The 144,179-nt window shown below is 42.8% G+C and overlaps 2 protein-coding genes across 5 annotated transcripts; one reads left to right on the top strand and one right to left on the bottom strand.

Moving 5' to 3' along the window:
* Positions 1 to 8,275: 8,275 nt before the first annotated feature.
* FAF2 (Fas associated factor family member 2) lies at positions 8,276 to 18,515 on the top strand. Its single transcript, XM_075856640.1, has 11 exons — positions 8,276 to 8,424; positions 12,227 to 12,295; positions 12,402 to 12,536; positions 12,624 to 12,700; positions 12,778 to 12,916; positions 14,423 to 14,508; positions 14,586 to 14,677; positions 14,866 to 15,043; positions 15,892 to 16,063; positions 16,460 to 16,603; positions 17,514 to 18,515. The coding sequence occupies exons 1-11, from the start codon at positions 8,362 to 8,364 to the stop codon at positions 17,694 to 17,696; spliced, it is 1,338 nt and encodes a 445-aa protein (XP_075712755.1). The 5' UTR covers positions 8,276 to 8,361; the 3' UTR covers positions 17,697 to 18,515.
* Positions 18,516 to 67,468: 48,953 nt separating this feature from the next.
* On the bottom strand, positions 67,469 to 113,824 carry RNF44 (ring finger protein 44). 4 transcript variants are annotated; one of them, XM_075856635.1, is made up of 11 exons: positions 113,498 to 113,824; positions 90,720 to 90,895; positions 82,122 to 82,323; positions 81,707 to 81,871; positions 80,781 to 80,948; positions 80,307 to 80,468; positions 78,841 to 78,956; positions 76,128 to 76,215; positions 75,914 to 76,035; positions 71,533 to 71,632; positions 67,469 to 70,991 (listed from the first exon to the last, which is right to left on the bottom strand). In XM_075856635.1, exons 2-11 carry the CDS (start codon positions 90,821 to 90,823, stop codon positions 70,929 to 70,931), a joined length of 1,290 nt encoding a protein of 429 aa, XP_075712750.1. In that variant the 5' UTR covers positions 90,824 to 90,895; positions 113,498 to 113,824; the 3' UTR covers positions 67,469 to 70,928. The 4 variants fall into 4 exon arrangements, with proteins under 4 accessions (XP_075712750.1, XP_075712752.1, XP_075712754.1 ...); XM_075856637.1 differs by lacking the exon at positions 113,498 to 113,824 and adding an exon at positions 102,255 to 102,499; XM_075856639.1 differs by lacking the exon at positions 113,498 to 113,824 and adding an exon at positions 102,028 to 102,050.
* Positions 113,825 to 144,179: the final 30,355 nt, after the last annotated feature.

Genomic DNA, 144,179 nt, shown 5'->3' with positions numbered 1-144,179 from the left:
GAAAAAGCAACCCAACATTTGAAAAGCAATTTCTCCTGATTACGGCAATACCCCATATGTGGTAATAAACTGCTGTTAGGACACAAGGCAGGGCTCAGAAAGGAAGGAAAACCATTTGGCTTTTGCAGCTCAAGTTTTGCTGGAATGGTTTTCGGGTGTCATGTCACATTTGCAAAGCCCCTGCGGGACCAAATCAGTGGAAACCACCACAGAGTGACCCTATTTGGGAAACTACACTCCTGAAGGAATTTATTGAGAAGTATAGTGAGCATTTTGACCCCACAGATTTTTTGGTGAATTTAGTGGAATAGACCGTAAAAATGAAAATCTAAGTTTTTTCTAATAAACTTTAGTTTTAGCTCAGATTTTTCCATTTCCCAATAGATAAAGGAGAAAAAAGCACCCCAAACATTTGTAACGTGAACTCTTCTGAGCACGGCAATACTCCATATGTGGTGATAAACTGCTGTTTGGACCCATGGCACGGCTTAGAAGGGAAGGAGCACCCTTGTGGAGTTCAACTTTTGCTGCAATGGTTTGCAAAGCCCCTGCAGGACCAAATCAGTAGAAACCACCCAAAAGTGACCCCATTTGGGAAAGTACACCCCTGAAGGAATTTATCGAGGGGTATGGTGAGAATTTTGATACCACAGTGTTTTTGCTGAATTTAGTGGAATTCTGCTGTGAAATTGAAAATAATTTTTTTTCTGATAAAACGTGGACATTTTCAATTTTTACAAGGAATAAAGGGAAAAAAGCACCCCAACATTTGAAAAGCAATTTTTCCCCAGTACGGTAATATCCCACATGTGGTCATAAACTGCTGTTTGGACACTCAGCAGGGCTCAGAAAGGAAGGAGCGCTATTTGGCATGCAGATTTTGCTGGATTGATATTTCAGCAATTGAGTTGTATATTCACTCTTTGATATTATTATGAATGCTGCACATGTTGGCTTCCAACAGCCCCTGGTTCTTCTGGCGCCAAATATGATAATGAATCGCTGGCTAGCCAAGGAGGCCGGTTTCGGCTGTATGTTACAGCCGACACTTCAGGGTAACTAGCGATCCCGCTAGTTTAACTCGTTAAATGCTGCGGTCAATACCGACCGTAGCATTTAAATAGTCAGGAGGGGGCGACCCACTCTAATAGCTCATCGCGCCCCCCGCAACGCAATCGCGGGGGGGCAATAGTTGCTATGGCTGCCTGGGGGCTTAATGAACGCCCCCAGGTCCGCCATCTTTGTACACCTATTAAGCCTTGCCTCCGGCAGGGTTTAATAGGTGCCTGTCAGAATCACGATATACTGCAATACATTAGTATTGCAGTATATCGTGCAAGCGATCTAACGATCGCTGGTTGAAGTCCCCTAGGGGGACTAATAAAAAAAAGTAAAAATTTGTTAAATAAAGTTTTTTTTGTGTAGAAATAAAAAAATTCAATGTTAAAAAAACCCCCATTTCCCATTTTCCCCCTAGAGCATAGTAAAAAAATAAATAAATAAACATAATTGGTATTGCCGTGTCCGTAAAAGTCTGAACCATTACAATATATCATTATTTAACCCACACGGTGAACAGCGTAAAAGAAAAAATTGTAAACCCCAAGAATGTCTATTTTTTGGTCACCTAATCTCCCGCAAAAAAATGAAATAAAAAGTGATCAAACCATCGCATGTACACCAAAATGGTATTATTAAAAACTACAGCTTATCCCGCAAAAAATAAGCCCTCATACCACTTAATCGATGGAAAAATAAAAAAACTTATGGCTCTCGGAATTTGGCGACGCTAAATAAATTTTCTTTTTTACACTTAGGTTTTTACATGTAAAAGTAGTAAAATATAGAAAAATATATTTGGTATCGCTGTAATCGTATTGACCCAGAGAATAAAGTTAACATGTTGTTTTAATTGCACAGTGAATTCCGTAAATTCCGGCACACAAAAAAACATGGAGGGAATCGTCTCCCTCCAGGCTGCTGCTGCTGCTACTACCGATCCGACGACTGGGACTTCTCATCGGCCTGGAGGGAGACGAAAGATGTTGTCTTCAAACGCAGGGATGAAGGACCTGTGGGCGGAAGTGACGTCACAGCGCGGTCTCGCGAGATCACGCTGCTCAGTGAATCTAGCTTGGGTGTAAGACAGAGAGGTGTATCATGCGGATTGGCCAGCGTCATACACCTCTTTGTCATACGCCCACTTGGTTGAAAATTAAAAAACGCCCAGTTTGGGCATTAAGGACCTCATTTGCATAAATGTTCTAAACGCCATAACTTTGTTAAAAAACATTGTTTTTAAAATAAAAACACATTGCTAGTAACTACATTCCAGCGCCAGAGATAGAGCCTTTTTATTCTGGTGACAGAGCCTCTTTAAGTTGTAAGGTGCAGGTAGACAGGTGACAAATGACTCGGCAGTTGTGATTAACTCTCTATTGAAGTGAATGTAGCAAACAATTAAAGGGGTTTTACAGCTTATGACAACTGATGACCTATCCACCGAATAGGTCATCAATACATGATCTGCGGGGTTCCGACACCCGGGCCCCGCACAGATCAGCTGGTCCGGTGACTCCGTGCACCGGACGTACAAGCCGGAAGTAGTTAGCTCTGGCCAAGGAATAGCGGCCGAGCTGCAGTACTGCAGCTCTGCTCCTATTCAAGTGAATAGGAGCAGACCTGCGGTTCTGCAGCATGGCCGCTATGCTATGTACGGAGAAAACTGCTTCCGGGCTCCATCCATAGCATTATGTGCCACAACATCCGGTGCCCGCAGGCCACCAGAGCGGCTTATCGGTGCGGGGTCCGGGTGTCAGACCTGCACCGATTACATACTGATGACCTATCCGGTGGATAGGTCATCAGTTGTCAGAAGTTGGACAACCCCCTTTAACAGAGAAGCAGCAACAGCTTGAATATACTGTATATCTAGTCAGTTCGTTACTCCTAGAAACATTGACAACCAGGATACTGCAATGCTTTGGGAACTTCCTCTCGTATCAGAACACTCACTCTCAATTAAACTAAAGATTACATCACAATAGTCCAACGGGACTACTCAGGCTTCACATTATAGTTTGCGAGGCTGCTCCCTTTACCTTCCTTTGTATTATGCTCTCCAGGCACTAGGTGCTCTTTATCCTTTGAATGGCCCTTCTTTGCTATAGACCAGGGGTCTCAAGCACGCGGCCCGCGGGCCGCATGCGGCCCCTGGGGCTGTCATCTGCGGCCCGCAGGACACAGAGCCGCTAGTATCGGCTCTGCTCCGAGACTCTGGAATTCCCTGACATCGCTGTCCACATATGAACAGCGATGTCTGGGGCTTCCCCAGAGCCGGAGTCCCGGGCAGAGCGCTGGTGTCGGCTCTGCTCCGGGACTCTGTGGAATTCCCTGACATTGCTGCCCATATATGGACAGTGTGTCAGGGTCTTGCCCAGAGTGGAGCAGAGCGCTGGTGTCTGCTCTGCTCCTGGACTCTGTGGAATTCCCTGACATCGCTGTCCACATATGAACAGCGATGTCTGGGGCATCCCCAAAGCCGGAGTCCCGAGCAGAGCGCTGGTGTCGTCTCTGCTCCGGGACTCTGTGGAATTCCCTGACATCGCTGCCCATATATGGACAGTGTGTCAGGGTCTTGCCCAGAGCGGAGCAGAGCGCTGGTGTCGGCTCTGCTCCTGGACTCTGTGGAATTCCCTGACATCGCTGTCCACATATGAACAGCGATGTCTGGGGCTTCCCCAGAGCCGGAGTCCCGAGCAGAGCGCTGGTGTCGGCTCTGCTCCGGGACTCTGTGGAATTCCCTGACATCGCTGCCCATATATGGACAGTGTGTCAGGGTCTTGCCCAGAGCGGAGCAGAGCGCTGGTGTCGGCTCTGCTCCTGGACTGTGGAATTCCCTGACCTCGTTGTCCACATATGAACAGCGATGTCTGGGGCTTCCCCAGAGCCGGAGTCCCGAGCAGAGCGTTGGTGTCGGCTCTGCTCCGGGACTCTGTGGAATTCCCTGACATCGCTGCCCACATATGAACAGCGATGTCTGGGGCTTCCCCAGAGCCGGAGTCCCGGGCAGAGCGCTAGTACAGGCTCTGCTCCGGGACTCTGTGGAATTCCCTGACATCGCTGCCCATATGTGGACAGTGTGTCAGGGTCTTCCCCATAGTGGAGTCCCGGGCAGAGCGCTATTATCTGCTCTGCTCCGGGACTATGGGGAAGACTCTGACATCGCTGTCCATACATCGACAATGATGTCAGGGGCTTCCCCAGAGCAGGAGTCCCAGTGATGTCAGGAGCACAGCTGGAGTCCCAGGAAGAGCCTACTAGCGCTCTGCCTGGGACTCCAGCTCTGGGAAAGCCCCTGACATCACTGGGGCAGCCTCTACAGAGGGCACTGGGGCAGCCTCTACAGAGGGCACTGGGGCAGCCTCTACAAAGGGCACTTTGGCAGCCTCTACAGAGGGCACTTTGGCAGCCTCTACAGAGGGCACTGTGGCAGCCTCTACAGAGGGCACTGTGGCAGCCTCTACAGAGGGCACTGTGGCAGCCTCTACAGAGGGCACTGTGGCAGCCTCTACAGAGGGCACTTTGGCAGCCTCTACAGAGGGCACTGTGGCAGCCTCTACAGAGGGCACTGTGGCAGCCTCTACAGAGGGCACTGTGGCAGCCTCTACAGAGGGCACTTTGGCAGCCTCTACAGAGGGCACTGTGGCAGCCTCTACAGAGGGCACTGTGGCAGCCTCTACAGAGGGCACTGTGGCAGCCTCTACAGAGGGCACTGTGGCGTTATCTACAAGTGGGTGTGTGACAGTATCTGAAGAGGACACTGGCATTATCTAGGGGTGTGTTGCATTATCTACAGAGGGCACAGTGGCCTTATCTACAGAGGGCACAGTGGCCTTATCTACAGAGGGCACAGTGGCCTTATCTACAGAGGGCACAGTGGCCTTATCTACAGAGGGCACTGTGGCCTTATCTACAGAGGGCACTGTGGCCTTATCTACAGAGGGCACTGTGGCCTTATCTACAGAGGGCACTGTGGCCTTATCTACAGAGGGCACTGTGGCCTTATCTACAGAGGGCACTGTGGCCTTATCTACAGAGGACACTGTGGCCTTATCTACAGAGGACACTGTGGCCTTATCTACAGAGGGCACTGTGGCCTTATCTACAGAGGGCACTGTGGCCTTATCTAGGGGTGTGTTGCATTATCCACAGAGGGCAATGCGGCAGCATCCACAGAGGGCACTGCGGCACTATCTAAAAAGGGGCTGCCCAATCTTGACATGTGTGCTGAGCCTCCGGACTGCATTTAGCGACACTTAAACTGGAAAGCTGGATTGTTGAAATAAGCACGTGGAGAAATATCTCAAATTTTAAACCTAGCGCTATTAGTATAGTAATGTAGTATTATTATTATTATAGTAATATAGTGTTATAGTGTTATAGTAGTTCAAATAACTAATTGATTAACAATAATTTTGTATTGTATCAAATTTGAAAGTAATGCGGCCCGTCAACTTCCCATTTTTTCTATATGCGGCCCACTTACCCGGCCGAGTTTGAGACCCCTGCTATAGACCTTACTCTGGCGCTAACCCCGCTAATATCCACAGTGTCTGGCTGCCTTGTCTCCTCAGCTCTAATTTCACTCAGGGTACTTACTGGCCTGCTCCTCTGCACACAGCTTCTCTGTAAGACAGCTAAAATAGGCCACATCTGGAACAGTTCTCCCCATACATGCACTAACACTTCACACACCCATTGCCTGTCCAGGCCAAATCTCCTTCCCCCGAGACAGTCTCTCTACAGCATGCAGTGTTATTCTTGCTGTCAAAATGGCAAAAACTATGACAGAACCCTGACGGACCACATTCTAAGTCAATGAGGTCCATCAGGCGCTGTTAGGATCTGTCAGATGATGGATCTCGCACAGTGTAGTATCTTCTAGTATGAATGGAAATCACAGCGCAGAAGTGAGCAGAGCCTAAGGCCTCATTCACACGACAGGGTCCGAGTTTCAGCCGGGAAAATTGGCCGTTTTTGGCCGATTTTCCCGGCTGGTTTGCATCCGTTCCGATTCCGTTCCGGGCCGTGTTGCCGTTTTTACCGGCCGATTTGGACCCGATTTGCATCATTTTTTTTCCCTGACCGTTTTTTAATTTCATTTGTCAATTGTTCTTTTGTTTGTGTTTATTTCCTCCTCACCTCCATCTGTTCATGCTATGTCTACCAAGCATAAAAAAAATCATTATGCCCTTTTTTATATTATCTTCACATTACTAATAATGTTCATTCTTTTACTTCATTAGTTTTCAACATTCTTTTGTATGTCCCCCTGGACAGAGCACTTGATGTCTCTGTCCATATCTGGATGGGGACATCAGGGGCAACTCCTGAAGTGGGATCTCCATGTGGCCGGTGATTCCACTTCAGGAGTTTCCCCTGATGTCACTGTCCATATATGGACAGAGACATCAAGCGCTCTGTCCAGGAGCAGAATCCCCGAACACGCGGGGATTCCGCTCCTTGAGGGAGCTAAAGTGGGGCTAGCACATAGAGCAGGGACGAAGCTACAGCAGTAGCAGCCGCAGCAGCTGCTAGCTGCGCCATCGGCCATGATAGGTTTCGCCGCTATGGCTGCTATAGCTGTAGCGACTCCTGAAGAAGCGCCAGGGCGGAAAGGAGGCTGATTCGCCGGGCCAGGGCGATTTGGGAAGGGAGCCATCACAGCGCCCCCTTCCACCTGCTGTACACCCCAGCCCTGCCACACAGTACCCCTGCACATAGCAGAGCAGGGAGCACTTCTTCTGAATGAGATACACTCCTCCTCCTCACATGCACTCTGCGCGAGCGACGGTAGACCCGGCCATCACTCGGGACACATTCCGGTGATGGCCGTGTATTACCCGGCCCCATAGACTTCTATGGGAGCCGGGCGGCCGGGTACCCGGACGAAAATAGGGCATGTCCCATTTTTTGACGGCCGGTTTTCACGACCCGTCAAAAAATCAGTCGTGTGAATAGCCCCATTAGGGGTCTATTGTTCCTAATGCAGCCAGGTGACGGCCGATTTATGAATGGCCGGCACCCGGCCGGGAAACCCTGTCGTGTGAATTCCGCCTAAGAGGGGGGCACAGTGTCTGACACTTTTAACCATTTCTCTGCCACAGATATGTCATACATCCTGGCGGGGAAGCTCATCTGTAGTCACTTAGGAGAGGGGCCCTGGCTACAAATGCTCCTAACATTACCAATTGTCAATGGTCTTGTTTTAAAGCCAAGATTCTGTCACTTCAGTTCTGGTGACGTTTTGTGCATGTGGACACAAGTGGCATGTATGAACTCTGCACATCCTGAACTTTTATTTTAAAGGTACTCTGTGGTTGGCACGTAGTTCATAGCAAATCGGCCGCAAAATCCAAATGTTTTCATTTGCTGCGGACAAATCCTTAACGTAAGATTATGTCACATAAGAATTGACGCTTAGGCCCCGTGCACACGACCGTAAAAACGTCCGTAATTGTGGGCCGCAATTACGGACCCCTTCGCTTCTATTGTGTTTGTTTACTGGGAAGGTGTCCGGGCTATAGGAATGTTCCGAAAATTATGGAACATGTCCGTTCTTTTGCATTTTACACCCCAGAAATTCGGTTAGCCATCAGCAGCTGGCCGTGACCGCAATCACAGGCCGTGATTACAGGCACGGCCTCATGCACATGGTCGTAATGTTGATTCGCAATTACATACCGTAATTGCAGATCAAAGAACGGATCCATTCATTTCTATTGCCCACGGACACCTTCCTGTATATTCACGGGAAAGTGTCCTGGCCATAGAAATGACCCGCAAAAAATAGGACATGTCCTATTTTTTTAATTTTTTGGACCGTGCTCCCATACTTCATAACGGGAGCACGGCCCGCAAATGTGGATGACTGTCCACGGCCGTCCGTAGCCGTAATCACGAATACAGACGTGTGCAGGGGGCCTAAAGGAGGCATCGTAGCTGGCACTTTTTAGAGGGCACTGCGTCAATTGGCAACTTATTCACCTATCGTCTGCAATAATTTTTGCCTCTGAAGCCCACTATCAGGAGACATGACATAAGACGACGGGACCGTCAGAAACTCCACTAAAGAACACAACATAAATGAAATGGGTGATGACAGTGAATAATCGAATATAACAAACTACACAGCTACAACTTGGACAACAAAACTAATTTGTGTGCAGTTTCTTTTAATTGCCAATAACTGGGAGCAAGATGGCCGCCGCACGGCGGAACTCCATCCCTGAGTGCCCACGAATTCCGTTCGTCACTTCCGGTGAATGGGAGTGACGGGTCAGAAGGCGGAGGGGGAAGATGGCGGCGCCGGAGGAGCGGGAGTTGAGCCAGGAGCAGACCGAAAAGCTGCTGCAGTTTCAGGTAGACGGGTGTAGGGGAGGTCGGGGAGAGGGTATATTCTGGAGCTGGCATGTGTCGCACGAGTGGCGTGAGTCCGAGGTGCGCGCAGCAGGCCCGGCCTGGTTTGTATGAAGTCGGGCATTGATGAGTTGTACAATGAGATCAGGAGATTGTGGACAAGGACAGGGCAGCGCTGCGGGGTGTCTCGGGGCACGGTGACCCGCCAGGCTCTGGAATATTACATGGAGATGTTGTGGTGACCATCAGTGTCATGTCGCAGACCGTTGGGACCCCAGACGGTGACCCCATCAGAGAGTCTGCTGTGTCCTCTCAGGTGATAAAGGCCTGCTGGACGCAGAATGTCACCCTAGGGTGACCTACTCCTGTTGGGCACATCATATGTTTACCACATCCAGGGACTACCTAAAATGACAAACCACAAGTACATACAGTCCTGAATTTCTCCTATGAAGTTAATTTCTCTTTAGCCCTAGGAAAGCTGGGTGACAACGAATATGACTGGCATTCAACTTTCCTAGACTCCTGAATGAAAAATGTGTCTAGTTATGGCAGTGATAATGGATATATTGCTGCCACTTGGGGGACTGGGAAACCTGGTTGACAACCCCAGTAGGATCTCTGTTGTTTGTCGCCCCACTTTCCAGAAAGATATATCTGAGAAGTTGCTAAATACGAAATTCAATAACTTGGAGAGGGACCTTTTATTTTCTGGGGATCTTGGGGGTAAATGAAGGTTGGATATGGAAGGAGTTGTACTGGAGTGCAGTAAGTAGCATGATCCTGGACATAACTGTCATTTGTGACGTGGTGATTATGGATTATACTTGGGGATAGTTGAGCCATATGTAACCCATCCAATGGGGTATTTGACCGGTATTCATCAAATTCTTACTATGTAATGGGGTGTACATGGGATCATTTGTAGTGCTGTGTTCACACTAGACCTGCTCCGTCATTGTGGATGGAAAACTAACGCTAGGTTCATACCAGCATGCGCCATTCCCTTGTTCTGCTCCATCAGAGAAGGGGAAAACCGGAAGCGCCGTTTCTGCTGCACCACAGACACCACCTGGGTTTTTGTTTTTTTCCGGAAACAATAGCGCAGATATCGTTTATGGTATTCTAGGCCGTATCTGTGACGGAGGGAAGCCTCCAACGTAGATGTAAACAAGGCCTAGATCAGTCTTCAGTTCTTCTAGTTCTGTGTAAAATCTGCAATGTCATCGGTTGTCACCCACTTTTCCATAACTTTAACCCCTTAATGACCAGCCTATTTTAGACGTTAATGACCAAGCCATTTTTTTATGTTTTTCCATCGTCTCATTCAAAGAGCTATACACTTTTTTTATTTTTGCGTCGACATAGCTGTGTAAGGTCTTGTTTTTTGCGGGACAAGTTGTAATTTTTAATAGCACCATTTTGGGGTACATATTATTTATTGATTAACTTTTATTAACTTTTTTTGGGGGGGGAATTGAAAAACACAGCAATTTTGCCACACTTTTTTGCGTCCTAAATCTACGCCGTTTACCGTGTGGTATAAATAACATAATGGCTTTATTCATCGGGTTGTTACGATTGCAACGATACCAAATTTATATAGATTTTGTATGTTTTACTACTTTTACACAGTAAAAACGCTTTTTTTTCAAAGTTATTTGTTTTTGTGTCTCCATATTTGAGGAGCCGTAACGTTTTTATTGTTCCGCCGATGCAGTTGTATGAGGGCTTTTTTTTTTGCAGGATGACGTGTAGTTTTTATCAGTACCATTTTGGAGTAGATGCGACTTTTTTATCACTTTTTTTTTTTTTTTTAGGACATTCACCGTGCGGGTTAAATTATGTAATAAGTTTATAGTCGGGGTCGTTACGGACGCGGCGATACCAAACATGTGTAACTTTTTAACTTTATTTTGTTTGTTAATAATAAAGCAGTTTGTAAGGGGGAAAAGTGGGGTTTTCATTTTTTTTTCCCACTTTTTTTTCTTTCACTTTTTATTAAACTTTTTTTTTTAATTAGTCCCACTAGGGGACTTCACTATGCGATCCTTCTGATCGCATTTATAATACACTGCAATACTCCTGTATTGCAGTGTATTACGCCTGTCCGTGTAAAACGGACAGGCATCTGCTAGGTCATGCCGCTTCGTTTTAGCGATTGGTGGGGGTCTCAGTGCTCGGACCCCCCACCAATCCAAACTTCTGACATGTCACTATGACATGTCAGAAGTTTGTCAAATGTTTAGTTACACTAAAATCTGCTACTGTAACTTTGTTTATTAAATAGAGCTATATATCCTTCCAGCCTCAGCTCTGTCTTCTGCTGTTTAGCCTTATGAAATTCAACATTACATTGGGATTCAGTTAGACACAAGTATTGGATTTTTAGTCTTTCTGGAATATTTGATTTCGGATTAAAGGAGTTTCACTGTACAATGAAGTCAGTGGATGGAAGGACCGATTCATTGCATCCATCTGTTGTCTCCATAAAAAATAATCGAAAAGCAGTCCTAGTGATGGCTGGCAAATGGTCACTTGTAACCAATAATTGTATCTAAATTCTGGGAAAGTAAGGGGTGCTCTGGTCCATGCTAAATACTAATCGTATTAGACAGCAGTCATGGTTAGCATTATTTGCCTTGCAGCGCTGGGGTCCTGGGTTCAAATCCAACCAAGGACAACATCTGCATGGAGTTTGTATGTTCTCCCCGTGTGTGCTTGTGCTTGAGTTTCCTCCGGGTACTGATAGGGAACTTAGATTGTGAGCCCCAATGAGGACAGTAAGTAAGGACCTCTGTACAGCACTGCGGAATATGTTGGTGCTATGTAAGTAACAGAAATAAATAAGGTAAAGGCTTGTGTTCCAGATCTCCACCTTGTCATGAGTTCTTGAGATGTAAACATTACATATACCATGACCTTACAGCAGAGCAGTCAGTCACTGCAGCCCTCCCTCTCCGCACTCGGCTTCTCACAGTACAAACAAAGTAGTAACCAGTATGGAGTGAGGATTTTATTACATAGGGCTTATTGCCAAGACCGTGTGCAATCCAGAACTGTACTGTACACCATATTATGGCAGTATTGTTTACCTTTTTTCTGATCACATTTCACCCCTAGAACCTTACAGGACTGCTATGGATCCTGGACATGCTTGTTTGCATAAGCCCAGGGTTATTCCCATAACACAAAGATAAGGCATATCGCTAAGATATGACATTACATTGCGATCAGTGGGGGTCCCACTGCCGAAATCCCCACCGATCACAAAGTAATGGCATATCCTAGCCAACTATCAAATAACTTTGTGTGATGGGAATAACCCTTTAAGATGCACTTATTCTTGCTTTACTCTAGTATACTCTAATACAGCAGTTTTCATACCGCATGACAGGTTTGTACGATGTCTCGACATATCGATACTATTTCGATGCTGTGCACCCACAAATGTTTAACGTATATTCATGTATTTTGATACTAAGCTGTGCGGCCGCACAGCTTAGTATTGTGTAATAGTTGAAATGAGTTGCTAGCATGATGTGATGCGGCACTATGAGCATCGGTACTTAGGACAGAGAACATTGCGTGCACACTGCACAGGGCCTGCCATCTTCTTTGTCTTCAGTGACGGCGCCACTGCTCATTAGTGCTGCGCTGGCTGCATCATATCACTCTGAAACAATGCCAAGTATTTCTGCTCTGTACAGTTTGACTGATACTATGGAGAATACATGTGATGTATTCCACTTAATTTTCAGCCAATATATATGAGTAAAGTTCTCCCATTTATCTTTTCGTGCAGGACTTAACAGGAATAGAGTCAATGGACCAATGTCGCCAAACCTTGCAACAGCACAACTGGAATATAGAGGTATGTATGAACCAACTGGTGTGGCAGCAGATTCTACGTCTGACGCCGCTTACTTTCCACGCTCCAGTTTTACCATTTACTACTGGGTTATTTTCTTCATATTTAGGCAGCTGTTCAGGATCGACTAAATGAGCAGGAAGGAGTCCCCAGTGTCTTTAACACCACACCGAGCCGGCCACTACAAGTGAATACTGCAGACCACAGAGTATATAGTTATGTGGTGTCCAGGCCACAACCAAGGGTGAGTTTAGAACCCCTCCTTACAACTGTTTAGAAAAATGGCGTCTCCTAATGTGCGGCCATGTAACGCAGTCATGTCTATTTTCAGGGGCTTCTAGGATGGGGATACTACCTGATAATGCTTCCATTCCGCATCACCTACTATACGCTCCTTGATATATTTAGGTAAGTGACTGATAGCATTCGCATGCTTATTCTTTTTGATTTAGGAACTTTTGTTCAACTCTTCATCTTGTTTTTAGGTTTGCTATCCGTTTTATTCGACCAGACCCACGCAGCCGAGTCACTGACCCAGTTGGCGACATAGTCTCCTTTATACAGATGTTTGAAGACAAGTATGGCAGAACACACCCTGTGTTTTACCAAGGGACCTATAGCCAGGTAACATACATAGATGCATTCTTTCATGCTTTGTCACCAAGGAGTAAAGTTTATTATAATGTACCTCTTTAATAGGATTATGTCTAAACTGTACCATCAGTTATAGAAAACCTCTGATATGCTGGGCACTCTGTAGAGCCCCCAAGCACCTTTTTTTCTAGCTATTGTTGGGGGGTCCATTAACTTGGACCTGCTTAAAGGGAATGTGTTGCTAGAATAATTTAATTTTTTTTCAGTTAAACAATTAGTGTTTGAGTGATTACTACTTTTTTTAATTTTTTCACAAGTCAGGAAATATTATAAATTAGATTTATACATTTCCATGTGCTGGCCACTAGAGGGAGCAGTTCCCAAAATTGCAGCATGGTCACTGTGGTAAAGTAACCTCATTGATTTATGCTGCAAATTTGGGGTAGGCACACTCTCTTTAGTGTCCTCACACAATCCCCCCTCCCTTATTCTGGCTAGTGCCAGGAGAAGGAGGGGTTTGAATCTTCAAACCTCCTACACTGTGTGCCACCATTTTCTGAGTGACTGCACAGTGTAGGAGGAATAGATACAGGGCTCAGCAGACAGTATCACATGAACATACACGAACATAATACACACATCACATACACGAACATAAATTACCTGCTCCTGCCACCTCCGCTGGTCTACACTCCTATTCCTTGAGCCTTCGCTTCCTTGAACATATGTCCGGAAGCCGAGGCCCGGAAGTCGTCATCTTACTGTCCGGCAGCGGCTTCCGGTCCACATGAAAATGGCGCCAGATTTCGCTCTACGAACGAGCTTCGTTTTGGTCTGTGTGGGAGCTCATGCGCCGTTCCCACACAGACGGCGTACGCATCTGAGAATGGAACAGCTCCCGTTCGCTTTCTCTATGGGGATGTATGTGCCGTATAGTGTCGTTAATCAACACATACAGAGATGGAAAAAAAAAATGGCAGCCCCCATAGAGAAGTAAAAGTATGAATACAGTAAAAAGTAGAAAGTCACAACACTAATAAATAAAATTTTTGTTTATATTTTAGTAAAAGCAATATAATTTAAAAAAATTATGACACCTTCCCTTTTAATTGAGGACTTTTCACATGTTTTCATATCAGATGTCTTCTATACTTGGAGGTACACGTTAACATAACATTATACCAACTATATAGGACTTTAGGCTTAACATGGCAGTGGTTTACTCTCTATTTGGTCACTGCTGTGACTTCGTGCAGTGGAAATACTGCATCATCCAGGTATTCCATGTAAGTGAATGGGATTGTTGAAAACCTTCTTCACATTTTGTGTATGAAAACGGCTGCAGTTGTGGCACGGTTTTCACTCTGCGATTGTGGTACGAGCTTTGAACAATGCATACTGAGGTAACGGGTAATGCAACTTCACTAGCTCAGTATGCATTGACCAAGGGGAAACTCCTGCTGTGGCCTGGAGAATGGATTGTAGTTTTCCATGTAATTGCAGCTTCATTGATTTCTTTTTTTTACTCTCTTGCAGGCACTTAATGATGCCAAACAGGAGCTGCGCTTCTTATTAGTATATCTGCATGGGGAGGATCATCAGGATTCTGATGAGTTTTGCAGGTGAGTACTACTCTCTGTTTCATATATTTGTTGTCACAGGAAATTTTGGTCTTCTAGTTGGTATTTGTTTTCTATAGGAACACACTCTGTACAACAGAAGTCACTCAGTTCGTCAATAGCAGAATGCTGTTTTGGGCCTGCTCGACCAACAAGCCGGAGGGGTTCAGAGGTGAGTTTCATACTTTGACTTCCTGTTGTGTGATTTATTATGTAAATCTGGATGTAACAGGGTTCCCTCCCTCCCCTCTGTATCTCACCCTTTACCCCTCTATATCTCACCAACCACCCAGACAGACGGAAAAAAACCCCAACATTTAATGTCCTAATAATAAGCATTTTCTTTTTCTGTTAACGCAGTTTCACAGGCACTACGTGAGAACACTTATCCATTTCTGGCCATGATAACGCTAAAGGACCGCAGGATGACTGTTGTTGGGAGGCTGGAGGGGTTAATTCAGCCACAGGATTTAATAAATCAACTGACATTTATAATCGAGGCCAACCAGACTTATTTGGTGTCTGAGAGACTCGAAAGGTGAGTTACAGAGCGGAACGGTTCCTTTGCTGATGTCAAAGATATAATAATAAATATTTTCTGCAATAGTTTTTTTTACTATATATATATATTGTATGTTATAATAAGGTTCCTATAATCCAACACTATTGATTCACAATGATTCAAGATTGAAAGATTTGGAGCAGTAGAATAAAACTTTACTTCTATATCCATACCCTAACTGCCTGATCTAGTGGCACTTTCCATGTGGACATTGATGTGAATGATGATTTGTCCATATGTCAACACCGATCAAAAGGTAAAAGCATTTTCATGAGCGAACTGCAAAGATGCGGCCAGTAACTTCAGTCTCTGATTAGATGCCACAGGAATTGTTCGCTAGGTCCCTTGATGCCATATGCTTATCTGATTTCAGTAGCGTTATCACATGGTTGTGTTAGCCACGCACAAATGAGCATGTATAGGGCATGCTGGGACTCGTAGTTCTGGAACAGTGGGGAGTTTGACACATTGTCCTGAGTATAACAGAATGTGACGCCAGCACATACCAGCATCAATGCACACGTAGTTATATCTCAAGTTCAATGCTACGGGATGTGCTCATAATGAGGAATATATCAGTCAATAAACCTTGTCTCATATACTGGGGCACAGTCTGGCTAATATAAAATTTAAAAAAATCCATATAAATAGTAGCGATTTCTTTAAAAGTCTAACAGTTGTACTGATGTTCTAGTTCTCTAGGATGAAGTGGCTGTGGTATGACAGAATGTGTCTTATTGTTAACCGGTTTGTCCGACTGTCGGGAGTCTTTAAATGGGTGAAGACATGGGCTTACATTAGGTTTGGACACTTGTCATTTTCAGGGAGGAGAGGAACCAGACACAGGTGCTGAGACAACAGCAGGATGAGGCATATCTAGCATCCCTGCAAGCCGACCAAGAGAAGGAACGTAAGAAAAGAGAAAAACAGGAGCAGAAGAGACGAGAGGAGGAGGAGGTACAACTACGACTGCAGGCAGAGGAGAGGAAGAAAAGAGTGAGTGTCAAAGAGTGACTTATTAACCTAATAATCCACCTGACCGTATGCAAAGCAGTACATTTCTACAAAATAATTGACAAAAACATTGAATTTGATGGTTTTGCCATTTTTTTCCCCAAAACGCTAAAAGAAAAAGCAAAGGAATATAATCTATGTATGTGTGATGGGTGATGCAATTCAAATCTTATTAAAGGACTGGAGAAGTTTAATGCGTCACAGTGACTTGAGTCCGTTCAATTGCCCGTATAAAGGCCAGCTTCAAGCTGGCACTTCCATTGTGACACCTGACATTAGAGAGAATAGGTTCTCATATATGGAGCACTGTATTAGGAGGAAAAGCCCAAAATTCCGCTTCAGCAGCGCGAATAACTCTAAATGTGCCCTCTTTAACAGAACCTGCAAGAAGAGAAGGAGCGCAGATCTGAATGTCTGCCTGCAGAGCCGGAGCCGGACCATCCTGACAGTCTGAAAATCGTTTTCAAGATGCCAAATGACACTAGAGTGGAGCGAAGGTTCCTCTTCACACAGTCCCTTTCAGTAAGTTTGCATGTCTAACAAACTCTTTGCAACTTTGGTAATTTGTTAAGACATGAATTTTTTGGGGGGGATTCCTTAAGGGAATTTTCCCTATTATTAACATTTATCACTTGTCCTCACTAATCGCTACAATATGGGACCTCTGTTCCCTGTTTTATGGGCGGCTGTGGAAGGGAGGAATTGTATGGAGCAGTGGGCACGCGGGCCACTACATCCAATCCTATAGGAGATCTTGAAACTGTCCTATGGATTGTCGCTAAATGTTAATAGTGGAAATCCCTTTTATGTCACTGCATTATGACCAACAACTCCAGGAGCATGTTCACACACTACCCCATGAGATGGGGGTTGGGTTTCTCGATTTCTGTATATGCTTCAATCTATACGATACTGATCCCATGTAAGGGTATGTTCACACGGCAGCCTCCGTTACGGCTGAAATTTCAGGAGAAAACAGCTCCTGAATTTCAGACGTAATGGCAAGTGCAGGCGCTTTTCGCTGCGTCCATTACGGACGTAATTGGAACTGTTTTAACATGGAGTCAATGGAAAACGGCTCCAATTACGTCTCAACAAGTGACAGGCACTTCTTTGACGCGGGCATCTTTTTTACGCGCCGTCTTTTGACAGCGACGCGTAAAAAAAATGACCGTCGGCACAGAACATCGTAAAGCCCATTCAAATGAATGGGCAGATGTTTGCCGACACTTTGGTGCCGTATTTTCGTACGTAATTCGAGGCTAAAACGCCCGAATTACATCCGTAAATAGGGTGTGTGAACCCAGCCTTACAAGGATTATTTAATACTGGTTACATGTGTTTTCCATTGGTGTAATAAGGTCTATTATTTGGAAGGACTCTTTACTTTCCGAGTGTTAACAGACCATATTTCATTTTCCTTTTGTTTCAGGTAATTCATGATTTTCTCTTCTCTTTGAAAGAGACTCCAGAACATTTCCAGATCGTGGCGAATTTTCCTCGGAGGGTGTTGCCGTGCCTTCCCACTGAGGAAGTCTCTGTGCCTCCCACCCTTCAAGAGGCTGGACTCAGTCGATCACAGCTTCTCTTTGTACAGGATCTCACGGACGAATGATAAATATCTATTTTTATCTCCCCCCAAGGATATTTGAGAAAAAAGAAGGAAAATGGGGGGAAAAAAAAAGTACATAAAATACATAAAGATACAGGTAGAGAGAAATGAGACACCAATTCTCATTACAAACATTTTCTTTTCTTCTTTTTTTTAATAACCGCTGCTACTGACTGTGGATCGTGGCATCTTTGCCCAGGTAAGGTTGGGAAGGCAGCATGTAGCAGTGCATTGTCTTTCCCCAATGGATGGGCACGAAGCCCAGATGGGAACCTAAGACCGCAGGGAGTTATTGCAGAGTTCCTTTTGGTGTTTTCCCAAGTGACAAATGTTTTCACTTGCAGGAGAGGTCTGCAGAGCATGGCCTTGCATTCTTCTCCACTTCGGCAAAGGAAGAACCATCTCTACAAAGTTGACACCCACACCAGTCCCTACGACGGGTTTCGTGGGGGTCACGTGTTATCATTTTGTTTGAGGAACAAGAGGAAAGCCCTTTCCTCACTGTGTATAAAGATTTGTTTTTGATTTACCCTTTCTTCCCTCATTGCTTTCTAAAAGACCAAAGGAGAGAGATCGGCAGCTGTCTCTGACACACAAGGATTTTCAATGGATCCAGTTTTGAATAGTATGTGTGAGGGATTTGGCTTTGTGCTTGAAGGGGTCATGGTAATTGCCAATCCCCTGTAGTGTAATAAAGGCAATATATCGCGACTGGTCTCCCTGCTTAGATGCCTTCTTGTCACTAGCATACTGTATGTTCCAACTGGTCTATATTCCAGATTATAATTTATTCCAGATATAAATTAAAAACGTTTTAGAGTTTCTCTGTGTGTTAACTGTTTATGTTGAATACCAGTGGGGACAGTGACAACCAGTTCATGTGATCGTCATAATCTCAGCATGTTTCAGCTCATTAAAGGGGATCTGTTGGTTTTTTTACATATTAGTTTTGTTTGTAATTTAATAGCTCATTTCAAGTACTTTTTATTATATTTGTTTTAAGTTTGCTATATGCAGAAGCACACCCTTCACATATAACCCTTCTAGAACGTACAGCTGGCTGAAAGTTTGGTGGCTGCCATGATATCTCTATGAACGTGCAGGGGGTGCGATTGCCTGCCAGACTCATCCAGTACTATTTTGAAAAAGAGGGTCATCTGAAAAGCTCCAACATATTTATATATATATATATATATCTATCTTTTCTCTTAAATCAATGTGTTTTGAGATTGTAAGCACTTTTTGAATTTACTTTTATTAAAAATATATTTTTACTTTTATACGATATGTCTTCTATGTATCCTGTATACATAGAAGCCGTATTGTTTTCTCTCAGCCAATCCGATCAATTCAGCTGAACTGACGGCACAGCGGTGAGCGGGTCTTGCGTGTTTCTGACACCCAGGATCCACCTAATATTGATGACATTTAAGTCGATGAATTTAGATGTGATCGATATGAGGTGGATCCTCTTTGACAGAGACACGCAGGACCAGCTTTCATCCAAACCATCAGTTCAACTGACGGAATCGACAGAGAGAAAAATACAGCTTCTATCTTTAAAAAGTAAAAAAAAAACACATTGTTAATAAGTCAATTAAAGAGCTTGAAAAAACAAAACACATTGATTTAAAAAAAAAAAAATGAAACATTAAAAAGTTTCCACAGCTTTTAAGCCCCATGATGGGCAGTTGTGGTTTATACTTCCCCCAAATACTGTATGTCTGCTGCAAACTAGACCAAAGACTGTTTTTGGTCAATTTAAATTCAAAAATTAAAATTCATCTTTGGATGAGTGTCATGGAGCGTTACTTCTTCCCAATGTTTTACATACCTGAATGTTGCTATTTCCGCTATTACCCACTGTCCTCTACTAGCAGCGACTGCTGTGGTTGGTTGTAGTATTCCCTATGTTGCCTGCCAAGGTGGTACATGTTCGTTTTTCATGGTGTCATTTCCAGCCCAGGCTTAAGCTCTACAACTGTTGTGGTACTTAGGTGTGAGGGCTAAAGCTGAATTTTCAGTTCTGAATACATCACTATTGTACAATATTACGCAGTATAAATCTACATAAAATGTTCAATATATTTCTGAATACAATGCTCTACTTATCTTATAATGCTTTATATGATTTATTCTCTATTCAGACCGAACACTAAATTCTTCTGGATTCCTCCTACCAGAAAGGGGAGTTCAGATGGGTTACACAAAAATACCACCGGTGGCCGACGGAACCCATTGACTTTACTGGGTTCCATTGGTGTCTCCGTGGCTTTACCGGAAACAATAGAGCAGCATGCTACGCTATTGTAATCTTTGCCAGGTCTACGACGGAGGCTCTTAACGGAGCCTCCAATGCAGATGCGAACAGTCCCTAAGCTGCGAATTACAAAGAGGAGATGGCAGAATTTTTATGTTAAATGTAATTGGCAAAGAAAACTATATATATCTCAAAAATGACTAAAATATAAGAATTTACTAACCTTTTTATGTAAACTGAAAAATACAATTATTTTAAAGAATTAAATGGCTTTTCTAATATACTTTCTGTATCAATTCTTCAAGATCTCTGCTTGCAGATATTCATTAGGAACCTTCATTGTTTACGTCCAGTGGATAACAATCTGTCCCAGTCATGTGATGGACACACAGGTGCACGGCTTGTTTCAGTTCTGACAACTGTCCAAAACCATGCCATTTTGCTGCGATTCTTGCAAAATCACAGCAACATAGAGCTTTTCTTCCCCGTGGTTCGCTTTAAAAAAACATGTGTGAATACCGCCTAACTAATAAACAGGACACCTTTGTAATCATCAATTGACCAGGAAAGATTTTGAAGTAAACAATGAAGATTCCTATTCAATTACAGAAAGCAGAGATCTTGAAAACTGAGGAATTGATGCAGAAAGTATATTGAAAAATGTTTCAACTTTTTATTAACCAGTTCCCGACTGCTGGCTGTATATAAACGTCCGGCGGTTGGGGTCCTTAAAACCTGCGCCAAAGAGTATTTACGCTGCCGGTTGTTGCTTGCTGCCCGAGCGATCGGGCTGCTGAATGTCGGGTCACTGGCAGTCAGTGATTGCCAGGGACCATGAGGAGAATATAGAAGCCGCCTTTGCGGCTTCTATCTTCTCTGATCACTTGTATACAGTGCTCAATATAAATAGAGGCAGCGCTGCTGCCTCTTTTGGTCCCGGCGATCATGTTATTGGTCACATGATCGCCGGGTGCCGTTACTGACAGACTGCTGCTGGGTCTAACTAGACCCAGCACAACCCTATTAGTGACAATAGTCACTATTAGGGTATGTTCACACGGCCTATTTACGGACGTAATTCGGGCGTTTTTGCCCCGAATTACGTCTGAAAATAGCGCCTCAATAGCGCTGACAAACATCTGCCCATTGAAAGCAATGGGCAGACGTTTGTCTGTTCACACGAGGCGTATATTTACGCGCCGCTGTCAAATGACGGCGCGTAAATAGACGCCTGCGTCAAAGAAGTGACCTGTCACTTCTTTGGCCGTAATTGGAGCCGTTATTCATTGACTCCAATGAATAGCAGCGCTAATTACGCCCGTAATTGACGTGGCGTTCAAGCGCCTGCACATGCCGTTACGGCTGAAATTACGGGGATGTTTTCAGGCTGAAACATCCCCGTAATTTCAGCCGTAACTGACGCCCTCGTGTGAACATACCCTAAGAGGGCTGATTACCCCTGTAACTGGGGCTCCTGTTCTGCCCCAGTTAGGGTATGTTCACACGGAGTGTTTTCAGGCATATTTTGGGGTGTTTACGCCTCGAAAAGCGCATGAAAAACGGAAGCAGAACGCCTACAAACATCTGCTCCGTATTTTCCAGAAGTTTTTTGTTTTGTGTGCACAAACCCTTACTAAAAAATGTCCGAAAATAAGTTTTTTAAGGAAACTTGCGTTTTTCGCTGCATTTTTTACAGCTAGTTTTTGAGCTGTTTTGCTATAGAGTCAATGAAAAACGTCTCAAGAAGTGACACGCCCTTCTTTTTCGCGATTTTTTTTACATGGTCGTTTTTCAAAATGGCTGCGTAAAAAACGCCCCATTGGAACAAAACACAGTTTTTCCCATTGAAATCAATGGGCAGATGTTTGGAGGCGTTCTGCTTCCAGTCTTTTGGATGTTTTTCGACCGTTTATGGTCTGAAAATAAGCCGTGTGAATATACCCCAAGGGTATATTCACACACAAAATCAAAAACGTCTGAATTAGGGATGCACAATGCATCGAAACTTTGATACTGTTTCAATACTCTGCATTCCCAAACGGTTTGATACCGTTATTTCATGTATTTCGATACTTAGCTGTACGGCCGCACAGCTCAGTATTGTAACACATGAATGTATGAGAGCGGGGCTGCGGCTGTGTAATACAGCCATTGCCGCGCTCCCGAGTCCTGACAACAAGTGCACGGGGTCCGGATTATGCGATGTGACCGGCACTGCACTAATGAGCGGCAGCACTGAAGACAGAACATGGTGGACGCACTGCAAAACACCCCCATGTTCTGTCTTCAGTGCCTGAACCGCCCCTCATTAGTGCAGCGCCGGCCGCATCACCTCATGCTGACCGCACACGCACTTCCTGTCAGGAGCGGGGCAATGGCTGTATTACACAGTCGCAGCCCTGCTCTATAACGGCGGAGATCAGAGAAACCTCTCATCTCCGCCGTTATTCCCGTGAATGCTTTGATCACAGCTGACCACCACCGCAGCATTCTGGGGAAAATGAGAAGGGGGGGATGCCCCTGGATCGCGTCACAGGGAATTCCTGTGACACGATTGAGGGACATACCGTATATAGGCAGACAGCCCAGGGTCCATTGAAGGACCCCAGGGCTGTCCTACCATATTTCCTGTTGTTAGGGCACACTTCGTACACAGGCAGTTGTTAGGACATACCTATCAGTACACAGGCTAATGTACTGTAATATCGATATATGCCAGTACATTAAAGTTTAAAAAATAAAGTAAAAACAAAGTAATGTTAAATAAAATAAAAAAATACACACACACCTTTTTACAATAAACATTAAAATAAGTCTCAATACATAAAATATACACATATTGGGTATTGGCGCGGCCGTAATAACCTGCACAACTATTTTTTTGCATCATTTATGATGTGTACGTTGTAAATAAATCAAATAAAAACTGCTTTCTATCACTTATTGTGAGGTACGAGGTATGATGAATTTAACCCCCATGTGCCTCACATTAATAGTAATAACCCGATCATGTACCTTACATATTAACCCATTATGACTGAGAAACATGATGGGGTTAATTACTATTAATGTGAGGCACGTGGAGGTTAAATTCATACTCACACCTCTCGCCTCACATCAGAAACTGGAAGAATTTTTTTTTTTTTTATTACTGTTGGCAAAGTATTGAATTGGTATCGAAATCGCAATACTAAACGAAGTATCGGTACCAAAGTCCAAATTTTTTTACTATTACTTTCAAACTTTAACCCTTCAAATTCCAAAATAGCAAAAAAAAGTGTATAAAAATGATTAAAAAAAAAAAAGAAACCTGCAGTGTGTACGAAAAAAACATCACAAAAATCACATCGCCATCCCAATAAATAAAAAAAGTTATAGCCGTTTAATTAACGCATGCTAAAAATGGCTAAACGGTGTCCGGTCCTGAACCGGTTAAGCGAAGAATAAACTTTAGGTCTACAGTGGTTATAGTGCGGCTGCAAAACCCAGACCATAGGGATCTACAATGATCTGACTTTGGTTCACTTCATTTTCAGGGGTCCGGGTCTCGCGGCGGCATTACCGCCATGTAAATGAGGCCTTATTTGAAGTTTTGTTTCTTAAGATATTGTAGTAGAGGTTGGAGTTCTGCAATGAGACTGGTTTTGCCCACAGCCATCACTCTTGAGGGAGCACACCGAAAATCGATTTATACTAAATCTACAGAACCCAATGGAATCTGGGAAAAAAAAAAAATTCAGCATGTTATATGTCGAATATGGGGAAAGTGGCGTCGTTTTCACCGTCTGGCAGCCCTTGTGGGCTTTTCTGTAACTATTCAGAGACTTCTTCAGTCAGTGAAAAGCTTGTCTTCAGTTTCACATTGGGGACGCAGCAGAGAGGAGTCATGTTAGGGTGATTTCACTCGCAGGACACTTGCAGAAATGTCTGCGACTCTCCCGTCATCTGAATGAGGTTTGCAGAACTCCAGAAACAGCCCCGTTCATCTGAATGAGGTTTGCAGAACTCCAGAAACAGCCCCATTCAGATACATTGAATGGATTTTCTGCGTGTGAAAATACCGTTGTAGTCTCTCTACTCTCTGGGTCTGTGAAAGCGCTGAGGCAGCTGATTGGTCAGAGCGCGCAGCTCTGTCCTCACACTAGGAAGAGCCCGCCTACCCAGCACAGTTATAGAGGGAAAAATACCCAAAAATCTGCAGGTTACCCAACATTTCTGGCTGCACTACATCTAATACACATCTACAGCTGAAGAGGAATTGTGAGGCTTTTTTAAATTATGCAATGACTGGTATACTCAGGTCTTAAATGGAATTCTGACAGCTAATTTAATATAAGAGCTTAAAAATATTCCTCACTTTAAAAGAATTATTAAACAAAATATATACATAATTGGTACTTTGCGTATTGTGTGCCGTAATTTTACCCACAGTTTATTTGTATGTGGGCATTACAGTCAGCTCTTTTAGTCTTAAGCCTTATTTACACGAATGTGTTAAACGTCCATGGGACGGCAGTTGAAACAGCGGTCGTCCCACGGACCTATGTAATTCAATGTGGCCGTTCACACAGCCGTTGTTTCAATGGACCGTGTGAAGGGTCCGTGGGAAAATAGGACATGTCTGTTCTTTTCGCGCATCACGCATCCCTACATAGACTCAACTATGGGGGATGCGAGACATCGCGTCCTGCAGCGCTGGGCACGGATGCACCTCAGACGTGAAAAACTGCAGATCACTTGATTGAGTACATAATGCACTGTACTACTTATGTAGTGCAATGTATATGCCTGTCAGTATAAGGGAACACACACACAGCGGATTTATTGTGGATTTTTCAGCAGTAAAATTTGCACGTGTTACGTGCCTTTTTTGCTGCAGATTTCGCCCCTTCTACATTGAAAAGGGTAAGCAACCGTAACAGAATTGTGCTAAAGATTTGAAATCCGCAGCGTATTCTGAAAATGTACCGAAGCATGTGGATTTATTCACGTCATCCATACGGCTGGTACTAAAATCTGCTGTGAATTTTCCGCTCTGAAAACACGTAGCATTTCCATTCCATGTGGTCAGGGCCTAACACTTGCTGGTAGTCTATTAGGCCAGTGGTCCCGACCCCAATCACCAGGCTGAGGACCAATACTGGGCCGCACAGAAAAAATAAGGCTGATACGGATACGCAATTTTTACACTGCAGAAAACGGCAGCATTTTAGTTCAATCCCAGGAGACCGGTCACATGGGATGAAGCATCATCCCAGGAGGCCGGCCCTCTGGCGTCATCCGGGCCGGCATTTTGGGGTGATTCCCATGTGACCGCTACTACAGCCTGTGATAGGCTGCAGCGGTCACATGGGATGAAACATCATTCCAGGAGGCTGGCTTGAAGCAAGAAACACTGATTTCTGGGTAAGTATAAGATTTTTTTTTCTGAGTTGTGTTTCTTGCGGTGGAATTGCTGCGATTCTGCCGCTATAAATGCAACAACTGCTATTTTTCCGGTTTTACCTCCCCATTGAATTCAATGGGGAAAACCCGCAACAAATAAGCAGCGCTTACACAAATACAATTGACATGCTGCGGAATAAAACTACACCGGACGTCAATTTCAGAGCGGTTTTTACCGCTCACTATATACGCGGCGTGTCGATGAGATTTATTCTATTTCATGCTACTGTATTATGCTGCGGATTTTTCACAACGTATTCCGTTGCGCAAAATACGTAGCATTTATGCAACATGTAAACTGATCCTTAAAACGTTTTCATGTAATTGCAGTCTGCAGGGTGTTTTGTAATGTGCGTGATACCATTGGTTCTGCCATTGGTTGACATTCAATCCACAATAAATGCTAATGGACAATTTAGAACAACCACAAGTTACCTTCAGTACCACATTCCAGAATGACAACATCAGTGTGCATAGGACCAAATCTCACAAGCACAATGGGACACGTAAATCAAGAGACTTCAAGTAAAACTCCGCACAGCTAACAACTCTATGAAATTGCAGGCAATGTAGGTACAGTAAGGGCCCACAGACTTATATGGGTGCAGTATTACAGTTCCTTGCTACCTGGAGCATGTAGGTGCCATAGTACAACTGTCTACGTGAGGCCCTTTACTTATGCCCACCCACCCTGTCTCAAATTGTCTTTTTTTATTTCTCCATTTCTCTGTATAACTTGGCAGTCTATTATATAAAATTAAATACATTAACAATAATAAGAATCATTTCAGAAGTTCTGTATCTCCCATGAATTTAGTGATGTGATACTCGGTATCCCTGTACATTGCGGCAGTCATATGCGCTCGAAACCACGTCCACATACGGTAGCAACTGGCAACCCGATTTTGCTAGAAATACCGCCGGTGGAATGTACCCTGAAATTATGTGGACACCCCTCCTAATTATTGAGTTCAGGTGTTTCAGCCCCATCCATTGCAAACTCCGTAGACAAACATTGCTTGTAGTATAGGTTGTACTGATGAGTTAAACTTGGCACTGTCATAGGATGTTACCTTTGCCACAAGTCAGTTTGTGAAGTTTTTGATATGTTAGATCTGCCCCGTTCACAGGTACATTCTATCAGGCTGCGGATTTTCTGTCCCAGCCATGTGGATGAGATTTGAACAAATGTCATACACACACTGCTTAAAGGAAAGGTGTCATGTTTTTTTAATTTTATTAATTTATGTGTTTTTATTTAATAAAATATTATATTTACTTTTTTTCTTTTTTGTCACAATTTTTTTTTTTTTATTTAGACTTTTTTACTTTACTGGGGGCTGCCATTTTTTATTTCATCTGTGTATGTGTCTCTTTTCGACACGTACACAGATGAAATATGGCAGCTACAGCTAGCTCTGTACTGCGCATGCTCTGTGGCATGCACAGCTCAGAGTGACCCAGCATAGAAGCTGGTTTGTAGGGGGAAAACCTGCGCCATTTTGGTGAAGACCGGCCGCACTGCAGGTAAGGTGTGCGTGCGGGTGTTTTGCATGTTTTGGGGGGGTTTGTGTGTGGGGGGATTGTGTGTGGCGCGGCTGCATGTTTGGGGGGGTTTGTGTGCGGGGCACGGGGTGCGTGTGGGGGGATTGTGTGTGGCGTGGCTGCATGTTTGGGAGGGTTTGTGTGTGTGGGGGAGGCTTGTGTGTGGGGGCAGGATTCGTGTGTGTGTGTGTGTGTGTTTTGTTTTTTTTCTAATTCAAAATTTTTATTGGTTTTAATACAAACAATTACAAAAACATTAAAGGAAAGGAAAGGAAAAGAAAACATGGCTACATAAGAATAAGAAAAAGCAGCTATGCACCTGATAAATACCTGGGTGGACCAAGCAAACACCTCTGCGCTTGCCTACAGTCCCCTCTCAGATGAAGTATCATGGGGGAGGATGGGTACTGGGCCTCAAGCCACTACAGTACAGGTAGGTGGGAGAAGAGAGAAACAGAAGCCATTGAGACCAAGTGTCCGTATATCGTGCAGAGGCAGCCGGGGATTGAGCCAGGAGGTGTTCCATACGCTGTATCAAGGCAACCTCCTGAAACCATTCATCCAACAGTGGAGGAACTTCCGTTTTCCACTTGCGGGGGATAACTGATTTGACAGCCTGAAAGAGGTGCCTAATTAGGGAGCGTTTGTAAATGGGTAGTGGCATAGGGAACATAAATAAAAGGGCCGCCTCGGGAGAACTAGGGACCGAGACCCCAGAGACTTCCAGTATTATTTTAAGAACCGCCTCCCAAAAACTCTGCAAGGAGGGGCAACTCCACCAAATATGAGACATGGATCTCCCCAACCCCCCACATCTCCAACATGTGTCAGGTACAGATGGGTACCATTTATATAGGGCAGAAGGGACCCGATACCACCTAGAGATAATTTTGTAGCTAGTTTCCTGGGTTCGTATGGCTATCGAGGCTTTCTGGGACAGGTAGAAAGATCACCTCCATTGTGCGTCAGCAAATGTCATGTTCAATTCAGTCTCCCAAGCCTTGCAGAAGGATGGGAGATGAGGGGATCACTGGGCTAGGAGTAATTTATAGAGTGTGGAGATGGCATGTGCAGGGGACTGGATAGAAACACATAAGCGTTCAAAGTCAGTAAGCGGTCGGTGAAGGCGAGCCCCCTCTCCCAGAGGAACGCAATGCCAGGAGGATATGGAAAACAACAAAGGAGTCTGTTTCCAGGTAGGGTCTATGGCAAAGTAGATAGGGTACGGGTACAGAGGTGTTGGGCTAACTGAACCCAGCGTTTAGAGTCATGATTATGAAAGAAGTCGAGGACATGAGCATGAGTCGACGCCATATAATAAAGACGACAATCCAACAGACCAACCTCACCTGCGTCCCTGGAGCGAGTAAGAATGGGTCCTACTAAGGTGGGGACAACCCGTTGGCCAGATGAAGGATCCAAAACACTGTTGGATATGTAGCCAATAAGAGGATGGGATGGAGATAGGGATCGTCTGAAGGAGGTAAAACAATCTGGGGAGGAGTGACAGGCGCACCCCTAAATAAGTTATACCCCTAGAAGACCAGGAAAAAGGGAAATTACTTTTGAGGAGTGATATTGTCGAGGGTGAGAGGGACACATTCAAAGCCTCAGACTTGGAGAAGTTGATTTTAAAGTTGGACAATGATCCAAAACGGGACAGCTCGGACATCAACGATGAAAGAGAGACATGCGGGTTCATAAGATAAACCAAAAGGTCATCAGCAAATGCAGAGCACTTATATTTCGTCCCACCTATGAGAATACCCTTAATATCCGAGCTGCTCCAGATGGAGGCCATGAGATGCTCCATGACAAGGATGTACAACAATGGGGAGAGAGTGCAACCCTGCCTGGTACCATTATAAATAGCAAACGGTGCAGAGAGGAAGCCGTTTATTTTAAATTGGGCAGATGGGGAATGATAGAGGGCCATAATTTTACTTATAAGGGAAGGTTCTAGGCCTATATGTTGTAGAGTCTAGTGAAGGGCGGCCCAGGATATCATATCGAATGCCTTTTCGACATCCAGATACAGGATCATGAGAAGGATGTGATGGGACTGGGCATGATGAACGATATCTAAGGTTTTAAGGGTATTATAGCGCGCCTCCCAGCCAGGCACAAAGCCCACCTGATCCGGATGAATTAAATGGGGAAAATGTTTATTTAATCTGTTAGCAAGCAATTTGGCATAGATTTTTAAGTCCACGTTGAGCAAGGAGATGGGGCGATAGCTGGAGCAGAGCTTTACCCGGTTTAGGAATGACCGTGACATGTGCCAAGGTGGAGCCCGTGGGAAACAAGACTGCAGGGGAAATAGAATTAAAGGCTTGGAGAAGAAGTGACGCCAAACAGTCTGTCAATGTTTTATAAAATTTGCCAGTATATCCATCCAGTCCGGGACTCTCCCCCCCGGAAGATCCTTAATAACTGCAAGGTATATCTCTGGCAAGGTAAAATCAGCATCCATCTCCTCAGCCATCATACTAGATAAAGGTGTTAAAGGAGAGGGGAGAGAGGCTCGATCCGGGAAGGAAAAGCCAGCGGAGGATCGAAGGTTATATAGATCAGAGTAAAAGGTGTGAAAGCAATCCACAATCTCGGGGGTCGTGTGGACTACATGACCAGAAGGGGATTTAATATTTGGTATATGGGATTGGGCCAACTGAGCCTTTAACGCCCTGGCTAACATGCGTCCGCTTTTGTTACCAAATTCATAAAACGTACTCCTACAAACTTGGAGGGCACGCTGTTGGGCCGAGTCTAACAGACGTCTGGCCTAGACGTGCTCCATGTTTTATGAGGACACAACAGAGAACACATTTGAGTGCCTCCCACTGCATCATAGGAGAAGTGGTATCACGGGCGTGATCGAACGTGAAGTGCTCAATCGTTTGAAACAGCTCAGCGCCACAGACCCCATCAAGGAGCAGGGACTCATTAAAGGCATGGTGTTGCCCTAAAAACATGTTTTTTTTAAAAAAATTAAACATTTAGTGTGTGGGTGATTAAACATTGTTCAAATTGTTTTTTGTTTTTTTTTTGGCACGAGCCATGTAATATTATAAATTATTTCTAATTTATAATACTACCCATTTTTGGCCACTAGATGGGGCTGTTCCCAAAATTGCAGCATTGCAACATTGGGTTAAAAGCCCTCGCTCTAGTGAGCTCTCAGCATCCCCCCCTCCTTTATCCTGGCTAGTGCCTGGATAAACGAGGGGTTTGAAAGATTTAACCTGCTACACTGCGTGTCGCCATTTTTTGAGGTAACCCACAGTGTAGTAGGTTTACATATAGTAGTAAACACACACAAACACTAACATACATTGAAATCTCTTACCTGCTCCTGCCGCCGCGGCTCCCTCTGGCCCGTCCGCTCCGTTTGCTGCCGCTGTTCCATGTGCACAAGTCCGGAAGCCGCGACCGGAAGTAGTAATATTACAGTCCGGCCGCGACTTCCGGTCCACAGGAAAATGGCGCCGGACGGCGCCAATTTCGAATAGGACTGTGTGGGAGCGGCGCATGCGCAGTTCCCACACAGACGCCGTACACGGACGTGAATGGGACGGGAGCCGTTCACAGTCCCTATGGGACTGTGGCTGCCGTACTCCATGTCTGTGTGTGTCGTTAATCGACACACACAGAAATGGAACAAAAAATGGCAGCCCCCATAGGGAAGAAAAAGTGTAAAAATAAGAAAAAGTAAAACACAAACACACAAATGAATAAAAACGTTTTTATTAAAGCACTAACATCTTTAACATAAAAAATAAATTATTTGCCATGACACTGTTCCTTTAAGTCTCCAGGACAAGGGACCTTTAGTGAGAAAAGGAAGGTGTAAGGTGCAAAACACTGGGGCATGATCCGACCATAATATATTGCCTATGGATGTGGAAACAGCCCAGGGGAGGACATAATGTTGGAGGAGGATGCAGTCTAAGCGACTGTAGGTGCCATGCGGATTAGAGTAAAAGCTATAGTCTTTATCAGAGGAATGTTGAAGGCGCCAAACATCACATAGTTGAGGCTGTGAAAGTGGCCGTCACACCCGGGCGACACTGGAGTGACCAGTAGAATTATCTAGAGTCGGGTCCAAGGTAAGATTAAAATCACCACATAACACCACAGTCCTCCGTACAATCGGGAGGGCAGTGTCTATGAGGTGAAGAAGGAAAGGGACCTGACCAGTATTAGGGGCGTAGGCATTGATCACAGTGAACTCACGCCCACCAATGTTTAGAACTAGGGTGATATATCTAGCTACAGTGTCGTTGACAATATTGACGACCTGGTGAGTGAGGGATTTATGAAGAGCTATGGCAACTCCACAGGATCTGGAATGTGAATTGTTACTAAAATGCCAGTGTGTGTAAAATTTGTGCCTAATAGCAGGGGAGTGACCCTCCTTAAAGAGGCTCTGTCACCAGATTTTGCAAACCCTATCTGCTATTTCAGCAGATCGGCGCTGCAATGTAGATTACATTAACGTTTTTATTTTTAAAAAACGAGCATTTTTGGCCAAGTTATGACCATTTTTGTATTTATGCAAATGAGGCTTGCTAAAGTCCAACTGGGCGTGTTTAAAGTAAAAGTCCAACTGGCCGTGTATTATGTGTGTTACATCTGGGCGTGTTTACTTCTTTTACTAGCTGGGCGTTCTGACGAGAAGTATCATCCACTTCTCTTCAGAACGCCCAGCTTCTGGCAGTGCAGACACACAGCGTGTTCTCGAGAGATCACGCTGTGTCGTCACTCACTTCCTGCCCCAGGTCCTGCATCGTGTCGAACGAGCGAGGACACATCGGCACCAGAGGCTACAGTTGATTCTGCAGCAGCATCGGCGTTTGCAGGTAAGTCGATGTAGCTACTTACCTGCAAACGCTGATGCTGCTGCAGAATCAACTGTAGCCTCTGGTGCTGATGTGGCCGACACTAGATGCAGGACCTGGGGCAGGAAGTGAGTGACGTCACAGCGTGATCTCTCGAGAACACGCTGTGTGTCTGCACTGCCAGAAGCTGGGTGTTAACGAACAGAAGTGGATGATGCTGATTCGTCAGCATCATACACTCCCATTCCTAACGCCCAGCTAGTAAAAGAAGTAAAAACGCCCCGATGTACACACATAATACACGCCCAGTTGTACTTTTACTGTAAACACGCCCAGTTGGACTTTTGCAAGCCTCATTTGCATAAATACAAAAATGGTCATAACTTGGCCAAAAATGCTCGTTTTTTAAAAATAAAAACGTTACTGTAATCTACATTGCAGCGCCTATCTGCTGCAATAGCAGATAGGGGTTGCAAAATCTGGTGACAGAGCCTCTTTAAAGTGTATTTCCTGGAAACATGCAATAAGTACCTTACGTATATGAAGGTGGTGCAGGATTTGCGCTCTCTTCTCAGCGTATTCAACCCCTTCACATTGAAGGAGGCTATAGTGAGGTCAGCCATGGACGTAGGCAGAACTGCATTCTGAAACGTTCCGGAAAGAACAGGAGACGTAGGAGTCCAGGATCACAACAAGTAAGAGGAAGAGAAGAGGGAGGAACGGTCTAGGGAAAGAAAACACAGCATGAAAGAAAAAAAAAAAAAGGCAGCAACACAGAAACTGCCGCAAAAGCTAAACACAAAAATGTGAAGGACGAAAAAGCGACAAATGCGCTCTGGATTGGTCCAATACCTACGGGGGGAAGGTGACAGCTACATATGAGAGCGACCCGCTCTCCCCAGCATATAATAACATAAATATAAACAGCTATTATTATAGATACATTGAAAATAGAGGGGAAGGCATAAAGTAGCAGTAGTGAATACAATTTCCAAGGCAGAAAACGAACTGGGCATCTCACAATAAGCAAGAACAAAAGAGGACTTCCAGAATCACGTAAGGCAAACTAAGTCCTGGAGTGGGCACACAGGGCTCCAAGCAGCACAAGTCCTCAAGCTGAACGGGCAGTCTCCTCACACTGTAAAGGGTCCCAGTCGCGTCCGCGACCGGACTGTCTTCTGGGACCCCTGACAGGGTCGACCCCCTATAGAATCCGGGCGTGAAGAAGGAGGGCGTCCTATTTGTGATCCTCTGCCAGCAGAAGACAACAACGAGGGCCACTCTTGGAGTGAGACGGAAGGAAGACCTAGATCCCTGAGGAAATCAGGCAAGTCATTGGGAATTCTCAGAGTATAGGTGTGACCATCGCATATGACCATTAAGGCAAAGGGGAAGCCCCATTTATAGACGATGCCTCGATTCCGAAGAACCTCCAAAACGGGCTTAAGAGCTGCTCTTTGTGCCAGGGTGTTCCTAGACAGATCCTATAGTATAGAAAACCAAAAAAGAAGGATTGACACTGGGAAACTAAAAAGTAGTAAAGGTACAAAAACGTTATTAACAATAATAGCACAATATAAAAAAAGAGAATCCAAAAAAACCACAGTAAAAACAGGGATCATTGGCTGGTGAATGGAGTCAGACCATGCAACTATGTGAGAGGCAGGTAAATAAATAAATAGAGAGCATGTACGTCCTTTAAATGATGTATGCCACTATCCAGTAAATGGTAGTCTGTACAGAAAATAGTTCAATAATATGCATCAATAGATATGAAGTGTTTCAGACTATATAACTGTATTGAGGTAGTATGGTTGTTCTAAGACAACAGATATAACGGCACAAATACCAATTGACATGATGACATATAAAGGATCGAAAGCATGCAAACCAAAATACATGAAGGTTTCACAAGAAATCAGTAAAGTCTCACATACCCATGGTGATTGAGCACAGTAAATGCAGCCAAAGTCCTACAGGGTATTATAACAACGATCCAACAATTGGATCTTCAAGTCCCTAGTGGGACTAAAAAAAAAAAAGTTACAAAAATATGTACAAAAGTGAAATGTCAAAATAATAAAATTTAAAAATCACCCTTTTCCCTTAGAAAGTCCTTTATTATTAGAAAAATATGAAAAAAATAAATAAACTATGCATAATTGATATCGCCGCGTCCGTAACAGCCTGAACTATAAAAATATAATGTCATTTATTCCGCACGGTGACCGCCATAAAAAAAATTAAAAAACGATACCGGATTCGCTATTTTTAGTCACTTCAGCTCCCAAAATAATTGCATAAATAGGGATCAAAAAGTCGCATGTACCCAAAAATTGTACCAATAAAAACTACAGTTTGAGAAAACAAGCCCTCACACAACTTTCCTGATATAAAAATAAAAAAGTTGTGCCTCTTAGAATATGGCGACACAAAAACAAAATAATTTTTTAAAAACCGTGATTTTATCGTGCAAACACCGTAAAACATAAAAAACCTATACACATATGTTAACGCCGTAATCACATCGACCCACAGAATAAACTAAATATGTCATTTATAGCGCACGGTGAACGCCGTAAAAAAAAAGAATAACAAACAATAGAAGTTTTGACGCCCTAATTACATAAAATTCAGCAAAGAACCTATGGGATCAAAATGCTCACTATACCCCTAGACAAATAATTTTTAGGGCTGTAGTTTCCCAAATGGGGTCACTTCTGGGGGTGTCCACTGTTTTGGTGCCTCAGGGGCTTTGCAAATGCGACATGACACCTGAAAACCAATTGCGTAAACTTGAGCTCCAAAAGCCAAATAGCCCTCCTTCGCTTCTGAGCCCTGCTGTGTGTCCAAACAGCCGTTTATTACCACATATGGGGTACTGCCGTAATCAGGAGAAATTGCTTTACAAATTTTGGGGCGCTTTTTCTTCTTTATTCCTTGTAAAAATTGATAATTTCTAAGTTTTATTGGAAAAAATTCGATTTTAATTTTTACGGACTAATTCCACTAAATTCAGCAAAAAAACCTGTGGGGTTAAAATGCTCACTATACCCCTTGATAAATTCCTTGAGGGGTGTAGTTTGCAAAATGGTGGCTTTTTGGGGGTGTTTCCACTGTTTTGGCACCACAAGACCTCTTCAAACCTGACATGGTGCCTAAAATATATTCTAATAAAAAGGAGGCCCCAAAATCCACTAGGTGCACCTTTGCTTCTGAGGTCTGTGCTTCAGTCCATTACCACACTAAGGCCACATGTGGGATATTTCTAAACTGCAGTATCTGGGCAATAAATATTGAGTTGCGTTTCTCTGGTAAAAATCTTCTGTGTTACAGAAAAAAATGGATTAAAATGGATTTTCCGACAAAAAATTGGTAAATTTCCCCTCTACTTTGCATTAATTCCTGTGAAACACCTAAAGGGTTAAGAAACTTTCTAAATGCTGTATTGAATACATTGAGGGGTGCAGTTTTTAAAATTGGGTGACTTATGGGGGTTTCTAATATATAAGGCCCTCAAAGCCACTTCAGAACTGAACTGGTCTATAAAAATAGGTTTTGGAAATTTTCTTGAAAATGTGAGAAATTGCTGCTAAAGTTCTAAGCCTTGTAACGTCCTAGAAAAAAAAAAGGATGTTCAAAAAACATGCAAACATAAAGTAGACATATGGGAAATGTTAACTAGTAACTATTTTGTGTGGTATTACTATCTGTTTTACAAGCAGATACATTTAAATTTAGAAAAATGCTAATTTTTGCACATTTTTCTCTAAAGTTTGGTGATTTTCACAAACAAATACTGCATTTATTCATCACATTTTTCCACTAACATAAAGCACAATATGTCACGAGAAAACAATCTTAGAATCGCTTGGATAGGTAAAAGCATTCCCAAGTTATTACCACATACTATGACATGTCAGATTAACTTTTCTTAACTTTTTTGGGGGGGTAATGGGACAAAAACATAAATTTCGCCACTCTTTTTTGCGTCCTAGATTTACACCATTTACCGTGTGGTATAAATAACATAATAACTTTAATCAGTGGGTCATTAGGATTGTGGAGATACCAAATTTATATAGATTTTGTATGTTTTACTATTTTTACACAGTAAAAACTCTTTTTTTTTCAAAATTATTTGTTTTTGTGTCGCCGTGTTTTGAGAGGGATAATTGTTTTATTTTTGATAATTGTTTTTTGCGGGGCAACTTCTAGTTTTTTTGGTACGATTTTGTAGTACATGCGACTTTTTGATAACTTTTAGTCAAATTTTTTTGAAGGCAGGATGAACTGAAAACAGCAATTCTAGCATTGTTTTTAACCGTATTTTTTACGGTGTTCACCGTGCGGGTTAAATAACATCATCGCTTTATAGGTGGGGTAGTTACGGACGCGCAGATACCAAATATGTGTAATGTTTTAGTGGGTTTTTATTTATTTTTATATGGGATTTTTATTTATTTATTATTAACTTTATTAAACTTTTTGCTAACTTTATTTTTAGTCCCACTAGGGGACTTTACTATGTGGTCTTCTGATCAATTTTATAATACACTGCAATACTTCTGTATTACAGTGTATTATTGCCTGTCAGTGAAAAACTGACAGGCACCTACTAGGTTATGCCTCAGGCATAAGTACAGCGACGCTCTGGCATAAGTACCCTTAATGGCGTTGTGAAAATGCACACTGGTGGTCGGTAAAGGCTTAAAAACCAGATTATAACTCCCTGTTCACACAGAAATTTTTGGCGTGGAAACCGCGCCAGAATCAGCGTCATAAAACACCTGAAATGGCCCCATATTGATTTCAATGTAATGCAGAGGCGTCTATTTCCCGGGCGGATTTGGCCGCTCGCAGGAAAAAAAGGGGTGTATCCTTTCTTGGAGCAGTCTCCACCTCTGACCTTCTATTGAAATTAATGGGAGGCAGAAAAATTCCATGGCGCTCGTTACCAAACGTTTTTCGTGGCGTTTTTTGACTGCTGTCCCTGCATTAGATTTAATGGCCATGGGCAAAAAACACACCAAAAGCCACAGACAAAAAACCGCAGGCAGTTCAAAATTTACCTCAAGATTTTTCTTTGCCTGCAAAAAACTGTGTGGAAAGGGCCTAAGAGTATATACACACAGTGCGGTTTTGCCGCGGTTTATACGCGTGGCCGAAAAGCAAATCGAAAAATGCATGCGCTTTTGCAACAATTTTTGTTGTGTGGCATAACCGCACTGTGTGAATAAACCCTTACAAAATAATTTTTTATTTAAATAAAAACTCCCCCCCACAACCCTTGGTAACCATTTTATTTAAAAAAAAAACAAACGTAGATGGTCCAGCGGAACCAGCAGAACGAAAAAATTAAGTTAGTAGTATGAAAAATAAAAAAACTTACCTACAGCAGTCTTCTGTCTTCCTTTTTAAAATACAGGCGTTTTTGTGTGCGCTTCTTGCACGTTTTTTGGCGCATAATCAGGACTCCCACTGACTATGGGAACATTTGGAGCATTTTACGCACCAAAGAATTGACCGAATGCCTATTTTTACGCAACACGCTTTTTAACAACGCTCACGTAAAAAAGCGTATTGTATGTATTTACATAGTTACATAGTTACATAGTTACATGGTACAGCTGAAAAAAGACACATGTCCATCATGTTCAACCAAGGGATGGGAAAAGGGAAGGGAAAAATTTCTACACATAGGAGCTAATATTTTTTTGTTCTAGTAAATTATCTAAGCCTTTTTTAAAGCCATCTCCTGTCCCTGCTGTGACCAGCTCCTGCGGTAGACTATTCCATAGATTCACAGTTCTCACAGTAAAGAAGGCTTGTCGCCTCCGCAGGTTGAACCTTTTTTTCTCCAGACGGAGGGAGTGCCTCCTTGTTTTTTGAGGGGGTTTTACATGGAACAGGATTTCACCATATTTTTTGTATGTGCCATTAATATATTTATATAAATTCATCATGTCCCCCCTTAGTCGTCTTTTTTCTAAGCTAAATAGGTTAAATTCTTTTAATCTTTCCTCATAACTTAGATTCTCCATGCCCCTTATTGGCTTCGTTGCTCTTCTTTGTATTTTTTCCAACTCCAGGGCATCCTTTCTATGAACTGTAGCCCAGAACTGAACTGCATATTCTAGATGAGGACTCACTAATGCTTTGTAAAGTGGTAATATTAATCCCTGTCCCACCAGTCCATGCCTCTTTTAATACACGACAATATCCTGCTGGCCTTTGAAGCAGCTGATTGACACTGCATGCTGTTATTTAGTTTATGATTTACAAGTACACCCAGATCCATCTCAACAAGTGAATCCGCCAGTGTAGCCCCTACTAAGACATATCATGCATGCAGGTTGTTGGTACCCAGATGCACAACTTTACATTTATCTACATTTAACTTAATTTGCCAACTGGATGCCCAAACACTTAGTTTGTTTAAATCATCTTGCAATTCACGAACATCTTCCATAGACTGAACTATATTACATAGCTTGGTGTCATCTGCAAAAATAGAAATAGTGCTATTAATCCCATCCTCTATATCATTAATAAATAAGTTGAATAATAGTGGTCCCAGCACTGAACCCTGGGGTACACCACTTATAACCGGGGACCATTCAGAGTAGGAATCATTGACCACAACTCTCTGGATACGGTCCTTGAGCCAATTCTAAATCCAATTACAAACTATATTTTCTAAACCTATAGTCCTTAATTTACCCATTAGACGTCTATGAGGGACAGTGTCAAATGCCTTTGCAAAGTCCAAAAACTCTAAATCCACAGCGGCCCCTCTGTCTACTAAGCTTCTGCTTACCTCTTCATAAAAACAGATCAGGTTAGTTTGACAGCTTCTGTCCTTAGTTAAAACCGTGCTGGCTGTCACTTATAATACTATTTTTTGTCACATAATCCTGTATATAGTCCCTCAATAGCCCCTCAAACATTTCCCCCACGATGGATGTTAAGCTAACTGGTCTATAATTACCCGGGGAAGACCTAGAGCCCTTTTTAAAAATAGGCACCACATTTGCCCTGCGCCATTCCCTTGGCACTATACCAGTCACTAGAAAATCTCTGAATATTATGAAAAGAGGGACAGAAATAACTGAACTAAGCTCTTTAAGAATTCTAGGGTGTAACCCATCTGGTCCCGGGGCCTTGTGCACATTTATTTTATTTAACTTAGCTTGGACCCTATCTACATTCATCCAATTCAGTATATCAACTGATATATTAACAGCACTGGCACCGGCTACATCAGCTGCTCTTTTTTCTGTTGTATATACAGAGCTAAAGAACCTATTTAGTAACTCTGCCTCCTCTTGATCCCCTGTGACCATCTCCCCATTACCAATATTTAGGGGTCCTACATGTTCAGAATTTTTGGGGATTTGTTTTACTATCCTTTGCCACCTACCTTTCATTTTGTATTTTTGCTAATTTTATTACATTTTTACAGATTTTATTATGCTCTTTATAATTTACAAAGCCTACAGCTGTACCCTCAGATTTGTATTTTTTAAATGCCCTTTTTTTGTAATGTATTGCCCTTTTTACAGAAGGTGTAAGCCATGTGGGGCTTAATTTTTGTCATTTATACTTGTTACCTATAGGTATAAATTTTGCACTATAATTACCCAAAGTAGATTTGAAAATCTCCCATTTATCATTTATCCCATTATTTAACCTTAGTTCTTCCCAGTCTATATTTTGAATTGCAGCCTTCAATACTGGGGAAATTGGCCTTCTTAAAATAAAGTGTTTTTGCCCTCCCAGCCTGTGTTTGTTTTTTACAGTATAGGTAAAATGTAACTATATTGTGATCACTGTTACCGAAGTTTTCACGAACATTGACATTCCCAACAAGCTCTGCATTATTAGAAATGACCAGATCCAACAGAGCTACACCTCTAGTCGGGTCTTCCACAAACTGGCCCATAAAATTTTCCTGCAACAGGTTGAGGAAATGTCTCCCCTTTGCAACTGAAGCCGAACCATGACACCAATTAATATCCCGGTAATTAAAATCTTCCTTATCACTACAGTACCCGCCTGTGCAGCCCGCTCCATCTGTTTATATAGCTGACCTTCCATCTCCTCAGTTTTATTGGGGTTCTATAGATTACACCAAAAGTAATTTTTTACCTCCCTTTGTAATTCCACCCACAAGGTTTCAATCTCCTCACAATCTTCACCCACTATTGTCTCATTCACTCTCGCCTTCATATCACGTCTCACATACAGACATACACAACCACTGTAAAAGATTTGCCAGACACAGCTTCTGTGTTGACGCCCGTGGGCAATCAGTCTGCACCTGCTCCTATGTCTCTGAGACTGACTCCATCTTCCACCACTCAGGATGGCAGGCTTAGGAGTGGGAGAGCCTATCACAGCCTGGCCAGACGGAGCTAGCTCCCGCCCACTGTCTATTTATACCTGCCTTTCCTGTTCCTCCTTTGCCTGTGATTCTTCTATGCTTGTTTCCTGGCTTGCTGCTGCTGCTTGTACTACTCATCATCTGCTTGTTATTGACCTTGGCTTTCAGACCACTCTCCTGCTCAGCGTTTTGTACCTCGTTCTCTCCTGGTTTGAATCGGCTCGTTCACTACTCTTGTTGCTCACGGTGTCTCCGTGGGCAGCTGCCCCGTTTCCCTAGCTTCTGTGTACCCTTGTCTGTTTGTCTGTCTTGCACTTACTGAGCGTAGGGACCGTCGCCCAGTTGTACCCCGTCGCTTAGGACGGGTCGTTGCAAGTAGGCAGGGACTGAGTGGCGGGTAGATTAGCGCTCACCTGTCTGTCTCCCTACCCTGTCATTACAACCACATTTCCTATTTGTCCTGTCTTTCCGGAAAAGTGTAAAACCCTGTAGATTTACAGCCCAGTCGTGCGAAGAGCCTAGCGCGTTTTACCATTGATGTAAATGGGAGCTTAATCAAGCATTTTTGGCGCCTAAAATGCGCTAAAAATGCGTAAAATACACGCAATGTTAACCCGTCAACTGAAAAGTCATTCACCACAGAGTCTCCCTCTTTACTTTCATCATTCTTAGACTTTTGGTGTATTCTACAGCTCTCCCAGCAGCCATTGCACAATACACTACTTACTTAAACTCCGCCAAGGAACTTCAACTGTGGGACAATATGTTACTCAGTTCCACACCCTGGCTATGGAGTTAAGGACCGAGCTTCGAGACATTGTTGATCGGCGCTCGCTTGCTACTGTCACATGGAGCTATTATGTATGGGGACGAGCGGTCGTTACTCCGATCGCTCGTCCCCATACATTATTATCATGTCGGCAGCGCGTCTCCCTATTTACACAGGGAGATGTGCTGCCGACAACGATAATATTTAACTTTTTTAAAACGACACGACCAGCAGATAATTAAGCGTTTGCTCGTTTATCTGCTGATTGTTGCTCTATTTACACAGAGCAGTTATCGGCAACGAGCGTTATATGAACGCTTGTCTGCCCGATAATCGTCCTGTGTAAAACCCCCTTTACAGTGGAATAATTAAGCTCTTATCACTTTTTGAAAGGGTCTGACAGGCCGCATCAGGGATGAACGTGCAGGTAGGGATTTGCCTGCCTCTATGGAGCTCAACATTCGGGTCTGTGAAAGACAATGTGAAACGGACCGTGTCTGTCACGTATCCCAGATGGCATCCTCTTTTTAGATACCTCTACTTTCCTGCGCTTCTGCTCGTTTTGACAAACATATGCAGGTATAAAGGTTAAAGCTCTCTTTAGAGTAATTCCAAAGAAGGCGCACCTATGACTTGACGGGGCAAGAGTAAATTTCTAAGTGATATTCCGGTGAGGATGGGAAGCTCCAATGCCAAGGGCAAGAAAGAGAGGCTACCCTAGGCAGAGAATCTACCTCTCAAAAATAATTCTGCCTGTTTACTTGTCCACGTTTCACTGTTCAATCATTTCTGAATTCTGGCTCCACAGAATAATAAAAGTAAAAAAAAACAACCTTTTCCCATTTTCACCCTAACGCATCTTAAAAAATAAATAAATAAACATAAATGGTATCGCTGCGTCTGTAAAAGTCCAAACTATTACAATTTAACTTTTAACCCGCACGGTGAACGCAGTTAAAAACGAAACACCAGAATTGCTTTTTTTTGGTCACCTCATCTTCTACAAAAAAAATCGAACAAAAAGTGATCCAAAACGCACAAGTGCTCTAAAATGGTACCAAACTACAGCTTGCCTCATGAAAAAATAAGCCCCCACAAGGCTCAATCGACGGAAAAATAAAAAAGTTATGGCTCTCAGAATATGGTGACACAAAACACAATTAGGGCCTCATTCACATCTGTGTTGGGGTCCCGTAGTTGACTATGCTATTTCTTCCGGCAAAACGACGGATCCGGTGCACAATAGAGACAAACGGAAACCATGGGCACTGGATCCGTAAGTTTGTGTCTGTTCAGAACGATACCCCGATGCAGATGTGAACGAGGCCTTATAACAATTAGTTTTTTCCCTGTAAAAGAAGTAAAACATAAAAAAAACTATATGGATTTGGTATCGCCGTAATTGTATTGAACCACAAAATAAAGTTAACACGTCGTTTTTATTGCACGGTGAAAATGAAATCCACAAAATATGGAGGTATCAGTGTTTTTCCACTCCAGATATGTTATTTCCCTAGTTACCTAGTACATTATCTGGTACAACTAATGGTGCCATAAAAAAACACAACTCGCCACAAAAAATCAAGCCCTCATACTGATTTATCGATGGAAAAATAAAAAAAAGTTATGGTTTTGGAAGGTGGGGAGCAAAAACCAAAAATGAAAATACAAAAAATGGCAGTGGCATAAAGCGGTTAAATAGTTTAGTCATATACGATACAATATATCTCCATATTTCTTTATCAACATGTATCAACATATATCAAAAAATGTTCTAACTTTTTACAACCAGCCATGGAATTCCACAGCAAACAAAAACAGAAAAGGAGGGAAGGGGGGGGAGAAAAAAAAAAAAAGGTGGGGAGGATTAAAGAGTTCAGAAAGAGACTTTTCTATGCTTAGAATTGTTGATAATTTTCTCCCTTTTGGTCCCACTAGAGGGGCATAATAGGTGTAGTAAGATGGCAGACTAGGGGCCATTGTTATGCCTCCTCCCTCTGTAAACCATGCTGAGGCCAGCATTGACTGTGGTATCTAAGGGGTTAAACGGCCTGCATCGGACATCTCGTATCCCGGCTGTTAGAGCGAGGTGTTAACTGTGTAATACAGCTGGCACTCACAAGTGATGGCGCGGTAAGAGCTCTTGTGCCCATGCCATCACTATGACATATATTTACATCATTTCGCTAGAACTGCACAGAAAGAATAACATGGGGGGAATGTTCGAGTGCTGTTGTGAAGACTTCCAGGAAACCAAATTACCAGTAAGTGTAATTACACTTTTTCCTCCAGTTGTCTCCACAACAGCACACCTGAGAACTAACAGAGATCCAGATTTATGGAGGGACCACAGCCTAAAGGACTTTACATCCAAATGCCATGTCTTGGGAAGTTGAAATATCAAGTCTGTAGTGTTTGGTAACCATGTGAAGTTTTTTCCAAGTTGCCAAGTTGCATATCTGTTCTACAGAAGCTGATGCCGATTCCGCCCACGAGACATTTATGGCTCTAGTACGATGTGCTTTTAGACCTTGTAGAATTTATTTCCCAAAGACTCTGTACGCTTCACAAATCAATTGTCTGATCTATCTTGAAATTTAACTTTTAGTTCCTTTTCTATCTTTTGTTAGGCCGCGCAAGCTGGATGAATAAATTCTTGTCAATTTTCTAAGAGCTTGTACCCAGAATGTACTGGAGTGCCATTTTTTGGACATCCAAGTGGTGGAATTCTCTCTCTTTGTCATTCCTTGGGTTTTTCAAAAGGATCTAATTATTATGCCCTAGGATCCCTCTTTCTTTAATCCAAGTAACTGATGTATTGAATGATGGTAATACGCATCTTTAAAGGGAATGTGTTGCCAGAAAAACATGGTTTTTTTAGTTAAACAATCAGTGTGTAGGTGATTAAACATTGTTCTATTTTTTTTTATTTTTTTCACGAGTCAGGAAATATTATAAATTGGATTCAATTTATAATATTTCCCAGCACTGGTCACTAGATGGTGCAATTCCCAAAATTGCAGCATTGCATGTGGTAAAGCAACCACATTGCTTTATGCTGCAAAATTGGGAAAAAATCCCTCGCTCTAGTGAGCTCTCAGAATCCCCCCCTCCTTTATCCTAGCTAGTGCCGGGAGAAACGAGGGGTTTGAACGGTCTAACCTCCTACACAGTGTGTCGCCATTTTTTGAGCTAACACACAGTGTAGAAGGTTAACATACACTAGTAAAACACACTGAAACAAGAACATACATAGAAATCACTTACCTGCTCCAGTCGCCGGTCCGTCCGCTCCGTCTGCTGCCGCTGCTCCATGTGCACAAGTCCGGAAGCCGCGACCGGAAGTAGTAATCTTACTGTCCGGCCGCGACTTCCGGTCCACAGGAAAATGGCACCGGACGGCGCGCATTTCAAATTGGACTGTGTGGGAGCGGCGCATGCGCCGTTCCCACACACACGGCGTACACCATAGTGGATGGAACGGGCCCCGTTCGCATTCCCTATGGGACTGGAGCTGCCGTATTCCATGTCTGTATGTGTCGTTAATCGACACATACAGAAATGGAAAAAAAAATGGCAGCCCCCATAGGGAAGAAAAAGTGTAAAAATAGAAAAAAGTAACACACAAACACACAAATAAATATAAACGTTTTTAATAAAACCCTAACATAAAACTGATATAAAAAAAAAAAATGTGGTGACACTGTTCCTTTAAGATCTAGGGTTATCATCCGAGCATTCTTTTCTATGAGCGGAATAACCAATGTCACGAAGGGTCTGCCTTGGCGGTAAGGCAGCTGGCCAACAGGGCGCAGGTGAATGTCTATAGTTCGTATAGGTACCTGTGGCAGCTCAGACAGCAGCACGGCAGGCTCGGCTAGGACTAGGCAGCAGGTAGACATCTTGCGAGGTGAAGCAGGTCAGACGTGGATACAGCACGACACGACTTTGGCACAGCACAGTGCTTAGCAGGGTGGTATGGAATGCTAGGGACAGGAACATGAACTGGAACAGGTACAAGTACAGGAACTGGAACAGGTACAGGAACAGGTAAAACACTAAGGTGCCATCACATAGACAAACTAGGGAACAACAACAACGCTCAGGCATTGAAGCAGGGGGCTGGACCCCTCTTATAGTCCAGGGTACTCACGGGTCAAAGTTCATCACAAGGTCCGGTGCGCGCTCGGCCCCTTTAAGAGCGGGCACGAGCGTGCGCGCGCGCACCCTACGGGATCCGGCTGAGGTGAGTGGATGCGAGCGCTGGCGCCTCCTGAGGAGGCTGGGGCCTGCGAATGCCGACTCGTGGCTGCGGCTGTCAGGAGGGGATCGGAGCTGACAGCCCGCAGCCACAGATATTACAACCAACTTCATAAAAAAATAATTATTTACTAGGTAGAGACTTGAATAATGAACTGCACCGCATTCTACTTTTGAAGCTTGCTGCATGGCTTGAAGGGATGAGAGATCTTTTGCACCTTGAGGGATAGACTTCTTCCGACTTCCCTGGCATCATTGTTTTGAATATGGTGGAGTTTGACTGGGATTAATGAGAAATTATTTTCCTTTGTCCCTTTCCAATAGCTTTAGCAACCTGTTTTACATTTATCCCTTTTATTTTCTTGGCTCTGCAATCTGAAACCTCTGTAGTTAAACTTTTCTTTCTGAGTATTTTTTTCAGGGAACCTTTCTTCTTGTCAGACACATTTTCCAGAATCTTATCCAGATCCTGTCCTGTCCGAAAACAAATTTGCCGTGAAAGGGGATAGAGCATAATTTATTTTTTTATGCCATATCTCCTGATCATGATAGAGTACTCTCCTGGTGGAATTAGACAATACTGCAGTTGTGGCTGCCATCTTTACTGACTGCAGAAGCATTGGCTAGAAATCCTGTTGCTATTTTTAGAAGGGGTAGTGATGCCAAGATCTGATCCCTGTATGATTTTCCAAATGGGACACAAGTTTCAGCAAAATAAACAGAGCTCTAGCTTCAAAAATACACTCCTCAACATTGCAATTCCAAGACCAAGAAAGACAAGCCGTAAGGTTATGCAAATCGAGAACGGACATGTCGGAGTGGCATAAAAGCCAGATTAAAGCAAAGTTTATTAGCCACATGAAACCTCAAAAATCGGATTGAGTGGTGTGGGATGATGTGCGATGCCTCCTGTTTGTCGACTTGCCAGTTATCGCCACTTGTTGCAAACTGAGGAGGGACAGAATCCATGAACTGAGAAACCTTGTTTTATCACTTCGGAAGATCGCTACGTGCCTAGGCTGAGAGGTCAGCACTGTCCAACGTTACGTATCCTGGAGGTTGGAAGAACATCAACAAATGGGAATGACAGCAAGCGGTGTGCAGAGACTGCACATACAGGTCATCTGATTGGAAGAATGGCGCGTAGTGATCCATTCTGTACTGCAAGTGAAATTGGACCTCGCATCCCAAGCCTGGGGCGGCAACCAATGTCGATACAAACCATCATAAGGCGTTTGCACGACATTGGGCTACGAGCCAGATGTCTAGCTATAGGTGTTCCATTGACCACACGCCACCACTCTCAAAGTATCTCATCGTGCACAGCTAGGCGGCAATGGAGGTCTATTATCTTCAGCGATGACTCCAGCTTTTGTCTTGGACGCAATGATAGCCGGAGATTGGTCTGAAGACCATGTGGGCAACACCATGAAGAGGCCTTCAGAAGAGAACATCACACTGGTCCTACTCCTGAGATTATGGTGTGGGGTGGCATAATGTATGGTAGCCGAACCCCTCTAGTCTTCATTTCAGGTACACTAACAGCTCGGCGTTACATTAATTTTGTCATGTAACCAGTGGTACTGTAAAGGATCTGCCAGACATAGCTTCTGTGTCGACGCCCGTGGTTAGTCAGTCTGCACCTGCTCCTAAGTCTGATAGAGTGACTCCTTCTTCTACCACTCAGGCTGGGAGGCTGAGGAGTGGGAGAGCCTATCACAGCCTGGCCAGACGGAGCTAGCTCCCGCCCTCTGTCTATTTATACCTTCATTTCCTGCTTCTCCTTTGCCTGTGATTCTGCTTGTTTCCTGGCTCTGCTGCTGCTGCTTGTACTATTTGTCCTCTGCTTCATATTGACCCTGGCTTTACTGACTACTCTCTTGCTCTGCGTTTGGTACCTCGTACACTCCTGGTTTGACTCGGCTCGTTCACTACTCTTATAGCTCACGGTGTTGCCGTGGGCATCTGCCCCTTTTCCCTTAGCTTCTTTGTACCCTTGTCTGTCTATCTGTCGTGCACATAGTGAGAGTAGGGACCGTCGCCCAGTTGTACGCCGTCGCCTAGGACGGGCCGTTGCAAGCAGGGACTAAGTGGAGGGTAGATTAGGGCTCACCTGTCGGTCTCCCTACCCCGTCATTACAGGTACAGCCATTTCTCCGAAGTGTCTCAAAAGCAGGACAATGCCAGGCCGCATGTTGCTCGTGCTACTGTGAGCAGCCTGCGTGGCCTAAATGCCACCATGGCCTGCAGCGTCTCCAGACTCGTCTCCCATCGAGCACATCTGGGACGTCATTGGTTGGCAATTGCAAAGAGAGCTGCCAGCAGCTAATATTGATGATTTGTGTGCCCAAGTGCATTCAGCATGGAATAACATTCCTCAAACAACCATTAATAACCTCATTGATAGCATGCCAAGGCGTGTAAGTGCGATTATTTCTGTGCGTGGCCCTCATACACAATACTGAAGAAATCAAAATGTTTGGAATATTTTGTTTCCATTTTTTTTATCATTTGCATATCATTACCATGTCTATCGATCCTGTCAATTCCACAATTCCAAAACTTTTCCTTCTTGGTGTTGCAATTTCAATGTTGAGGAGTTTCGATGAAATACTGGGTCTAATAGACCTCCTGCCTTGCGATTCATATGGTCTCTTATCTGCATAGCATCCAAAAAGCGTAGGGATGTCCACTGAGGCCTTATTTACATGAGCGTATTAAACGTCCGTGGGACGGCCGTTGAAACAGCGGCCGTCCCACGGACCTATGTAATTCAATGTGGCCGTTCACACAGTCGTTGTTTCAATGGACCGTGTGAAGGGTCTGTGGGAAAATTGGACATGTCCTATCTTTTCACGCATCACTCCATAGACTCATCTATGGGGGATGCGAGATATCGCGTCCCGCAGCGCCGAGTACAAATGCACCTTGGCCGTGTAAAACTGTCGTTTTTCACGTCCGAGGTGCGCGACACTCGTGTAAATAAGGCCTTTGTGATTTTTGCCACAAAAACAGCAATCTTTTGTAGAGTATCCCATTCAGCTGTTTCCTCTTCATCAAATAGATATCTTATTTTGAGACACCTAGGTAAATAGACCATTTTTTTCAGGATTGTTTGATTTGGCTTTAATCAACTTGTGTATATTGTTATGTGTTGGAAAATCACACCTCTTCTTGACTTTTAAGCCCCCTGAACATCTCATTTTGTATAGATCTTGTCCCTTTCATCTCTTCAATTTTCAATGTTATCCAAACAGCTTTTAATAATTCTTCAACATCATTGGATATTCTTCATCTTCTCCTTTCTCCTAAAATATTGGCAAATCAGATGATACCTCAGAATCTGAAGAAAGTTCATGTCTACTCTCTTTGTAGGAGCTGGTTTAGGACTAGGACCGGCAGTGGTAGAAAAAGTAGACATCGCTGAATGGACTTTAGGGTAGTATCCTTGTCTCCCTGTATCAAAAACATAGGGAGAGAAGGATCAGTACTGCCAGCGAGTACAATCCAAACACTAGCACAGCTTAAAGGGAATGTGTTGCCAGAAAAACATGTTTTTTTTTTAAAAATTAAACATTTAGTGTGTGGGTGATTAAACATTGTTCAAATTTTTTTTATTTTTTTGCACGAGTCCATGTAATATTATAAATTATTTCTAATTTATAATACTACCCATTTTTGGTCACTAGATGGAGCTGTTCCCAAAATTGCAGCATTGCAACATTGGGTTAAAAGCCCTCGCTCTAGTGAGCTCTCAGCATCCCCCCCTCCTTTATCCTGGCTAGTGCCGGGATAAACGAGGGGTTTGAAAGGTTTAACCTCCTACACTGTGTGTCGCCATTTTTTGAGGTAACCCACAGTGTAGTAGGTTTACATACAGTAGTAAACACACACAAACACTAACATACATTGAAATCTCTTACCTGCTCCTGCCGCCGCGGCTCCCTCCGGCCCGTCCGCTCCCTTTGCTGCCGCTGTTCCATGTGCACAAGTCCGGAAGCCGCGACCGGAAGTAGTAATATTACTGTCCGGCCGCGACTTCCGGTCCACAGGAAAATGGCGCCGGACGGCGCCAATTTCGAATAGGACTGTGTGGGAGCTGCGCATGCGCAGTTCCCACACAGACGCCGTACACGGCAGTCAATGGGACGGGAGCCGTTCGCAGTCCCTATGGGACTGTGGCTGCCGTGTTCCATGTCTGTGTGTGTCGTTAATCGACACACACAGAAATGGAACAAAAAATGGCAGCCCCCATAGGGAAGAAAAAGTGTAAAAATAAGAAACAGTAAAACACAAACACACAAATGAAAATAAACGTTTTTATTAAAGCACTAACATCTTTAACATATAAAAAAATTATTTGTGATGACACTGTTCCTTTAAAGGGGTTGTCCCACAAACAACAATTATCACCTATTCACAGTATATGTGATAAATGTCCGATCACTGGGACCCCAACTGATCGTAAGAATGGGGGTCCTGAACCCTTAGATCCTTCTTACCGCACACCCCCCACAGTGAGAAGCTTGAATGGAGCATGGAGCGAGTATGCGCTATACTCTGTTGGTTCCGTCACTCCCATAGACTTTGAATGGAGCAGCAGTGCACATGCTCGACCGCCACTGCATGGAATAATTTCCTCACTGCAGTCAGTGAGTAGAAAAGGGGGGATTTGAGACCCATGTTCTTCTTGAATTTATTGGCTGGAAGTGACGTCAGACGCTGTCCCCTCTGTGGTATCGCGAGATTATAGTGAAGGACGAATACTGTGGCTATACTTACTGTCGAGCACCAGATGGTGCTGGACCCACGTTAAACAGGTGATCCGGTAGCGTCCCAAACCTGCCCTGCATTAACTCCCCATGAAGAGCAAAGAAAGGCACTGCAGGTGTTCCAAACGTAGGAGGGAAGGGAGCACATGCTATTCATAAACCTTGCTGCAGGTGAACCAGAATAATCGTCTTCTGAGCTTCTAAGAAGCTCTCAACTGCTCTGCTTGTACTCTGCCCTGTCAGGGATAGGAAAAACACTGAAGGTGGATGATGGGGAGGTCATTTTTAAATTCTCTGAATGTTATTCCTATCCTTTACAGAGGCAGGGCAAGATTAGGTCTGCGGTTATGGAGATGACTTGGGAAAATACTCACTGAACCCCTAGATAAATACCGTAAGGGGTGCAGTTTTCAAAATGAGGTCATATGTTGTCACAGAAATGGAACATCTGAATTTTTTATTTTTTTATTTTGCACAACCTTCCGGGCATTTTATTTTTACTATTAAAGATGCCATAAGATATATTAAAAATTGCCTTGATATATTGCATTTGTGATAATTTAGTATTTTTTATCTTTTTTAAGTTATGACAACGTACTGTCATATAAAGATGTCATGTGCATCTATGTTACTGTTTGGTAATACAGGCATGATTATTTTATATGTTGGGTTTCTAATAAATGAGCTGTTCTTTATTAATACACTATGGCCTTTGTTATGGTTCTTCAGGTTTTTGGTTGAACTCTAACTCCCGACAAAATAGTTAAGTAAAGCTGAAATTATTTTGGGGACTAGTGGTCCCTTCGAACTTTCTGGACAGGGACCCATCATCGTGCGCCGCATCCAGGGCCGGCCTTTGGGGTGTGGGACCTGTGCCATCGCACAGGGTGTATCACTCCAGCAGGTGGAAGGGGGCGCTGCGCTGGCTCCCTTCCCCTGCTTGTGTTTCTGAAGTGCCCGGGCCCTACGACTCTACAGCTGCCTTATCGCCCGAGCCCTCCTTCTTGTCACATTGGGTACGTGGACCCACTGGGCCGTACCGCCTTGACGGTATTTAGGCTGGCCAACAGAACGCAGGTCACAGTTTATAGTTTGTATAGTGTACCTATGGCCGCTCGGACAGTAGCGAGGCAGGCTCGGCTGGGACTAGGCAGCAGGCAGACTTCAGGCGTGGTATATAGCACAGCACGACTTCAGCTCAGCTAGGCACTTAACCAGGATAGCACGGGATACATTACAGGAACGGGGAACACTGGGAAACACTAGGAGACCATTTGCTTAGACAAACTTTGGGTACGACAACAATGCTCAGGCATGGGAGGAAGGGGCCGAGCCCTTCTTATAGTCCAGGTTACTCATGGGCTAATTTTGACATTAACTTCAAGTGTGCGGGCTGGCCCTTTACGAGCGGGCATGAACGTGCGCGCGTACCCTACGGAACCCGACCGGGGTAAGCGGAAGTGAGCGCTGGTGTCTCCTGAGGAGACTGGGGCCAGCGCTCGCACACCCATGGCTCCGGCCATCAGGTGGTGAGTGAGCCTGACGGCCCACGGCCATGACAATTCTCTTCTCTCGGCGTAACTGCTGCTGTAGCCATAGCTGCTGCTGAATGACACTGTCAACAAGAAGGAGGTGGGGGGCTGCATGGCACTGTCTGCAAGGGGGAAGTGGGGGGCTGTATGGCACTATCAACCAGGGGAGGTGGGGAGCTGTATGGCACTGTCTACAAGGGGGAGGTGAGGGCACGGTCTACAAGGGAGAGGTAGGGGGCGGTATACTGTATGGGGCACTTAGGGGACATACGGTGGGGTGGTAGGGCATTATACTGTCTGGGGGCACTATAAAGGGCATCATACTGTGGGAGGCATTATACTTTTTATGGGGAATTTTTTTTATGATGGGCGTGGGCACCGAAAGAAAATTTTGCATGGGGCACCATCTATCTGAAAGCCGACCCTGGCCGCATCGCTTGGTACATTTGTCTCATATAAGAATAGATGGGGCTAAAGAGATGTTGTACAACCAATCACATTGAAATATAGACTCATTACTGCCCTACAGGTTTTCTTTCATTCTGAGAACTTGCCCGTTTTCCACATGCCTTTCCTGCAATGCAGTTATTTTTTTTGCTCTAATTTACTATATATCAGAGTGGGTTGCTGTTTATTATGGCAGCTTTCTTAGCAAGACAGTTGTAAGTACAGGTGCATGCCTCGCTTATGAATACACATCGTGTCACCTCTAGGGTCAATGCACACAACGCGTATTACATGCGGTTTTTCCGCGTGTATTTACGTGCGTCAAAACCGCAGCGTGATACAGTACCAGAATAGACAATGAGATTCCAGGGAATCTCATGTCCATGCTGCGGTATTTTTCGGGACGTAAATTGACCTGCGGTGCGCATTTTCGAAACTACGGCATGTCAACTTATCCCAAGATTCCGCTTGCAAATTCTCTCTCTGCAGTTCTACAGAAACACACAGTAAAACCCGCAGCATGAAAACGCAGCGATTTACACAGAAAAACAAAAACTGCACCGAAAAACACCTTCAGGTGCGTATTTTCGCTGAAAATTTCTTGCGGTTTCGCTGCGTATTTTCCGCAGCAAAATATGCAACGTGTACATGTAGCCCTACTGTTTGGGCCCCAACGATAAGTATGCAGCTTATTGAATAATACATTTTAAAGGGTTATTCCCAACTTAAACATTTATGGCCTAATTCGGGGTCTAAATACTAACAACCCTAGATAAAATATATTAAGGGTCTGTTCACACATTCAGGATTTGATGCGGATGAAATCGGTAAAAAAATCAGCATATTAGTTCACATTTGGAAAACCGCAAGTGCGTATTTCTTAGGGTATGTTCACACGCAGTGTTTTCAGGCGTATTTCGGGGCATATACGCCTCGAAAAAATGGAAGCTGAACGCCTACAAACATCTGCCCATTGGAATCAATGGGAAAAACAGCATTTAGTTTATACGGGTCGTCTTTTTACATCGCGGTTTTAAAAAACGGAGCGTAAAAAGGAGTGCATGTCACTTCAAGAGGCGTTTTTTGGAGCTGATTTTCCATTGAACACTATGAAAAACGCCTGAAAAGAAGCTCCAAATTAAAAGAAGCTTCATTTTCAGCTTCAAAAACACCTGAAAATCAGAGGCTGTTTTCTCTGAAAACAGCTCCGTAATTTTCAGCCATTTTTGACTCAGCGTGTGCACATACCCTTATAGTGCGGATTTTAACATCTATTTGATTTCTATGATAAAAATCCGCAATTAATACACATTGAATCAGGTGGGGAACAGACTTGCTGCAGATTTTTAATTTCTAACCGCATGTATAAATCCGCAATGTAAAAAAACGCTTCATGTGGTTTGGGATTGTAAAAACCCATCTACTTTCATTGTACAGTAAAACTATGTGGATTTGCAGAGTATCCCGCAACACAAATCCGCTTCAAATCCTGAACGTGTAAGCTGGCCGTAAGGGTATGTTCACAACACACGGGTACCCTGTGCAACAGAAAATCTGCAGCAGAATTTCAAGAAAAACTCTGGTAAATCTTTCACAAAAAAAACTCACAAATAGTGCGTTTTTCCTGCTTATATTGCTGCGGAAACCCTGTAAAAACCTACAGGTTAACGGGTCAAACACAGAACCTGCAGCATAAATTGACATGCTGCAGAACTGGAAGTCACACCGCAGAACACTTTCCGTACGACTTTTCTTTTTTTTCCCCCCTTAGCGTGGGCATGAGATGTTCTAAATCTCATTCACTTTGCTGCTACTGTAAGTGTGGCGGAATTTCTGCACAGAACTCCGTAGCATTTACGCTATGTGGGAACCCGGCCTAAGGGTGTATTTTTTTTTTTCAAAACTGAGTAATTTCTGGAGGTTTTGTATAATTTTTGCAGCTCACAGCCTCTGCAAGTGTGAAATGAGGCCCAAAGTTCATTCAAACCTAAATTGTGCCCTGAAAGCTGGAGTGCTCCTGCCCTTTTAGGACCAACTGTGAGTCCAGAACGTAAATTAAGCCCACATTCTGAACACAGGCGAAACATTGCAATAAGAATTACATTCCCCCTTTCCTTTACTGTGCTAATTTTCTTTTCCCTTAAAATGCATGTTAGCTGAATATATGCCCTATGTAATGGCAGCATAATAAAGCTGTTGTGGAATACCACTCACAAGAGACTGTCTTCAGGAAAGATAATGTTTATTCAAAGCCGGGAGCAATGCCACAGCTAACACAGTTTCAACGACATGCTACTTTTATACGTCTACACTTTGAGTTGTACATCAAATCCTTACCCAGATTGGGTGGCTAACATCAATACTTCATCCCATTGGACACATACATGCGTTCACATCAGTCTCACTGGACCATACTCCCTTGTCCTGTCCAAATTATATCTTATTGGAGTAGTCTACCCCCTACCTTGGAATGTGGCTAATTGCCTATGTAACCTGGGAACGTAATACGGCTAAAATCTAATTTTCCTCTTTAAAGCTACAGATCCATACTCCTAGTAGCCAAAACAGCAATTTGTTTTGTAGTTTGGCCATACCTCCCAACTTTCGATTATCACAAAGAGGGACAACCATAGCAGCGTGTGCAGCAATATTTTTCGTTTAAGCCGCACCTCTAACCCCACCCAGTAACATGCTCCGAGTGCCTCCCACACAGTATAATGCTCCCATAGCTGCCACCATCCAGTATACTGCCCCATAGAGGCACCCATACAATATAAAGCCAACAGAGATGCCCCCATACAGTATAATGGCCATACAGTATAGTGCCCAGATTCTCCCATGCAGTATAATGCCCATACAGATGCCCCATGCCATATAGTGCCCAAATTCCCCCATACAGCATAATGCCCCATATCTGCCCCCATGCAGTAGAATGCCCACACAGATGCACCTATAGTTGCCCCATACAGTATAATGACCCATAGCGCTTAATCCTCCCATACAGTATAATGCCCTCCTAGCTGCCCTTATACAGTATTATGCCTCCTTAGCTGCCCCTAGTGCCAGTGCCGTTGTAGATAGTGAGTGCCCATGTAGCTAGAACCAGTGGTCCCCTGTAGATAGTCCCCCTATATAGTGCCACAGTGTCCATGTAGTGACACTCCCCCCCCCCCTTGAATATAACACCACTCCCCTATACATAGCACCATTGGCACTCCCAATAGGAGAATCCCAAGCCAGCGCATCGGCCGGGGATTCCACTGTGATCACGCGGTGAATGAGTAAGTTCCACAAAAACTTTACCGAAGTGTCGGGAGTGTGAATAGACATCCAGTCCTGGCTGGAGGCAATGTCTATTCACTCTCAAGACACTTCAGTAAAGTTAATGTGGGTGTATGTGACAGCACAGCGTGATCTCATGAGATCACGCTGTGCAGTGAATACAAATCGACATGAACGGAGAGAAGTGTATGAAGCTGATTGGTCAGCGTCATAAACTTCCCTTTACAACGCCCACTTGGTCAAAAGGCAAAAAACGCCCAGTTGTCTATTAAGAAACTAATTAGCATAAATCTAAAATTGCTCATAACTTGCTCAAAAATGATAGTTTTTCAAAATAAAAGCCACTGTTATCTACACTACAGCGCCGATCAGATTATGTAGGAGATAGGGCACTTATAACGTGGTGACAGAGCATCTTTAACTAGGAGTCCGCTGTATTGCTTAAGCGCGCCTGTCAGCCAAACTGCAACAAAATCCTTTTGTGCTGTTTTGGCACCTAAGTAGACCTGTAGTTGTAAATATGTTGAAATTACATAGGGCAGCATATTAAGCTGACAGATCCACTTTATAATTACATGTTTTTGGGGAAAAAGTAAAAAAAATTTAGGATTTAAAAATAAATAACATTTATTTTTAAAACCTGCCTTAACCCCTTCAGGACTGAGCCTGTTTTGGCCTTGAGCCCTAAGCCGAATTTCTCAAATCTGACGTGTTACCTTATGTAGTAATAACTTGGGAATGCTTTTACCTATCCAAGTGATTCTGAGATTGTTTTCTCGTGACATATTGTACTTTATGTTAGTAAAAAAATTTGGTCGATAAATTTCATATTTGTGTAAAAAGAAACCAAAATTTTGAGAAAATGTGAAAAAATTAGCATTTTTCTAAAATTAAATGTATCTGCTTATAAGACAAACAGTAATGCCACACAAAATAGTTACTATTCCATGTGTCTACTTTATGTTTGCATAGTTTTTTGAACATTCTTTTATTTTTCTAGGACATTACGAGGCTTAGAACTTTAGCAGCAATTTCTCATATTTTCAAGAAAATTTCAAAAGCCCAATTTTTCAAGGACCAGTTCAGTTCTGAAGCGGCTTTAAGGGCCTTATATATTAGAAAGACCCCATAACTCACCCAATTTTGAAAACTGCCCCCCCTCAAAGTATCCAAAACCACATTCAGAAAGTGTTTTAACCCCATAGGCGTTACTCAGGAATATAAAGCAAAGTAGAGGTGAAATTTACAAATTTCATTTATTTTTGCCAAAATTAATTTGTAATACGTTTTTTTTCTGTAACACAGAAGGTTTAACACGAGAAATGCGACTTAATATATATTGCTCAGATTGTGCAGTTTTTAGAAATATCCCACATGTGGCCCTAGTGTGCTTATGGACTGAAGCACCGGCCTCAGAAGCAAAGAAGCACCTAGAGGATTTTGGGGCCGCCTCTTTTTTTTTTTTTTTTTTTAATACATTTTACACACCATGTCAGGTTTGAAGAGGTCTTGTGGTGCCAAAACAGTAAAATATAAATAAAAGTGACCCCATTTTGGAAACTACTCCCCTCAATGACTATATCTAGGGGTATATTTAGCATTTTGACCCCACAGTTTTTATGCTAAATGTATTTGAATTAGTCTGTGAAGATGAGAATCCACTTTTCTTCTGAAATAAAAACTTAGAAATTTTTAATTTTTAGGGTATGTGCACACACACTAATTACGTCCGTAATTGACGGACGTATTTCAGCCGCACGTACCGGAATGAAAGAAGTGCAGGGAGCCGGGCTCCTAGCATCATACTTATGTACGATGCTAGGAGTCCCTGCCTCGCTGCAGGACAACTGTCCCGTACTGTAATCATGTTTTCAGTACGAGACAGTTGTCCTGCAGCGAGGCAGGGACTCCTAGCCATCGTACATAAGTATGATGCTAGGAGCCCGGCTCCCTGCACAATGTTCGGTCCGGTACTTGCGGACTAAATACGTCCGTCAATTACGGACGTAATTAGTGTGTGTGCACATACCCTTACAAGGAATAAAAGGAGAAAAAACACCCCAGCATTTGGAAAGCAATTTCTCCCGATTACAGAAATACCCCATATGTGGTAATAAATTGCTGTTTGAACCCAAAGCGGGGTTTAGAAGTGAAGGAGCGCTATTTGGCTTTTGGAGTTAAGATTTAGCTGGAATAGTTTTTGGGTCATGTCGCATTGGCAAAGCCCCTGAGAGACCAAAACAGTGAAAACCCCCCAAACGTAACCCCATTTACGAAACTACACCACTTAAGGAATCTACCTAGGGGTATAGTTAGCATTTAGACCCCACATGTCTTTTTCAGAATTTATTACAATTAGGCCGTGAAAATGAATATCAACATTATTTCCACTAAAATATTGAATTTTCACAAAGAATAAAAGGAGGAAAAAGCCGCCCAACATTTGTAAAGCAAATTCTCCCGAGTACGGCAATACCCCACATGTGGTCATAAATGCTTTTTTATTAGAAATTAATTAACCCTTTCTGTACTGATCCATTTTTTGCTTTTTTATTTTCGTTTTTCACTCCCCGCATTCCAAGAGCCATAACGTTTTTATTTTTCAGTTTTTATTACGTACAACTTTTTCAGCACTTTTTATTTAATTTTTTTTTAGAGCGGAGGTGACCAAAAAACAGAAATTTTGGCGTTTTAAATTCTTTATTATTTACAACATTCACCGTGTGAGTTAAATAATGGTATATTGTAATAGTTCAGACTTTTACGGAAGCAGCGATAACAATTTTGTGTATTTTTATTTTTTACATTGCTTTAGTGAAATAATTGGGAAAAGGGTTTTCTTTCGGACTTAAAATGTGTAAAAAAAAAAAGTTAATAAAGTTATTTGTGAAAAAAATTTAATAAATATTTAATTAGATCACTGGTACAATACACTGCAATACTAATGTATTGCAGTATATTGAAATGTTTACAGGCTCCTGTAACAGCGCGATCGCTGTTTCTGTCCGTTAGTCCTGGGTTTCAGCTGTAATACAAAGCTGACACCCACAACGTATGGCACGGGTTCAGTGAGTGAGCCCACTCCATACATCCGCCCCCCGCACACCACGACAGGTTAAGTCGTGGTGCATGAAGGGGTTAAGGCGCAACGGGTGGTGCGGAGTGAAAATTCTAATTTTCCACTGATATGCCATTTGAGCGCACAATATGTTGTGCCCAGTTTGTGTCACTGAAGACAAATACATCATAAAATATTAATCGGTTCTCCCGGGTATGGGGATGCCAGATCTGTGGGTGTAAACTGCTGTTTGGGCACACTGCAGGGCTCCGAAGGGAGGGGGCGGACTTTGGAGCGCAGATTTTGCTTGGTAATAGTTATTTTTGGCGTTTTGCTGGTATTTCTGTTTATGTGGGGGCATATGAAGGCTGGGCAGAGTACATCAGGGCATAATAAGAGGGTATAATAATGGGGTAAATAAATAATAATGCGCAGATATGTGCCCGATGTCGCACTGATAAATGGAGCCCGATCTTACCCGCTTTTTGAACACACTGAACATTTTGCATCGCCATATTCTGAGAGCCAGAACTTCTTTATTTATTCTCCACCGGAGCTGCGTGAGGGCTTATTTGTTGCGAGACAATCTGTAGTTTTCATTGGTATAATTTTCGGGTACATGCATCTTTTTTTTTTTTATCGCTTTTTATTCCATGTTTGGCAAACAAGATTACCAAAAACCAGCAATTCTGACAATGGTCTTTATTCTTTTTTTTTTATGGCGTTCACCGTGCGCTATAAATTACAATTTTACTTTATGCTGCAGATCGATACAATTACGGCGATACCATATTTATATATAGTTTTTTTTTATGTTTTGCAGCGTTTGCACGATAAAATCTTTTTTATAAAATAATTTATTTTTTGTGTCACCATATTCTGAGAGCCGTAACTTTTTTATTTTTTTAGTCAAAATAGATGTGTAAGGGCTGGTTTTTGGCAGGACGGGTTGTAGTTTGTATTGGTACTCTTCTGGCGTGTATGCAACTTTTTGATCACTTTTTATTGTATATTTTGGGAGGGGTGGTGACCAAAAAAAGTGATTCTGGCATTGTATTTTACTTGGTGATACCAAATATGTGTACTTTTAACGTGTTCATATTTTTCTCCTATAATGAAAGACTTCTAGGGGAAAAAAATTTTTTTTTTGTTAATGTAACTTATATAAAACATTTTTATCATCTTTTTTTTTTTTTTACTTGTCCCACTAGGGGACACAGACTTGTAGCTCTGATCGCTGCTGGAATACATTACACTACCTACGCAGTGTAATCCATTCCAACAGTCACTCTGACAGGAAGCCTACGAGGAACAGCCTCGGGCTGGTCCGCATAGGCTTCTGTACATGGCAGCACGGAAGCCATAGTCTGGCGTCCAGTTGCCATGGGTACCATCACCAGCCCCCGTGACTACTGATCTCCGCTAAACTCCTTAGGCCCCATGCACACGACAGCAAAAAACCTCCGTAATTGCGGTCCGCAAAAACGGAGCTATTCACTTTCATTGAACAACGACACCTTTCTGTAGCACTACGGAAGGGTGTCAGTGCCGTGGAAATGTTACGGGAATTATGGAACATGTCCGTTCTTTCACATTTTGCGGGCCGTGCTCCCATACTTTGTATGGGAGCACGGCCCGAAAATGCGGCTGTCAGTCAGCGGCAGTGATTGCGGGCACGGTCGTGTGCATGGGGCCTTAAATGTGGCGATTACAATCGAAATCAGCGGCGATGGGCCGCTGATCGGCAACGGGGAATGCAGGGCAGACACCCTGCACAGTTAACTGCCGCCGCAGTGTAGCGCCGCGCGGAGGTTAATTGTCAAAGTACAGACGTAACTGCACGTCGAGGTGCGCAAAGTTACTGACGTGCAGTTACGTCAAGGTGCGGGAAGGGGTTAAACTTTGTTTCTGTAATAAAACAACAGGGTCAAATTAGTAAATACACCCCTAGATAAATATGGTACTGGGTGTAGCTTTCAAATGTCGTCGGGTGTTGCACTTGCACCTATTGTTCTGGCACATATGAGCCTGTTTAAACTAGGCTTTCTGCAGTAAAACAAGATGAATTCTAAAATTCGACAAACTTTAGGAAAATCGTGAACATAAAGAATACATAACGAAATATATATTTGATAACAATTGTATAGGTAAATTAATTTGTTTTAGAGAGAAAAAAAATACATTTTTAAAACTTTAGGTACATTTTTACACTTAAAGTAAATAAATATTACATTGTTTTAGTGGTAAAAGTAAGCCAAAGTACAGTATGTGACAAAAACCAAAATGTCAAAGTGACATGGATGTGCAAAACCATCACAGTTATTCTGCAATATATTTTAAAGCTAGGTCGATGCACATATGCGGAAAACTGCTAAGCATTCAGCCTGCCTGCTAGCAGGCCAGCCTCCTCGGATGACGTTTTATCCCAGAGGACTGCTGCAGCAGTCCCATTGGATAAACAGTCATCCCAGGAGGCTGGCCCTCTGACGTCATCCGGGCCGGCCTCCTGGGATGACATTTCATCCCATGTGACTGCCACTACAGCCTGTGATTAGCTGTGCCGGTCACATGGGATAACTAGTCATCCCAGGAGGTCGTCCTGGAGTAAGAAACAGACTTCTGAGTAACATAAGATTTTTTTTCTGAGTTGCGTTTTTTGGGGCAGAATCACTGGGATTGAATTCAATGGGGAAAATACGCAACAAATAAGGCCCCATTCACATCGCGTTTGTGCTGTCCGCTGGGCGTGTACGTTTTTAAACACTGAAGACTTATTGAAACGTATAGCTCAGCGTATACATAATGGGTCAAAAGTAGACCAAAATAGCATCCGTTTGGTCTATGTTTGTCATGGTTTACATTGGGATACTGTTTTTCGAAAGTACTGAAAAGCGTAATCTGCTACACTATTCTATATTTGCTATTCTGTACTTAAAAACATTCCGTCGTGTATAAATTTTTTTTGGAGCAGTGATCTCAATGGACGACGTATGCAAACGTAACGCTATACGTTTGTATCCATTTACATACAGTGAATCTATCAGAAAGAAAAAAATGTAAAAGAAAACAAACTATCAGTGTTCACTTTAAAAAAACAAAAAACAACTTTTTTTTTAGGTAAAAAACGGAAAAACTTATACCGGACGTATGAATATATGCTAAACGTACACGCTATAAAAACCAAAAAACGACGTAAACAGAAAATGGTACACGTTTGTATAAGTTTTCAATGGTCCACTTTTTTATATATATATAAAAAAAAAAAACGTGACGTGAATGCGGCCTAAGCAGCGTTTATGCAAATACAATTGACAAACTCTGCACCGCATGTCAACTTGAGCGTTTTTTTCACTCACTATTTATTCCGTTGCAGAAAATCAGCAGTATTTCCGCAACGTGTGACATGACCCTAAACACAGAAGCCCCCCCGCCCCCCATGGTGGTCCGCAGAAAAATAGTCTTGCGTGAAACTGGTCCTTTTGTTTAAACAGAAAAAAAGTTGGGGACCGCTTCCCTAACACCTATATAATGCAGGCCTGCCTCCTAGTAGATACCTTCATCCATGCACCAAGTACTCTACTGATTTTCTCCAATGTCCAAAACACCTCAAAAATCTCTCCATCTAATACTTATTTGGGAAGTGGGCTCCGTCTCATAGTGCATTATTTTACATGAGTAAATATTGAACTAGAGCTACAGCTGCTTTGACCATAGTTCTAGCCCAACATTCCCCATGTTACAATTACCTCTGGGAACATGGTCCATGAGGCTGGAACTAGGGAAATCTCTTCAATGAGGGGGAAGGACATCTACTCTTCATCTGCTGTATTCGGTGGGAATGGGGGTTGTCAGCTCAACACCATTCACAATAACAGTTGGATTAGGCCAATCAGCTTTTTTTTTTTAGTGCAGCCAGTAAAAGAGTTAAAGAGGCTCTGTCACCACATTATAAGTGCCCTATCTCCTACATAAGGCGATGGGCGCTATAATGTAGGTGACAGCAGTGCTTTTTACTTAACCCCTTAGTGACCAGCCCATTTTAGGCCCTAATGACCAAGCTATTTTATTCGTTTTTCTATAGTCGCATTCAAAGAGCTATATCTTTTTTATTTTTTCGTCTACATAGCTGTATGAGGACTTGTTTTTTGCGGGATTAGTTGTGCTTTTTAATAGCACCATTTTTGGGTACATATAATTTTTATATTCACTTTTATTAACCTTTTTGGGGGGGATTATAAAAAAAAAAAACTGAAATTCCGCCATTGTTCTATGCGTTTTTAAATTGACGCCGTTCACTATGCGACGTAAATAACATGTTACCTTTATTCTATGGGTCGGTACGATTACGGCGATACCACATATGTAGAGGTTTTTTTATGTTTTACGACTTTTGCACAATAAAAACACTTTTGAACTAAAATTATTTGTTTTTGCATCGTCGCTTTCCAAGAGCCGTAATTTTTTTATTTTTCCATCAATGTAGTGATTTTTTGGGCTTGTTTTCTGCGGGACAAGACGTAGTTTTGAATGGTTTTGGGCGGCAATAGAAAAAAATTGCAATTTCGCCATGGCTTTTTGCGTTTTTTTTTTTACTGTGTTCACTTTGCGGTTTAAATTACCTATTAACTTTATTAATGGAGTCATTACGGTCGCAGCAATACCACATGTGTACTTTTTTTCTTTTTTTTTACACTTTTACTAAATAAAACCACTTTTTATGGAAAAAAATGGATTTATTTTTTACTGTACTTTATTAATAATATTTATTTCACTTTGATGACTGATTTTATTAGTCCCACTAGGGGACTTTACTGTGCGATATTCCGATCGCTGCTATAATGCTCTGGTATACTTCGTATACCAGAGCATTATTGCCCGTCAGTGTAAATCTCCGGCGCGTCCTAACAGGAATATGTCCAGGGCAGACCTGGGGGCTTTTATCAAGCCCCCGGCTGCCATGACACCCCATCGGAGACCCGCGATTTCATTCGCGGGCCGCCGATGGGTGACAGAGGGAGCGCACTCCCTCTGTAAACAAAGTTAAATGCCGCGGTCGCTATTGGCGGCATTTAACGGGTTAAACGGCCGCAATCGAAGTAAACTTCGATCGCGGGCGTTGGAGCAGGAGCTCAGCTGTCATCAGACAGCAGAGCCCCGGCTCCTGCCTGCACGGGAGACCCCGTGGTCACTAAGGGGTTAATAAAACAATTTTTACCACTTTATTAGCGATTTTAGATTTATGCTAATGAGTTGCTTAATGCCCAACTGGGCGTGTTTTTACTTTAGATCAAGTGGGCGTTGTACAGGGGAGTGTATGATGCTGACCAATCAGTGACCAATCAGCGTCATGCACTCCTCTCCATTTATTTAGGCAGCGCATAGGGATCCTTTTAGATCCTTATGTGCTGTCTTATACGAGCACATTAACAATACTGAAGTGTTTAGACAGTGAATAGACATTCCACGGGATGTCTATTCACAATCCCTGCACTTCGTTACTATTTTTGTGGTAGTTACAGCCGAGCAAAGCGTAATCTCGCTGTAACCTGGTCATTTACCGCATAATCCCGCGAGATTACGCTTCCTCTGCTGTAGCTACCACAGACAGAGTAACGAAGTGCACAGATTGTGAATAGACATCCCGTTGAATGTCTATTCACTGTCTAAACACTTCAGTATTGTTAATGTGTTAGTATAAGACAGCACATAAGGATCTAACAGGATCCCTATGCGCTGTGTAAATGAATGGAGAGGAGTGCATGATGCTGATTGGTCAGCGTCATACACTCCCCTGTACAACGCCCACTTGGTCTAAAGTAAAAATACACCCACTTGGGCATTAAGCAACTCATTAGCATAAATCTAAAATCGCTAATAAAGTGGTGAAAACAGATCGTTTTATTAAATAAAAAGCACTGCTGTCACCTACATTATAGCGCCAATCTCCTTATGTAGGAGATACGGCACTTATAATGTGGTGACAGAGCCTCTTTAAGGGCAGACAACCCGAATTATCATTGTGACAAGGACAACTAGAGAAAGTGGGGGATTAATGGCAGTTGCCGCCTTACAAAAACACCAGGTAAGAAAATACTTTTTAATAGTAAATCTGTGACAATATGCTGAGGATTTCCTATTTAGAATGCTGATCTTAACTCTTTCATGCCAACAATCTGTACAGATGTCCTTTTCGCACATACCCCGTGCTACCAGGACGTGTATATACAGATCTCTGTTCCAGACGGCATAGCGCTGTGAAAAGCGCTCGGACGCCAGCTGTGTCAGTGGCTCCCCAGCAACCTGTTCTCCGATAGCCGAACGGTTCGGCTTTCAGAGAATATGATCACCGGTATGAACCGCTTCCTGACCGCCCACAGTAAATTCATGTCAGCGCTTGCTGGGCTATGTGCAGCGCCGACGTGAATTCACAGTGGGTGTTAAAAGCGCGATCCGGGTGTCTGAGTATTGCGGACACCCGGATCGCGCTGTCAAGCCCTGCCTCTGGTCCCGGAGACATGACCGGGACCTGATTGCTACAACAAACTTTCCCGAAGACCGATTGCGGGTGTTGCCGTCGGTTGCATGGCAAAACCGGAGGCCATACAACAGCCTCCGGGACTGCCATTCACGAAAGCCTATGAGGACCAGCTGGTCCTCATAGGCTTCCTGTCAGTGTGACTGTCAACGTCACACTGACAGTTTAGAATACGTTACACTACCTAGGTAGTGTAATGTATTATAGCAGCCATCAGTGCTGCATGTCTTCAAGTAAAACAAGTAAAAAAAAAAAAAAAAAGTTATGAAAGTGTAAAAACAAGTTATAAGTTACAAAAACATTAAAATGCTTTTTTTCCCTATAAGAAGTCTTTTATTATTGGGAAAAAAATAAACCGTTAAAAAAGTACACATATTTGGTATGACCGCGTTCATAACGACCCCAACTATAAAACCATAATATTATTTTTCCTGCACGGTGAACACCGCAAAAAAATAAAATAAAAAAAAACAATACTAGCATCACTATTTTTTTGGTAATCACCCCTCCCAAAATATAGAATAAAAAGTGATCAAAAACTTGCATGTACCCCAAAATAATACCAATAAAAACTACAACCCATCCCGCAAAAAACAAGCCCTTACAAAGCTTTTTAGACTGAAAAAAAATAAAAAAAATTATGGCTCTCAGAATATGGTGACACAGAAAATATATAATTTTATAGAATAGTGATTTTATTGCGCAAACGCCACAAAACAAAAAAAAACAAAAACGATATACATATGGTATCGCCATAATCGTACCGACCTGCAGAATAAAAGTAAAATGTCATTTATAGCGCACGGTGATTACTGTAAAAAAAAAAAAAAGGACAAAAAAAAATGTCAAAAAGCATGTTTTTTTGTTACTTTGCTTGCAAAATAAAAATAATAAATAAATAAAAATCGAAGAAAAAGTGATAAAAAATAAATAAAATCACATGTACCCTAAAATGGTACCAATGAAAACTACATATTGTAACGTAACAAATAAGCCCTCGCACGGCTGCGGTGGAGAAAAAAAAACAAAAAAAAAGAACTTTCTGCCGCTCAGAATATAGTGACAGAAATTGTGCAGTGTCCAAAAGCGGATAAGATTGGGCACCATTTATCAGTGCGACACTGGCCACATATCTATGAATTATTATTTATTTACCGCATGATTATACCCTCTTATTATGCCCTGATGTACTCCGCACAGCCAACATATGCCCCCACATTATAAACTGAAATTACAGCAATACCCCAAACAGAACTCTTACCAGAAATCTGCGCTCCAAAAGCCAAATGGCGCTCCTTCCCTTCTGAGATCTGCCGTGGGTCTAAACAGCAGTTTATTACCACATATGGGGTATTGCCGTAATCGTGAGAAATAGTTTTACAAGTTTTGGGGTACTTTTTATTATTTATTCCTTGTAAAAATGACATTTAATATTTTTTCAGAAAAGTAGATTTTCATTTTCAGACATATTCCAATAAATAAAGCAAAATGCCGGTGGGGTCAAGATGCTAACTATACCCCTAGATAAATTCCGAGGTGTGTAGTTTCCAAAACCGCTTTTGGGGAGATTCCACTGTTTTGGCACCACAAGACCTCTTCAAACCCAACATGGTGCCTAAAATATATACTAAAAAAAAAAAAAAAAAAAAAAAAAAGAAGGAGACCCCAAAATCCTCTAGGTGCTCCTTTGCTTCTGAGGCCGGTGTTTCAGTCCATTAGCACACTAGGGCCACATGTGGGATATTTCTAAAAACGGCAGAATCTGGGCAATAAATATTGAGTTGCATTTCTCTGGTAAAACCTTCTGTGTTACAGGAAAAAAAAAAATGTATTACAAATTAATTTCGGCAAAAAAATTAAATTTGTAAATTTCACCTCTACTTTGCTTTAATTCCTGTGAAACGCCTAAAGGGTTAATAAACTTTCTGAATGCTGTTTTGAATACTTTAAGGGGTGCAGTTTTTAAAATGGGGTGATTTATGGGGACTCTAGTACATAAGGCCCTCAAAGCCACTTCAAAACTGAACTGGTCCTTGACAAAATAGCCTTTTGACATTTTCTTGAAAATATGAGAAATTGCTGCTAAAGTTCTAAGCCTTGTAACGTCCTAGAAAAATAAAGTTCAAAAAACGATGCCAACATAAAGTAGACATATGGGGAATGTTAATTAGCAACAATTTTGTGTGGTATTCCTATCTGTTTTACAAGTAGATTACATTTAAAATTAGAAAAATAATTTTTGCACATTTTCTTTACATTTTGGTGTTTTTCACAAATAAGCTATGAATTTATTGACCACATTTTTCCACTAACAAAGTACAATATGTCACGAGAAAACAATCCCTGAATTGCTTGGATAGGCAAAAGCATTCCAGAGTTATTACCACATAAAATGACATGTCAGATTTGAAAAAATGGGGCTGGTCATTGAGGTATCTGACCTGCTGTGTGCTATACTATGTGTAAAATACTTCCTATGATCTGGTCACGTGGAAACCTTCGGGATTCAGAAGAAATGGGAGAGACGTCCATCCAATGATATCAAGTGGGGCTCTGTGTCCTTTTCCATTGCAATAGTAGAGAGCAAATACCCGAGCTTAAATATAAATGGATAGAAACGTATGAAAAAAGACCAAGAGACTCCCGTATTGTCCTTGTACATTTATTAGTGAACCCTCTCAATTCAGCCACAACATTAAAAAAAATAAATGATTGCACTACCAGGTCAAGCAAAACTAGCAACTTTCATTTTAAAAAAAGTACAAATCTGTTAAAAATTTCAATCAGTATACACATATATATATAATACAATATTACTAGGTAATGTTAAATGCTACAAACCAATATTATTCCAATGGAACGGAGGAAAAGAAACACACTTTGATAGCTTCAAGAACCATTTCTATATATTAGCATTTTTTTCAAATACATACATGGGAAATGAGGTAACCAGTAAATGTGCAAGTACCAAAAGCCAAAAATAAAAAAAAAGTTTATATATAGATATATCTATATGTATACGCACACATATAGATATACAAATCTAACACAGAAGACACCTCCAGGACCCTGAGTAAGGGAAGCCACATCTCTGGGGGAAAGGGGAAGGGGCAGGAATGTTAATGGGAGGGAAAAGTTGAGATCAATCAAGCCCAGTGTGAGTATGGGGTCCAGGAGGTTAGGATGATACAGTAAACAATCCACTATATCCTACCATAGAGGTGTTTAAAAGAACATAGAGAGATTAAAAAAAGTGGCATCTATGCAGCAATCACCGACATCCTAAAATCAATGGGTATTACTTAAGCAGACTGATAATGAAGTGTCAAGTGCTTCACTAGAGCTTAACAGCACTTAAACTATAGTCGTGGGGTTCCTACAGAGATTAGTGGAAGAACCGTATGTATGCTATACAGTGGAGCAGAGGGTGGATGAAGGGAGAAACCCCTATTCTGCTGGAGAGGACCTCATCTTGTCTGACAAAAGTCATCTCCAGCAGTTCAGGAATTTTCGGAGAGATACGCAGCAGAAACTGCGGTTGCCTGGTGAGAGTTTGCTGAGAAGTCTGAAGTGTTAATATATACAGTAAGACCTTTGGTAACTTGTGTGCTGTAAAACAAGTGCTTCATCCAGTTTCTCTGCTATAGTCACTGCTACCTTCTTCCACTAGCCCCACTGCGGCAGTTTACAGAACAGGGGGTTTTATCTATTGTGAGGGGGGGAGGGAGAAAATAGCAGATACAATCACGCTCCAGCATATGAACAGTTACAATTCTTCACTATTCTCACTGTCAGCATATGGCTTGAAACATCATGTGCTGCCGTTACGTAAGGCAAGAAGTGTCCACCACCCATACTGTCAGTATCAAGTGGCCGATCAGAAAAAATATGGACCACGTTTGGTAGTGACCTATGAAAGGACAAGCACAATGATGGGAGATCAATTTACACTTCACATGCTAGCGGTTGAATTACTTTGTGTATATATATATATATATATATATATATATATATACACATATATACATACAAACAAACACACATATACCTACAGACGTGCACCATCACCTGAAATTTATTGTCAACAGTGAGAAGAGTGAAGTGGTCAGTGGAGAGGAAGACGTCTACAGCCAAACAGTGGCCAACCCTCTAATGCCTGTCTGTTAACCAGGGGGTTACGTCACCATGCCCACAGAAAGTGGCAATAAAAGTTTAGTACTACTGCAGTACTGGATGGGTCAAAACGAAAATACAAACACACTGGTTACTAGCCCCAAAATAAAGAACTGCAAAGCCACCACTCCACAGACAGATAATAGAACACTGTATTATTAAAGGTTATTGATTCAACAGCCTGTGAAATCTTCATACGTCTAGAATTACAACCCGAATTTACTACAGGGTACAGCAGTGGCGATTCGCATGAGTTTCTCCTTATAGACGTGAGGTGGATTACACGAACATAATGAAATCAACTGTATGTAGAATTAGCCATTAACATAGTATTAGAATTCTACACATACACTGTTATATACTAGAGGGTCAGTAGAATGAACTCATTTACTTTTGGTCTAGGAACCCCCCCATCGCACACAATCCCTGCCCGGAGTGTGACCTTAACAGGCAACGAGACATTCAAGTTCAGGTGCCTTCTGCTTGCAGGAATCAGCTCAGCAAGATACATAACCCTATATAATGCTTGTCCCAGCCCCCACCCACCCCCCCCTTCACGTCACTCCACAGACGGCCAAGGGTTAGCAGATACCATATTCCAAGCTGCTCAGACATGCATATTGTGAAACATTAAGACAGACTCTTTCTGTCTGACCATTTAAACGCGCGCGCGCACACAGATCAGAAATGGTTGGCTGGCTCTTGTGTTGAATTAATTGCTGTTCTATCATGCAAACTTGAACTAAAACAGATACAAATCAGTAAATAAGGCAGCCGCTCGCCCATGTGCCTCTGCGTTACGGTCAGAGGCTGGGATGGCGAGAAATACGGGTGCCAAGTGCAACACGCTCACTAAAACACAGCTTGGCGTGCAACAGAGTATACCCTGTGATCACACACTAGCCTGCAATTGTGTGACCTGCTGCCTAAGAAAATACACTGGGGAGGCATTACCAGGGCTTCTGAGATCCGAAAAATTAGGGGAGAAAACATATGCAAATGGCCCCTGCACCTCCAGACTGGTCCACATAACACATATGCCTGTTTAACAAAGAGAAATCTAGAAATAAACAGATACCAGCAACTGAAGCGTTAATGTGATGTGAAATGGCATGGCCATCAGACTTCTATGGAAAGAAAAAGATGGGGATAAAACACACGTGTCCCCTGTATTCCTCCAGGGAGCAAAAGCAATGATTTTTCACTGGGGTCGAGAGATTAAGATCACATCTGATGCGAAGGGCCTTATCGGGAGTCTGGCTTTCAGGTGGAGTGAAATGGATGGCTGGACACCGCGCGGAGGAAAGATGGAGACAAGATAATGAATGAGTAATACAGAGATTAACATTTGAGTGCAGAAAGGTCTGATGGCAGCAAATAATAGAAATGATACATAAAATCTGGTCCAATTAATCAAAAGAAAATACTGCCCACCAGGGCATCAGTGCAAACATATTTAAATAAGCAGCTGTGACATTCCCCTCAACTTAGGGATTGACAGATGTAAGATTTTGCAAACAGGGAGCCCCTGGTAATGCCTCAAGGTCCCCTTTGGGGGCTAGCACTGGTCACAAGGACCCTGTCCTTTACCTGTTAGTCCCAACTACTCTGAGGAAAAAGAGAAAGTTTCTCCCAATTGCAACCTAATTCATCTCACACACCTCTCAAATCCCTCCCAATGCCCACAACTGAAATACATAATGAAGGGGCACTGCTGGAAAGTATTGGGGTGTAGAGGTACTAGGATGGAGACAGTGGAATGTGACTCTTGACTCCACCTCCAGAATAAAAGCTGCAGTTTCCTAGCCGTAAAGACAAGTGCAGGTGGAGAAGGAAGCAGAAGCATCCGAGTCAGGCAAGGAGGCTGGTTTATTTTGTGTTGATCTCTCTGGGTTTGTGCACCGGCAGGAGGCAAGAGGGCAAATTTCGGTCCTCACTCCCCATCTCTATGAACCTCAGAAGCATCAGCCCGGCAGATGGGACATGTGCGGTTGGACTGAAAGAGAAAAAATGGTGAATGGTTAATATAGGTTCAGTAAATTTTGGGGATTTTGTGACCTTTTGCAGTAAGGAATCACATTTGTCAATTGCATGCAGACACCTTGTGAGTCATGGAGTCAGTCGTACAATAGATGAGAAACAGAGTTGTGGCTTCCGTTATATGGAATCCATCACGTACATGTGAACAGTTTCACCACACAAAGACTTCGCTACAGCTTTAAAGAAAATTCTTAAAGTTATTCATAACATCCTCCGTGGACTGAATTTTATTTGGTTTTTCAACGGGACACAAAAGGTGTGGCAGCCTGTCAGACGAAAACTCGGCAAACGGAACATACATGTACAGATTTATTTTCTAATCTGATGTGAACCAACATTTGACATGATTTCGACAAGAACTGTTCCATTTATTGAAAAATAAAAGTATACTAGAAAGTTGTATGACTGTCTTAGGACAATAAAACATTTTATAACGGACCCTTTTTTTCTACTCTCACTACTCCTTTAACAGAAGGGAATCCCACTTCGGAACATACCTTGAGCCACTTATCAACACATTTTGCGTGGAACTCATGGTTACAAGGTAACACTCTGAGGAGCTGCCGACTTTCAAAGTCACTAAAACACACCACACACCTGAAAGTTAAAACAGAAAAGTAAAATGTATTTATCATACATCAGTATAGGAAGTCCTTGGCATTAGATATTTCACCTAGAACATTTTTCTCTTCAGTTTTATCACCTTTGTTCTCACGGCATGACCGCTGGTTAAAGAGGCTCTGTCACCACATTATAAGTGCCCTGTCTCCTACATAATGTGATCGGCGCTGTAATGTAGGCAACAACCGTGGTTTTTACTTCGAAAATCAATTTTGACAGTTAAGACCTATTTTACATTTATGCTAATGACTTTAAACCTTTCATGCCGACAATCTGTAGATTCACGTCCTATCCGCATATTCCCCTGTGCAACGAGGACGTGAATCTGCAGACTTCTGCCGGGAGAGCGCTCTGACGCCAGCGGCGTCAGTGGCTCCCCAGCAACCTGTTCTCCGACAGCCGAACCGTTTGGTTCGGCTACAGAGAATATGATCACCGTTACTAACTGCTTCCTGTAAATTTACGTCGGCGCTTGCTGGGCTCTGTGCAGCGCCGACATGAAGTCACAGTGGGTGTTAAAAGCACGATCCGGGTATCTCAGAGTAGCGGTAACAGCCGGATCACGCTGTTAACCGCTGCCTCTGGTCCCGGAGACATGATCGGGGCCTGGTTGGTTCAGGTCCCGATCGTGTGATCGCAGGGAAAGTTTGTTGTAGCAACAAACTGGAAAATTTGTTGCTACAACAAACTTTCGAGGACCGATTGCGGGTGCTGCCGTCGGCTGCATGGCAAAACTGGAGGCCATACAATGGCCTCCAGGTCTGCCATTCACGGAAGCCTATGAAGACCGGCTGGTCCTCATAGGCTTCCTGTCAGTGTCTGTCAACGTCACACTGACAGTTTATAATATGTTACACTACCTAAGTAGTGTAATGTGTTATAGTAGCCATCAGGGCTGCAGGTCTTAAAGTAAAAAAAAAAATGTTTTATAAAAGTGTAAAAATAGCATTTTTTGTTTTTGGAACTTAGAAGACTTTTATTATAGGAAAAATTAAAACGTTAAAAAAGTACATATATTTGGTATCACCGCATTCGTAAAGACCCAAACGATAAAACTAGAATATTTTTCCCACACGGTGAACACTGCAAAAAAATTACGGCTCTCAGAATATGCCGAGACAAAAAAGAAATAATTTGATAGAAAAGTGATTTTATTGCGCAAACGCCACAAAACAAAAAAAACGATATACATATGGTATCGCCGTAATCATACCGACCTGCAGAATAAAGTAAAATTTCATTTATAGCGCATGGTGAACACTGTAAAAAATAAAAAAAAGGACAAAAGACATTGTCAATGTGTGTTTTTTAAATCAAATAATAAAAAATAAAAATCACATGTACCCTAAAATGGTACCAATGAAAAACTACAGATTGTAACGTAACAAATAAGCCCTCGCACGGCTCCGTTGGAGAAAAAATAAACAAGTTCTGGCGCTCAGAATATAGCGACATAAATTGTGCAGAGCGTTCCAAAAGCGGATAAGATCGGGCGCCATTTATCAGTGCGATACTGCCCGCATATCTATGAATTATTATTTATTTATCCCATTATTATACCCTCTTATTATGCCCTGATGTATTCCGCACAGATAACATATGCCTCCCACATTATAAGATGAAATACCAGTAAAACCCCAAACAGAACTACTACCAAGCATAATCTGCCCTCCAAAATCCAAATGGCGCTCCTTTTCCCTTCTGAGCTCTGCCGTGGGGTATTGCCGTAATCGGGAGAAATAGCTTTACAAGTTTTGGGGTAATTTTTATTCTTTATTCCTTGTTAAAAAAAAAATGTTTTTATATTTTTTCAGAAAAAAAAAAGTAGATTTTCATTTTCACAGACGTATTCCAATAAATATAGCAAAAGACCTGTGGGGTCAAGATGCTAACTGTACCCCTAGATAAATTCCTTGAGGTGTGTAGCTTCCAAAACCACTTTTGGGGAGTTTCCACTGCTTTGGCACCATAAGACCTCTTCAAATCAGACATGGTGCCTAAAATATATTCTATAAAAAGGAGACTCCAAAATCCACTAGGTGCTCCTTTGCTTCTGAGGCCGGTGCTTCAGTCTATTACCACACTAGGGCCACATGTGGGATATTTCTAAAAACTGAAGAATCTGGGCAATAAATATTGGGTTGCGTTTCTCTGGTAAAAACTTCTGTGTTCCAGAATATTTTTTTTTATTACAAATGAATTTCGGCAAAAAAAATAACAATTTGTAAATAACACCTCTACATTGCTTTAATTCCTGTGAAACGCCTAAAGGGTTAAGAAACTTTCTGAATGCGGCTTTGAATACTTTGAGGGGTGCAGTTTTTAAAATGGGGTGATTTATGGAGTCTGTCTAGTACATAAGCAGAAAATTACCACAGCACTGGACCACAAGTGGGTGCACGCCTCAATAGGACCGGATCCGCAGTCCCCAATATCAGATAGACAAAATAAACGAGGAGACAGCACTTCCAACATATGTCAGCTTTTTAATCACCCGTGCGACGTTTCAGTCCAGCAGGACCTTTCTCAAGCTCGTTTAGTTTGTCTATCTAGTACATAAGGCCCTCAAAGCCACTTCAGAACTGAACTGGTCCTTGACAAATAGCCTTTTGAAATTTTCTTGAAAGTTTTGAGCTGCTAAAGTTCTAAGCCTTGTAACGTCCTACAAAAATAAAATAATGTTCAAAAAACAATGCAAACAAAGTAGACATATGAGGGATGTTAATTAGCAACAATTTTGTGTGATATTACTATGTTTTACAAATAGATACATTCAAAATAAGAATTATAATTTTTGCAAATTTTCTTTACATTTTGGTGTTTTTTTACAAACAAGCTTTGAATTTCGTGACCAGATTTTTCCCACTTACATAAAAGTACAATATGTCACAAGAAAATCTCAGAATCGCTTGGATAGGCAAAAGCATTACAGAGTTATTACCACATAAAAGGACACGTCAGATTGGAAGAAATGGGGCTGGTCCTCAAGAGCCAAAATGACCTCGGTCCTGAAGGGGTTAATAGACAACTGGGCATGTTTTTACTTTTTGACCAAGTGGGCGTTGTAAAGAGAAGTGTAAGACGCATCAGACCAATCAGCATCCTACACTTCTCTCCATTCATGTACTCAAGACATTGTGATCTTGCGAGATGACGATGTGCTGTCACTTACTCACACATTAACTTTACTGAAGTGTCTTGAGAGTGAATAGATATCACCTCCAGCTAGTATGCGATGTCTTTTCACAATCCCGACACTTCAGCAACGTTTGTGTGGGACTTAGAGCACAGCGTGATCTCGCTGTAAATGACAGCACAGCGTGATCTCGATGTGCTGTGCGTCCCACACAAACGTTACCGAAGTGTCGGGATTGTGAATAGACATCGCGTCCTGGCAGGAGGTGATGTCTATTCACTGTCAGTACACTTCAGTAAAGTTAATGTGTGAGGAAGTGACAGCAGACGCTGTGCTGAGTACAAGAATGGAGGGAAGTGTATGACGCTGATTGGTCACTGATTCATCAGCGTCATACACTTCTTTAAAACGCCCACTTGGTCAAAAAGTAAAACACGCCCAGTTGTCTATTAAGAAAGTCATTAGCATAAATCTAAAATAGGTCGTAACTTGGTCAAAATTGATAAGTTTTTCTAAATAAAAACCACTGCAGTGATCTACATTACAGCGCCGATCACATTATGTAGGATAGTGTGGTGACAGAGCCTCTTTAAGGATAGGAAAGCAAGAGATATACTGCATGGAATTAAATCCTGCTTTGGTCATTCATATTAGACTGGTCTTATTAGAGATGCCTGAATAGAAATCCCATATATACATACGCGCTGGGCAACAAGTAGAATCTGATGATCACAGAAGTAACATTGGCAAACATGCCATAATGTAAAACCAGATTTGTAATTTACCAAGAGGGTCCTAGGAGTACGAATTAAGAAAACGGGTGAGCTGACCTATTCACTAGTAAAATATACTTTAAGCAGGTCTTTATACCCCTGGATAACATTGTTTATGGAAATCAAACTGATCTGTACTTCAAGCAGTTGGACAATGCTTTATTGTTCTGTGCTCCAAATAGAATAAATTCCCTTTTATTATTTGCCTAAGCGGGGCTTATATTTGCCCCAGTGTTCGAGACTTGCCATGCTCACGGGTTAGCTTTAATGTGGCATGATATTATTCCTAACAACTGCGATAATCTCTAGTGACACTAACGGAGACAGAAATAATGCACAACTACTCACAGGGTTTGCTCAGATTGGTGGCTTTCAAGGTTGAAGCGGTAAGATGGAAGCTGCTCTATGTTGGATTTGGTGAGTCCACGCGGCTTTGCTTCCCCTAAACGTTCAGCTAAGTTAAGAAGTGCCTACAAAAAAAAAAAAAAGGGAGGAGAGCATGGGTTTGTCAAAGATTACTGGCAGAGCTACATTCCGACATGGTGTACTGGTCAAAACAAACCTCGTAGTTCTCCATTTCCACATCATCCACATCCAAATCCAGGCTGATTGCTGGGCCCACAGAGGTGGGGGATACAGGAAGCATGGACCTGCAAGAAAATTATGTTCAAACTGAGAAAAGTGATGGCAAATAAAGTACAGCTAGCGTTTAACCCCTTGACGCATTATCACGTACATGATAAGTGTCATAGGGAAGTATGGAGGGCTCTCACTGGCTTAGTGCCCTCCATACCCCCACGGGTGTCAGCTATGTTTTACAGCTGACAGCCCAGACTAATGTTCCTGGCCGTTTAACCCCTAAAATACTGCGGTCAATCGTGACCGCAGCATCTGAAGCGTTGATAAAAAAAATAAATAAAAAAGACAGCTCATCGGCGCCCCCACAATGCGATTGGGGGGTGCCGGTTGTGGTCATGGCAGCCCAGGGGCCTAATGGAGGCTCCCAGGTCTGCCTCTGTAAGGCCTTCGTTCACACAGACGTCTTAAACGTCCGTGTGTCGGCCGTTGAAACAACAGCCGTCACACGGACCTATATAATTCAATGTGGGCGTCAACACGGCCGTTGTTTCAACGGTCCGTGAGAAAACAGGAAAGGTCTTATTTTTTCCACGCTTCACTCCATAGACTCTAGTCTATGGGGGATGCGTGATAACTTTTCACTTTTTTCTTCTGATGTAAAAAAAAATAAACAAAATTTTTATTGCTACATTCGTAGAAGTCTGAACTATTACAATATACCATTATTTAACTTGCACGGTGAACGCAGTAAAAAAGATTAAAAATGCCAAAAATCCGTTTTTTGGTCATTTAATAGAAAGTGATAACAAAAGTGTACGTACGAATTAAAAAAGTACGGCTCATCCCGAAAAAATAAGCCCCCAAACCGCTCAATTCACGAAAAAAAAAAAAAAGTTATGGCTCTCAGAATGTGATGAAACGAAACGTATTAATTTTTTTTAAAAAAACAACACTTTTTTCGGCAAAAAAATAAAATAAGAAAACCTATATAAAATTTGGTAAGACCGTAATCGTATTGAGCAGCAGAATAAAGTTAAGTTGTCGTTTTTATCGCACGGTGAAAGCCGTAAAAACGAAAAAAAATAAAAATAAAAGGAATCACAGTTTTTTCGCAATTTTAGCCCGCAAATAATTTTTTTTCAGTTTCCCAGTAAATTGTATGGTACTTTAAATGGTGACATTAGAAACTACAACTCCCCACGCAAACACTAAGTCTTCACACCACCCTATTGAAGAAAAAAATAAAAATAAATAAGTTATGGCTCTTGGAACGCGGGGAGTGAAAAACTGAAAAAAAAAAAAAAAAAAAAGCAATGATCGGCCCTTAACCCCTTAATGACCAGCCTATTTTGATCTTTAATGACCAAACCATTTTTTACGTTTTTCCATCGTCGCATTCCAAGAGCTATAACTTGTTGATTTTTGCGTTGTCATAGCTGTATAAGGTCTTGTTTTTTGTGGGACAAGTTGTATTTTTTTTTTAATAGCACCATTTTGAGGTACATATTTAATGATTAACTTTTATTAACTTTTTTGGGGGGGGGGGGGGGAACTGACATTTCGTCACTCTTTTTTGCGTCCTAAATCTACGCCGTTTACCGCGTGATATAAATAACACAATAACTTTATTCAGCGGGTTGTTACGATTGCAACGATACCAAATTTGTATAGTTTTTGTATGTTTTACTACTTTTACACAGTAAAAATTCTTTTTTTTCAAAATTATTTGTTTCTGTGTCTCCATATTTGAAGAGCCGTAACGTTTTTATTGTTCCGCCGATGCAGTTGTATGAGGGCTTTTTTTTTGCGGGAAGACTTATTGGTACCAGTTTGGAGTAGATGCGACTTATTGATCACTTTTTTTTTTTAAAGTCAGGATTCAGAGAAAACAGCAATTTTTCAAGTTTTTTTTTTACGACGTTCATCGTGCGGGTTAAATAATGTAATAGATTTATAGTTGGGGTCGTTACGGACGCGGCGATACCAAATATGCCTAACTTTTTTTACTTTATTTAGTTTTTTTAATAGTAAAGCTGTTTGTAAGGTGAAAAGTGGGTTTTTCATTTTTTTTTTACTTTTTTACTAGTCCCACTAGGGGACTTTAATATGTGATTCTCCGATCGCTATTATAATACACTGCAATACTTTCGTATTGCAGTGTATTACTGCCTGTCCGTTTAAAACGGACAGGCATCTTCTAGGTCATGCCAGAGGCATGATCTAGCAGGCATTCACGACAGGCAGACCTGGGGGCCTTTATTAGGCCCCCGGCTGCCATCGGAGACACAGACACTCGGCGACCTTATTGCCGGGTGTCGGTGGGGGAGAGAGGGAGCTCCCTCCCTCTCTCCAAAACCACTCAGATGCGGTGCACGCTATTGAGCACCGCATCTGAGGGGTTAAACGGGTGAGATCGATACGATTATCGATCTCACCCAGTCGAGCAGGGACGCCCCCAGCTACCTCTGGAAGCTGAGAGGAGGGAGATTTGACGCTCCCTGCTCTGTTTACTTTATTCTGATGCAGCGACGTAAAAAGGCTTATGCATCAGAATAAGGCCCGTTAGTGACCGACGTAGAAACACTATGGGCCGGTCACTAACGGGTTAAAAAACGAAGACATGGACATTTTCTTCTACACCATCTGGCAATTGGTGCAAACCACAAATTCATACATACGCTGGATAAAATACTTACAGGAAGTAGGGCAGAAAACTAGGATAGTATGAAGGAGGCAGTGCAGGAGGCGGCAGTGGTTGCTGCAGGCGATACCGTTGTGTATTTAGTCGCCGTGGCATCAAGTGGGCGTATGGCTACAGTAATATTAAAAAAAAATCCACACATGAAATATGGAAAATACAACACAAAGATATCTGTTCTACCAAAAGCACAGGATGCTTTAAAAACGTCAATGTTATAGAAATTTCCATGTTTCTACATAAGTGCTTTTAATTTGTGAAGCTCAGAACTGTTGAAGCAGAATTCCCAACGTAAAACATTTATGGTGTATCTACGGGAGGCTCCCTCCATTCATTCATTTCTATGGGACTTACAGAAACATTTCAGACTACGTGATCGTCCGTTTCCATAACGAACATAGAAATGAATGGAGGGAGCCGAACAAATGAGCGGCCACCTCTCCATTCGTTGAAAGGGGTTTTCCAGGGATACAACATTTTTGTACTAATACTACTGTCAAAATTAAATGAAACTTCCTAATATGCATTCTGTCAAATCGGAATGCATTTGTTCCTATTCACCCTACCTCTGGCCGGCCAGAAGTTCTGCTTTTCATCCTAGTATTTATTTGCTTTGACACACGCTCGTGCACGAGCATTATTATGCAGACAGACCTGTGTCGATACCTCACTGAAGGTCTGGCATTGAAAAGGCTGTGGGCCAATAGGATGCCTCAAACCCGGGTATAAGTCAGAAGTCCCGAGTTTGAGGCATCCTATTGGTCCAGAGCCTCCTGAATGCCCGCCCCTTTCAATTCTTTGCTTACACCTTAACACCCGCCCCATTTCCTTTATGTTCATTAAGTGGTCGTGCGCTGCTCGCCCCGAAAATTGAGTGTCCGTGGAAAACCCCTTTAATACCTGGATGCGGTGGTTAGACATTTATGGCTTATTAATGTTTAAAGAAAAAACATTCCCCCGCCTATACATGTGCAGCTGACTGCAGCATGTAATAGGGAGACCACCACAAACCCTGTCTCACTTGAAATAATTTTTCTAACTTCCTCCGTTATTTACATATCGGTGCCGTTATATTTGGTGCCCGATATGTAAATAAGTCCCTGAACAGTCAATAGGGAGTTTCTATCTAACTCAAACTGGCAAGGGGGGTGATATGTCTTCACTCTGACACTGTCCAATCAGCTACAGACAGTGTCAGGGCGGCTTGCGCGGTGTTCCCTCCCGCGAGGACACACACAGAGAGCGCTCTCTGCAGAACCACCAGTAGCGGATCGGACAGTGCCATAGAAAAAAATAAATGCAACAGACTGCCTATACATGGGAAAGAAATGTTTAACAATTTCATTTGTTTTACTTAGTAGTGAGGACCACAAAGTCAGATGGGAATCACCAGTAAAAAAAAAAAATAGTTAAAATTGGCTTAAGCGTTCAGTGGGAAGCCTGATGTACCAATGGCAAACTTACCACTGGAAAGGACAGCTCCTGGTGCAGTGCGTCATGGGAGAGGTAATGCATGGGCACTGAATGGGGCAATGTAGGCACAGGGTGAGAGTGGTGGAATGGGAAGTTGCCCATGTGATGTTGGTCCCCTCGAAGATCCAATTCATTGTCTATCCTTTGCAGTGGCTAGAAATATTTAAAATAAAATTGAAATTATCAAAAAGATCCCAACTTCGCTTGTTGCTAATATTATTTTGGTGGTCATTAGCATTCCTTGCAAAAAAAATAGCAGCCCATTATGTACACCTTCTTATGTATCCAATATTTCTCCATCACTGTAATTGCGGATTAAGAAATTGAAGCAGCCTATGTTTACACTAGGAAAATATTCTAAGAAAAAGCTTCTTTGGTAAAGTGGGTGCCAAATATACTTTACCGCAGGATCTTCTCGAGCAGGACAAGTATAAACAACACTTTATGAACCACATTGTCACTTACCATTCTCTGTGGTTGCACGGTAACAAATGGGGTGAGAGAGGCCATATGAGGAGGCTGGTGTGGTGGCAGCGGTGGATGAGGATGCAAGATGTAATGATCGCTGGAAAGAAGAGGAGGAAATGGCTGGTACGAGACAGGAAGCTGCTGCATGGTGCACCCAGGGATGAGCTTAAAAGAAAAAAAAGAGATAAGATGTACTACGCTTACATTTATAGATGTAATACTTTACATAAAATCTATACTTGCTTTACGATATAAATGAAAAAATTACAGTAAAAGAATAAAGTGTTTCTTTTTGCAGGCATTGTAAAATGATCTGGTGGGCAACAATGGCTAAGGTCAAACTGGCAAGGCACTCATGTATAGCACATGCTTGTTCGTATATAGGTGTAGCCAGCACAGGGGATTACAGATCATATTCAAGTGGTGAGAGTGCTGGTGGCATGCTGGCAATATAAACTGCAAACACTGCTGCAGAAGTGGAGCATAAACACTCCTGAATAGGTCACCCATAGAGTTCAGCTCTTCATAAGGAGGCACACAGATGGTGTTTTTCTCCCAGACTCTGTGAGAACAAGACACCTGAAATCCATACTACTCATTTCTAGCCATTCAATTTAATAAAGAAATCCTACACCTGCAGCCAATGTGTTCAGAAAAAGTATTATTCTCGAGAATCATAGTATAGATCTTTCCCCTCTCTCATGATCATGGAGGCCAGTAGCTCAGACAAAAACACCGTAGCTCCATACCTCCACAGTGAATTTTGACAAGTACTGTGGTATGTTGTACCAGTATCATTTTGGCTGTTCTGGAAAACTTTTTAAAAAAGGAGAGAGACCACATTCTGCAGAGGCAGTGAAGACGTAAAATCTAAGTGGGAATGTGAAAATTAAAAACTTTTTATTTTCTTTTATTTCACTTACCGGAGGAGGAAGGCAGCAGAGGGGATAGTGTTGGCCGCTGAACATGACAGAACATGCTGGCAACTGCTGGGTACTGCACCCTGGGATGTGCTGCCCAGTGTGCAAAGGGAAGCCTTGGGTTACTGTAGTAACAGTATATGACAGAGGGACAGGTCCCTGGTGTACCTAAATAAGAAAACAATATATATAATTTCTATACAAATGTGCACTGGCTGTACTAACGTGGGAGTAAATAGAACCCACATTGAAATCTACTTCTACATGACCCGGGCTTCCATTGGACGCACAATAAAAGCAATATTACATTTGGAAATCCACTATTGGACAATCAATGCAAAGGCTTCTCCAAAACATTTTATTCTATGAGTGAAACGCCATCAATCTCGATTAGTTAGAGGGACAAAAATCGAATTACCTGGTCATGAAGGTCAACCATGAATGGGGTTTGCTGAGTGGAGTGTGCAGCGGGATGGAGCATTCGTGGTGGAGTGCTGGTGAGGGCAAAAACTCTGTGTTCATCTACAGGAAAGAAAGTAGCCCGCAAAGAATTTTCATCCTGAATGAGGATGCCCTGTTGAGGTCTGTCCCTCCTGCCCCACTGACGCCTCGTTGGAGGACTATAAGGAATGAAAAAAAGTATTGAGAAAAAAAAAAAGTATGATTAATTCGAAAAAAATAATATAAAAATAAAATGTATACTACCAAAAAGAATATGGGAAAACTCTCCATATTCAGAGGTTTCCTTAAAGGGAAGGTGTCACGAAAATGTTTTTTTTTTTTAATATGTTATTGCTTTTAGTATGTCATTAAAATACATTTTATTTATTTGTGTTCTTGTGCTGTACTTTTTTTCTTTTACTTCTCTATGGGGGCTGCCATTTTTTTTTTCATCTCTGTATGTGTCGATTAACGACACTATACGGCACATACAACACCATAGAGAATGCGAACGGGAGCTGTTCCATACACTATAGCATATGCTGTCTGTGTGGGAACGGCGCATGCGCCGCTCCCACAGTCCAAAAGGAAGGTCTTCGGCAGAGCGACATCCGGCGCCATTTTCATGTGGACCGGAAGCCGCAGCCGGACAGTAAGATGACTACTTCCGGTTGCGGCTTCCGGCCATATGTTCAGACGCAAGGAGTAGGAGCGGAGGCAGAAGGTAAGTTATGTTTGTGTATATTATGTTCGTGTTATACTGTGTGATTACCACTGTATCTAATCCTCCTATACTGCATTCGCTCAAAAAATTGCGGCACACAATGTAGGAGGTTTGAACATTCAACCCCCTCCTTTCTCCTGGCACTAGCCAGGATAAAGGAGGGGGCATTGTTTGAGCTCACTAGAGCGAGTGTGTCTTCTCCAATTTTGCAGCATAAAGCAATGAGGTTGCTTTACCACATGCCAATGCTGCAATTTTGGGAATTGCTCCCTCTAGTGACCAGCACATGGAAATGTTGTAAGTTAGAATCTAATTTATAATATTTTCTGACTTGTGAAAAAATAAAAAAATTAGAACAATGTGTAATCATTTATATACTAACAGTTTAACAAAAAAAAAAATAACAAAAAAAATAGAAAATAAAAAAATTTCTAGCGACATTCCTTTAAATAAGAGAAAACAATACATTAACAGCAAACATGCATTCAGACCGACCCTTCACATTGTCATGGCCAATTTAACCCCTTAATGACCAGGCATGTTTGTACCTTAATGACCAAGCCAGATTTGTCAAATCTGGTATGTCTGACTTTATCAGAGAATAACTCTGTGAAAGTTTTGAATATCCAAGTAATTCTGACATTGTTCTTTCGTCACATGTTGTACTTTATTTTAGTGGTAAAAGTAGACTGATACGATTTGCGGAAAATTAAAAAATAGAAAAATTGAAGAAATGTTGTAAAAATTACCATTTTTCCCTATTTTTAACTGCAATATGTCACATATGTACACACATACTGTACAATTTTTTGAATATATATTTCTATCTCTTTACTCTATTTTGGCAGCACTTTTGAAAAAAATGAAATTAATTTTCAGCAATTTAGAGGACTTACAAATTGAATAATAATTTTATAAATTTTGAAGTACATTTTGTTTTCCTGCACCAAGCCAGGTTTTCAGAGGCTCATAGGTCTCAGAGTGATGGAAACCACCACAAATGACCCCATTTATAAAACTAGACCCCTTAAGGTATTTATCTAGGGGTATAGTAAGTATTTTGATCACACAGGTTTTTCGCTAAATATATTGGAATTAGTCTGTAAAAATTAAAATGTACTTTTTTTCTGAAACATAGACATTTTTATTATTTACAAGGAATAACGAAGAAAATGCACCCCAACATTTGTAAAGCAATGTCTCCCGATTACGACAATACCCCATATGTGGTAATAAACTGCTGTTTGGACCCACAGCAGGGCTCAGAAGGGAAGGAGCGCCATTTGGATTTATGATTTTGCTGGAATGGTTTTCGGTGCCATGTCGTATTTGCAATGCACTGGAGGGACCAAAACAGTGGAAACCCACCAAAAGTGACCCCATTTTGGAAAAACCTTCAAGGAATTTTTCTAGGGATATAGTGAGCATTTACACCCCACGGGTCTTTAGCAGAGTTTATTAGAATTAGGGCGCGAAAATTAATATCAAAATTTTTTCCACTAAAATGTTGCATTTTATCATTTTCACAAGGAATAAAGGAGGAAAAAAACAACCATTTTTTATAAAGCAATTTCTCCCGAGTACGGAAATACCCCACATGTGGTCATACGTTTTTTTCATTAGAAATTAATTAACCCTTTCAGGACTGATCCATTTTTTGCTTTCATACTTTAGATTTTCACTCCCTGCTTTCCAAGAGCCATAACTTTTTTATTTTTCCATCAATATAGCGGTGTGTGGGCTTATTTCTTGCGGGAGGAGCTGCAGTTTTTATTGGTACCATTTTTTGGTACATAAAAAGTGATTCAAAAGTTGTATTACACTTTTTTTTTTTAGAGCGAAGGTGACAAAAAAAAAAAAACTGCGATTTTGGCAGTTTCAATTATTACATTTTTTTAAGGTGTGCACTGTGCAAATTAAATAATGGTATACTGTAATAGTTCGGACTTTTACGGACGTAGCGATACCAATTTTGTTCATTTTTTGACATTACTTTAGAAGAAAAATGCGAGTGTTTTTTTAACTTTAAAAAAACAACAATTCTCACTACTAATAACTATAATTCTTCTACACATTTTATTAATCAATCCCCTTAGGGATCATTGGATCACTAACAATATACTGCAGTGTATTGTACCATTCTTACAGGCTTCTGTAACAGAGCGATCGCTGTACCTGTCCGTTAGTACCGAGGGGGCCTGCTGTAATACACAGCTGACACCCGCAGCGTATGGAGCGGGCACAGCACGTGAGCCGGCTCCATACATCAACCGCCGCACCATGACGGGCAATTAAGTCATAGTGCGCAAAGGGGTTAATGCACAGCGGATGGTTCAAAGTGAAAATTGCAATTTTCCACTGATACGCCATTTTAGTTTATAATATGTTGTGCCCAGTTTGTGCCACAGAAGACAAATACCTCATAAAACGTTAAGCGGGTTCTCTCGGGTATGGCGACGCCATATGTGTGGGCGCAAACTGCTGTTTGAGCACACTGCAGGGCTCAGAAGGGAGGGAACGCCATTTTGCTTTTGGAGCGCAGATTTTGCTTGGCAGTAGTTTTGTTTGGGGTTTTGCTGGTATTTCAGTTTATAATGAGGGGGCGTATGTAATCTGTGCGGAGAACATCAGGGCATAATAAGTGGATATAATAATGGGGTAAATAAATAATATTTCATAGATGTGTGGCCAGTGTCGCACTGATAAATGGCGCCCGATCTTATCCACTTTTGGACACTCTGCACATTTTGCATCGCCATATTCTGAAAGCCAGAACTTTTTTATTTTTTCACCACCGGGGCTGTGTGAGGGCTTATTTGTTGCGGGACAATTTGTAGTTTTCATTGCTACCATTTTGGGGTACATGCGATTTTTTTTGATCACTTTTTATTCAATTTTTTTTGCAATCCTGAACAAAAAACAGGAATTCTGACACCGTTTTTTAGGTTTTCTTTTTGCAGCGCTCATTGTACGCTATAAGTGACATTTTTACTTTATTCTGCGAGTTGGTACGATTACGGCGATACCAGATGTATATAGGTTTGGTCCTTTTTAGTCAAAAAAGCTGTGTAAGGGCTTGTTTTTTGCGGGACAGATAGAAGTTTTTATTGGTACTATTTTTGGCGTACATGCGACTTTTTGATCACTTTTTATTCTTTATTTAGGGAGCGGTGGTGACCAAAAAAATTGTGATTCTGTCGTAGTTTTTTATTGATTTTTTTTGGGGTGTTCACCGTGCGGGAAAAATAACATTACAGTTTAATAGTTGGGGTCGTTACGAACGCGGTGATACAAAATATGTGTACTTTTTTTAACGTGTTCATTTTTTTTCTATAATAAAAGTCTTATTATAGGGAAAAAAAGCATTTAGTGTTTATAGAACTTATAACTTTTTTTAAAACATTTTTATTACTTTTTTACTTGTCCCACTAGGGGACACTTAGACTTGCAGCTTTGATCGCTGCTAGAGTACATTACACTACACACGTAGTGTAATGTACTCCAACAGTCATTGTGACGTAACGGTCACTCTGACAGGAAGCCGAGGAGGAACGGCCGGAGGCTGCTCCTCCGAGGCTACCGTACATGGCAACCCGGAGGTCATTATCTGACCTCCGATTGCCACGACAAGCATCGGTAGCCCCCACGATCACTTCGTGGGGGCTGCCGATGTGCTTCAAACCACTTAAATGCGGCGACGGCAATCCGTCGCCACACTTAAGGGGTTAAATGCCGAAAGCAGCGGCGATGGTCCGCTGTCCGGCGAGACTGATCGGTCAGCTGTCTAGGACAGCTGTCAGCGCGCGCCTGTCACTCTGTGTTTACACAGAGTGACAGTTTTAAACACTGACGAAAATGAACGTCCTTGGGGAAGGAATTAGCAGCCGACCAGGACGTTCATTTTCGTCATTCGTCGTGAAAGGGTTAAGCAGAATTTTGCCCTTTGCCATATTTACCAACAATAATCTGCCAAATCTTTCTGCAAGGAATCAAAACCACCACATGGTCAATGTTCCACTGAGCTCTTGGTTTGCATCACTAGCTGGCAGTGAAGGCGATTTTTTTTTTTTATAGATGGGAACTCATTCTTATTCCTGCTCCATAGACTCACGTGAGCACCAGACAACCCTTGTTTCATAGCGACATGATCTATGCTTGTCAAGTCAAGCATGGGGCAGACAGGCTGCCCACTGTGACGCCCAAGAGCCCACTTAGACATGAAGCCGACCCTAGCCACTGTCCTCATGTGGAATCTAGCCTACACTTACATTTTTTGCAAGTGTGACAAATGGAAGTGCAGTCTACCTGGTTGTCACCTTTAATAAACTATCACTATTGTAAGATCCTATGACCGTAGCCTTCAGATATGTTAACCCCTTCAGGACATAGCCTGTTTTTGCCTTGTGGACACAGATGATTTTTTCAAATCTGACATGTGTCACTTTATGAGGTAATAACTCTAGAATGCGTTTACCTATCCAAGCGATTCTGAGATTGTTTTCTCATGACATATTGTACCTTATGTTAGTGAAAAAATTTGCTCGATAAATTCAATATTTATTTTTTTTTAAACTTCAAATTTTAGGGAAAATTTGGAAAAACTTCATTTTTCTAAATTTAAGTGTTTGCTTGTAAAACAGATCGCAATACCACACAAAATAGTTACTAGTTTATATTTCCCATATGTCTACTTTATGTTTGCATAATTTTTTTTCACGTCCTTTTTCTAGGACATTACAAGGCTTAGAACTTTAGCAGCAATTTCTCATATTTTCAAGAAAGTTTCAAAAGCCTATTTTTTCAGGGACCAGTTCAGTTCTGAAGTGGCTTTGAGGGCCTTCTATATTAGAAAGTCCACATAAATCACCCCATTTTGAAAACTGCACCCCTCAACCACATTCAGAAAGTATTTTAACCCTTTCGGCGTTTCACAGGAATTAAGGCAAAGTAGAGGTGAAATTTACAAATGTCATTTTTTTTGCCGAAATTCATTTGTAATAAAAAAAATCTTTAACACAGAAGGTTTTACCAGAGAAACGCAACTCAATATTGATAGCCCAGATTCTGCAGTTTTTAGAAATATCCCACATGTGGCCCTAGTGTCCGAATGGACTGAAGCACCGGCCTCAGAAGCAAAAGGAGCACCTACAGGATTTTGGGCCTCCTTTTTTTAGGAATATATTTTAGGCACCATGTCAGGTTTGAAGAGGTCTTGTGGTACCTAAACAGGGAAAACCCCCCAAAAGTGACCCCATTTTGGAAACTACACCCATCAAGGCATTTTTCTAGGGGTATAGTTAGCATTTTGACCGCACAGTTTTTTTTGCAGAATTTAGTGTAATTAGTCTGTGAAGATGAAAATCACCTTTTTCTCTGTTGAAACATCGAATTTTTTCATTTTTACAAGGAATAAAGGAGAAAAAAGGCGCCCAACATTTGTTAAGCAATTGTTCCCGATTAGGGCAATACCCCATATGTGGTAATAAACTGCTGTTTGGTCCCACTGCAGGGCTCAGAAGGGAAGGAGCACCTTTTGGATTTTGGAGCGCCGATTTTGCTGGATTGGTTTTCAGTTCCATCTCGCGTTTGCAACGCCACAGACGGACCAAAATAGTGGAAACCCCCAAAAGTGACCCTATTTTGGAAACTACACCACTCAAGGAATTTTTCTAGGGGTATAGTGAGCATTTTGACCCCACAGGTTATTTGTAGAATTTAGTGGAATTAGGCTGTGAAAATGAATATCAACATTTTTGTCCACTAAAATGTTGAATTTTTTAATTTTCACAACGGATAAAAGAGGAAAAGCACACCAACACTTGTAAAGCAATTTCTCCCGAGTACGGCAATACCCCACGTGATCATAAATGTTTATTAGAAATTAATTAACCCTTTCAGGACTGAAGCTTTTTCATTTTCGTTTTCACTCCCCACCTTTCAAGACCCATAATTTTTTAATTTTTCCGTCAACAGAGCGGTGTGAGGGCTAATTTTTTTGCGGGAGGAGTTGTTTCTATTAACACCATTTAAAGTACCATATAATGTACTGGGAAACTGAACAAAAATAATTTGCGGGCTGAAATTGGAAAAAACTGAAATTTTTCACATTCTGAAATCCAGAACTTTTTTTATTTTTTAGTTGATTGAGTGGTGTGAGGGCTTATTTTTGGCAGGACGAGCTGTAGCTTTTATTGGTACCATTTTCTTCCTGATCACTGCGATTTTGGCGGTTTAAATTCTTTATTTCTTACAGCGTTCACAATAAATTACGTTCTACTTTATTCTGTGGGTCGGTACGATTACGGCGATACCATATGTATATAGTTTTTTTTAAAAGTTTTGCAGCGTTTGCACAATAAAATTACGTTTCTAGAAAATCATTTATTTTTTGAGATACCATATCCTGAGCCGTAACTTATTTTTTAGTCCAAAAAGCTGTGGGAGGTCTTGTTTTTTGCGGGACGGGTTGTAGTTTTTATTGGTACTATTTTGGGGTAAATGCGACTTTTTGATCACTTTTTATTCTATATCTTGGGAGGGGTGGTGACCAAAAAAATAGCGATGCTGACAGTTTTCCGTTTATTTTGTTCGCGGGGATCACCGTGCGGAAAAAACAACATCGTTTCATAGTTTGGATCGTTACGAACGCGGTGATACCAAATATTTGTACATTTTTTAACGTTATAATTTTTTTCCTATAATAAATGACTTATAGGAAAACAAACTTATTTTTACACTTTTATTAACCTTTTTTTTTTGTTTTTTTACCTGCAGCTCTGATCGCTGCTAGAATACATTACATTACCTAGATAGTGTAACGTATTCCAACGGTCAGTAACTCCAGAGGCTGGTCCTCGTAGGCTTCCATACATTGCAGACCCGGAGGCCGTTGCCTGGCCTCCGGATGCCATCACAAGCATCAGCAACCCCCACAATTGAAAGGGTGCTGCTGATGTGATACAAACCCCCTATATGTGGCGATCGCAATGAAGTGCCGCATTTAACGGGTTAATTGCCAAAATCAGCGGCGATGAGCCGCTGATGGGCAACACTGGAGTGTCAGCTGTCGGGGACAGCTCACCTCCCAGTTCCGGATGCACACCTTGTCGCCGACAGTGTGCATCGGGAACGACACAGTGACTTCCTGTCACTGACAGGAAGCCTATCAGGACCAGCCGGAGGTCTGCCGATATGCTAGAAACCCCTAAAATTCGGCGATTGCAACCGATCGCCGCATTTAAGGGGTTAACTCGCCGAAATCAGCGGCAAAGGACTGCTGTTCGGCAAGAGTGGAGTGTCAGCTGTCGGGGACAGCTGACCTCCCGGTTCCCGGTGCACACTGACGCTGACAGCGTGCACTGGAAACAACTCGGTAACTATATGTCCTGGTGCGGGAAGTAACCTAAATCGACGACGTATAGTTACTCGTGTGGATAGGGGTTAAATGTATGCTTTATTTCCAATATTGCGTTATCATGCTGTTCTCAATGCATCTGATCCAAAAAGTGCATCGGCTGTCTTGACCTAAAACCTTATCCAGGATAAGGTCTTCAACTAACAGGAGTTTTAATCTTGTTGGTTTATGCCATGCTTTCCGAACCAAAGATGATCATTTAAAAACGTTCTGCTACATCTCTCACGCCTTTACATGTGTAGAGGTGTACGCTATTAAGCTTGGTGGTGTTTTAGGTTTGAGAACTAACAACTTTGCTTTCATATACAGCGGCCCTCTCAAAGGTGTCAAAAACTATATACATTTTACTATAGAGGCCAAAAAATAAAAAAGGAGAACGCCTATGATGCACGCTATGTTAGAATGTGATACCTTTTCCAGAGCCCCGCAGCTCCTACCTTCGCCTGAGGTGTGCTGGGGTGCTGCAGGGTCCAAAGAACCTCCGTTGGTTTATGGGGGCTGAAGGAGGCCACCTATTCACTGCCAGCTCCCATGGTCGCATTTGTGATGTCGGGAAGGCAAAGTGGCATGCAGGGCTTTTCCAACTAATGGTATCTTCACTGCAGTTTGCGATCTGTGAAAAAACAAAATGATGAGGAAACAAATAACCCAGCAACAGTACTACAGCATAACAAGCTTCAAAATGACATGCAAATATAAATAACTACAGGAAACAAAAGTATCAAAAGGAGCCCAATAGCTCACAGTGAATAAACCTAGAAACAATTAGATATCACAAGTAAAAACAAATATTATAAGATAATACAAGAATAAAATAGCCCACAGCAAATAGCTGTAACAGCTGGGAGAAGCTGTTGGTGGCCACCCTTGTCTAGAGTAGGGGAAAAATAAGTATTTAAAGGGTTTTCCAGAGAGTAAATTGACGGCCCATCATCAGTATAGACAATCAAAAGCTGATGCGTCGGGGTCCGACTCCCAGGACCCCTGCTGAACTGTTTTGAAGGGGGTGCAGCGCTCGTACGAGCGCTGCTTCCCCTTCATTTCTACTTGCTCACTGTGAATCTTTGACACGAATTTAGCAGCGATTCACAGGTATTGCAGCCTTTTCTCCCATTGAAGTGAATTAGAGAAAAGGCTGCAATACCTGTGAATCGCCACTAAATGCATCTCGAAGATTCACAGATAGCTGCACCCCTTCAAAATGGTAGATCGGCGGGGGTCCCGGGAGCCGGACACCGACACATTAGCTATTGATGTCCTATCCAGAGGATAGGTCATACACTATTACTGGCTGGAAAACCCCTGAAAGCATTCCAGAAAACAAAAATTCTGCACAAACGCTAACTCACCAGCAATAGTCTATTGGTTTCATTTGTTTCTACTTAGCTCAGGTACATTAATACATTTGGAACCCTTTTATTATGGGAACTTGTGTCATGTGATCTCAGTCCACCAAAATAGACCATGCTCTGGTGTGTAGACAGGTCAGTTTCTCCTGTGCGGTGGACTTCCTGTGAACTACAGGATTATACAATCACTTATCAAATCCCTCCTGGCAACACCTCCTATCCCAGCTCCACCCTCCTTGTTTCTCTGTATGTGTCCGCCATGTATATAGTGCTACTGAACAGAACATTTCTTCCCTATCTAAAAGGATCAGTGTAGTGATATAATAGGCTCGGACCCCGACCAATCAAAACTTCTAACATGTCCAATGTTTAGCTGCCCTTTAACTCCACCTAAAACTCCAGCCATTAGACCAGCAAGCTCACAATGAGTGCAAGGGCACTGACAGCTGCCATTATTTTCATTGCTCTTCAGATAATTATACGTAATGCAAACTTATCTTATGACCCTTTGTAACAAATGACCTTCCAGTTCTTTACACCACTGCAGGATGGTCTACACCAGGGGGTGGAGCCTACAGCAACTTTTTATACATGATTCCCAGACGTGTCTGACTTTACCCAAATTTAAATGGATGAGTGAAAACGTCATGACTGCAACTTCAGCGCGATCATAGGTCACAGAAGCGTTGTCACACAATTTATGCAACTCAATGCTGTTCTATGAAAGTTTCCGTTGACTGACCGAAGTCGCTGTGTAGCCCTAAGTCAGCTGGACCACTGCATGTGCCAATGTCATTTTTTTTAGTAGGCAATAACTTCCATAGACCTGTATTAAGACAACGAACAAAGAAGTGTACTGGTTTATAGGATTGGGCCTTGCTTAGGCTAGACCTGTTTTAGCCACTCGCCGGCACTATAACCTTAAAAAGGGAACCCTGTCGCTTGATTTTAGAACACTAAACCACCAGCATGTCGTTATACAGGTGGGGCAGCATCCTAAACATGACCCTCAAAACTATACGTTTTAGCATCTGGCCTAAAAAGAAGTTATAATATAGCATGTGCTGTATGTAAATGATCAGAGAATCCTGAGATGGGTCCAGACTCAGCAGCCTCATCGGAGCGTGAGTAGGATGCCATTACTCATTCCTAGACTCTTCTCTGGTAATTTACATACAGTGCACGCTGTATTCAAAATAATTTTTAGGCCAAATTCTAAAACGGACAGTTTTGAGAGGTTCAGGTTTAGAACGCTGTTTCCAACCAGTATAACAATATGCTGATATTTTGGTGCCCTAAAATCTAGCGACAGGTTCCCTTTAAAGATTATGGTGCACAGACCACGGTGACCGTAATAAATAATGCAGCCGTTTGAGTGACAGGTTTAGTGTTTTATTCAGGAGTCCGATGTTCATCTAAAGCAGGACACAGAATGAATTTTCCCCCATCAGGCTTCATCCCCTTAAAGAGAACCTTTCACCTCCCCAAACATGTGCAGCATGTTATAGGAAAGGCTTCACAAACCCTGTCTCACGTAAAATTATTTTTATAACTCCCTTCGTTATTTACATATATCGGTGCCGTTATATTTGGCGCCCGATAGTTAGAAACGCCCCATCGACAGTTCAGGGGCTTATTTACATAACTAAAAGGCAAGGGGGCTTGATGTCTTCGCTCTGACACTGTCCAATCAGCTGCGGACAGTGTCAGGGCAGCTAGCGCTGTGCTCCCTCCCGCGAGAACACACACAGACTTGGTGGTTGTGCTGCAGATAGCGTGGGCAGGCATGCACATCGACGGATATAAGTAGATCTCGTCTCTGCTCGTTCCGTGGCAGCGGGAGTGGTGACGTCAATGTGCGAGTGAACGGCTGTGCGCGCATGCTATTTGCAGCACAACCACCAAGTCTGTGTGTGTTCTCGCGGGAGGGAGCACAGCGCTAGCTGCCCTGACACTGTCCGCAGCTGATTGGACAGTGTCAGAGCGGAGACATCACGCGCCCTTGCCTTTTAGTTAGTTAGAAACGCCCCATTGACAGTTCAGGGGCTTATTTACATATCGGGCGCCAAATATAACTGTACCGATATGTAAATAACGGAGGGAGTTAGAAAAATAATTTTACGTGGGACTGTTTGTGAAGCTTTTCCTATAACACGCTGCACATGTTTGGGGGGGGGGGGGGGGGTGAAAGGTTCTCTTTAAAAAGGGTGTGTCTGTTTTCATCAAATTAATGTTATTTTTTGTATAATTCAAAGTTCCTACACATTTTACAATATATTTTCTGTATTACTTACTCATGATTTTCAAGATCTCTGCTTATTTTTCAGTAGTAACAATTACGGTTTACTTCCAGTGAATAGAATTCCGTCCATGATCATGTGATGACGCACTTGCTGGGATCTGATACATACTGTAACGAGCTGTGCACGTGTGTGTCCACGTGTGTGTCCATCACATGACCATGGACAGAAATGTATCTCCCAGAAGTAAACAATGAATGTTCTCACTGAACAAGCAGAAATCTTAACCCCTTAATGACCGCCGATGCCCCTTTTCACGGCGGCCTAATCAACGTCCGTGCAGGCTGGAGCCGGGGCAGTTTGTACAGCGCTTACGTAACGAAAAAGCTGCAAAAAAAAAAACTCGGAAACCGCAGGTGCACAAAGTTTGCTACAATCAAAGCTTCACACTCAATCTGCAGGTAAAACCGCTGCAATGATTTCCGTAGCTAAATTGCGTTTCCCAAGCAGCTATTTGCTGCAGATTTCTGACAGATTTACCTGGGTCTTTTTGAGATTCCGATGCAGAGTTTTCGCTGTGTAAAATCTGCAGCGTTGCCTGCCTGTGGGATATACCCTTAGGCTCTTTTCACACTGCATTTAACGGTCTCTGTTTGATGTATTTGCTGGGAAAAGCGCACGATGTATACATTAAACTGAGGCTGTGACAGATACCCAACAAGGGTCATGTTTTACCCATAGTCTATAATGGTATCGGTTTAACAAATACGTGCTGAATTGGTTCATGAGAGTTTAGGGTATTTGTTTAGCGGATACGTCCTAATCTATGGGCGACCAAAGGCTTTAATGGCGTCCATTTAACAGACAAGTCATGAAAAGCTATTGAAAATCTCATGACGTATCGGTTTAACGGATGCTATACTAGACTACCATGTTAGAAAAATATATATATACCTTTAAGCTATACAAAAAAAAAATTCTACTTGCTGGAATAGAGTAGTCTACTATGTTATTCTATCCAGCAAAAAAATGGTATCCCAGATGTATACCGCCGAGTGAAAAATAAAGGTTTTTTTTGGTCTGCCAGTATAATGGGAGTCTACGGCTGCATTTAACGTGTGCGCCGGGAGCTTTCCCCCAACACATGCATTAAAGGTACAGGGAAAACGAAGTGTGAAATGGGCCTTGTTCAAAACTACATTGGGACTAAGTAATGAATGGCAGGAAGGTTGAAAGGATCACTCAGTGCAATATTTCCCACATGTATGCTGGAGCAAGACTAACAGGGTTCATAACTCCGTGTCAGACGTCAGCATATTGCAAATCTAGACGCTCGCATAAGAGATATGGAGAAGCAAAACGCAACACTGAGGAAAAAAAGCGACAGCCTTGAGAAGACTCACGGAGCAGCTAGTAAGTGGGTTAATGTACTTAGAGGAAGTGGAAAGAGGTCTGAGACCCCATGCACACAACCACAAAATCGCCCGTAATTACGGGCCCGTTCGTTTCTATGGCCGACGGACGCCTTCCCGTATATTTACCGGAAAGGCGTCCGTGCTGTAGAAACATGCCGGAAAAAATAGGACATGTCCTATTTTTTCTATTTTACGGACCGTGCTCACATACTTTATAATGGGAGCACGGCCCGAAAAAAGGGACGGCTGTCCGTGCCCGCGATTACGGGCACGGTCGTGCGCATGATGCCTAAGAAAAGCCATGTGTTTTTTTAGCCCAACAAATTTGCTAAGTTGAGTGAAGATGTCGGGAGTACTGGACAGGACTGCTCCCCCTAACAGAAGAGCAGCATTTCTAGCAGAATGGGGGGGGGGGGAGCGAGTAGGCCAATATGGTGGTAAAAGGGGACACTATCAAGAAGACTGATATAGTAATGGTTTGCCATGATCCCAACAACCGAATGGTTTGCTGTCTCCTTGGTGCTAGGGTTTTGCAGGTGGTGGATTGGGTGGATGGAGTACTGGGCCTGAACCAGCTGTCAGTCCACGTTGGAACAAATGACCAGAACTGGGCTGAATTTGCATTCTGGTACAATCTTTATACTTATGACGGATTGTCTCTAAATAGAATAGGGGCTGTAGTGCTGATCGACAATACAGCTTGTTGATCGCCGCTCGTTCGCTCCATTTCCCTCTTTATCTGAGGTTTTTTTGGCAGCGTTAAACGATTTGATCAGCCGATGAACGAGTGTTTGCTCCTACATCGATTGATCTTTGCCCCGTTTACACAGAGAAATGATGAGGAGCGAGCGTTCGTATGAATGCTTGTTTACCCGATTATTGGCCCATGTAAAAAGGGCCTTTAGACTGTTGGAGGAGTGTTTAAACTAGATAAGTGGGGTGGATATGATGTGGGCTAAATAGGTCAGCCGTAGATGAGGAACTTGTGGTCTGTGAAGCTGAAGGAGATGGGGGTAGGGCATACCAGCGTGTAAGGAGATCCCATTGTTACAGGCTAAAACACAGGGAAGTTTAACTCCTAGAAAAGCAGAGAAAAGAGCAATATGTAAGGGTAAGTTCACACGGCTTAGCAAAATACGTCTGAAATATGGAGCCGTTTTCAAGCGAAAACAGCTCCTGATTTTCAGACGTTTTTGTAGTAACTCGCGTTTTTCGCTGCATATTTTACGGACGTTATTGGAGCGGTTTTTCAATGGAGTCAATGTTAAACGGCTCCAAAAACGTCCCAAGAAGTGACATGCAGTTTCCCGCGGGCGTCCTTTTACGCGCCGTCTTTTGACAGCGACGCGTAAAATTACACCTCGTGGGAACAGAACATCGTAAAACCCATTGAAAGCAATAGGCAGATGTTTGTAGGCGTAATGGAGCCGTTTTTTCAGGTGTAATTCGAGGTGTAAAACGACCGAATTACGTCTGAAAACAGTGCGTGTGAACATACCCTAACAGAAAAGTAAAATTGATGTTCACCAACATTATCCCTATTTTCAAAAAAAGGTTCAAAGATAAAACCCAACAACTATAGGCTGGTAAGTTAAGAATCTTTAGTTGAAAAGTTACTTAAAAGTTTAAAAAGGCTGCGTTCACAACTGCGTCAGGGCTCCATTCCATGACGGAATCAATACCGTAGTCGACTACTCTATTGATTCCGTCAAAACGACGAAACCCATGCACAACAGAGACAAACGGAAACCATTTGCGCCGGATCGGTCATCATTGAAATCAAAAGGTGATGGAAACGGAAACCTCTGTTTTCCGTTTATGTCGGTCAAGGCTCCGTTCCGTCGGAACGGGGCCCTGACGCAGATGTGAACGCAGCCTAAGAGATCATACTGAACAGTAGGTTTTAGATAATGATATAGTCTCCCGCAAGCAGCTGTATGTATGTATATATATATATATATATATATATATATATATATATATATATATATAAAAGGAGGTCGTATAAGACCTCAGGAACCTGGACAAGGGGTGACAGATGTATTGTCGTGTACTTGATTTTTCTAAAGCAGTCGGTACGGTTTCTCACAAGTTAAGAGTTGTACAGGGTTACAAGAACATGGCTGCTTTCTTTCAAAAACAGCACCAGACCTGTCCACAGTTTGTGTGTGGTATTGCAGCTCAGTACCCTTCACTTCAATGGAGTCAAGCTGCAATACCACACACAACCTGTAGAACGGTGTGGCACGGTTTGTGGACGAAAACAACCTTATTTTGCTAATTCTGTACAACCCCTTACCGCCGTAGCCATTTTTTTCCTCCCCATCTTCCAAAAGCCATAGGGCAATAGCAATTCAGTTTATTTATTTTTTTATAGTATTTTAGGGAATAAATGGTAAAAGATTTGTTTTTTTACTTTTAATATTTTATTTATACATTACTAAAAACAATGTTTTAAATATTTTTATAATCCCGCTAAGGGATGTATTGCAATGTATTGTGAGCATCGCGTGGGGGATAGGGGAAGTCGAAAGTTTGAGGGAGTTCCTCCCCTCTTTCTAAAGGCTTGTTAAAGTGGTTAAACGTCAAGTATCAGGGTATGTTCACACGATTAAAAAACAACATCTGAAAATACAGAGCTGTTTTCAAGGGAAAACAGCTCCTGATTTCCAGCCGTATTTTTCTATTGAGTCAATGAAAAACGGCTCCAAAAAAATGCTCAAGAAATGACATGCACTTATTTACGTGCCATTTTTCTGAACGAGGCGTAAAAAAACACCCCGTCGGAAAACAGAAGGTCGTATTTCCCATTGAAATCAAAGGGCAGATGTTTGTAGGCGTTCTGCTTCCAATTTTTCAGGACGTTTATGGCCTGAAAAACGGCTGAAATTAGCCCGTGTGAACATACCCTCAGAGTTCTCTGGTCCCCTACAGAGCAGTGTCAGCTATAATATACAGCTGGCACCCGCAGCATATGGAGCGGGCTTGGCCCATAAACTCACTCCATACCCTCTCCCACCTGCCGACTATGACATACAATTATGTCAAACGTCGGTACGGTGTGAAGGTCCATTGGTTTACACAGCACAATTTATGATTGGATTCAAAATTGGCTAAAAGATCCTACCTAAAGAGTATTTATGAAGGGGTCATATTCAAACTGGACGAATGTTATAAGTGGAGTATCCAGGGATCTGTACTGTGACCATTAAATGGGTTATCCAGGATTCTAAAATTGATGGCCTGTCCTTATGATAGGCTATCAATATTATATCAGTGGGGGTCCGAGTCTCGGCACACCCGTTGTTTAACCCCTTAGTGACCACTAATACGCCTTTTCACGTGATTCACTACTGGGCTTTAGGCTAGGCTGACGCCTTTTCACGTCAGCCTAGTCTAAGTCCTGCACGGGTCTCCCGTGCAGGCAGGAGCCGGGGCTCTGCCTGCACGGGTCTCCCGTGCAGGCAGGAGCCGGGGCTCTGCTGTCTGATGACAGCTGAGCTCCTGCTCCAACGCCCGCGATCAAAGTTTACTTCGATCGCGGCCGTTTAACCCGTTAAATGCCGCCGTCAATAGCGACCGCGGCATTTAACTTTGTTTACAGAGGGAGTGCGCTCCCTCTGTCACCCATCGGCGGCCCGCGAATGAAACCGTGGGTCTCCGATGGGGTGTCATGGCAGCCGGAGGCACGTCCTAACAGATTGCCTGTCAGATTTACACTGGAGCCGGGGCTCGGCTGTCTAATGACAGGTATACCAAAGCATTATCTCTGCGATCTAAAGATCGCATAGTGAAGTCTCCTAATGAGACTGAAAAAATTCTTCATGTGAAATAAAAATTAATAAGGTGCCCATTAAAAAAATAAAACCATTTTTTTTGCCATAAAAAAAAATAAATGGTTTTATTTACTAAAAGTGTAAAAATAAAATAAAGACTACACATATATGGTATCGCCGCAATCGTAATGACCCAAAAAATAAAAAGTTCTATTATTTAAACCGCAAGATGAACGCCATAAAAAAACAGCAAAAGTGCTGTTTTTTCCCATTTCCCCCCCAAAATAAAAAATCAATAAGTCCCATGTACCCAAAAATGGTAGCAATGAAGTTCCGCAAAAAACAAAACCCTCATATGGAGACATGGACGGAAAAAAAAAAAAAAGAGTTACGGCTCTTGGAAAGTGGCGATGCAAAATAAAATTTTAGTTCTAAAGTGCTTTTATTCTGCAAAAGTAGTAAACCATAAAAAAAACTATACATATTTGGTATCACCGTAATCGTACTGACCCATAGAATAAAGGTAGCATGTTATTTACATCACACAGTAATCAGCGTAAATGTAAAACGCATAGAACAATGTTTAACTTGCTGTTATTTTTTATATCCCCCCCAAAAAAAAGTTCTACATACCCCAAAACGGTGCCATTGAAAAATACAACTCATCCAGCAAAAAACAAGTCCTCATACAGACATGTCCACGTGGAAATAATAATAAAAAAAAAAAGTTAGAGCTCTTCGAATGTGCCGATGGAAAAACAAAAAAAAAATAGCTTGGTCATTAGGGCCCAGAAGCAGGGAGAATGGGTTAAGTTTATTTTAGGGCAAAAAATATATACAAACGATATAGATCATTAATGGATCACGATGGATAAGGAATTGGGTGTAAGGGTATGTTCACACGCAATCGCAAAATACGTCTGAAATTATGGAGCGGTTTTCAGACGTTTTTGCATGTACTCGCGGCGTCTTTTACGGACGTAATTGGAGCGGTTTTTCATTGGAGTCGATGAAAAACGGCTCCAAAAACATCCCAAGAAGCGTCCTGCACTTCTGTGACGCGGGCGTAATTTTACGTGCCTCTTTTGACAGCGACGCATAAAATTACACCTCGTCTGAACAGAACATCGTAAGACCAATTGCAAGCAATGGGCAGATGTTTGCAGACGTAATGAGCCGTCTTTTCAGATGTAATTCGAGACGTAAAACGCCTTTAGTGCAATTTCATCACAAAGTTTGAAAGGATTACTTTACTGTTTGAACCAAAGTTATGGAACATGCCCCCACAAGATCTGCTAATGCCTGAAAGTGTGGAAAGATTTAAAGGGGTTGTCCTAGAATTCACAGGATAGGCGTCTGACCCAAAGATTGTGTGAACAGGGTCCCGAACCCCATGCAGAGGAGCTTGAATATAGTGTCTGTTGCCCCATTCAATGGAACTGACGTAAAGCTGACCGTTGTACTTTGCAGTTTCCATCATTCCCATAGAATTTGAATGAAGCTGCGGTCAAGCATGCATGCTGTGGCTTCATTCAAAGTCCTCCTCATAGTGGTCGAGCAGTAAGAAAAAGCTGAAGGCCCCATGCACACTAACGTTCTTTTGCGGCCGCAATTCCCCAGAAAGTCCACGGGAGGATTGCGGCCCCATTCATTCCTATGGGCCCATGCACACAACCTTGTTTTTCACGGTCCGTGCATTGCCCAGGAGCCTGGACCGCAGAAAGAACGGACATGTTCATACAGGCTCGTAGTAAATAATGGACGCGGCCATGTGCACGGCCTGCGATTTGCAAATCATGGCCGTGCACATGGCTACAGTCGTGTGCATGAGGCCTAAATGAAGTGGCGGTTGAGCACGCGCACTGCCACTCCATTCAATGGGACTGACAGCAAACAGCCAAGTGCTGTACTTAGCTGTTTTTGTCATTCCTATACTTTAAAAGCGAGCGGCAGCTTGCATGCTCGACCGCCACTGCATTCACAGTACTCTTCACAGCGTTGAAGCAGTGAGGAGGAACTGGGGGTTCGGGGCACCCATTCTCGCATTCAGTTGGGGTCCCAGTGATCATATAGTTATCACCTACGCTGTGGACAGGTGTCAACTGTCCATTTTGAGAAAGATAGCCATCTAGTAAAGTCAAATGTTGATCTGGGGATTACCAGCAGGGGGTCAGGAAGGATTTTTTTGGGCTATTACCATTCGGGGGGATGTTTGCCTTCCTCTGGAACAACTCGGGTTTGTAAGTATAAAAAGGTTACACTTCAAAGTGATGGATTTGGGTCGTTTTTCACCCACTAACTATGTAACGATTATCATTTCAGTCATGTGACAGGCTGGTACGCTCACCCAGGTATATTTAGGGTACAGTCGGGCAGTCTGTCTTACGATCAATATCTTCTCGATAAATGATGCCAAAATGTAAGATACCAGAGATTCAGATGGAGAGAAGCATTGTACACATCTTGACAAGTAAAGATCATGAAAAAGCGTTAGTGCCAATACATTCACACGCTGCCTGACAAGATGGTTTATGGATAGTCACCAGGCAGGTGTTGCGGCTGCAGTGCGAGGCTTGTGTTGATGCTTTATAGTATAAGCCTGTCCATGCTCAGGTCAGCAATGTGTAAAGGTGATCATCCACCCGCTCCCCATTCAAGAGCCATCACCCTATTAGGACCACATGGGAGCTGTGGCTTTAAGAGCAGGCTCCAGCCTCACACCATGTGCTCAGTAGGAAACAATAAAGCAACAACAAAGGAATAAAAGACAAGCATTCAGAGTGTTCCCACAGGCTGGGTGCACCACCTCAGGCCTCACCACCAGCACACCACAAGACAGCGGCACACTCACCCGTCCACCGAGACACAAAGGGAGGGAGAACGGCCAGGGCGGAGGGAGGTGCTGAGGGAGGGAGCAAGCGGGCTGCACACAGCGGAACCACAACAATAACAAGCGCACACTGACCAACACGTGTGCACACAGGGCGGCCACACTGCGCCCGCTCGCGGGTCACCGGGAGAAGACGCGAAACACACGTGACCCAGGTGACCAGCATTTACATGTCAGGGGGCGGAGCTGAGCATTCAGATAAACATCCTTCGTCCGCTGGTTACAATATACAGCCGCGTACAAAGTGCGGGTGTTTAGTCTAAGGTCTGGTCGCATATAACGATTTAATGACGGTCACGTACCCTGTGCCTCTTTGTCAGTCCCTGCTAGCCGGGTTCACGGGAGGTCACAGGCGGCACCTCGCTCGCCACCCAGCCCCGGATACGGGAAACGCGCAATGCTGTACAAGCACTAGCAGCGCGCACCCAGGCTTCGGTCTCTGTCACTTTAAGAAATAACGTCCTGGCTCCCCTATTCACAACACTGGGGGCGCGTACGTGACGTGACCGCGCTCGGCCAAACGGCAGTCCCCTCCCCTTGCCAAAGCCGGAATAATGACGAGAGGCGCTTATGTAACCCCGCCCTCAAAACGTCACCAGACAGCCCCACAACGCCGCGGCCTTTGATTGTACGACTGCTGACCCTGTATCCGCAGAGCATATAATATGTGTGATCATAGCACCTTCATCCCGCCGTAATGACACGGCTACAGAAGAGCTGTTGCCCATAGTAACCACACCTGTCACTCCTTTCATACCTGCCATAGGAACATGAGCTGTAATCTGACTGGTTGCTATGGGCTGTTCCGTTTTCTTCTGCACGGAGTAATGTATGAGGACCAATGCTGATCAAAATAAGGAATAGCTAGTAGATATCCCTGGATTTCCCTCACAACAGTCAGGTGCCATTTAGATCTATGGGAATATGGCCCAAGATAAACGAAATAAATATATATATCTCTTACAACATGTTTCTACATTGAGAATTTGATGAGGACTTACGCGTGGATTCCGCACCAAATCCTTACACATTCCGCATCCAACGCTAGTGAATGGAGTTTTTATAACCCCATTTACGCGCTCCGGAAAAAAAACTGCAAATAAAGTACGCTCTGCGGATTTTAAAATCCACAGCATGTTCATTCTTGCCACGGATTAGCTCCATTCAATAACAATGTGTGGATCTGCTGGCATTACAATGTTTCAGCCTTGGTATTTCTGACGCAGAAAAGCCAACACGTGTGAACATAGCCTAACCCTCTGACTTCACCACATGTTAGCGCTGGTTTGTCAGTGAACATCATGGCAAATAAACAAAAAACCTGCTATAGAAAACCTATTGCAGTAAATATTATGTCTGTCAATGCTGCGGTTTAACCCCATCTTAGTCAATGAGGGATCGTAACATATTTCAACATGTTTTATTTAAAAAGAAATAAAATAAAAATACACACACGTTTTTTTTTTTATGATAACCTATCCACAGGATAGGTGATCAGTTTATGAACGGTGGGGATCAGACACTCAGACCCCGCATCAATCAGCTGTTCCGGCTGCCTACAGGCACTGGATGTCATGCAGTGGTCGGTGCCGGAAGTAGATGGATCCAGTCACAGTATAGTGGCCATGTTACGACAGAAACGCTGCGACTCCGCCACAAAAATCACAAGGGAAAAAAAAAAAGCTTTTTTTATTTCACATAGAAAATAAGTTTATACATAGTCCCTGCCATAGTCCTAGCTACGCGATCCTCTTATTAGCACAGCCTCCTGGGATGACATTTCATCCCATGTGACTTCTGCAGTGGTCACACAGACTACAGCGTCATTCCAGAAGGCATCGCCATGACTACGGTCAGGGTAAGTATAAGCTTTTTTTTTAAACTCTTTTTTTTAATTCCTGCGGGATTTCCGCAGCGGAAATGCCTCCTGAAAAGCCCGAATTCCCTGCAGCTTCCAGGAGGGATACGCTGTGTACTTTTACACAGCGTATCCGACCTGCGTGTTCGTACCCTAAATGAGCGCTCAGGAGAGAGAGCGTTTGGAGATCGAGCCGTCAGTAGAGGATTTAAACGCTGAGCGGGACAGAGCAGACTGCCAAGGAAAACGGTACAACATTTTTAATAAAGACATATTTTGTGCTAAAAATAATTTTTTCCAATAAGTACAAAACAATGAAAAAAAAAAAAAAAGTGACCAAAAGGTGACCATAGTAATAATACAATGTTTTAGGTGAGCTTAAGCAACTTTTAAATACATTTTAAGGAAAAAACTCCCTTTGCTTTTTGTGATACAGCTTCGATGTACCCTGTATACATAGAAGCTGTATCTTGCTGTCGAAGCAGATTCCGTCAGGTCAGCTGGACGGACGGCTCGGCTAAAAGCTGGTCCTGTGTGTCTCGAAGGCTAGATTCACACGGGCGTTGCACATCTCGAACGTGAAAAACGTCCGTGGTGCATCCGTGCTCTGCGCTGCGCGATATCACATCCCCCATAGACTAGAGTCCGTGGAGGGATGTGTGAAGTGTGAAAAAATAGATGTCCTATTTTCTCACGGACCCTTCACACGCTCCGTTGAAACAATGGCCGTGTGAACGGCCACATTGAATTATATAGGTCCGTGTGACGGCTGTTTCAACAGCCGTCACGCGGATTTTAACACGTTTGTGTGAATAAAGCCTAACACATAGGATCCAGCTAATACCAATCACAATGAAGTTCATGAACTTAGATGTGATGTAGGCATTTTTAGACCAAAAAAATTATTATTTTCACTATATACCTGAATTAGGGTTGTTACAATACCAGAACTTGGACTTTGATACCGATACTTCACGTAGTATTGCGATTCTCGATACTTTGCCAACAATAAAACCCTACAAAAATATAAAATCCTTCCATTTTATGACGTGAGGCTCAGGGTGTTATGAATTTAGTACCTCCATGTGCCTCCCATTAAGGCCTTATTTACACGAGCGTAGTTCACGTCAGTGATACGAGCGTGAATATCACGCGCGTCGCACGGACCTATGTAACTCAATGGGGCCGTTCGGACAGTCCGTGATTTTCACGCAGCGGGCACATTGCTGCGTAAAACTCACGACATGTCCTATACTTGTGCGTTTTTCGAGAAACACGCACCCATTGAAGTCAATGGGTGTGTGAAAATCACGTGTGGCACACGGAAGCACTTCCGTGTGCTGCGCGGGATTCGTGCAACAGTAGATCAAGAAATGAAGGGAAAAATGAAAGCACTTCCTTCATTTTTTTCTCAACCTCAAAACCGCGTGTCATAAGGATGGCATATGCGTGAAAATCACGCAGCCACGCACCAAACACTATGACACACGGAACTGCAACGCGAAAAAAAAACCTGCATTTTTTGCATGCGCAAAATGCACACATTCGTGTGAATGTCACCTAATAGTAATTAACCCCATCATGTACCTCAGTCATATTGGGCAACATTGGGTTAATGTGTGAGGTACATGATGGGGTTATAAAGGGTCCCTTCAGTTATACTCTCCTGTTCAAAGTAACATCGGGCGTGGAGAGACGCTCCTGCACACTGGGCGGCACGGTTGCCATGGCAACCGTACGGCGACCTAGAGTGTATCGTGCACGGGTCCAATTAATTAGAATTGAAACTGAAAATATGTTTCAGTACGGGACAATATTTCTGTGCCTTGGCAGGGGCCCCTACCATCAGACATAACTATGATGCTAGGAACTCCGGCTCCCTGAACGATGTTTGGTCCGGGAAATGTGGCCGACATACGGTCTGTATATCAAGGACCAAACACAGTCATCTGCATGAGGCCTAAGGTATGTCCTTCGATCGTGTCACAGTGATTTCATTTTCCCTTTGACTGCTGCGATCAGCCTTGACCACGTCATTCAAGGGGATAACGGCGGAGATCAGAGGTTTTACTGATCTCCGCTGCTAAAGCGGGCCCGCAGTTGTGTATTACAGCCGTTGCCCCCTCTCCTGACCGCCCACGCGATCGGGGTGATGTGGCCAGTGCTTAACACGGCTGTGCAGTGTGCATGCCGTGTTCGCTGTGGTACTACTGACTCAATTCATGGATTACAATACTAAACTGCATCCGCACAGCTTAGCATTGAAGTACATGAATTCACGCTATTGAACGGTTTACGGGTGAACAGTATCAAAATAGTATCGATATTTCCATGCATCGTGCAACCCTAACCGGAATTCTTTCCTAATACCACGCACCATGAAATGAAATGACAGAGAAAGGCAATTCTTTGTAGCCCCTTTAGAAGAAGAGACATCCTAGCATTAGCACAGTATACATGACATGACTGGTGTGACACCTTACTGTACGGGTAGACTGCAGGCTCTGGGGGAAGGACTTGCTGTTTACATCTGTCTGCTGGCTGACCTTTAAATGACTTTCATATAGAGATTTCTGCAATGCTTTACCGTGGAGAGTACACAGTGCAGTCGCTTCAGACTCATCATGCCTACAACACTTAGAATAAATAGTAGTAGTCATTACCAGAAGATGGTGGACTAAATACCATAATAATATAATGCTCTGACAATCCTGCATTAAGACACAAGCAGCAACAAGGCACAGTTCTTAGTCTAAGGCAGGGGTCTCAAACTCGGCAGGGTAAGTGGGCCGCATATAGAAAAAATGGGAAGTTGACAGGCCGCAGTGCCCTCCGTGGATGCTGCCGCAGTGCCCTCCGTGGATGCTGCCGCAGTGATGTCAGGGGCTTGCCCAGAGCTGGAGTCCCGGAGCAGAGCGCTTCTAGCACTCTGCCTGGGATTCCAGCTCTGCTCCTGACATCACTGTCCATATATGGACAGAGATGTCAGGGGCAACCCCAGAGCTGGAGTCCCGGGCAGAGAACTAGTAGGCTCTTTCTGGGACTCCAGCTGTGGTCCTGACATCACTGGGATTCCTGCTCTGGGGAATTCCAGAGTCCCGGAGCAGAGCCGATACTAGCGCTCTGCCCGGGTCTCCGCTCTGGGGAAAAGCCTGACACACTGTCCATATATGGACAGCGATGTCAGGGAATTCCACAGAGTCCTGGAGCAGAGCCGATACTAGCGCTCTGCTCGAGACTCCGCTCTGGGGAAGCCCCAGACATCGCTGTTCATATGACAGCCCCAGGGGCCGCGTGCTTGAGACCCCTGGTCTAAGGCCTTATTCACACTGCAACAGTATTTAGAAGCTAAAATCAGGAGCGAGTCCAAAATATAAGAGCAAGGCTTCATTCACACGGCCATGCCCGTAATCACGGTCCGTGATTACGGGCACGGCCGGCCGCCGACAACTACTTGCGTTTTCAGCTCGCGGTCCCATATGAAGTATGGGAGCACGGTCGTAATAACAAAAAGACACGTCCTATCTTTTGCGGAGGCTTTCTATGGCCCGGACACCTTTCTGCAAATATACGGTCAATAGAAATGAATGGGTCCGTAATTTCAGGCAAAATATACAGTCGTGTGCATGGGGCATAAGGGATAGTAAGAGGGGATCGACACATGAGGACCTAGTATGCGTTTTTTATTGATTTAAAATTGAATAAAAAAATATTTCTGATGTGGAATTGCAGTGTTTCTGCCACAAAAGCCGCAACACATAGCTTTTGTTGCGGGTTTTACCTTCTTGCTGAATTCGATGAGGAAAACCCGTAACAGAAGAACAGCGATTCCGCGGCTTAAAAAAAAACCAAACGCAGTGCAGGTCATTTTATTAACTTTTTTTTTCCGCTGTTAGTGGCCAAGGTTTGTTCGAATCTCATCCACACTGATGCTATTGTACTACGTTGTGGGTTTTCTGCAGTGAAATCCGTTACGGAAAATCCACAGTGTATCCACCTAGTGTGTTCCTACCCTAAAGGGGTTTTACAGTCCCTGAAAATTTTGGTCTATCCTGAGTATAGGCCATCAATATGTGATCAGTCAGGGTCCAACTGCTGGAACCCCTGCCGATCTGCTGATTTGAAGGAACCGCAGCGTTCGTACGACTGCTCACACTAGTCAACGGACTTGTAGCGGCGGTTCACAGTATTACAGCCTTCTCCCATTGAAATGAATGGGAGAAGGCTGTGAGGGTATGTTCACACGCTTACTAAAAAACTTCTGAAAACACGGAGCTGTTTTCAAGGGAAAACAGCTCCTGATTTTCAGCCGTTTTTTTTAAGCAAACTCGCGTTTTTTACGGCCGTTTTTGGAGCTCTTTTTCTATAGAGTCAATGAAAAACTGCTCCAAAAACGTCTCAAGAAGTGACATGCACTTCTTTTTCGGGGACGTTATTTTCCGCGACTTTGAAAAATGGAACAGAACAGTTTTTCCTATTGAAATCAATGGGCAGATGTTTGGAGGCGTTCTGCTTCAGATTTTTCAGCAGTTTACGGCCCGAAAAACGGCCGAAAATAAGCCGTGTGAACATACCCGAATACTGTAAACCACCACTACAAGTATGTCGGAGAGTCAGTGTGAGCAGTAATGGAAAAGGGGAAGCAGCGCTTGTAACGAGCACTGTGGCCCCTTCAAAACAGCTGATCAGCGGGTGTGCCAGGAGTCGGACCCCGCAAGATCACATATTGATGACCTATCCGGAGGATAGGCCATTGATTTTTTAGTACTGGGAAACCCCTTTAAACCCTTAGAGATTTGGCGTAACTGTACATCATAGTCGGCAAGGTAGTGTGTATTGAGCTGGCTGATAGGCTGCGCACGCTCCATATGCTGCAGGTGTCAGCGGTATATTACAGCGGACACCTCACACTAGCTGATGGTATCGGAGAGAACTTCAATCATGGCCATGGTATCTATGCCGTTAGAAATAAGGGGTAGGCCACTCTGTCACTCAATCAAAAGGCTAAAGAGCAGAAGGTAAAAATCACAATGCACACTGCCATATATAAATATTTCCAAAGCGCAAGAAAAAAAGTGGGCATGGCTTAGCGGTAAGGGGCGGAGTCCCCCTCCGCATGACAGATTCACTATAATTTACGCCAGGAACTGGTGTAAATTATAGTAGAAATCTGCGCCAGCTCATAGCTTCTGTTGAATTCCATTTGTGGCGCATGGCCAGCCCAGGATTTGCCTGTTCTGCTTTCAGGAATGAGAAAGTAAAGGCTGAGGGTATGTTCACATGGAAAACAAAAAACGGCTTTAAAAGACGGAGCTGTTTCCAAGGGAAAACAACCTCTGATTTTCAGATGTTTTTTTATGCAGCAGGCGTTTTTTACGCCCGTTTTTGGAGCTGATTTTTGATAGACACAATGAAAAACGGCTCAAGAAGCGACATGCACTTATTTTTACTGACGCGTAAGTCGTAAAGAGACACAGTTTTTCCCATTGAAATCAACAGGCAGATGTTTGGAGGCGTTCAGCTTCCGTACTTCAGCTGATGGTATGTTCACATGGCTGAAAATAAGCCATGTGAACATACCCTCAGATGTAGACCAGCCGTACAACACAAACAGCTTTATATGTGTAGATTAAGTTACGGTTTCAACTGTGGCGTACCTGGCTTTAACAGCTACTGTAAATGTAAACACTGTTCACCAGTGCCCAACTACAATGGTGGGCAAGAACAGTGTCAGTCTGTCCTATGTATAAAACACTCAGATCAGGAAAACCTTTCCCAAAGATCAAATCAAGCCCTTGGTTTCAAAATATAAGGCATGTACCAAGGGACAGCACACTGCCCATACAAGTCAATGGTGCTATTCACACATTTTTTTTTTTTTTACCATGGATCATGTGTGCATTGCGAGAAACGTACTAATCATGTCCTATTCTGGTCCGTTTTTGAAGACCAGACTCACCCATTTGGCCTACTGGGGATTTTCTGGTGCTAAGTCATGTATGCAGAAGCCCCTGAGGTACCAGTACAGTTGAAACCCCTGAGAAGTGACCCCATTTTAAAAACTATACCCTTAAGGCATTTATCTAGAGGTATAGTGAGCATTTTGACCAGAGATATACACCCCATAAACTGTAATGTGGGTTCTCCTGGGTACGGCAATACCCTACATGTGGCTGTTATCAGCTGCCTGGGCACACAGCAGGGTTCAGAAGGGAAATATGAGGGGGTAAGCTGTGCGGAGTGCATCAGGGTAAGTAAAACTGGGGTAGATTAAAAATCAAGGGATGTATGATAAATTTTAAAACACTTTCATACAGAGCCTTAGTTTTTTGGGACACGTGTCACATTGATATATTGTGTCCTCCCTTATCCCCCTCTTATACCAGACTTTGCACCTCTTGACTTTTTCCCTTCTTGCCAGTTTGGGGAACTTCTCCTGGAAAGTGTTGCCCTGGTACGATGCGTGTGGCCCCGCTTCCAGAAGTACTGGGTGCCCCCGCTTCCAGAAGTACTGGGTGCCCCCCCCTTCTTGGTCCCTAAAGATTAGGTTCTTGATAATCACCTCTTGAAATTCCAGGAAAGTTCCCCTCTGGCCTGTACATCGATGTAGCACGTACACATTGTACAATGCTATCTGTATGATGTGCCCGGCCAACTTCTTATACCACACCGCATGGCGCTGTAGGGCTTCAGGATTTGATCTGACAAGTCCACCCCTCCCATGTACCTATTGTAGTCCAGGATGCAGTCTGCTTTGGGGGTCTCTGTACTGGTACCTCGTACTGGTACATGGGTACTGGTGTGGCCATGAAGTATTGTCAATACAAGGACATCTCTCGTCTTGTACGTGACACACAATATGTTGCTGCTAGAATGTGCCCTGCTCTCACCCCTTCTTAGTGTTTGCCCAAGCAGAGTCTTAGGGAGGCCTCTCAGGTTTCTTCTAGCAGTGCCGCATGCCGCAGGACTTCTGGAAGCGAGGCAGTTGAAGAGTGGGACGCTGGTATAAAAATTATCCAGGTAGAGGTGGTAACCCTGGTCCAGCAGTGGGTGCACCAAATCCACACAATTTTTGCATTACCTCCCAGTAAGGGGGGGCATTCTGGGGGCTGAATACTGGTGTCCCTCCCTTCATATATCCTAAATTTGTAGGTATACCCTGATGCACTCTCACACAGCTTATACATCTTCACGCCATACCTTTCCCTCTTATTCAGCAGGTACTGGCGGAATTGAACCCTCCCTTTAAAATCCACCAAGGACTCATCAATAGAAATACACTTCTCGGGGGTGAATGCTGGGAAAACCGGGCACTGAAACGGTCTAATAGGGGTCTCAGTTTATACAAATGGTCAAAACTGGGGTCATCTCGGGGTGGGCACGGCTCATTATCCGTATAATGTAAGAAGCGAAGTATTGCCTAATTATTTTATTTTTTTTAGGTTCCAGTTCAGTAGTTGCTTTGAGGGGCCCATATATTAGAAACCCCTATCAAACACCCCGTTTTGGAAACTAGACCCCTCAAAGTATTCACAACAGCATTTCGAAAGTTTATGAACCCTTTAGGTGTTTCACAGGAATTTAAAGGCAAAGTAGAGGTGAAATTTACATATTTATTTTTTTGGTCAGTAAATCCTCTTTATAGCATTTTTTTTATAACACAAAAAGTTTTACCAGAGAAACGCAACTTAATACGTATTGCCCAGATTCTGCAGTTTTGAGAAATATCCCACATGTGGCCCTCGGGCGGTAATGGACTGAAGCACCGGCCTCCGAAGCAAAGGAGCACCTAGTGGATTTTGAGGCCTCTTTTTCATTAGGCACCATGTCCGGTTTGAAGAGGTCTTGTGGTGCCAAAACAGTGGAAACCTCCGAAAAGTGACCCCAATTTGGAAACTAGACCCCTTGAGGAATTCATTGTAGTTTTCTTGGGGTGCATGCGACTTTTTGATCAGTTTTTATTCTATTTTTAGGTGGCGTGGTGACTAAAAAACAGCAATTCTACTATTGTTTTTAATTCAATTTTTTTACAGCATTCACCGTGTGCTATAAATGACATATTCACTTTATTCTGCGGGGCGATACGATTACGGCGATACCAGATGTTTATAGTTTTTTATGTCTTATGGCGTTTTATTTTTTACAAAAAGTATTTTATTGTGCATTCACTTTTTGTGTTACCTTATTCTAAGAGCCAGAACTTTTTTATTTTTCAATCAATAAAGGCGTGCGAGGACTTATTTTTTGCGTAACGAACTGTAGTTTCGATCAGTACCATTTTTAGGTACATGCGACGTTTTGATCTCTTTTTATTCCATTTTTTGGGAGGTGAAGTGACCAAACAATTGTGATTGTGGTACGGTTTATTATTATTTTATGGCGTTCACCGTGCGAGATAAATAACGAAATAATTTTGTAGTTCAGGCCGTTACGGACGCAGCGATACCAATTATGTATAGTTTTTTATTTATCTATTTTTATTAATAATAAAGAACTGATCAGGGAAAAAGGGGGATTTTTACTTTTAAAATTTTTATTTTCTTATTTTTACACATCTTTTTTTTACCTTTATTACTTTGTCCCACTAGGGGACTTGAGGGCAGGAGGCCCTGATCGAAATTCTAATACACTGCACTGCATTAGAGCTGTCAGCTACTCACTGACAGCAAGCATAGTGGGTCCTGACTTTGTCAGGGCCCACTAGGCTTCCGTAGATGGCATAGCCGGACTCCATTGTTAGTCGTCCGGTGGCCATAGCAACCATCGCTGCCCGCTATCATGTAGCGGGCTGTTGATGGTGGTTTAACCCCTAAGAAGTCACGATCCCTATTGAACACGGCTTTTAAGGGATTAATCAGCGGGGACACAGCGATCGGACCCCGCTATGGGAGCTGTGGCAACCGCTGTACAAGACAGCAGTGGTCACAGCTCCTGTATATGTCGGGAAGACGGCCGAAATGGCCGCTCCTCCCGTGACGTACTATTCCGTCATGGAGCGCGAACGGGATGGTTACCATAACGGAATAGTACGTTACTAAGCGTTAAGGCCTCATGTACACGACCGTAGCTGTTTGCACGGTCCGTGATTACGGCTTGGACGGCCCGAGAAGTGTCATCTGCGGACGTCTGCAGTCATGGACCGCGCACACATAAGAGTGCATAGTTTAATGAGCTGGTCCGGTTATAGAGGCCACCAAAGCTCGTAGAATGTCACAATGTAAAAGAAAATATCCACAGAAGTCTGTCATGAAGAAATCACATTTTGGCACATGGAGTAAACAGTATTGTATGATGATCTATTCAACAGCCATAAAAGTGTGCGGGGGATGAGCTGACAGGAGCGGGATGTCGTCCTCCTCTCAGCAGCATCACACCGCTGGGTGACATTACCAGGCAGGAGACATGTTATGGGTGACGACAGCAGAAATGGCCACTAAACTGCTTGTAGCAGGCGAATGTCAGCACAGAACTATCCTGCCCCCTGTACGAGCTACTGTCACCTCCACAGACCTGAGCTGCCAACCGGGCACAACCAGAGACCTAACAGGGCATGCACACAGTACTGACAACACACACAACTAGAGGCTGCGGGCTGGACGGCTGTAAATAACGCACACCTGCCGGAGACTGCTCGGTACCCAGGTACAGGCCACACACCAAATACACTATACAGACACAGCGCGGTACCTGCTCCCGACGCCTCTTCTCTCCGCTTCAGCCGCTGGTCACCCGCCTCCCCCTTGCCTCCGTTACAATGGACCGATCCGCAGGGCCCACCATCCGCGCCAAAGGAGGCGCTCACCGAGGCCCAATCATACAATCCTGTGTACTATGCACCGAGAACCGGGGAACAAAAAATACCGGGACCCCCCCTCCCCGGTAAAGAACAGATGGGGCGGGGGAGATTACCGTACATAACCTAACATGCACGCGTGAAGCAGTAAATGCCACAATGACGCTGCCACATGGGCATGGCCATACGGTAGCAGCGACTGTGGAGTGGTTTAAAGACGATCACATGACCATACAGGAAGGGGACGGGCTTACTACGAATGCAACTCTATTAATGGAAAAGTAGATACAGGAAGAGATTGCAGCTGCACGTATACACTGTGGTGGAAGGTAATGAGTGGACTGAGGAAAAGAAAAGAGTAGTCTGCGAGGGAGGAGGAGCCGTGCGGAGCGGTCTATGTGAGAGGGGGTTCATGCGGAGCATCTCTAGGAGTACGGGAGCAGTCTGTATGAGCGTGGGAGCAGTCAGAGAGAGGGGAGTCCATGCGGAGCAGTCTGTATGAGAGTGGGAGATATGGCAGCAGTCAGAGAGAGAGGAGTCCATGCGGAGCAGTCTGTATGAGAGTGGGAGATATGGAAGCAGTCAGAGAGAGGGGAGTCCATGCGGAGCAGTCTGTATGAGAGTGGGAGATATGGGAGCAGTCAGAGAGAGAGGAGTCAATGCGGAGCAGTCTGTATGAGAGTGGGAGATATGGGAGCAGTCAGAGAGAGAGGAGTCCATGCGGAGCAGTCTGTATTAGAGTGGGAGATATGGGAGCAGTCAGAGAGAGGGGAGTCCATGCGGAGCGGTCTATGTGAGAGAGGGTTCATGCGGAGCAGTAAGAGAGAGGGGAGTCCATGCGGAGCGGTCTATGTGAGAGAGGGTTCATGCGGAGCATCTCTAGGAGTACGGGAGCAGTCTGTATGAGCGTGGGAGCAGTCAGAGAGAGGGGAGTCCATGCGGAGCAGTCTGTATGAGAGTGGGAGATATGGCAGCAGTCAGAGAGAGGGGAGTCCATGCGGAGCAGTCTGTATTAGAGTGGGAGATATGGGAGCAGTCAGAGAGAGGGGAGTCCATGCGGAGCAGTCTGTATGAGAGTGGGAGATATGGGAGCAGTCAGAGAGAGGGGAGTCCATGCGGAGCAGTCTGTATGAGAGTGGGAGATATGGGAGCAGTCAGAGAGAGAGGAGTCCATGCGGAGCAGTCTGTATGAGAGTGAGAGATATGGGAGCAGTCAGAGAGAGGGGAGTCCATGCGGAGCAGTCTGTATTAGAGTGGGAGATATGGGAGCAGTCAGAGAGAGGGGAGTCCATGCGAAGCAGTCTGTATTAGAGTGGGAGATATGGGAGCAGTCCGAGAGAGGGGAGTCCATGCGGAGCAGTCTGTATGAGAGTGGGAGATATGGGAGCAGTCAGAGAGAGGGGAGTCCATGCGGAGCAGTCTGTATGAGAGTGGGAGATATGGGAGCAGTCAGAGAGAGAGGAGTCCATGCGGAGCAGTCTGTATGAGAGTGGGAGATATGGGAGCAGTCAGAGAGAGGGGAGTCCATGCGGAGCAGTCTGTATGAGAGTGGGAGATATGGGAGCAGTCAGAGAGAGAGGAGTCCATGCGGAGCAGTCTGTATGAGAGTGGGAGATATGGGAGCAGTCAGAGAGAGGGGAGTCCATGCGGAGCAGTCTGTATGAGAGTGGGAGATATGGGAGCAGTCAGAGAGAGGGGAGTCCATGCGGAGCAGTCTGTATGAGAGTGGGAGATATGGGAGCAGTCAGAGAGAGAGGAGTCCATGCGGAGCAGTCTGTATGAGAGTGGGAGATATGGAAGCAGTCAGAGAGAGGGGAGTCCATGCGGAGCAGTCTGTATGAGAGTGGGAGATATGGGAGCAGTCAGAGAGAGAGGAGTCAATGCGGAGCAGTCTGTATGAGAGTGGGAGATATGGGAGCAGTCAGAGAGAGAGGAGTCCATGCGGAGCAGTCTGTATTAGAGTGGGAGATATGGGAGCAGTCAGAGAGAGGGGAGTCCATGCGGAGCGGTCTATGTGAGAGAGGGTTCATGCGGAGCAGTAAGAGAGAGGGGAGTCCATGCGGAGCGGTCTATGTGAGAGAGGGTTCATGCGGAGCATCTCTAGGAGTACGGGAGCAGTCTGTATGAGCGTGGGAGCAGTCAGAGAGAGGGGAGTCCATGCGGAGCAGTCTGTATGAGAGTGGGAGATATGGCAGCAGTCAGAGAGAGGGGAGTCCATGCGGAGCAGTCTGTATTAGAGTGGGAGATATGGGAGCAGTCAGAGAGAGGGGAGTCCATGCGGAGCAGTCTGTATGAGAGTGGGAGATATGGGAGCAGTCAGAGAGAGGGGAGTCCATGCGGAGCAGTCTGTATGAGAGTGGGAGATATGGGAGCAGTCAGAGAGAGAGGAGTCCATGCGGAGCAGTCTGTATGAGAGTGAGAGATATGGGAGCAGTCAGAGAGAGGGGAGTCCATGCGGAGCAGTCTGTATTAGAGTGGGAGATATGGGAGCAGTCCGAGAGAGGGGAGTCCATGCGGAGCAGTCTGTATGAGAGTGGGAGATATGGGAGCAGTCAGAGAGAGGGGAGTCCATGCGGAGCAGTCTGTATGAGAGTGGGAGATATGGGAGCAGTCAGAGAGAGAGGAGTCCATGCGGAGCAGTCTGTATGAGAGTGGGAGATATGGGAGCAGTCAGAGAGAGGGGAGTCCATGCGGAGCAGTCTGTATGAGAGTGGGAGATATGGGAGCAGTCAGAGAGAGAGGAGTCCATGCGGAGCAGTCTGTATGAGAGTGGGAGATATGGGAGCAGTCAGAGAGAGGGGAGTCCATGCGGAGCAGTCTGTATGAGAGTGGGAGATATGGGAGCAGTCAGAGAGAGGGGAGTCCATGCGGAGCAGTCTGTATTAGAGTGGGAGATATGGGAGCAGTCAGAGAGAGGGGAGTCCATGCGGAGCAGTCTGTATGAGAGTGGGAGATATGGCAGCAGTCAGAGAGAGGGGAGTCCATGCGGAGCAGTCTGTATGAGAGTGGGAGATATGGGAACAGTCAGAGAGAGAGGAGTCCATGTGGAGCAGTCTGTATGAGAGAGGCAGCCGTCAGTGCGAGACTTTTGTCGGCCGTTGTACGGCCACTAATGACGGATCCGTGAAACACGGACAGCAAACGGATGGCTTCCGTGTGCAGTATGTTTCACGGACCAAAGCAATGAAAAGGACGAGACTTCAGTTAAAACAACGGAAGTGTGCATGGCCCCATTGAAATTAATGTGTCAGGGTGCTATCAGTTAAAAAAACGGATTCCATTGGGTGAACTCCGCAACGGAAAGTGAAACCACAGTTTCCGTTTCAGTCACCATTGATATCAATGGTGACAGAAACATCGCTTAGGGCCTGTTCACATCACCGTTTATTTCCGTTCCGGGGTTCCGTCGGGTGAATCCCGCAATGGAAAGTGAAACCACAGCTTCCGTTTCAGTCACCATTGATCACAATGGTGACTAAAACATCGCTGATGCTTTGCGTTCGTCACCATTCCGTCTGGTTTCCGGTTTTCTGACAATCAATAGCGGAGTCGACTGTTATTGATTTAGTCGGAAAACCGGAAACCAGACGGAATGGTGACGAACGCAAAGCATCAGCGATGTTTTAGTCACCATTGTGATCAATGGTGACTGAAACGGAAGCTGTGGTTTCACTTTCCGTTGCGGGGTTCACCCAACAGAAACCTTCGATGGAACCCCGGAACAGAAAGCGAATCGTGATGTGAACAGGCTCTTAACCCCTTCCCGCTATTGGGCGTGACTGTACGTCCGAAAACCAAGTGGCTTCCCACAGACGGGCGTACAGTTACGCCCTGCAGATAAAGCGAGCACAGGAGCTGTGCGCGCTTTATCTTCAGCGGCTGTCAGCTGTTATACACAGCTGACATGGCTGTTACCGCCGATCGCAGCAATTTAACCCCTTCAATGCGGCGGGTGGCGATTGTTGCTATGGCAACCAGGAAGCCATTACTAGGCTTCCTGGTTGCCAAGGTAAGGTAGCCTATTAGGTCCTGCCCGAGGCAGGACCTAATCGGCTAACTGTCAAATGATGAATGGCAGTTACGATGCACTGCACTACATAAGTAGTGCAGTGTATCGTACCGGGGATCAGAAGACCAGATCTTCAAGTCCCCAGGTCAGTGTAAAAGAAAATAGTAAAAAATGTGAAAGAAAAATAAATAAAAATTAATAAATAAATAAAAACAACAATCTGCCTGTTTCCCTGATCAACTCCTTTATTATTAGAAATTAAATGAAAATATTTAAAAAAACGACATAATAGGTATCGCCGCGTTCAGAACGGCCTGATCTATAAAAATATCACATTATTTTTACCGCACGATGAACACCGTAACATTTTTTAATAAAAAACAATGACAGCATTTTATTTTTTGGTCATCTTGTCTCAAAAAAAATGTAATAAAAAGTGATCAAAAAGTTGCAAGTAACGCAAAATGGTACCAATAGAAACTACAGTTCATCACGCATAAAACAAGCCGTCCCGCAGCGATATCAACGAAAAAATAAAAAAGTTATGGCTGTCAGAAAATGGCGACACTAAAACATGATTTTTTTTAGAAAAGAGTATTTTTATTGTGGGAACGCAGTGAAACTTAAAAAAACAATATAAATTTGGTGTCGCTGTAATCGTCTCGCCCCGCAGAATAAAGTTAACATGTTGTTTATACTGCACGGTGAACACTGTCAAAAAAACAAAAAAAAAAGACACGTGCTGGAATGGCTGTTTTTTGGTTTCCTCATCTCTCAAAAAATGGAATAAATAGTGATAAAAAAAAAATCGCATGTCCCCCAAAATGGAACCAATAAAAATTACAGCTCGTTCCACAAAAAACGCGCCCTCACACAGCTCCGTCACCGGAAAAATAACACGTTATGACTCTCAAAACGCAATGATGCAAAATGATGCTAAATGACGGCCCAGACTCATTTTTAGGTCCAGTAGAATTTCACTAAATATCCCACATCGTCAATTGCTGGACCCCACAGCTGGACCCTGTAGACGCAGCGGAAATGAGGAAACTTTAGGGCCTTGTGCTGCTTATAGGGCTAGTGAAGAAGTCAAATATAAGGCAATACTGGAGCGCAGATATTTTATATAATACCCAATAAACCCGGCCTGTGTATAAAGGATTGGTTCAAAGCGACCACACCATGGATTATTCATTCACCCCATTATTACATCATCCTATTATGCCCTGATGTACTGCGCCCAGCTTACATATACCCTGATGTACTCCACCCAGCTTACATATGCCCTGATGTTCTCTGCCCAGCTTACATATACCCTGATGTACTCCACCCAGCTTACATATACCCTGATGTACTCCGCACAGCTTACATATACCCTGATGTACTCCGCCCAGCTTACATATGCCCTGATGTACCCGCACACATTACATATACCCTGATGTACTCCGCACAGCTTACATATACCCTGATGTACTCCGCCCAGCTTACATATGCCCTGATGTACCCGCACATATTATATATACCCTGATGTACTCCGCCCAGCTTACATATACCCTGATGTACTCCGCCCAGCTTACATATACCCTGATGTACTCCGCCCAGCTTACATATACCCTGATGTACTCCGCCCAGCTTACATATACCCTGATGTACTCCGCCCAGCTTACATATGCCCTGATGTTCTCTGCCCAGCTTACATATACCCTGATGTACTCCACCCAGCTTACATATACCCTGATGTACTCCGCCCAGCTTACATATACCCTGATGTACTCCGCCCAGCTTACATATACCCTGATGTACTCCGCCCAGCTTACATATACCCTGATGTACTCCGCCCAGCTTACATATGCCCTGATGTTCTCTGCCCAGCTTACATATACCCTGATGTACTCCACCCAGCTTACATATACCCTGATGTACTCCGCACAGCTTACATATACCCTGATGTACTCCGCCCAGCTTACATATGCCCTGATGTACCCGCACACATTACATATACCCTGATGTACTCCGCACAGCTTACATATACCCTGATGTACTCCGCCCAGCTTACATATGCCCTGATGTACCCGCACATATTATATATACCCTGATGTACTCCGCCAAGCTTACATATACCCTGATGTACTCCGCCCAGCTTACATATACCCTGATGTACTCCGCCCAGCTTACATATACCCTGATGTACTCCGCCCAGCTTACATATACCCTGATGTACTCTGCACAGCTGACATATACCCTGATGTACCCGCACATATTACATATACCTTGATGTACTACGCACAGATGACATATACCCTGATGTACTCCGCCCAGCTTACATATACCCTGATGTACTCCGCACAGCTTACATATACCCTGTTGCTCTCCGCCCAGCTTACATATAGACTGATGTACCCGCACATATTACATATACCATGATGTACTCCGCCCAGCTTACATATACCCTGATGTACTCCGCACAGCTTACATATAGCCTGATGTACCCGCACATAATACATATACCCATATGTACTCCGCCCAGCTTACATATACCCTGATGTACTCCGCACAGCTTACATATACCCTGTTGCACTCCGCCCAGCTTACATATAGCCTGATGTACCCGCACATATTACATATACCCTGATGTACTCCGCCCAGCTTACATATACCCTGATGTACTCCGCACAGCTTACATATAGCCTGATGTACCCGCACATATTACATATACCCTGATGTACTCCGCCCAGCTTACATATGCCCTGATGTACTCCGCACAGCTTACATATAGCCTGATGTACCCGCGCATATTACATATATCCTGATGTACTCCACAGTTTACATATATCCTGATGTACTCCGCCCAGCTTACATATACCCTGATGTACTCCGCCCAGCTTACATATACCCTGATGTACTCCACCCAGCTCACATATGCCCCCACATTATAAGCTGAAATACCACTAATACACCAAGCAAAATCTGCGCTTCAAAAGCCAAATGATGGTCCAACTGAGCCTGGCAGTGTACCCAAATGGCAATTTATGACCACATATGGGGTATTCTGGAGAACCCGCTTAACAATTTATGGGATGTGTGTCTACGGTGGTACAAGCTGGGCACAACACATTGGGCACTGAAATGGCATATTTGTTGAAAACAGCTATTTTCAATCTGCAACATCTATTGTTTACTCATTTTTGCAAAACACTTGTGCGGTCAAAATGCTCCCTACACCCCTAGATCAATTCTTTGAGGGATCTAGTTTCCAAAATGGGGTAATTTTTCGGGGGCTACCACTGTACTGGTACTATAGCTCAATGCAACATGGTGTCAAAAAACAAATCTTATAAAATCTCCACTCCATATACTAAATTGCGCTCCTTCCCTTTAGAGCCTTGCTGTGTGTCCAAATAGCAGTTTATGACCACGTGTGGGGTATTTCCGTACTCTGAAGATGTTGCTTTACAAATGTTATGGTGCTTTTTCTCCTTTATTTGTTGAGAAAATGAAAAATTTTTAACTAATGCTGCGTCTTATTGGTAAATAATGTAATTTTTCATTTTCACTGCCCATTTCTAAAAAATTCTATGAGACACCTGTGGGGTCAAAATGCTCACTACACCCCTAGATGAATTCCTCAATGGGTGTAGTTTGCCAAATGGAGTCACTTTTGGGTAGTTTCCACTGTACGGATACCTAAGGGGCTTTGCAAAAGCGACATGGCGCAGAAAAACCAATCCAGCAAAATCTGCTCTCCAAAAGCCAAATGGCGCTCCTTCCCTTCTGAGCCCTGATGTGTATTCATACAGTACTTTATTACCACATATGGGGTATTTCCATACTCTGGAGAAGTTGCTTTACAAATGTTACGGTGATTTTTCTCCTTTATTTGATAAGAAAATGAAACATTTTTACCTAAAGCTACGTCTTAGTGGAAAAAAATGAAATTTTTCACGTTTACTGCCCAATTCGAATGAAATCTAGGAAACACCTGGGGGGGTCAAAATGCTCACTACACCCCTAGTTGAATTCCTCAAGGGGTGCAGTTTCCTAAATGGAGTCACTTTTGGAGGGTTTCCACTGTTCTGGTACCTTAGGAGCTTTACAAATGAGACATGGTGCCGAGAAATCAAACCAGCAAAATCTGTACTTCAAAAGCTAAATGGCGTGCCTTCCCTTCTGAGTCCTGCCGCTTCCCCAAACAGCCGTTTATGACCACATGTTGGGTATTTCCGTACTCTGGAGAAGTTGCTTTACAAATGTTGGGGTGCATTTCATCATTTATTTGTTGAAAAAAATTAAACATTTTGAGGTAAAGCTACATGGTATTAGAAAATGATGTAATTTTTCATTTTCACTGCCCAATTCAAATGAAATCTATGAAACACCTGTGGGGTCAAAATGCTCACTACACCCCTAGATAAATTCCTCAAGGGGTGTAGTTTCCAAAATGGGGTATTTTTTGGGGTGTTTCCTTTGTTTCGGCACCACAAGACCTCTTCTAAGCTGACATGGTGCCTGAAATATAATCTAAGAAAAGGAAGGCCCTAAAATCCTCTATGTGCTCCTTTGATTCTGAGGCTGGTATTTCGGTCCAGTAGCGCACTAGGGCCACATGTGGAATATTTCTAAAAAACGGCAGAATCAGGGCAATAAATATTCAGTTGTGCTTCTCCTGTAAAAGCCTTCAGTATTACAGGAAACATTTATTAAAATGGAATTTCTGCAAAAAAAATGAAATTTGTAAATTTCCCACTACTTTGCTTTAATTACTGTGAAACGCCTAAAGGGTTAAAAAAAACTTTCTGAATGCTGTTTTGAATACTTTGAGGGGTGCAGTTTTTAAAGTGGGGTGATTTGTGGGGGTTTCTAATATATAAGGCCCTCAAAGCTACTTGACAACTGAACTGTTCCCTAAAAAAATGGGTTTTTGAAATTTTCTTAAAAATGTGAGAAAATGCTGCTAAACTTCTAAGCCTTGTAACGTCCTAGAAAAATAAAAGCATGTTCAAAAAATGATGCCAATCTAAAGTAGACATATTGGAAAAGTTAGCTAGTAACTATTTTGTGTGGTATAACTATCTGTCTTACAAGCAGGTACATTTGAATTTAGAAAATGCTAATTTTTTGCAAATTTTCTCTATCGACCAAATTTTTTCACTAACGTAAAGTACAATATGTCACGAGAAAACAATCTCAGAATCGCTTGGATAGGTAAAAGCATTCCAGAGTTATTACCACATAAAGTAACACACGTCAGATTTAAAAAATGAGGCTCTGTCATTTGGTCCAAAAGTGGCTCAGTCCTGAAGGGGTTAATCATATTAAAAGTCTTTGTTTATATTTACCGGCACCTGCTGGGAACCCAACCTTTATCAATTAAAAATAAATGCTTATCTATTGATAACAATCTACATAATATAAAAGTTGTTCTAAGTCCATACAACAACGTCAGGCCCTTAACCCCTTCAGGACACAGCCTGTTTTGGCCTTGTGGACGCAGCCGATTTTTTCAAATCTGACATGTGTCACTTTATGTGGTAATAACTTGGGAATGCTTTTACCTATCCAAACGATTCTGAGATTGTTTTCTCGTGACATATTGTACTTTATGTTAGTGGAAAAATTTGATCAATAAATTCAGTATTTGTTTGTGAAAATCACCAAACTTTAGAGAAAATGTGCAAAAATTGCTTGTAAGAGATAGTAATACCACACAAAATAGTTACTAATTAAAATTTTCCATATGTCTACTTTATGTTGGCATATTTTTTTTTTTAAACGTCCTTTTATTTTTCTAGGACGTTACAAGGCTTAGAACTTTAGCAGCAATTTCTCACATTTGCAAGACAATTTCCAAAACTTATTTTTATAGGTACCAGTTCAGTTCTGAAGTGGCTTTGAGGGTCTTATATATTAGAAACTCCCATAAGTCACCCAATTTTAAAAACTTCACCCCTCAAAGTTTTCAATACAGCATTTAGAAAGTTTAACCCTTTAGGTGTGTCATAAGAATTAAAGCAAAGTAGAGGGGATATTTACCCAAAAAAAATTTGGCGGAAAATCCATTTTAATCAATTTTTTTCTGTAACTCAAAAGGTTTTACCAGAGAAACGCAACTCAATATTTATTGCCCAGATTCTTCAGTTTTTAGAAATATCCCACATGTGGCCCTAGTGCGGTAAGGGACTGAAGCACAGACCTCAGAGCAAAGGAGCACCTGGTGGATTTTGGGGCCTCCTTTATTAGAATCTATTTTAGGCACCATGTTAGGTTTGAAGAGGTCTTGTGGGGCCAAAACAGTGGAAACACCCCCAAAAAGACACAGTTTGACAAACTACACCCCTCAAGGAATTCATCAAGGGGTATAGTGAGCATTTTAACCCCACAGGTTTTTTGCTGAATTTAGTGGAATTCGTCCGTAAAAATGAAAATCTATTTTTTTTTTCAATAAAACGTAGAAATTATAAATTGTTACAAGTAATAAAGATGAAAAAGCACCCCAAGATTTGTAAAGCAATTTCTCCTGATTACTGCAATAAAATGTGGTCATAAACGGCTATTTGGACACACGGCAGGGCTCAGAAGCGAAGGAGCGCTCTTTGGCTTTTGGAGCTTAAGTTTACTCAATTGGTTTTTGGGTGTCATGTCGCATTTGCAAAGCCCCTGAGGGACCAAAACAGTGGACACCCCCAGAAGTGACCCCATTTGGGAAACTACAGCCCTAAAAAGAATTTGTCTAGGGGTATAGTAAGCAATTTGATCCCATAGGGTTTTTTGCTGAATTTAGTGTAATTATGCCGTCAAAACAGGTTGTTGTTTTTTTTTACGGCGTTCACCGTGCATTATAAATTACATATTTAATTTATTCTGTGGGTTGATGCGATTACGGCGATACCATATATAGGTTTGTTATGTTTTACTGTGTGTGCACGATAAAATTACGGTTTGAAAAAAATTATTTAGTTTGTGTCGCCATATTCTAAGAGCCACAACTTTTTTATTTTTCCATCAGGAAAGCTGTGTGAGGGTTTGTTTTTTGCGGAACTGTAGTTTAATTTTTGGATACATGCAACTTTTTGATCCCTATTTATGCAATTATTTGGGAGCTGAAGTGACTAAAAATAGCAATTTCGGTATAGTTTTTTTATTATTTTTTTATGGCGGTCACCGTGCGGGATGAATTACATTATATTTTTATAGTTCAGGCTGTTACGGACTTTATAAAAAGGGAAAAAAGGCGATTTTTTTAAATTTTATTATTTTGACATTTTACGATCGAATTGTTGGATCGTTGTTATAATACCCTGCAATACTTATGTATTGCAGGGTATTCTACCTTTCAGTTTCACACTAACAGGAGGCATATTATGTCCTTCCTCTGGCAGGACGTATTCGCCTTCAATAGATGTACACAACCAATATGGAGGACAACCTGAATTCCCCTTAAGTTATATCCATAAGTGGTATCGTATTAGTGAGGAAAAAGGGCATACAATGGTGCTTATGACTATATATAACAAATAGCTATGACTCCTAGAATATCTAGAACAACAACCTAAAGAATGGAGTCAATACACAGCTTTGACTAGTAAAAAGTAATTTTTATTGATACAAAACATAAAACATGAAAACAATTCACACATTAAAATCAGAGATGACTGCCACAGTGTGGAAAAATTGGTAGCCAGACAGGTATGAAGTATAAATAGCAGTGTATGAATATAGGAGTATAATACTCCAGAGGATAACATCAAAAGGGACTGAGAAAACCAATCTAAATTAATATATGCAGTCCTGGGTCATGGTACATAGTTGTAAGCATAAAGGAATAAAGAAGTGCCTAACCTATCCACATTGCGATGTGGGAGAAGGCATATGAGTAGCATGTTAGAACCTTACCCATCGTGTATTATCCTGCTGTCTGGCGTCACACCCGACGCGCGTTTCGGCGGAGGAGCCTTCGTCCGGGGGTGGTGCCAGAGAGCCAGGAAGAGGACTTTATATAAACGGAACACCAATCAAATACGTGGCATGTAGACAGCCTCATCACTTACAGCTGACCAAAAGCCAGCAGCAAGTAACGAGGCTTATGTGTCAGACGATCAAGCTGTATGTATGCAGTTTGTATCCTGTCTCGAGCATCGCTCGCGCATGCACAGTTTTTTTACCTTTTCCTTGAACTCTGCGGTGTGCCATATGGGACGCGATAGGCGTCCTGCGCGCCTCGTTACTTGCCGCTGGCTTTTGGTCAGCTGTAAGTGATGAGGCTGTCTACATGCCACGTATTTGATTGGTGTTCCGTTTATATAAAGTCCTCTTCCTGGCTCTCTGGCACCACCCCCGGACGAAGGCTCCTCCGCCGAAACGCGCGTCGGGTGTGACGCCAGACAGCAGGATAACACACTATGGGTAAGGTTCTAACATGCTACTCATATGCCTTCTCCCACATCGCAATGTGGATAGGTTAGGCACTTCTTTATTCCTTTATGCTTACAACTATGTACCATGACCCAGGACTGCATATATTAATTTAGATTGGTTTTCTCAGTCCCTTTTGATGTTATCCTCTGGAGTATTATACTCCTATATCCATACACTGCTATTTATACTTCATACCTGTCTGGCTTCCAATTTTTCCACACTGTGGCAGTCATCTCTGATTTTAATGTGTGAATTGTTTTCATGTTTTATGTTTTGTATCAATAAAAATTACTTTTTACTAGTCAAAGCTGTGTATTGACTCCATTCTTTAGGTTGTTGGCCTTCAATAGATGGCAGACCGGAAGCCTTTGTTAGGCTTCCGGTTGTCATAGCAATCGCCACCCCCGCAAAATTCGGCCCCCGCAATCGCGTAGCGGGGTGCCGATGTTGCTATAACAACTTAAAATGCGGCGGTCGCTATTGACTGCTGCATTTAAGGGGTTAATCGGTTCGGATCACTGCTGCGATCCGACCCGATGTTTCCCCCCCAGTACAAAGGCTGCTAGTAGCAGCCTTTACTGGGAGATGCCGGGCTGCGGGGACCGCCTGTGTGCTCTATTAGGAGCACACGTAGATTAATGGGCTGCAGGCACAAGGACCAGCTCTGCAGCCCGTTAATCTACGTGGAGTGGTTGGGAAGGGGTTAAACTAAATCAAACACCTTTATATAAGAAAAACTTCTGTCCCACTGGACAGGGCACCTAAAAAATTTATAGTTACTGTGTACGTTTTAATTTGCTCTTGGTGTTACACTTTTCAGCAGGATTTATACCTTGATCTGAGCGGATTACCTGTAACAGCTCCTACCCACAGAAATATTCACAAATATGTTTATCTGACAAGTGTCTCAAACCAATTTTTTCTTACGTACTGATTTTTATTGCCTGGGAAGGCCTCTCAAGGTCTCTACTCTTTGTGGGAGGCGGGTATGATAAGGTTGGCATCGGTCAGCCAGGACTGTTCTGTAGGCAAATCAAACAGCATTAAAAGAATTTAGCAGCAACAGCTGTAAAACCCGGGACATACCATTTAGATCTTACCAAATCGATCCTTGCAGTCACGGAAGCACATGTGAGGTCACACACCATCAATGCAAGTGCCATCAGGAGTGCCTTGGGTGCTACCGGTTTATCTTCCTTTAATCCGTCCACATTCTGTTAGAATCTGGTTCTCCCGCCTTTTCGCTCCCAGTTGGACACTTCCTGTGGAGAGCAATCTTTTCATCGCATAATTAATTGATCTTAACCCCTTAACGACCGCCCACTGTCTTTTGACAGCAGGCGGTGCAGGTACTCAGTCTACAGCGTTTTGGCGTTGCTGTAGTAGAGGGGGTTTAGCGGCACCCTGATAAAGTCTGCACTAAAAACCGGCTGTAAGTATCAGGTCCGGTTCTTAGTGCAGCCATCAGGACCGTCCGATTTCCTCGTAACATCATGTGACTGCTGTGACAGCCAATCACAGCGGTCACATGCTGTTACTGTGTACAGTGCCGGCGGGGAGTGTCGCTACCAGCTCTGTTCTTCGAGCAGTCATCAGGAGCCAATAGTATTGGTTCCTGATCTTTTGTGTTCACTATGAGATCCAGTCAGTGATCACTACAGTAAAATAAAAGTAAAAACATGTATCTGTTTCTCCTCACTCTGTTCTAGCTGTGGACAGAAACAGATACAAGTGTGTCAGTGTCCCCTCACAGAATCACTTGTGTCCCTCACACACTTACCAAAAAAAAATAAAAAATATAAAAATATATAAACATAGTATATACAGTAAATATACTTAACCCCTTGCGTACCTTCGCCGTAATAGTACGTCGCTGGCCGCTTATGCCAGCGTACCTTCGACGTACTATTACGGCGCAGGAATAAACGGTCACTATGTGAAATCACACAGTGACAGAACAGCGGCGGCAGCTGTCATTGACAGCTAACCGTCTCTGCTACCGGCCTGGGGACCAATTAGCAGTCCCCAATGCCGGCGATTGCTGTGATTGGTCAGTCTCTGAAGACTGACCAATCACAGCCGTCTGTGACGTCGTCTGCAGGAGAAAGCTGCTGTCACTTTCTCTGATCTCCTCACTTCTGTGATATACGTGAGGAGATCAGAGAAAGCGGTGTAAAAAAACAAACCACTATTTTTATTAACCCCTTCCCGAAAATGGGCGTATAGTAACGCCCTGAGGATGAAGCGGGCACAGGAGCTGTGCTCGCTCCATCTTCATCGGATGTCGGCTGTAATATACATCCGACATCCCACTGCAACTACAGCGATCACTGTCCTCTCCGATCGCTGTAGTTTAACCCCTTAAATGCCGCTGTCAATAGCGACAGCGGCATTTAAGTGATTGATACAGAGGGAGGGGGCTTCCTCTGCACCCCATTGCCCCCCCCCCGCGAAAAATCGCGGGGTTCTGATGGTTGCAATGGCAACCAGGAAGCCTAGCAACGGCTTCCTGGTTGCCAGGTACGGGAGCCTATTAGGTCCTGCCCAAGGCAGGACGTAATAGGCTCAACTGTCAGTTGTAAAGTGACAGTTACAATACACTGCACTACATCAGTACATACAGAAGTAGTGCAGTGTATTGTGCAGGGGATCGGAAGATCAGATCTTCCAGTCCCCTAGTATGTGTAAAATAAAAAGTGAAAAAAAAGTTTTAGATAAATAAATAAATACAAGTTTTACGTAATAAAAACAATAATCGCCTTGTTTCCCTGATCAAGCCCTTTATAATTAGAAAAAAATGAAAAAAAAGACAAAAACTAGACATAATAGGTATCACCGCGTTCGTATTGGCCTGACCTAAAAAAATATATTATTTATCCCGCACGGTGAACACCGTAAAAAAAAATACCATAAAAAACAATGGCAGAATTTCCTTTTTTGGTCACGTTGTTTCCAAAAAAATGGAATAAAAAGTGATCAAAAAGTCGCGCGTAGCCAAACATGGTACCAATAAAAACGACAGTGTGTCACACAAAAAACAAGCCCTCACAAAGCTCCGTCGACAAAAAAATAAAAAAAGTTATGGCTCTCAGGACATGGTGACACTAAAACATTTTATTTAGAGCAAAGTGTTTTTCTTTTGTAAAAGTAGTAAAACATATAAAAACTATATAAATTTGGTATTGCCATAATCGTATCAAACCGTAGAATAAAGTAAACATGTTGTTTATACTGCACAGAGAACGCCGGTAAAAAATTATAAAAAAAAATAGTGAAAGAATTTCTGGTATTTGGTCTCCTCACCTCACAAAAAATGGAATAAAAACTGATCAAATTATCGCATGTACCCCAAAATGATACTAATAAAAACGACAGCTCGTCCCATGAAAATCAAGCGCTCACACAGCTCGTCAACGGAAAAATAAAAAGTTCTGACTCTTGGAACGCAATAATGCAAAACGACGGCTGAGACTAATTTATGTGTGCAGTTCTTCACCTAAAACCCCACGTCATCATTTGCAGCCCCCATTGGTAGACCCTGTAAATGCAGCGAAAACGATGACGTTTTGGGGTCTGTGCTACATATGGGGCTAGTGAAGAAGTCAAAGATTAGGCAATACTGGAGTGCGGATATTTTGTGCAACACCACAGACACCCTTTAGAAGTGCGACTCCTGCACCCAATAATCCGGCCTGTGCATGAAGGATTGGTTCAAAGCGTACCTCACTATCCATGGATAATTAATTTTATTATTCATTCTCCCCATTATTACATCATCCTATTATGACCTGTTGCACTCCGCCCAGCTTACATATACCCTGATGTACTCCGCACAGTTTACATATACCCTGATACACTCCGCCCAGCAAACATATACCCTGATGAACTCCGCCCAGCTTACATATACCCTGATGTACTTCGCCCAGTTTACATATACCCTGATGTACTCCGCCCAGCTTACATATGCCCTGATGTACTCCGCCCAGCTTACATATGCCCTGATGTACTCTGCACAGCTTACATATACCCTGATGTACTCCGCACAGATTACATATGCCCTGATGTACTCTGCCCAGCTTACATATACCCTGATGTACTCTGCATAGCTTACATATACCCTGATGTACTCCACCCAGCTTACATATACCCTGATGTACTCCGCACAGCTTACATATACCCTGATGTACTCCTCACATATTACATATATCCTGATGTACTCTGCCCAACTTACATATACCCTGATGTACTCCGCACAGATTACATATGCCGCCACATTATAAACTGAAACACCAGTAAAACACCTAACAAAACTACTACCAAGCAAAATCTGCGCTCCAAAAGCCAAATGGCGCTCCTTCTGGGCCTGGCAGTGTGCCCAAACAGCGGTTTATGACCACATATGTGGTATTACCGTACTCTGGAGAACCGCTTAACAATTTATGGGGCGTATGTCTCCAGTGGTACAAGCTGGGCCCAACGCATTGGGCACTGAAATATCATATATGTGGAAAATTTCAATTTTCAATCTGCAACATCTATTGTGCACTAATTTCTGCAAAACCTTTGGGGGTCAAAATGCTCACTACACTTCTAGATGAATTCCTTGAGGGGTGTAGTTTCCTAAATGGGGTCACTTCTCGGGAGTTTTCACTGTACTGGTACCTCAGCGCAATGCAACATGGCGTCAAAAACAAATTTTGTAAAATCTCCACTCCAAAAACGAAATTGCACTTTTTCCGTTTAGACTCTTGCCGTATGTCCAAATAGCCGTTTACAACCACATATGGGGTATTTCCGTAATCAGGAGAAATTGTGTAACACATTTTGGGGTGTCTTTTCTCCTTTATTCCTTGTGGAAATGAAAAATTCTGAGCTAAAGCTACAGGTTATTGGAAAAAAAAAATGTTTTCATTTTCACGGACCAATTCTAATAAAATCTATAAAACACCTGAGGGCTCAAAATGCTCACTACACCTCTAATTTAATTCTTTCAGGGGTATAGTCTCCAAATTGGGATCACATCTGGGGAATTTCTACTGTACTGGTACTTCAGGGACTCTGCAAATGCGACATGGCCCCCAGAAACCAATTCAGCAAAATCTGAGCTGCAAAATCCAAATGGTGCTCCGTCCCTTCTGAGCCCTGCCATCGGTCCAAACAGCAGTTTATTATCACATAATGGGGTATTTCCGTAATCAGGAGAAATTGCTTTACAAATGTTGAGGTGCTTTTTCTCCTTTATTCCTTATAAAAATTAGAAAATTCTGTGTTTTTTCCAAAAAAAAGTCTCTTTTCATCTTCACAGACGAATTCCAATAAATTCAGCAAAAAACCTGTGGGGTCAAAATGCTAACTATACCACTAGAAAAATTCCTTGAGGGGTATAGTTTCCAAAATGGGGTCACTTTTGGGGGGATTCCACTGTTTAGGTCCCTCCAGGGCGTTGCAAACGTGACACGGCACTGAAAACCATTCCAGTAAAATCAGAGCTCCAAAATCCAAATGGCGCTCCTTCCCTTCTGAGCCCTGCTGTGGGTCCAAACAGCAGTTTATTACCACATATGGGGTATTTCCGTAATCGCGAGAAATTGCTTTACAAATGTTGGGGTGCTTTCTCTCCTTTATTTCTTGCAAAAATTAGAAATTTTTACGTTTTTCCAGAAAAAAAGTAGATTTTCATTTTCACAGACTAACTCCAGAAAATATAGCAAAATACCTGTGGGGTCAAAATGCTAACTATAACCCTAGATAAATTCCCTGAGGGGTGTAGTTTAAAAAATGGGGGTCACTTTTGGGGGTTTCCACTGTTTTGGCACCACAAGACCTCTTCAAACCTGACATGGTGCCTAAAATATATTCTGAAAAAAGGAGGCCCCAAAATCCAAGAGTGCTCCTTTGCTTCTGAGGCCGGTGTTTCAGTCCATTAGCGCACTAGGGCCACATGTGGGATATTTCTAAAAACTGCAGAATCTGGGCAATAAATATTGAGTTGCGTTTCTCAGGTAAAACCTTCTGTGGTACAGAAGAAAATGTTTAACATATGAATTTTGTAAAAAAAAATGAAATTTGAAAATTTCAGCTCTACTTTCCTTCAATTCCTGTAAAACGCCTAAAGGGTTGAAACACTTTCTGAATGCTGTTTTGGATACTTTGAGGGGTGCAGTTTTCAAAATGGGGTGTTTTATGGGGGTTTCTAATATATAGGGCACTCAAAACCACTTAAGAACTGAACTCGTCCCTGAAAAAAAATCGCTTTTTGAAATTTCCTTAAAAATATGAGAAATTGCTGCTAAAGTTCTAAGCCTTGTGAGGTCATAGAAAAATAAAAGGATGTTCAAAAAACGATGCAAACATAAAGTAGACATATGGGAGATGTTAATTGGTAACTATTTTGTGTGGTATTACCATCTGTTTTACAAGCAGATACATTTAAAATTGGAAAAATCATAATTTCTTCATATTTTCGCTAAATGTTGGTGTTTTTCCACAAATAAGCAATGAATTTATCGACCAAATTTTTGCACTAACCTAAAGTACAATATGTCACGAGATAATCTCAGAATCAATTGGATAGGTAAAAGCATTCCGGAGTTATTACCACATAAAGTGATACATGTCAGATTTGAAAAAATGGGTCTGGTCCTCAAGGCCAAAATGAGCTGGGTACTCAAGGGGTTAAGAATCGTAAAGTAAACTATTTTCAGTTTAGGGTACGCTGTTTAACACTGTACAGGCCGTCTGACAGCGTAGGGTGCTGGTCTTGGCTTGGGTTTATGGTTTGTGTTAGGCGTAGGGTTTAAGTTTAAAAAAACAAAGAAAATTGAATTCCTCTTAGTTGATAAAATTTAAACTGCTAGTTACATTTATTATTTGTGGTTTAGACTGTATAATCATGATGGCTGCCAGAAGATACAGTGTTGAGGAAGCCTATCAGATGCTATGTTCAGATACGGATTCAGCATCTGAAGTTGACTTACTTGAAAGCGACAGCGAAAAAGTGTCACTTCAAAGGATTCTATTGAAATGAGACCCAGTACCAGTGATATGGGAGACGGTACAGTTGCCACAATGTCCGTTCAAAGAGCAGCCACTGAAATTGCACAACCCCAATCAAACAGATTTAGTGTGGGTACCCACAATTTTTTTTTTCTCCCACCATAAATGACTTATTAAATCCCAATGTCAGTAACTTTTCACCACTAAATTATTTTTATATTTTCATTATGGACCAAGTTCTGGAACATTTTGTGCAGGAAACAAATGTGTATGCCAGGCAGTACATTGCAAACAAGCCATCTCTTTATGCCAGGTTATGGAATCCCACAAATTAAACGGAAATATAAAAAAAATTCTGGGGCTCACCCTTAACATGGGAATTATAAAAAAAAAAAAAAACCCTCTATTAGGTCACATTGGGCATCAAGCCCTACACATGCTATCCCCATTTTTTCAGGCATTATGTCCCGCAACAGGTATGAATTACTAATGATATTTCTCCACTTTAGTGACAACCTACAAGCACCCCCTTCCAGCGACAGAAGCCGTGACCGGCTGTATAAATTAAGGCCTCTGTTAAATTTTCTTAATTCCTTTTTAGGAGCATATACCCCTGAACAAAATTTAGCAGTGGATGAATCTCTAATGAATTGCAAAGGGCGTCTCTCATTCCGCCAATTTATACCCTCAAAAAGTACGGGGTAAAGTTATATACGTCATGTAAAAGGACTACTGGCTACACGTGTACGTGTTTAACCCCTTCCCGACATTTGACGTAAATGTACGTCATGGAAAGCATTGACTTCCCGCAAAATGCCGTACATTTACGTCAAACGATTGGCACCGGCTCAGAAGCTGAGTCGGTACCATCATCGTCGGATCTCAGCTGTATCTTACAGCTGACATCCAACTGTAACGGCGGGGACCGAAATTAGCTTCGATCCCCGCCATTAACCCCTTAAGTGCAGCCCTCAAACGCGATCGCTGTAGTTAAGGTGTTTGCAGCTCATCGGAGCCCCAGCAATGAAATTGCCGGGGTTCCGGTTGCTGCAATGGCAACCGGAGGCCTAATACTGGCCTCCCGGTCTGCCTAGCACCGAAGCCGGTCAAGATCCGCCCGGCGGCGGAGCCTGATCGGCTTCCGTAGCTGCCGGCAAGATGGCGCCGGGTCAGGAGCTGATCCGGCGTCATCAGCAGTGGAAGTCAGCTGTACTGTACAGCTGACATCCACCTGTAACGGCAGGAACCGGAGCTAGCTCCGATCCCTGCCATTAACCCCTTCGATGCAGCAATCGAAAGCGATTGCTGTATCGTAGCGGTTACTAGCAGATCGCCAGCCCTGAGAGGCAATCGGGACTGGCGACTGCTGTTATAGCAACAGGAGACACAATGGTCTCCTGCTCTGCCATTACGGAAGCCGATTTAGGCCACGCCGGGAGGCGAAGCCTAATCGGCTTGCTGTCAGTGAATGACTGACAGATCTAATACATTGCACTACATAGGTAGTGCAATATATTAGAAAAAAAAAAATCTGTCCGTTGGACTTTCAAGTCTCCTAGTGGGACTTGAAGAAAAGTGTAAAAAAAGTATAAAAAAGTGTAAAAAAAGTTTGAAAACAATAAAAGTTTCAAGTAATCAAATAAAACACAATCCCCCTTTTACTCTTATCAAGTCCTTTATTATTGAAAAATAATAATAAACCATATGTATTTAGTATCGCCACGACCGTAACTACCTGAGGTATCAAAATATTATATTATTTATTGCACGCGGTGAACAGCGTAAAAAAAAAACGTAAAAAACTTCACCAGAGTTTCTGTTTTTTGGTCACTTTGCCCTACAAATATTAGAATAAAAAGTGATCAAAAAGTCGCACGTATCCAAAAATGGTACCTATAAAAACGATATCTCGTCCCGCAAAAAACAAGCCCTCATACAACTCCGTCGACAAAAAAATTAAAAAGTTATGGTTCTCACAACTTGGCGACAGAAAAAATACATTCTTTTTACTAAAAGTTGTAAAACATGAAAAAGTTCTATAAATTAGGTATCGCCAGAATCGTACTGACCCACAGAATAAAGTTAACATGTAATTTATAACGCATGGTGAACGCTGTATAAAGAAAACGAAAAAAGCTGTGCCAGAATTGCGTTTTTTTGTTTACCTGGCATCCCAAAAAATAGGATAAAAGGTGATCAAAAAGTCACATGTACCCCAAAATGGTACCAATAATAACTACAGCTCGTCCCGCAACAAACCAGCCCTCATACCGCTACGTCTATGAAAAATAAAATTAGTTATGGCTCCAATAAGTCAGGAAATAAAAAAATATGCAGTTGTGCCCGAGGGGAACATTTCTTCTGTTTCAAGAGGCGATTTATCAAGGACCTAAAATTAGGGAACCAGGAAGGGGAGAGCCCAAACATATCCGCTGGAAGCGAGGGTGCCCGTATTATACCAGGACAACACTTCCCAGCAAAATTCCCCAAACTGCAAAGGCGCGGAGTGTGGACCAAAAGGGGGATAAGAAATGACACCATTTATCAGTGCGACACTGGCCTGTGCGGAAAGGATTGCTTCACAGCGTAACACACATCTATGGATTTTTTTTTTTTTATACCACCTGACTATGCCCCTTATATACTCCGCCCCGCTTACATGTACCCCCACATTATAAAACACCAGCAATACTCAAACAAATATAGTACCTAGCAAAATCCGCTCTCCAAAAGCCAAATGGTGCTCCCTCGGCTCTGAACCCTACAGCGTCCCCAAACAGCAGTTTCCTTCAACATATATGGCATCGTCATACCCGGGAGAACCCTTTTAACAATTTTTGGGGTGTGTGTCTCCAGCGTCATAAGCTGGGCATGACATATTTGCAACTGAATGGCATATCTAGGGAAAAATATAAATGTTTAATTTGCACCATCCGCAGTGCATTCATTTATGGAAAAGACCTGTGGGGTGAAAATGCTCACTACACCCCTTAATAAATGCCTTGAGGGGTGCAGTTTCCATAGTGGGGGTCACTTATCAGGGATTTCTTTTTATTATTTCACATCTGAGCCTCTGCAGTTGTGAACCAATACTTTGTAAATCGCCAAATTAGGCCTCCACTCCGCATGGTACTCTTCACTTCTGACCCCTGTCATATGTCCAGACAAAAGATTAGGGCCACATGTAGGGTGTTTCTAAAACCGGGAAACACCGCATAATAATTAGAGAGCTGTCTTGTTATGGTGGCACAAGCCGGGCACCACATATTGGCATATCTATGGAAAAAAATCCCATTTTCACTCTGCAACATCGAGTGAACACTAATTTCTACAAAACACCTGCAGGATTAAAATGCTTACTACACCCCTTGGTAAATGCATTGAGGGGTGTAGTTTCCAAAATGGGGTCACTTCTGGGGGGTTTCCACTGTTTTGGGCCCACAGGCGCCCAGAAACCAATCCAGCAACATCTGCACTCCAAATGGCGGTCCTTCCCTTCTGAGCCTTGCCGTTTGCCCAAACAGCAGTTTATAACCACATATGGGGTATTGCCGTACTCGGGAGAAATTGCTTTACAAATGTTGGGTTCTTTTTTTCCTTTATTTGTTGAGAAAATGAAAAAATTTGCGCTAAAGCTACGTCTTATTGAAGAAAAAGGACTGTTTTTATTTTCACTGCCTAATTCTAATAATTTCTATGAAACATCTGTGGGGTCAAAATGCTCACTACACCCCTAGATTAATTCCTCAAGAGGTGTAGTTTCCTAAATGGAGTCCCTTTTTGGGCGTTTTCATTGTTTTGTCCCCTCAGGGGCTTTGCAAATGTGACCTGGCCTCCGCAAATCATTCCTGCTAAATGTGATCTCAAAAAGCCAAATAGTGCTCTTTCCCTTCTAAGCCCTGCCGTGTGTCCAAACAGCCGTTTATTACCACATGTGGGGTGTTGTTTTACTCGGGAGAAATTGCTTTACAAATTTTGTGGTGCTTTTTCTCCTTCAGTCCTTGTGGAAATTAGAAAAAATTAGCTAAACCTACATTTTCTTTGAAAAAAATTTAGATTGTCATTTTCAGGGCCTACTTCCAATCATTTATGCAAAAAACCTGTTGCGTCAAAACGCTCACTATACCCCTAGATAATTTCCTCAATGGGTGTAGTTTCCAAAATAGGGTCACTTGTGGGGGGTTTCCACTGTTTTATCCCCTCAGGGGCTTTGTAAATGTGACATGGCCTCCGCAAACCATTCCTGCTAAATTTGAGTTCCAAAAGCCAAATGGCGCTCTTTCCCTTCTCAGCCTCGCCGTGTGTCCAAACAGCCGTTTATTACCACATGTGGGGTATTGTTTTACTCGGGAGAAATTTCTTTACAAATTTTATGGTGCTTTTTCTCCTTTAGTCCTTGTGGAAATGAAAAAAAATTAGCTAAACCTACATTTTATTTGAAAAAATGTAGATTTTCATTTTCACAGCCTACTTGCAAAAATTTCTGCAAGAAACCTGTGGGGTCAAAATGCTCACTATACCCCTAGATAATTTCCTCAAGGGGTATAGTTTCCAAAATGGGGTCACTTGTTGGGGATTTCCACTGTTTTGTCGCCTCAGGGGCTTTGTAAATGTGACATGGCCTCTGCAAACCATTCCTGCTAAATTTGAGTTCCAAAAGCCAAATGTCGCTCTTTCCCTTCTCAGCCTCGCCGTGTGTCCAAACAGCCGTTTTACTCGGGAGAAATTTTTTTACAAATTTTATGGTGCTTTTTCTCCTTTAGTCCTTGTGGAAATGAAAAAAAATTAGCTAAACCTACATTTTATTTGAAAAAATGTAGATTTTCATTTTCACAGCCTACTTGCAAAAATTTCTGCAAAAAACCTGTGGGGTCAAAATGCTCACTATACCCCTAGATAATTTCCTCAAGGGGTATAGTTTCCAAAATGGGGTCACTTGTTGGGGATTTCCACTGTTTTGTCGCCTCAGGGGCTTTGTAAATGTGACATGGCCTCCGCAAACCATTCCTGCTAAATGTGAACTCCAAAAGCCAAATAGCGCTCTTTCCCTTCTCAGCCATGCCGTGTCTCCAAACAACCGTTTATTACCACATGTGGGGTATTGTTTTACTCGGGAGAAATTGCTTTACAAATTTTGCGGTGCTTTTTCTCCTTTAGTCCTTGTGGAAATGAGAAAAAAAATCGCTAAACCTACATTTTCTTTGAAGAAATGTTGATTTTAATTTTCACGGCCTACTTCCAATAATTTCTGTAAAAAACCTGTTCGGTCAAAATGCTCACTACACCCCTAGATAATTTCCTTGAGGTGTCTAGTTTCCCAGATGGGGTCACTTTTGGGGGATTTCCACTGTTTTGGCACCGCGAGAGCCCTTCAAACCTGACACGGTGCCTAAAATATATTCTAACAAAAATAAGGCCCCAAAATCCACTAGGTGCTCCTTTGCTTTTGAGGCCGGTGCTTCATTCCAGTAGCACGCTACGGCCACATGTGGGATATTTCCTAAAATTGCAGAAACTGGGCAACAAATATTGAGTTGCATTTCTCTGGTAAAACCTTCTGTGTTATAAAAAAAATTGTATTAAAAATTTATTTCTGCAGAAAAATATGAAATTTGTAAATTTCACCTCTACTTTGCTTTAATTCCTGTGAAATGTGTAAAGGGTTAAGACATTTTCTAAATGCTGTTTTGAATACTTTGAGGGGTGAAGTTTTTAAAATGGGGTGACTTTTTGGGGGTTTCTAATATATAAGGCCCTCAAAACCACTTCACAACTGAACTGGCCCCTGTAAAAATAGCCTTTTGAAATTTTCTTTCATGTGAGAAATTGCTGCTAAAGTTCTAAGCCTTGTGAGGTCATAGAAAAATAAAAGGATGTTCAAAAAACGATGCCAATCTAAAGTAGACATATGGGTGATATTAATTAGCAACAATTTTGTGTGGTATAACTGCCTGTCTTACAAGCAGATACATTTAAATTGAGAAAAATGCTAATTTTTGCAATTTTTCGCAAATTTTTGGTGTTTTTCACAATTAAATACTGAACATATCGAGCAAATTTTGCCAGTAACATAAAGTCCAATGTGTCACGAGAAAACAATCTCAGAATCGCTTGGATAGGTGAAAGCATTCCGGAGTTATTACCACATAAAGTGACACATGTCAGATTTGAAAAATGAGGCTCTGTCAGGAAGGTCAAAAGTGGCTAAAGAGGGAAGGGGTTAAGATCTACGAGGGTAAAGACAGTGAATTGAATCCACAAGGGTGCCCTCCAAATATTGGTACCACTGATAAGATAGTGTGGGATTTAATGGGCCTTTTCCTACACAAGGGGGTATCATGTATACACTGACAGTTTTTATACCAGTGTGCCATTGTTTAGCGCCCTTCATAGTGCCAACACAAGAGCCTGTGGCACAATATGCAGGGATCGCAAAGGTTTCCCACGTCATCTTGTAATGCGTTTTTTGAAGCTTCTTTTAAGGCGTTTTTCATAGTGTTCAATCTAAAATCAGCTCCAAAAAACGCCTCAAGAAGTGACATGCATTTCTTTTTACAGAGCGTCTTTTTACCCTGTTTTTTTTTTTTTTTTTTTTAAAACAGTGGCGTAAAGACGTCCCGTATGAACTAAATGCTGTTTTCCCATTGATTTCAATAGGCAGATGTTTGTTAGCGTTCAGCTTCCGTTTTTTCAGACGTTTTGAGGCATAAACACCCCAAAATACGCCTGAAAACACTGCGTGTGAACATACCCTTAGAGAACATGGGGCCTCTGCAGATGACAAAAGCCTGTGTGTGTCATCGGTTATAACAAATTCATGGGTGGGGTAGATTTGTGCGACCAGATGTTACAACCTTATCTGATTAAAAAGGAAAAACCAGAACATGGTATAAGAAGTGGCAATATACCTCATCCAGGTAGCGATGCACAATGCATTTGTCCTGTACAGAAAATCAGGGGGCACTATATATTTTGAAATTCAGGAGAAAGTGATTGAAGATCTCCTATTTCACTCATCGACTACTCTCTGGTCTGCTGATTCAGAGGATGTGCGCCAACTTGTTGAAAAACAACATTTTTTTTTTACACCCCATCCCTTCAACACCGAACCGAATATACCCCAAAAAAAAGGTGCCAGGTCTGCATCAAACGAGGACAGCAAAGTGAATCACAATATTATTGTTCCGCTTATCCTTCCAACCGTGGTCTATGCATAAGTCCCTGTTTAGAAATTTATCATACCGTCGCACATTATTATTTTTTTTTTTTGTGAATTATAAGTTAAAATGCAGGATTTATTTAGGATTATTTTTTTGTACACTTTTTTAGGGAAGCAGCATCGCTGTATATTTAGGAGAGGCCAAAATTTAGGGTTCTTTTATAGATTTATTTTTTATTACTTTCTTTTGGGTGGGAGGGAAGTCTACTTTTCTAGATTGGGTTATATCCAAAAATGACTCAAAGTTATAGAAAGTGGAATAAGGGCCTGAAATTCATTCAAGATAAAATTGTGCCCTGAAAGCTTTTTTTTTCCTTTTCCGTTATGACTATGTCCTGCCATAAATAGCGGTTACTGACTTGGGATACGGCATAATTTTTTCTTTTTATTCTGAGGATTTCTAATAAAATCTAGCTGTTCCTTATCAATACACTATGGGCTATATAACAGTTTTGCTCAGGTTTTTGGTGGACCTCTTACACCCGACAATACCGACATTAATTTGGGGAGTAGTGGTTCTTCAGTGTCCCTCTAGACCAGGGGTCTCCAACTTGGCCGGGTAAGTGGGCCACATATAGAAAAAATGTGCAGTTGAGTGGCCGCATTACTTTCAAATTTGATACATTACAAAATTAGTTATTTGAACTACTATAACAATACTACATTACTATAATAATAAGGCTAGGTTTAAATTTACCGGAAATTTGCGAGAGTTCTCCACGTGCTTATTTCAACAATCCAATTTTACAGGTTAAGTGTCACTAAATGCAGTCCGGCAGCTCAGTTGGCAGCGTTTAGCAGACACACAAATGTCAAAATTAGGCAGCCCCTTTTTAGATCGTGCCACGGACACCCCCAGTAGATCGTGCCACGGACACACCCAGTAGATCGCTCCATTGGGACTCCCCCTATGAGTGGAATCCCCAGCCAGAGGGTTGCCGACGCTTTGGCCAGGGATTCCTCTGCTGGAGTAGCCTCTAATGTCACTGTTCATACACAGTGACGTCAGGGGATCCTCCTGGACCGGAATGTGATGTCAGGGGCAACCCCAGAGCCGGTGTCCCAGAGCGGAGAACTAGTATAGGCTCTGCTCCGGAACTCTGGGGAAGCAACTGTCATCAGTGTCCATATATGGACGGTGATGTCAGGGGCTTGCCCAGAGCTGGAGTCCCAGAGCAGAGCCGCTTCTAGCACCCTATCTGGTTTTCCAGCTCTGCTCCTGACATCACTGTTCATATATGGACAGAGATTCCACAGAGTGCTGGAGCAGAGCCGATACTAGCGGCTCTGTGTCCCGCGGGCCGCAGATGACAGCCTCAGGGGCCGTGGGCTTGAGACCCCTGCTCTAGATGGTGTAGACACTGCCCCTTTATATATTATGCAGGTGACTGGTTGTTTAGCGCACATTTCAGTTCCTACCTTGCCGGGCAGGAGCCGGTTATGGTGTACCGGGTCGCTTGGCACATTCGTCCCTCATATAGCTAAATGGAGCTAAAGAGACGTTGTGCGACCAGTCACTTTGAATAAAGTCATTACAGCCCTACAAGTGCTCTTTCATCCTGTGAACATGCTTGAGTTTTCCACATAGCTGGATACATCCTTCCTCCTTTTTTCTGGATATATTGCCTTTTTCCTCCAACACAGTTAAATTTTTTTTTCCCACTCTAACTTACTATATATCAGAGCGGGTTGATATACATAATGTTTACGGACTGACACGATTGCAGGATCACTGCTTTGTTAGCACGACATAGGGTGTAGAAACTGTTAGGGACATATTTCTCAATCTAGAAAAGTAGAATCCCCTCCTTTTCAAAAAAGTTATAAAAACATTACATCCACTTCACTCCTTTTGTTTGTCCCCCAATGATGAGTATGCAGCATATTTCTATACCTTTAAGGCGTACTTCACCCATTTTAAATAAAAAGCACTACAAAAAAAGTGCAAAGCGCTACAAAAAAAAGTGCAAAGCTCTACAAAAAAAAAGTGCAAAGCGCTACAAAAAAAAGTGCAAAGCGCTACAAAAAAAAGTGCAAAGCACTACAAAAAAAAGCGCAAAGCGTTAAAAAAGTGCAAAGCGCTAAAAAAGTGCAAAGCGCTACAAAAAAAGTGCAAAGCGCTAAAAAAGTACAAAGCGCTAAAAAAGTGCAGAGCGCTAAGAAAGTGCAAAGCGCTACAAAAAAAAGTGCAAAGCGCTACAAAAAAAAAGTGCAAAGCTCTACAAAAAAAAGTGCAAAGCACTACAAAAAAAAGCGCAAAGCGCTAAAAAAGTGCAAAGCGCTAAAAAAGTGCAGAGTGCTAAGAAAGTGCAAAGCGCTAAAAAAGTGCAATGTGCTAATTCTTACTACACACCTAGATGAATACTTTAAAGAGACACCACATTATAAGTGGCCTATCTCCTACATAAAGAGATGGGCGCTATAATGTAGGTGACAGCAGTGAGTTGTTTTTTTAAAACTAAAAAGATCTATTTTCACCACTTTATTAGCGATTTTTGCTTTATGCTAATGAGTTTCTCAATGGACAACTGGGCGTGTTTTACTATTGACCAAGTGGGCGTTGTACAGAGGAGTGTATGATGCTGACCAATCAGCGTCATACACTTCTCTCCATTCATTTAGTCAGCGCATAGGGATCCTTTTAGATCACTATGTGCTGTCTTATACTAACACATTAACGATACTGAAGTGTTTAGACAGTGAATAGACATTCCACGGGATGTCTATTAATGTTTGCAGTAGATACAGCAGAGCAAGCGTAATATCTCTGTAACCTGTCATTTACAGCGTGATCTCGCGAGATTACGCTTGCTCTACTGTAACTACCACGGAAACCGTAACGAAGCGCAGAGATTGTGAATAGACATCCCGTCCTGGCTGGAAGGAATGTCTATTCACTGTCTAAACACTTCAGGATCGTTAATGTGTTAGTATAAGACAGCACATAAGGATCTAAAAGGATCCCTATGCGTGAGTAAATGAATGGAGAGGCGTAAATGACGCTGATTGGTCACTGATTGTACAACGCCCACTTGGTCAATAGTAAAACACGCCCAGTTGTCCATTGAGAAACTCATTAGCAGAAATCTAAAATCGCTAATAACGTGGTGAAAATAGATCTTTTTATTTAAAAAAAACAACTCACTGCTGTCACCTACATTATAGCGCCCATCTCTTTATGTAGGAGATAGGCCACTTATAATGTGGTGACAGTCTCTTTAAGGGGTCTAGTTTTCAAAATGGCATCATTTCCATTTTTTTTTTTAATCATTCTGACACCTATGAGCCTCTTCAAACTCGGCTTGGCGCAGGAAAGCAAAATGTATGTCAATTTTAAAAAAGTATTGTTAGATATGTAACTGTCCTATATTGCTCAGAAATGTTAAAAAAATAAATAATCAAAAGTGCTGCCAAAATAAAGAGCTGGAAATATATATTTGATAAAATATTTGTATGTACATGTGACATATTGCAGTTGAAAATAGGAAAAAAAGAATTTATAAATGAATAAGTTTATTATTAATAAATGTACGCAAATTTTATAGGTCTACTTTTACCACCCAAATAAAGTAAAATATGTGACGAAAAAAAAATCTGAATTAGTTAGCTATGTAAAATTAAAGTTATTCTCTGATAAAGTAACACGTGCCAGATTTCCAAAATCTGGCTTTGTCATTAAGGCACTTTCAGGTCTGGTCACTAAGGGGTTAATCAGATAATTCAGTTGAGTAAAAACATTAACAAATAACATCTTTACATCAGATATTCACACTGAGCAGTAACTAGAAGTGATACATGCAAACAATTTTTTTTCTTTAATATATATATATATATATATATATATATATATACACACACACTGCACAGAATTTTCTGCTCTAAAATTTTTCACAACAAAAAAAGTTTTCAAATGGGAATATTCCACTGCTGTACCTTTTAT

Source organism: Rhinoderma darwinii, chromosome 3, assembly GCF_050947455.1.
Source record: "Rhinoderma darwinii isolate aRhiDar2 chromosome 3, aRhiDar2.hap1, whole genome shotgun sequence".
Taxonomy (NCBI): Eukaryota; Metazoa; Chordata; class Amphibia; order Anura; family Rhinodermatidae; genus Rhinoderma; species Rhinoderma darwinii.
Note: the sequence above shows the minus strand (reverse complement) of the source record. Positions and strands in the feature narration are given on the sequence as shown.

What these genes read in the sequence shown, in the direction of transcription:
- FAF2 (XM_075856640.1), top strand. Translation starts at nt 8,362, where the DNA reads ATGGCGGCGCCGGAGGAGCGGGAGTTGAGCCAGGAGCAGACCGAAAAG. An exon ending in TGTCCAGGCCACAACCAAGG is followed by an intron (nt 12,537 to 12,623) that starts GTGAGTTTAGAA and finishes GTCTATTTTCAG; the next exon opens with GGGCTTCTAGGATGGGGATA. An exon ending in GTGTCTGAGAGACTCGAAAG is followed by an intron (nt 15,044 to 15,891) that starts GTGAGTTACAGA and finishes TGTCATTTTCAG; the next exon opens with GGAGGAGAGGAACCAGACAC.
- RNF44 (XM_075856635.1), bottom strand. Translation starts at nt 90,823, where the DNA reads ATGCGACCATGGGAGCTGGCAGTGAATAGGTGGCCTCCTTCAGCCCCC. An exon ending in TCTGCTGCCTTCCTCCTCCG is followed by an intron (nt 80,949 to 81,706) that starts GTAAGTGAAATA and finishes TTTTCTTTTAAG; the next exon opens with CTCATCCCTGGGTGCACCAT. An exon ending in GTGTTGATAAGTGGCTCAAG is followed by an intron (nt 70,992 to 71,532) that starts GTATGTTCCGAA and finishes TTTCTCTTTCAG; the next exon opens with TCCAACCGCACATGTCCCAT.